At 41.6% G+C, this 138,290-nt stretch overlaps 14 protein-coding genes across 25 annotated transcripts in view; 9 read left to right on the top strand and 5 right to left on the bottom strand.

The window, feature by feature from the left end:
* rab27a (RAB27A, member RAS oncogene family) overlaps nucleotides 1–10,302 on the top strand; it is a 13,567-nt gene extending 3,265 nt beyond the window's left edge. The window contains exons 2-6 of one of the 3 annotated variants that reach the window (XM_071525201.1): nucleotides 2,880–3,047; nucleotides 5,041–5,126; nucleotides 5,271–5,374; nucleotides 7,118–7,241; nucleotides 7,704–10,302. In XM_071525201.1, coding sequence (XP_071381302.1) covers nucleotides 2,895–3,047; nucleotides 5,041–5,126; nucleotides 5,271–5,374; nucleotides 7,118–7,241; nucleotides 7,704–7,899 — 663 coding nt within the window. In that variant the 5' untranslated portion in view covers nucleotides 2,880–2,894 and the 3' untranslated portion in view covers nucleotides 7,900–10,302. Of the gene's footprint in view, nucleotides 1–2,844; nucleotides 3,048–5,040; nucleotides 5,127–5,270; nucleotides 5,375–7,117; nucleotides 7,242–7,703 lie in introns of all 3 variants that reach the window. The other 2 variants (XM_071525200.1, XM_071525199.1) reach the window with 2 other exon arrangements.
* Nucleotides 10,303–11,782: 1,480 nt separating this feature from the next.
* Nucleotides 11,783–19,173, top strand: vrk3 (VRK serine/threonine kinase 3). Its single transcript, XM_071525205.1, has 15 exons — nucleotides 11,783–11,880; nucleotides 14,367–14,587; nucleotides 14,672–14,830; nucleotides 14,983–15,099; nucleotides 15,243–15,377; nucleotides 15,556–15,696; nucleotides 16,219–16,262; nucleotides 16,383–16,449; nucleotides 17,370–17,454; nucleotides 17,550–17,652; nucleotides 17,800–17,892; nucleotides 18,056–18,188; nucleotides 18,507–18,624; nucleotides 18,867–18,925; nucleotides 19,028–19,173. Exons 2-15 carry the CDS (start codon nucleotides 14,368–14,370, stop codon nucleotides 19,162–19,164), a joined length of 1,611 nt encoding a protein of 536 aa, XP_071381306.1. The 5' UTR covers nucleotides 11,783–11,880; nucleotide 14,367; the 3' UTR covers nucleotides 19,165–19,173.
* A 2,977-nt stretch (nucleotides 19,174–22,150) lies between these two features.
* On the bottom strand, nucleotides 22,151–31,682 carry LOC139648936 (rho family-interacting cell polarization regulator 1-like). 2 transcript variants are annotated; one of them, XM_071525202.1, is made up of 17 exons: nucleotides 31,563–31,682; nucleotides 28,801–28,888; nucleotides 28,213–28,347; nucleotides 27,998–28,076; nucleotides 27,825–27,848; nucleotides 27,680–27,733; nucleotides 27,391–27,540; nucleotides 27,137–27,200; nucleotides 27,000–27,043; nucleotides 26,783–26,908; nucleotides 25,762–25,910; nucleotides 25,467–25,575; nucleotides 23,508–24,188; nucleotides 23,169–23,410; nucleotides 22,646–22,736; nucleotides 22,410–22,506; nucleotides 22,151–22,290 (listed from the first exon to the last, which is right to left on the bottom strand). In XM_071525202.1, exons 3-17 carry the CDS (start codon nucleotides 28,302–28,304, stop codon nucleotides 22,223–22,225), a joined length of 2,070 nt encoding a protein of 689 aa, XP_071381303.1. In that variant the 5' UTR covers nucleotides 28,305–28,347; nucleotides 28,801–28,888; nucleotides 31,563–31,682; the 3' UTR covers nucleotides 22,151–22,222. The 2 variants fall into 2 exon arrangements, with proteins under 2 accessions (XP_071381303.1, XP_071381304.1); XM_071525203.1 differs by lacking the exon at nucleotides 31,563–31,682 and adding an exon at nucleotides 28,980–29,065.
* A 3,025-nt stretch (nucleotides 31,683–34,707) lies between these two features.
* LOC139648924 (transcriptional repressor CTCF-like) lies at nucleotides 34,708–43,128 on the bottom strand. 2 transcript variants are annotated; one of them, XM_071525187.1, is made up of 14 exons: nucleotides 42,995–43,128; nucleotides 41,586–41,868; nucleotides 41,283–41,465; nucleotides 40,754–41,123; nucleotides 40,382–40,552; nucleotides 39,899–40,032; nucleotides 39,671–39,791; nucleotides 39,417–39,566; nucleotides 38,254–38,414; nucleotides 37,947–38,129; nucleotides 37,702–37,837; nucleotides 37,581–37,589; nucleotides 36,961–37,104; nucleotides 34,708–36,373 (listed from the first exon to the last, which is right to left on the bottom strand). In XM_071525187.1, the coding sequence occupies exons 2-14, from the start codon at nucleotides 41,841–41,843 to the stop codon at nucleotides 36,120–36,122; spliced, it is 2,274 nt and encodes a 757-aa protein (XP_071381288.1). In that variant the 5' UTR covers nucleotides 41,844–41,868; nucleotides 42,995–43,128; the 3' UTR covers nucleotides 34,708–36,119. The 2 variants fall into 2 exon arrangements, with proteins under 2 accessions (XP_071381288.1, XP_071381287.1); XM_071525186.1 differs by lacking the exon at nucleotides 37,581–37,589.
* A 14,216-nt stretch (nucleotides 43,129–57,344) lies between these two features.
* Nucleotides 57,345–60,585, top strand: nudt21 (nudix hydrolase 21). The gene is made up of 7 exons (XM_071525195.1): nucleotides 57,345–57,627; nucleotides 58,001–58,201; nucleotides 58,298–58,361; nucleotides 58,442–58,531; nucleotides 59,278–59,353; nucleotides 59,518–59,632; nucleotides 60,167–60,585. The coding sequence occupies exons 1-7, from the start codon at nucleotides 57,506–57,508 to the stop codon at nucleotides 60,186–60,188; spliced, it is 690 nt and encodes a 229-aa protein (XP_071381296.1). The 5' UTR covers nucleotides 57,345–57,505; the 3' UTR covers nucleotides 60,189–60,585.
* A 616-nt stretch (nucleotides 60,586–61,201) lies between these two features.
* Nucleotides 61,202–67,232, top strand: ogfod1 (2-oxoglutarate and iron-dependent oxygenase domain containing 1). Of its 2 annotated transcripts, none has more exons than XM_071525207.1 (13): nucleotides 61,202–61,650; nucleotides 62,555–62,700; nucleotides 62,796–62,842; nucleotides 64,438–64,538; nucleotides 64,640–64,756; nucleotides 64,851–64,942; nucleotides 65,026–65,154; nucleotides 65,686–65,799; nucleotides 65,904–65,983; nucleotides 66,327–66,590; nucleotides 66,672–66,793; nucleotides 66,889–66,947; nucleotides 67,041–67,232. In XM_071525207.1, the coding sequence occupies exons 1-13, from the start codon at nucleotides 61,491–61,493 to the stop codon at nucleotides 67,200–67,202; spliced, it is 1,593 nt and encodes a 530-aa protein (XP_071381308.1). In that variant the 5' UTR covers nucleotides 61,202–61,490; the 3' UTR covers nucleotides 67,203–67,232. The 2 variants fall into 2 exon arrangements, with proteins under 2 accessions (XP_071381308.1, XP_071381307.1); XM_071525206.1 differs by having other exon boundaries at nucleotides 61,205–61,650; nucleotides 66,327–66,580; nucleotides 66,665–66,793.
* A 2,421-nt stretch (nucleotides 67,233–69,653) lies between these two features.
* Nucleotides 69,654–77,154, top strand: tradd (tnfrsf1a-associated via death domain). Of its 3 annotated transcripts, XM_071525220.1 has the most exons (6): nucleotides 69,686–69,708; nucleotides 71,935–72,045; nucleotides 72,794–72,947; nucleotides 73,121–73,401; nucleotides 74,262–74,409; nucleotides 76,251–77,154. In XM_071525220.1, the coding sequence occupies exons 2-6, from the start codon at nucleotides 71,938–71,940 to the stop codon at nucleotides 76,547–76,549; spliced, it is 990 nt and encodes a 329-aa protein (XP_071381321.1). In that variant the 5' UTR covers nucleotides 69,686–69,708; nucleotides 71,935–71,937; the 3' UTR covers nucleotides 76,550–77,154. The 3 variants fall into 3 exon arrangements, with proteins under 3 accessions (XP_071381323.1, XP_071381321.1, XP_071381322.1); XM_071525222.1 differs by lacking the exon at nucleotides 71,935–72,045 and having other exon boundaries at nucleotides 69,654–69,708; nucleotides 76,251–77,152; XM_071525221.1 differs by lacking the exons at nucleotides 69,686–69,708; nucleotides 71,935–72,045 and adding an exon at nucleotides 72,079–72,271 and having other exon boundaries at nucleotides 76,251–77,153.
* A 1,355-nt stretch (nucleotides 77,155–78,509) lies between these two features.
* Nucleotides 78,510–83,836, top strand: gnao1b (guanine nucleotide binding protein (G protein), alpha activating activity polypeptide O, b). Of its 3 annotated transcripts, none has more exons than XM_071525210.1 (8): nucleotides 78,510–78,627; nucleotides 78,757–78,799; nucleotides 81,593–81,734; nucleotides 81,935–82,095; nucleotides 82,217–82,345; nucleotides 82,490–82,619; nucleotides 83,167–83,320; nucleotides 83,419–83,836. In XM_071525210.1, exons 1-8 carry the CDS (start codon nucleotides 78,510–78,512, stop codon nucleotides 83,604–83,606), a joined length of 1,065 nt encoding a protein of 354 aa, XP_071381311.1. In that variant the 3' UTR covers nucleotides 83,607–83,836. The 3 variants fall into 3 exon arrangements, with proteins under 3 accessions (XP_071381311.1, XP_071381313.1, XP_071381312.1); XM_071525212.1 differs by having other exon boundaries at nucleotides 81,593–81,773; nucleotides 81,986–82,095; XM_071525211.1 differs by having other exon boundaries at nucleotides 81,593–81,773; nucleotides 81,977–82,095.
* Nucleotides 83,837–83,965: 129 nt separating this feature from the next.
* Nucleotides 83,966–96,155, bottom strand: cog4 (component of oligomeric golgi complex 4). Of its 2 annotated transcripts, XM_071525208.1 has the most exons (19): nucleotides 96,005–96,155; nucleotides 94,676–94,758; nucleotides 94,045–94,159; nucleotides 93,258–93,432; nucleotides 92,642–92,835; nucleotides 91,935–92,040; nucleotides 91,686–91,843; nucleotides 91,543–91,601; nucleotides 91,328–91,452; nucleotides 91,107–91,225; nucleotides 90,355–90,521; nucleotides 90,090–90,255; nucleotides 88,370–88,432; nucleotides 88,166–88,279; nucleotides 87,338–87,430; nucleotides 87,178–87,261; nucleotides 86,940–87,041; nucleotides 86,318–86,446; nucleotides 83,966–86,212 (listed from the first exon to the last, which is right to left on the bottom strand). In XM_071525208.1, exons 1-19 carry the CDS (start codon nucleotides 96,146–96,148, stop codon nucleotides 86,078–86,080), a joined length of 2,331 nt encoding a protein of 776 aa, XP_071381309.1. In that variant the 5' UTR covers nucleotides 96,149–96,155; the 3' UTR covers nucleotides 83,966–86,077. The 2 variants fall into 2 exon arrangements, with proteins under 2 accessions (XP_071381309.1, XP_071381310.1); XM_071525209.1 differs by lacking the exon at nucleotides 88,370–88,432.
* A 685-nt stretch (nucleotides 96,156–96,840) lies between these two features.
* LOC139648952 (inner centromere protein A) lies at nucleotides 96,841–101,672 on the bottom strand. Its single transcript, XM_071525227.1, has 3 exons — nucleotides 101,222–101,672; nucleotides 98,700–99,113; nucleotides 96,841–97,954 (listed from the first exon to the last, which is right to left on the bottom strand). The coding sequence occupies exons 1-3, from the start codon at nucleotides 101,463–101,465 to the stop codon at nucleotides 97,632–97,634; spliced, it is 981 nt and encodes a 326-aa protein (XP_071381328.1). The 5' UTR covers nucleotides 101,466–101,672; the 3' UTR covers nucleotides 96,841–97,631.
* An 805-nt stretch (nucleotides 101,673–102,477) lies between these two features.
* Nucleotides 102,478–110,896, bottom strand: gfod2 (glucose-fructose oxidoreductase domain containing 2). 2 transcript variants are annotated; one of them, XM_071525190.1, is made up of 3 exons: nucleotides 110,826–110,896; nucleotides 108,245–108,618; nucleotides 102,478–106,460 (listed from the first exon to the last, which is right to left on the bottom strand). In XM_071525190.1, exons 2-3 carry the CDS (start codon nucleotides 108,495–108,497, stop codon nucleotides 105,553–105,555), a joined length of 1,161 nt encoding a protein of 386 aa, XP_071381291.1. In that variant the 5' UTR covers nucleotides 108,498–108,618; nucleotides 110,826–110,896; the 3' UTR covers nucleotides 102,478–105,552. The 2 variants fall into 2 exon arrangements, with proteins under 2 accessions (XP_071381291.1, XP_071381293.1); XM_071525192.1 differs by lacking the exon at nucleotides 110,826–110,896 and adding an exon at nucleotides 110,611–110,773.
* A 2,123-nt stretch (nucleotides 110,897–113,019) lies between these two features.
* On the top strand, nucleotides 113,020–117,274 carry thap11 (THAP domain containing 11). The gene has a single exon (XM_071525213.1). The coding sequence runs from the start codon at nucleotides 113,523–113,525 to the stop codon at nucleotides 114,354–114,356; it is 834 nt and encodes a 277-aa protein (XP_071381314.1). The 5' UTR covers nucleotides 113,020–113,522; the 3' UTR covers nucleotides 114,357–117,274.
* Nucleotides 117,275–119,659: 2,385 nt separating this feature from the next.
* Nucleotides 119,660–123,461, top strand: nrn1lb (neuritin 1-like b). Its single transcript, XM_071525188.1, is given in 5 exon segments — nucleotides 119,660–119,711; nucleotides 119,714–119,773; nucleotides 119,776–119,844; nucleotides 122,432–122,579; nucleotides 123,158–123,461. Coding segments are annotated over 5 exon segments (633 nt in total).
* Nucleotides 123,462–123,613: 152 nt separating this feature from the next.
* slc38a8b (solute carrier family 38 member 8b) lies at nucleotides 123,614–132,210 on the top strand. The gene is made up of 11 exons (XM_071525218.1): nucleotides 123,614–123,636; nucleotides 128,203–128,413; nucleotides 128,913–129,111; nucleotides 130,198–130,354; nucleotides 130,459–130,563; nucleotides 130,672–130,729; nucleotides 130,824–130,938; nucleotides 131,024–131,171; nucleotides 131,477–131,679; nucleotides 131,883–131,937; nucleotides 132,108–132,210. The coding sequence occupies exons 2-11, from the start codon at nucleotides 128,225–128,227 to the stop codon at nucleotides 132,208–132,210; spliced, it is 1,332 nt and encodes a 443-aa protein (XP_071381319.1). The 5' UTR covers nucleotides 123,614–123,636; nucleotides 128,203–128,224.
* Nucleotides 132,211–138,290: the final 6,080 nt, after the last annotated feature.

Here is a 138,290-nt window from a genome sequence, read left to right as displayed (position 1 = left end):
TTATTTATATTATTAATAAGGTAGGGATGCATTTTTTTTTTTTAACAAGGCAGAGGTAGGAGGTTTTCTGAAAAAAAAATGTCAGTGTACACTGATGGAAAGTGGCTGTGAAGGCCTGAAGGTCTTTCCATCATCAGGAAGCCAGGGAGGAGAAGAGTCTAGGCTGTGTGGGTTAATGGTCAGGTTGCCACATAGAGGGTAAAATTTTAATTTGCATTGCACATTTCAAAACACACTTACAAAGAGCTTAAATAAAAGCATCAGATAACATCAGTAGTAAAAAGCAATGTAAGCAAAGCAAGAAACAAAAGCAAAGCAAGAACCTGAAAACGTCATGTAAAAAGTGGTTGTCAAACACTAAAGATCATTACGTAAATGTAAGTTTTAAGAACTGGTTTATACGATGATGCTGAGCCGGCCTAAGCTCCTTGGCCAGGCCGTTCCAAAGGCCTGTGTCTTAAAAGTGCAAAGTAAAATCTTAAAACAAATAAAAATAATACAAATTCCTCGTGCCGATAGAGTCTGTGCCTGTAGCAGCAGAGATCTCGCCACAGGGGCGTCAGACTTCATAGATGCAGGGCTTCGTGTTCATAGTTCACCAACCTTTGAGGCACATCACCGGCTTGAGCAAACCACTTCCATCACAGCGCATTTATCATGGATCTTGATTTTGCACGAGACCTTAAGCTGCTTATTGCTCAAAATGAAGGCTTCAGTGCCGGTCACAGTGGAAGAATGTTGGACTTGTCTGAATCCTTTTCTATGCCATGGTCATATGATTCATGCTATGTTTTCTTAGTTTGTACTGTAGGAATTTGTAGACCTTGCTGATTGGGAATTTAACATCCAGTAGAAATCTGCTTCTTATTCTTATTGTGTAGCTGTAAGAAAAGTCTGGATTTCTATGCTATAATTCTAGGGCTGGGCGATAATTCAATATTATCGTTTATCGTCTTTCAGTGGAATCATATCGTGATGATATGAAGATATTTTGATATCGTGACACATTTCTGCTGTCTAAATTGATGATGACAAGCAAATTTTACTTAAAAACTCTCATAAAATGAGGTATGGTAGGAATATTATTTGAATATTTCTGTTTTGTTTGACACCACACCTAACATTACCATTCGGTTCAATGAGATGAACATTAATTTGATTATTTAACGTGATTTTGCATACATGAACCATATCGTGATATATATTGATATCGAGAAAAATCCTTATGATTATCATGATATTAATTTCACCCATATCGCCCAGCCCTGTATAATTCTCATTATGTTTCAGTCTTTTGCCCAAAACGTGAGGAAAAACAGTCTACTAATCGGGGAAAGTTCACTGTGGAAATTATAATTATATAATAACTAGTAAGTAGTTTCATGCCACAGTGTAGCGATGGTGTGTGTAGGCAAAAACTGAAATATCGTCTGGTTAGGTGTGTGTGAGTGGCTGCAGAGGGACAGAGGGATTTCAAGTGTTTCCTGTTACTGTGTCAGCAAGAAGAACAGGAAAGACTTCATGGTACACAGATTAGCACTTCTATCTACTGTGTCTACATAGAAGGGTTGCATAATATTGGAAAAAAAATGTATTTCTACTCCCAGAATTGACTATAAATTAATCCACATAGAACTTGAGTCTTGTGTAGGTAGGCCTTGGCCTGTCTTCTCTGTTTTCCCTCAAATAAAGTATTAGGAAATGGATATTGCTTTAGGCCATGTTGTGATATCTAATGGGTTACTTAATAGTTATGCATAGTTAATAGTCTTAAAGTGAAGCCTAGGCTTATGCTAGTTACAGTAGCCCACAGCTGTCTCACAGTCTTTTCACTATGTTTTGTAATGGGTACAATGTAACACGTTGCCAAATTCGGATTGGCTTCTGTAGTAAACTGAGTTCAGTGAGGTGTGGGACATTCCCTCACGCAACACTACATCAGGAAATTGGCACAGGCAGACCTGCTGTAGTGTTTGACAGGTTTTCATGCTGGCCTCCTGGTCGTCCTGCATCACCTGAGTGAGGATGGAGCGCATCTAAAGATGATGGCCAGTACTGTTAGTGAATGTAGATTGCATAGATAGTTTGACTAAAAAGACTACAGACTAGACTACTGACTAAAAGCCAGGCACAGAAACAGATTGACAGAACGGGACAGAGATTGAGGTGATCAGGCCTTCAGCTCAGCATCCTCTTCATGAGAAATCAATATCTGAGTTCTATAATTGTTCATTTGAAACTGTAGTTCATATTAAAAATTACATATGTTGGCAACAAAATGTTAGACAAATTACCTAAATGTCTTCAAGGAGACAGATAATGTATAAGCTCTGTAGTGGACAAATGGCTAATAATTAAGCCCCAGCTAGCCCTTATTTAGCCCTGGGGTAGACAACTGGCTAATGTACAGTATCAAAGACGTCCTGTTTGGTAACTGGCAATCTGTAGCTTACTAGAAGTACATACCACACTTTCCACTTGTCCCGGATAATCAGACAGCCGTAAATGTTGAACGCTCCATGCTTGTTTGAGTGGATTGGTGAGCTGCTTGGGGAACTGTAGGGTGCTTTGACTGTGTGGGTTCAGATCCAGTTTGTGTGTCACCTTGGTTCTCTCTCTATCATCTCTTTACTTTACATCTTCACTCTCTTTCCTTTACAAGGTCACTCCATAATCTGGGAAAAAAAAATATATTCTCATCACACAGTATGTTGTCATTTGATCTCAGTGTTGTCTCATTTGTGCATAGACCTAAATCTCAAAATACTCTGATTAGAGTGTGTCAAGTAGTTTGCCTTAGGTTTACAGAAGATGTTTAGGCAAGAGGATGTTGACTGTTCTCAGGTTTGTGTGTTTTGTGTTTTGTGTGTGTGTGTCAGATATAAGCACTCACTATGTCTGATGGGGAATACGATTACCTCATCAAATTCCTAGCCCTCGGGGACTCTGGAGTGGGAAAAACGAGCTTCCTCTACCAGTACACAGATGGCAAGTTTAACTCCAAGTTCATCACTACAGTGGGAATAGACTTTAGAGAAAAGAGAGTGGTAAGTTGACATCTTCTGCTACATTACATGCTTCTGGGTTGTATGTGGGACATTTTGGAATAATACTGTTTCCTCAAGCTATTCTTATTTTTTGGCATTTTGAATTGTTAGGATTTCTTGTTGACTATGGGTCTTCTTTCAAACCTTTCTCTATTACTTCAAGAACCACCTAATTGAGAAGCCACTATATCTAGTCACTAGTTGGTTAGTGACTAGATATAGTGGCTTCTCAATTAGTGGTCAGTCATCTTTTATTAAAGCTAAATGATGTTATTTTAAAAAAGCACACATGTTTTCCACCCCCTCCTTGTGATATAACATTTCTTTGTTTCAGTGCGTGCTACAAACATTTATGGCAGCCTAATTAGGAGCTTAATAAATGCATTCCCACTCCATTAAGCAAACCTCTTGTAACAAAAGACTACTGATGAGTGTTGCAAAAGGAATCTGCGTAACGCTCGGAGGATGACTAATGTGGCTGAACGGTAGCACCCTCCTTAAGAATACACACTTCATACCATATTGGCAAACACCAGAGCAATACGGTATTCAGTATTTACTCAGTATGCACTCATTGATGCTGTTGACCTTTGGCTCACGATATATAGCCTGAACAAGAGCTTCATACTGGCCACACTGCACATTGATGAATACTGATTCAGTCCTTCAGTGGTTCCATTACTGTCTTCCTGTAAGAAGTTAGCAATGTAGCAATCACACAGTGTGTTCGTTTGAGTGAAAATTTCAAAACAAAAGTTCAGACAATTGCCATTTCAACTGAAAAATTGCATTAGTTAAGAAACTTTCTGGTATAGAGCTGCCTTTCAGACATTGTATACTGTTAATCTCTCTGTCTTCTTCCAGGGACTTGTACTGGATATAGGCATGTCATAAGTAAAAATATATTTTAAATATGGAGATACCTAACATTTGTTAATAAGCAGTCTTAATTGCTTACAGTTAACATTAGCTGGTGGTTCTGGGTCCTGTTTACACATTTGTCCTTTCTTGTCATGGCTGAAGCGCAGTATGTTTCACAGTGTCCTCAAACCACCCAGTGCTGTGCCAGCTGGCTTTCACTGTGAAAATCCATAAAGAGTGACAACAATCCTGGATCCTGGATCCTGGACCAAAAAATCACTAAAGTCCTAACAAATGCAGTGGTATAATGAAGTGGATGCAATGTCACAGAAGCCTGTCCAGTGGCCACAGGCGTACCGCTGTCACTAATTATATGATATACTACTTTGTTTAATAAATTGGATGGATACTTTAAATGGTTTGCATCCTCTAAGAAGTAGGTAGGGCTGAGCAGCAGCTAAACAAGTCAACCTTTCTCAGCAGCTCAGTTCAGTAACCTAACCCAACCCATCCTTCATGGTTACTCAGGTTGAAAGTGGACTAATCCTAAAGCTTCAGAGCAAGGGGCTTGTTACCAGAGACACCAGAGTAGAGCTGGCTGCTCCCACATCAGAACATGGGTAGAAACGCTTTAAAAGTCACAATGAAACTGCATTTTGAGAGTGTCTTACTTTCATAATTTGACATTTCCAGTTGAAATGGAACTTTAGGGCGGGACATAACATAGGGAGGCATCATTCAAAAATGGAGGAAAAATGGGAAAACAAGGGGATATCCGTCAGGGAGAGAAGGGCAGTTTTATATAGTGGGAGGGGTTTGTTAAAAAATATGTGATGGTTTTATTGGTTGGAATTTTCATGTTTGCTTACTGGTACGCCATGTTTTCCTTACTGGTACGCCAAGTTTTCCTTACTGGTACGCCATGAAGTTTTCCAGGAAGTAAAACTAATGGGATTGTGATGTTAAAATACAAGACAATGGCATTTATTGTTAAATAGCTGTATATTATAGCCTGGAAAATTAGCTAACAAGGTGAAAAGGTCATTTTTAAAATTTTAAAATAATAACTTTAATATCCCATGTTAAATGGAGTGCAAAGATGATCTAGACCTCCCTTGTCTCTGTCCCCCAGGTATACAGGTCAAACGGTCCAGATGGAACTACGGGCCGAGGGCAGAAGATCCACATTCAGCTGTGGGACACCGCAGGACAGGAGAGGTACGCAAAGTGACATCTCCTACTGTCTACTTTCTCACACTCGCCAACTTGGAGTTGTCTTCAGCTGTTTTCAAAGACGTATTTTATCCATGATTAATGATGTTTCTTATGAAGTGTTTTTTTGTTTTGTTTGTATGTTGTCAGGTTTCGGAGTTTGACAACTGCTTTCTTCAGGGATGCAATGGGCTTCCTCCTGCTGTTCGACCTCACGAATGAACAAAGTTTCCTTAACGTCCGAAACTGGATGAGTATGTCCTCTTGTTTACATTTTTAGTCATTTATCAGATGCTCTTATCCAGAATCAGTGTTGGTATAGCTTTAATTCACTAAGTACAAGGACAGTTGACACATGGCTGTTGACAGACTGTTGTAATATCAAACTTGTAATCCTCCAGTTATGGAACAGTCTCTCTAACCACCAGGCTGCCCGACCAGACTGGACTGCAAAATTTTCTTTTGACATGAGCTATAGTTAAGCCTTGTTTTCAGTGGAGTTCAGCAACTGATTGAAACATTCATGTTAACCAATAACAGAAAAGTGTCATGCCTTTGATTAAGAGAATCATATCTGTTGAAGTTGCTGATTCCCTTGGTAGAACCTGCTTAATGTGAATACCCCTTGGGAACTGAAATGTTTAACACTAGACTACAGGTGAAAGCTTTTGAAAATCTGATGCAAGGTCTGATTTGCTGTAGGAAGCTCTCACAACTAATAGTTACCTCCGCCAAGGAGGTTATGTTTTTGGTGCTGTTTGTTTGTTTGTCTGTTTGTTTGTCTGTTAGCAGGATTATGGAAAAACTACTGGCCCGATTTTCATTAAACTTTGTGGAAGGGTGTAGCATGGGCCAAGGAAGAACCCATTAAATTTTGGAGCAGATCCGGATCCGACTCACGAACAAGCAATAATAACACGAACCTTGGCGGAGGTCTGCGCTCTCCGAGTGCCCTTCTAGTTTTATTTTGTATCACTGCATATCGTTCATTATACCTGTTCAGTTACCTTGTAAATGGTGTGTTCAGATGTCCGAGATTCAGATAAATGGCATTCTTTTGAGATTTCATAATAACTTTCTCAAAAACACGTTTATTACACTTCCGAAAAAACCTGTTTTACCACTTAGTATAAACTAGGTGAATGTATTTGTTCACTTGCGGTCAGTGGCATAGGCGATATAGACAACCAGGCGTGCCATCAAGTTAGGAACAGCATGGAACATTTTTTTCTTTCCCCTAAAATAAGCTCCCATGACGTGGGCTGAGGTGCCGACCCGCTAATCATCTAATGGCACTGAACCATTGCTTTGACACAGAGGTCATGAGTGACTTCCTTTACCTCTCATTTCATCCCGACTGTTGTACATTCAAATTACTAAGATCTCATAGTGTTGCTTTGAGTAGTTCTTATAGTTCTTATTGTTCATATATAGTTATAGTTGCCTAACCCTTGTTTCTAGTTGTTGCTGCTAGCAACAGGCTAATGACTGCTGACCTCCCCTTTCCCAAATAATTAACATTTTTCTAGCAAAAATCAATATATAAAAAGTAATTGAAAGATGAAAATTCATAAAGGTGATGTCAGTTGATGCATTTTATTTCATGGAACAAAACTAGTATAACTAGTAAGCCTCTGTAGCACAGACTTGATTTTTGGTGTTTCTTGCAAATCCCATTTCATTTTTCAGTGGGATTTTGGACTACACACCAAGTGGTTGAAACGTTAACTCTACAGCCTACAAAATTACATCAGGCTTCGCCTCTCTATTGCCTTGGGCACCAACAAGCCAGGACCACCACTGCATTGGGCTGCCCAAAGTTGGATTTTCAGGCCAATTTTGTTCCTCCGCCTTTTTCCAGCCCTGCAAATCGTCCCACAGATAAATTATCCTTTATTTGTTCTCTCAGGTCCAGGTCCTTTGAGTTACAGCGTTGTAATCTACTAGGCCATAAAATTGGGCTGAATACATGATGAATTGCTGCTTGTGTTTTTCAGGCCAGTTACAGATTCACGCATACTGCGAAAATCCAGACATTGTTCTTTGTGGCAACAAATGTGACCTGGGGGAGCAGAGGGCAGTCAGAGAAGAAGAGGCCCGTGAGCTGGCAGAGAAGTACGGGTATGTGTCAGTCTGGATCCATCTGTACATGAACCTCTCCCTCAAACGTTTGTCAAGAAGGCAGTGGCTGCATTGTTTGCCTAAGTCTGTGCAGGAGAATATCAGAATAGATTGGTCCTCCTTGAAAGGCAAATATTTGTGCATGTTTATAAAATATCCTGCTCTGGGCCTATTCGACACACCTGTAATGAATACAAAAAGTTCTCAATGGATTTGTGCCTCAAAAAATGTTTGTAAATGACTTTAAGATGACTTTAAGGTCAACCCCATACTTGTGACACATGAAATTTTGGGCAGTCAATTTTATTTGGCATTGAGTACAATACATTTTTGTGTTTTATGTTTTTGAGTTAAATTTTTTTTTTTTTTTTTAGTTTAAATGCCCTTTCCAAATTTTTGTCCTACATTGTAAATTGTATCAGTAGTTCCTGATCCTTGTTTTCGGTGTTCTCTTCCATGCAGAATCCCTTACTTTGAGACAAGTGCAGCGAACGCACAGAACGTCAGCCATGCTGTGGATGTGTTGCTGGACCTCGTCATGAAGAGGATGGAGCGGTGTGTCGACAAGTCCTGGATCCCCGACGGGACCGTCCGAGCTAACGGACCCACCAACCCAGACATCTCAGAAGGCTCGGACAAGAGCAAATGCTCATGTTAGGCTCCACAACAACGAGAAGCCATTTTAGTTACCCCTCTCTGTAATACTGGTGTAAAATAGGAATGGATTACATTTGATAAGACATCTACGTTCATGGTGATGTTGATTTTTAACAAAGATAGAGTATATATTGTATTTTATGTTAGGTAAAACTAACATTAACTGCTGACCACTGCCCCACAAACCAGTGCATTTTTGATAAACTGTTATTGACGCGTTTCTGCTAAGTCAGTACAGAGTCAAGTGCCTTTTGAACACGGGCATTTTCATTTGAATTCATGTGATGGGTCTTTTAAATAATTGATTCATATTCGGACATTTATTTCCTTTAATGCCTGGCTTAAATGTCCAACTTTGATCACCAGCTGAATATGCTGATCACATTTCCAGGCATGACTTCTGCGCTCCATGTTGCCTGCCTCATCCTCACCGCTCCACAGGGTGCCGCAAAGCAAGCTGCGATACCAAATATGTAATGTTATAAATATGTGAATACTCTCTTTACTTGCTGAAATATTAGCATGCATTCACACTGCGAGCAAGTCACTTAGTCCATTCATTTTCTACAGCCAGAGAAACGTTGACTGATGTTAACCACGGTCACTTCATTTCCTCTTTGTTGGCGCAGAAAAGTTGGCTGCGGCTGAACTGAAGGGAAACGCTACCCACCAGCAACCAATTATGTACTACTGATGTGATACTACTGTTTGTTCAGAGTAACGCTGCGACCTCGCTACAGCAAAGAAAACCGTGGCTCAAATTGTCCATCCAGCATTAGCTCAGCAATCTTGCTAGTGGAATGAAGCCAGAGTTACTTTCCACATTAGCACTTATGTATTTTGTTTCCTAAATCAACACTTGTGATTATGTTTGCCTGCAGAGCGTAAATTATGGAATACAATTTGACCGAGCCACCTACAGTTCAATATATACAATGACAATTTTGGCAATTACAAAATTGTCTCTTCAATGGTTTGATAGTTGGGGTAAATGGGTCACCGATATTGAAAGTAGAAACTGAGAAGTACCTCAGGAAAACGTATCTTTGGGTATACACTTATTTGACCTTTTTGTGCATTTCGTCATCCTGTTTTATAAAAGGATCTCAAAATGCATTCATTTCACCTTTTGTCTCTGCAAAAAAACTGTAAATTTATTTAAAAGAAAACAATCCAACACAAAAGTGTAGTCTGTGAAACTATTCTTCATATTTTATTTTGGATAACTTCAAATTGTTTTGTAGACATGAAAAGGCTAGAGAGAATAATGTTACTGTACAGTACTGTAGGCAGCGTCAGGTACAGTGAGGCTGACTTGGATCCAGACTCCTGAATTACTCATTTTTGGTTTTGGTTTTATTCACTTGTCAAAAATAACAACTGTTTTGAATTATACATGACTCAACAGTCTTTTGGGCTGCTTTCACTAGATCCCAAATGAGCCCCAAATACAAGTTTGAAGATAAGAGTTTTGTAGATAAGATATCACGTTACAGAATTATATAACTTTCTATATTGTGGGTGTGACTAAACAGTCCGGTGAAACTTCCAAAATAGTCATCATTCTCTCATTAGGCTAACTTCTGGGAAATTAAATAACAGTAAAATTAAACTATTCTATATTGATGGGGATTCCTTCTAAGGGCCACCTGGAGGTCCTCGCACCGCACAAGCATTTACGCTTCATTCCAATCTGCTCAGTGTCAGAGCATTAAAACGGCCTCCTGAGGAAACCCAAGCCAGAGCTTTGAATACTGAAGCTGTGGTTAATAAGCAAATACAAAACAAAATGGAAATGAGTTGTTCAGGTGCTGCATCCAGGAAGGATTGCATTAGCATAATTTAAGTTTCTAACTTCTAGGTTTCTGGGCACTAGAAGACTCCATTGCTAAATAACTACATTATTGGATGGAAGTCTCTGTGTTTCAGGTGTTAGTCTGACCTTCATATGTTAGCAGGGGCATGTAGATTGCAGGGTGTTTTAATTTTTCAAAGCTAATAAACCCACATTTTGATTTTACATTTTTGCAATTTTTTGGAGTAAGCCTAAGTAAGAAAATGAAATGGGGCTTTTATATCAGACGCTTTACCTTACTAGTGAGCATTTAGAATACAAATGCAACCCCCTGTACCATTTCTTTGTATATACTGTTGACATTTTACATTAAAAATGTGTAGCGTATAATTGCACTCAGTAGAAAAAGACTTATGTGAGAATATTTGTCCTAACTGGATTTAACAGTTTCACACACAAAGGGTTATTTATGATACACTGTCATCTATTCTTGAATATAAGTCCTGATCACATGATATATTTAGTTAAGACTGATCATTAATGTAAACCGATAATAAAATATATAAAATACCGATATATATATATTTCACTCTCACAATTTCGGTCCACAGATTCAAATATTAGCAAAATTATCACTATCAAATCAAAATAAAATTTGTTTGATTATATCATGAAGATTGGCCTGCAATATAGATCTGATATTGTCAAACATGCCAAACACTTTCATATGCCAAATATGTAAATTATATATAAAAATAAATGTTTAAATATTTATTTAATCATGTCTTGAAGCCATATCTCATTTACTTATCTTGGAAACATTTCACAGCCATGTCAGAGGTTCACATCATGTTTTATGATGTAATTCAAAGTTGGGAACTTTTTGAGGGGAGTTTGTGAGGAAAATGGATGAAAATAAGACTTGAGTCAGTGATTACAAAGGTGCCGTGGATATCAGGTCTCATAGCCGCTATTAATCTATTGCATGTTGTTTCTGAAACATATAGGACTGTAAATAATAATCACCTCACCATGATGCAAGTAAAATGTAAGTACTTTTCCAGTACTTTTTCCAATATTGTGGCATTTTAATAATGCCAATGATATATAAGTAACTATATTTTACATTACATTAATACATCCCATTATATAAACATAGCCAAAAAGAAGATTTTAATGAATGTGACTGGGAAAACTGTAAACTGAGCACTTATGAAGTGGGGATGAGCCTGAATGAGTGGGTGGAAAGGAAGAAAACTTTAAATTTTTATGAAATGATTCAAAAGCTAAAATGTTTTGAGTCAATAATGGATCCAAATTCCTTTCAATGTCCTTGATATGTCTCTACAACTTGATTGGAGTCCACTTATGGTTAATTCAGTTGATTGGACATAAGTTAGAAGAAACACCTATGTCAATATAAAGTCCCATAGATGATGGCGCATGTCAGAGCAAAAACTCTGTCACGAAAGGAGTCGTATTGGATTTCGAAAACATGTTTTCATTTTGTCGTTATTGTTTGCAGATTGTTGACAAAATCTCCGCTGAAGCCATTTTGAATTCAGGCTGCGTCATCACAAAATGTGGAAAAAGTGTTTCAGAAAGAAAAGTTTAAGTGTTTGTGGATTCTGATGAAAGCTCAAAGCCCTCCCCCCTTTTCCTCTTCACCATAAACAATGGCCTGACAGCAAGCAAGATTAAGTTACATCTGATATCAACAACAATGATAACAGTCCTCCAGTAACAACACTGATATTAAAAAACATTGCTGTGATTATGCTATTAGTGACTAACTGAAAATATCCATGCACAATATTAAAGACCAATGCTGATATTGGTTTAATCCGGATTAGGTATCTATTATTTCCATCCACATCTTATTACATTTTCATACAAAACTGTGAATATCTCACAACAAGCACCAACATAATGTTAATATTGCAGAGGAGTGTGGCCTTCCATAGTGGAGCCATAATGCATCGTGACGTGATTCCTGCAGAAGATGCTGAACAGGTGTTGTCCATCCTAACCTCCTACAGGGGGCAGCAAGTGGCCAGTGCAACTTTGGTGCAAGAAAATATTAGCAGAAGAAGAGGAAGATCGTTTACGCTGGAAACCCCGAAGTGTAGGCTGAACCTCCTTGGCTGACTCTGACCAGCGGGGAGGAGTGCCTTCCTCTGGATTAAGGTACCTGAACAGGAACCCAAGCAGCCTTGGGTTTAGGGATAAGCTTTTAGGAATTGAATATAACCTGTAATTTTACTCAGGCTCCAGTTTTAAAGACCAGGCTCCAAGCCAGCAGCGGGATACACCCGTCGATAACTAACTATCCTTTACTTTCCCCCAGGGTTTTTTTCAAATGCTACAATCTTCCTCTCTCGTCTCGGCGTTAGCTAACTGTTAACTTTTTGCTATATTTTCACATGTGAAAGTGGCACATGTTAAAGTAACGCCATGTTAGTATCACAAGACCTGCAGTTCTGCTGCTTTCTGAAGCTACTGAATGCCAAAATGGGTTGTTTTTCATGGTGTTACCTCACTGCTAACGTTAGCTACCTTAGCTGTTAGCTAAGACTGTTGGTCGTTAGGACTTGTTTTGCATACATTACAGTAGAATAAGATTAACTTCCTAGATCACCAAAAAATGCGAGCAACTAAAATTGCGTGTAAGGTCTGAACTTCTGTTCCCTTACAATATTCCCGTGACCATAGAGTGATCATGATTACTAGGAAAATAAACAAAAAGTAAGAGTTAGAAGGGACAACGACACACACCCATTGAAATACTGTATATTCAGCAATGAAAAAGAACATAATTATTCTTTTACTTAGTTTTTGACAGATAAACCATCTTACTTGGTTAGATAGGAAGGATGGTGCTTGTCATAACACGAATCTCTATGACAACCGGCGTTCTTTCTACCCAATAGAATGTTGGCTGTAAACCTAAACAAGGAAATATTTTTAACATTCCAAAGGGTAGAGTTTATTTAAACCCTTTATTGATTTAATTTCTTTCTTTGGGCAATGTTAATCCTTGTCATTTATCAGTGAACAGAATACAACAGAGAGATACAATGGCAAACTCTGCACTTCAGCTAATACATCTCCAGTTCAATAAATATTCACAAATAATCATTTTCTTGGTCAGGACTAGCATATCTGTTAACTAGGGGCAAACCTAGGAGTCAGTCAGGTTTACCTGAGTGAAATATGGGCCAGGTCAAAAATTATTTTGAAAAGAAAAAGTGGTTGTGGCAAAAATGCACCAAATTTAAGCATTCATGTTGACTGATCTGTAGAAAATCTATACCAACATATTTCCAACTATTACAGACACCAGAAGTGTTCACACACTCAATGCAGTGCATTATAAGTCAGTTAAAGCCTAATGCGGAAAAAGTTAACTCATAACCACTGTAGTGGCTGTAGGCAGTCCAAAAACGCGAGGGATGAAACAAGGGAGAAAACACTGTGACGTGCATAGTGAAAATAATTCAGTTCCACTTCAAAGATATGCGTTTGATGATTTATTCTTCCACTTCAAGAAACACGTAAAAATACATCTGGTACCAGTTACCAAATCATAAATTGGCATGCGTGAGTGCGGTCAACAGAAAATATCCACTCCCAGGCTCACCCCCTCTCCCTGTCAGTGCCAAAAAAGGTGAGCAGGTGAAGGCAATCAGATATCATCATCACTACCATTACCGCCCAAGCCCCGGTGAACACGCCCACCACCTAAAATGACAGTGCAGTGAACAATACAAGACCACAAAACATAGAAAATACAGGAGACTTACATATGTAGCTCCTACAACCACTCTATGTGCTACTTTTCCCAGCTTTGATATTAGACTGCATCTAGAACAGGACCTAGTTACAGTGTGTGTCTTGTCTTCCATGTTTCATCTCAATAGTCTCAACACTTTTCCATTGATGACTTGCTCTATTTTGCTGATATTTCATACACTGACTGTTCTCAGGTACATTGCCCAAACAGTTTCCTGGTGCATCACTGCAGTAAATGAATGGTACTGGCAAGCTTTTCAAGAACATTAGCAACTTAAAACTGGGAAATCACTGACTAAAGTAGCTTCTAACTGTGGCAGTGAAACGATTTTCTGCACTTTCAGCGAGGTTGCCAGATAATCAATGCGCAGATCATATAATTTCACAACTAAGTACACATGCGCTGGGTGCATGACAGATAGTTGCCGGATATTTGTCATGTGGAAATGAATAATCTGATTTAACAGCTGTACATGTGCTAATAAAAAATGTGCTATAGTAAAAACAACTTATATGCAGTGTACCTGCAATCAACATGGGCAACATGAACCTAAATTTGAGTTCTGGCTGGTATGGAAAATGCAATCCTGTCCACTTGAGCAGCTAAAATATCAGTCTCACTCTACTAGTCTCTAGCTGCTAACCAGCTTTTTAGCTGTTCGAGTGCAATATCAAAAGCATTATAATTTGCTTGGCATGGAGCGCCTCAATAAGAACTGGGCTCTGTTTGTTTGTCAGTGCAGGTGGAGTCTGTGGGTGCGAGGACGTACGCACAGGATCAGCCCCAGTATTACACTAGGTGGAGTTGAGATTGGACCTATCTATTGTCTGTCTGTCAGTCCATCTGTCTGTCTAATCTGTCATCTAATTGTTTTTTGCAGGATGCCTTTCCATTTCTGTCCCCAGTGTGGGACGAAGCTGCAGCCTGACTTCCGATTTTGTCCATCATGTGGGGAGAAGCTTCCTTCTCCTGTTGATAGTTCGGCACCTTTAGGTGCTACCACTTCTTCAGGTGTCTCTCCACGCAAAAGTGTTGAAACGGCATCATCAGTAAACAAAACAAGCCTGCCTGCTTCAAACACAACTTATGAAGCCACAGAAAGTAAGAGCTATGCTTTTGACAACATTTGTATGTCTGAACTGGTGTTAACCTGTGAAAGTTGATATCAGTTGTTCTCTTCTATAGGCCTTGCATGTATCTCGTCTATTCCAATATGTACTCGTCCTCCGCTGCGAAAGACCCGTAACTCCCTTCGTGTGGACAAGGGAGATAAATCCCCCTTCAAAGGTGCCACCCAACCTGTGGCTCCCTCCTGTACTCCTGTCGCAGGTAATAGGGCTAAAGGTATTTACATGGTCTTGAAGCAACAATATTTTCTGAGCAATAATGCGTTTTGATAAAAGACTGATTTCGAAAATTAGATCTATATGAATACAGTGGGTGTAGTTCAAAATATGTTGATAGCCGATGCCTTTATTCTTGGTCTCTGTCAACAGATAATTGTGTCGGATCTCAGGTATCGCCACTTAAACGACACACAGTTACTTTCAAACTGAACGAGGAGGTTGAGCCAGCGCTGGAATCTTCACCTGTCTCAAAGTCTCCTGGACGAGGTGAGCTGAAACAGAAAAATAAACGCATGACGATTTCTATCCATCCACATAGTGTCATGTGGAAAATATGATTCTTCTCTTTTCTTTGCTTTGTCACAATCTTTTCTTTCCTTTATATGCATTGGGACTGGATCCATGTGCAGTCAAGGGAAAGGGAAAGATCTCCAGGTCTGTGAATGACAAAACAAGCAGGACAGGGGAGGAAACAACAGTAGATTGCCATTCCTTGCCAGTCTCTTCACCTGTTTCCTCACCTGTCTGCAGGTCCCCATCGACAGGTGAGCTATCACAGCCATCAGAAAAACACAAGACATTACACACAGCAGGCCGAATGGCACTGCATTTATTTTATACTGTACTGACCTACATGTAAATTTCTTACTTTTTCTTTTGCTCCTGACTGTCATTTTACCTTTTCTCTCTAATATGATTTGTCATGTTTGTATTCATGTGCAGTCAAAGGAAAGGCGAAGAAGGCAAAGCGTGTTCCTGCTGTGGAGCCACTAGAGGAAGGGGAGGAGGTGACAGACACAACGGGCAGGAAGTGGAAGTTGGTGAAACTGCTTAGTCAGAGCTCAACAGAACTGATCTATGATGGTGAGAGATCGTATCGATGATATTTGTGTTCAGTTCTGAAGATATACACGATTTTTTTCAAGCTGTCTCTCCTCCTTGAAAGTTACGATGAAGCAGTCTGGGATATTTAGATCACATATTACCTATAATCAGTCAGCCATCATTTTTATTTTTTAAATCGCTTTTTGAAGTAGATATAAAGGTCACAAGACAAAGATAAAATGCATTAAAACAAAACTAGCACAAATAGGCAAACCCACAGTTGGAAACAATTTTGTAAATACATTTTAATAACATTTAAAAGATAAAAGTTTACCATCCGTAGATTCAAGGAGAAAGGATAGCTTTTTGACGGTATGTGTTGTGTTTTCATGTTGTTTAGATTTAGAGAGTCACAATAGTCTGCAGTAGTCTATAACTCACACTATATTGTCATAAGACTATAACAGTCTTATGAAAATGAGGAAACTGATAGTAGAACCAAGCCCCATCTTGCCACATCTTAATATTCTCCTTTTTTCCTTTTTGCAATCTTGCAAATAGTGTCACCGTCCAATTCCAAAGACTCTAATCACACTCTCAAACTGGTAAGTGTAACCTCATCACGGCTTTGAAGTTTTCTGAATACAGCATCCAAAAAGTGATGCATCATCATCTCGCTTGCTATGCTTTTATCAACCCCCCCCCCCCCCCCCAATATCTCTTAGGGAGCTAAAGATGGGAGGATCTTCAACGAACAGAACTTCTTGCAGAGAGCCGCTAAGCCTTCATCTGGTGAGGCTTATGATTTCTTTTCTCCCAAGCTTAGCATGGCCAAATCTTCCAGCAGTTCCAGCAATACAGTTGAATGTTTATTCCCAGGCGTTTCTAAGAGGGAAGAAAAGCGTGAAGCTTAGAACAAAATAGATATAATGTCATATGTTAAGTGGTTATTATACTGAATGGATCTCAATTTTGAAAAACTGAGAATAAGGAAGATGAGGAGCAGGAGTGCGTATTGTGGCACATTTTTCAGGTGATACCTAGAAGAGATGTAAATTTTGTCAACATTATTGTTAAAACTGCCGCGCTCTCTCAGGATTGTGCATCACAGTCAAGAGTTTACAGAAGTTATAGCAAGCCAACTGAAAGACAGAGTCTCTCAGGCGACACCCAGACACTACCACAGAAACCAGTCAAAAGAGATTGAGATCCACCAATACTGCAGCCTGAAATGGACCTGGCTGGTTGCTAGCGATTTCCCATGTGATCTAACTACACAATAAAAAGTAAAATAACACTACCATCTATCTCTCTGTTTATAATCCATTCAAGCAAAGCAGAAGTAGACAAGTGCTTAGTCAATGGGAGTAACATTTTTACAACCCTGAAACTTTACAACCCTCTCTAAATACGATTTATTTAAAAGACAAATCTGATTTATTATGAGAATAATCTTGAACATATCCTACAACTTTGATTTCATTAACTTGTGAAGCACTTTGTGTGCGCCCGCGCTAGAAATGTGCTGTATAAATAAATAAAAGTATATATGGTTCTGTATCTATTGCATCAAACTCCTTAGTTGGGTGCCTCCCCTTCCTATACCTGTTGTGGACCTACAGTGTGTTCAACCAGGCCCACCTGAATACACAGGGACTGGCTGAGAGACGAGGTCTGACTACATTATGTGAAATTTTCTTGTCTCTCCCTAGTGGACAAATGGATGAAGCACAACAAGATGAATTTTCTCGGCATTCCTTCCTGTGTGGGCTTTGGTCTACATGCCGATTCCTACAGGTGTGAGAGAGCGCTGTCTGCTTGTGAAGTTCTACACATTATATGACTGCATCTTGGATGATAGCAGAGTTTTGCTATGTTCTGTGTTTTTGTAGGTTTCTGATTTTCCCCAGCATGGGCCGATCTCTGCAGTCTGTCATGGAGGAGGAAGAGGAGCTGCTGTCTGAGAAAACCATTCTTCAGCTTGCCTGTAGAATAGTGAGTTATCTCTTGTAGGGCTCGTTTTTGGATGATACTCTTAATCCCCGAAAAAAAAAACATGATCAAGAGCCCATTAAAAACTATGTATCTGTTTCCCATGATGCTGCTTATGTAACAAACCATGACATTGTTTTCTCCTTGCAGTTAGATGTGCTGGAATATATCCATTCAAATGAGTACGTTCATGCCGATATTCACGCAGAAAACATCTACATCAAGCCAGGAGAGCAATCACAGGTCAGAAATATTCTGGAGTGTAAACTGCAGATTCCTGAAATATCAGTTAATGTACATTTTCATGATGTACATTATCAGTAAGTATTAAGTATCAGTGTATCAGTGTGCTTTAGCTTTTAATAGGTGATTCATTGCTTGTGTTTGTGTGTGTGTGTGTGTGTAGGTATACCTTGTAGGGTACTGCCATGCTTTCCGGTACTGTCCAGGTGGGCAGCATGTAGAGTACCGCGAAGCTAGCAGAACGCAACATGAGGGCGCCATAGAGTTCATCAGTCTGGACACCCATAAGGGAGCAGGTGAGTCAAAAACTAAAACATTCCTGCCCATGACAGGGAATTACACAGACCTGTTTATTTAGCATATTCTGCAGTCTACGATAAACCAAACCCTACCAGCCTTCATCCCTTCCCTTCCCTGCTGCCGGTCTATCTTTATTCTTTGGCCGCAGACTCACATACACACACACACACACACACACACACACATAATAAGATTGTGATTTGTGTTTCTCTTATTTTTAAGTTGAATTGTGTACATAGTGTTTCTGCCTTGTGAAGCTGTTTGTGACACTTTTTTTGTAAGCATAAGCATTTTTAAGTCTCTTCTTCTTCCAGCTCCATCTCGACGCAGTGACCTGCAGTCTCTGGGCTTCTGCATGCTGCGCTGGCACACAGGAACGCTGCCATGGGCTGAGCTCACCAACCCCGACCAGGTGGCCGCCTCGAAACGGAGGTGAGAGAGTTTATCATCAGTGGAATCACCTGCATGAGGTCCATATAAATTTGAAAAAGCATAGAATATTAAAATTTCTAACTTCTAAAATTTCTACATTGCTATGTTCCACTGAACTAGGTACTTCAGTTATTATGTCATTTTTTTTCCAAAATGAAATTATGCAAAAATAGTTTGTTTTGAAGCAGCAAAGGGAGACAGAAAATCTCAGTCACTTTAAAACATTTTAAATCTCATCTCAGGTACATGGAGGATGTGCCTGCACTGTTGAGTCACTGCTTTGGAAAGAAGCGAGTTTTCAGTGAGTTAAAATCCTTCTGAACATTGTTTATGTCATATAACATAAAATCGATGTGTGGTTACATGACCTTTGCTCATATATGTGTTATGTGTCTTGGTGCAGGTGCGCTGCAGGTCTACCTGACTGAAGTGACGGCTCTGCAGTACTCTGACCAGCCGGACTACTCAGCGCTGAAGGCCGGGCTTAGTGCCGCCTTGCTGCGGCTGGGCGGCTCGCTGGAGCAGCCGCTCGGCTTATAGGTGAGAACACACAACTGAACCTGAACATCTCTGGTACACAGCCTGCTTTTGCCACTGATTACAGATGAGCCACTTGCTTTAGCTCGTAGTCATGATTTTACAGTGTGAGATTCTGCCACTTCAAGCAGTATTTCAACTTGTATAGGACTTTCTCTAGTCAATGATATATTTTACTTTTTTGCTCTTATTCTAAGTCACTGTGGATAAGAGATTCAGCTCAACACTGAACACCATAGTTATTTGGGCTGTGGTACATTGTTTTATATTTGGCTCCAATTGTGGTTTCGATGTAAAATGACACGACGACTATGTGGTTTAAATGCAGTCAGCTTTAATTTCACAACTTTTTCAGCTGCACCTGATGAACACTTAAAAATGTATAGTTCCTCCTCTTGTACATCACATTCTGATTTTAGGGTACCAAAAGGTTTTGGACCGGTTAAGGTTACATTCAATAAGTATTCAGGATTCAAAATAATTTAGTAGACATTTTAGTATGAAGTTCAAAATTCTGATGTCCACAAACCCTCTTGGTTTGTAGCTCATCATGATGGTATTTCCCTCTCTTCTTAATTATTTGTACTACGTGTACATGTTGTAATGATGTGTTTTATCTGTGATGTTTTATTGCACTAAAATGGGAGTGATTGTTGTGTGTTTCTGTTAGCACAGCTGTGACTGTGCCAGGTTTCCTTGTGTAGTTCAGTGGGTCGACCATGACACTAACACTGTCAGGGGTCAATATATGAGTTCATGGTGCTGTAAGGTTTTCTGGATGAAAGCGTAAAGCAATTGCATATATTTTGTCTGTTGCTCACAGTGCACTGCAGTTTGTAGCATGACAGTACCAATGTGAGTAGCAGAGGAGCACAAGTTGCCATTTTTAATACACAAATTTGAGGTGATTTGTCATTGTTAGTTGCAAATCTGTCACAGTGTTCCTATACTTTTTTGTCTGCTGTTAGGAGTTTTAATTAATAATCTTTTCTGCCGGTCTAAAATGCTTTTCAGTGATATACCTTCCACTTTGTCTTTATCTCCTGTGAATGTCAGAGTTAAGGAGGATGTAGACAAATGTAAATGATGAATACATGCTTACTTTCCTTTTTTATATGACCAACTAATGTAAAAATACTGGAGACAAGCCAGCAGACATGGATCAACAAATGACCCACTCCCTGACGCTTCTTTACATGATGTGTAGGGCGTTTGCCTCAATAAATGGCTATTTTATTAGCAAGTCGGAGTGCCTTAGTATCCTTCTGAAATTGAATTCTGAACCCTGAAATCCAAAGAGCACTCCTTTAGCATTTTCCTATTTTGATCAGAATCCATCTACAGTTTCTGAATACTCCCAAGAATTTCACAGAGCCAGTTTGGAGCTCTTGGTGTGACGTGTGTTTCACCACAGCACTTCCTGGGCTGAGACTGTCACGGTCCAAATTACAGCAAACCACACACACACAGCATGCTGATTCATTCAACACAAAAATACACTCAAAGGTATTTTCAAAGAAACCTTTATAAAGTTTTAACATTTCTGAACATAAACATTTAAATTTTAAACATTTCAGAACATATACAATTCTTTATATGAAACAGTAAATAATTCTCTTATTGTGCACACTCTGTAAGTAATTCAGAAAATAAACACTGTATCTTTGCCCATGTTCATACTCCTCTCTCGTTCATGGCATTAATTTATGTAAAACCTTACATTTCTGTCACTTGAGGCACTTTCTGAATGAAGAGGCTCTGTAGATCAATTTAAAGCATAATGCAGAAAGAGTATAGCGCCCCCTCGAGGCAACACTTGTACACAACTACAGACTCGATAGCTTCCTTAGATTGAAGAGTAGTTTTAAACGCTTAAACTGATCATCTGAGCTTTTGATACACACACACTGGCAGTGTGACACAGCTAAACATGCAGGTTTAAATATATTTTGAAATTGCAAATTGTATGTTTGCATTGTTTGTAAACACTGGACCAAAATGCATTCCCTATCTGGTGGAAAGATGCAAAGAGATTCTCAGCAGAGATTATTAGGCAGTCCTATCCTTCAAGTCTAAGTGTATATCTCCAGTACTAATATACTCAATACAACCTCTGGTGTGGCTTCAGGTGAAATGCCACTGAATTTCAGCTATGAAATGTTACTCCTGCACCCCGTGTGTATTGGTGAATATTCTCTAGAATGGTCTCTGATGCCTGGAACGAGAGGACTTTCTTGATATCAGGGTACAATCCTGGTTTGGAACTGATTAAATTACCACTTAGCACTGTAGCTCACTTGGATATAAAACTTCAGACAAACATCACATGGTCATAAAGTCTAGTTTCCCAGCCGCTGTCAGCGGAGCAGCTCTAGGCTGTGCATTGACGTGACATTGCAAATCACAACCCGGATAGTCTGGTTTCCAGCTCTGAGGGTTGTTCTCGTCCACAAATAGCGACCGGACTTTCCTGGGCCTTAACCTCATACACACATAATGTTTCGTCGCTGTCGGGTGAAAACCTCATAACTCCAATTTTGGTGATTTTCATGTTTGAAGGAGTACACGGCCCTCTATGGGTTGAGAAAATTCTCTAACCTTTTGGTCCCATGAAACCCTTTCAAAACCCATCGGATTAACGTCAAAAATGCATTGTCATCAAGCTAAAAGCAAGACTGTTTTTCTTAGTTCCTGAATTGTTGACATTTTAGAAATACGGTTTCACCCGACAGCAACAATTTGTGAATTTAGAAATTGAGTGGTTTTCCCCTTTAACCCGGGCTACATTATGAAACTCTGTGTGTGTGGAGGCAAGAGAGTGGGAACTTTGGAGTGGAAGGATCTTCAGTCACGACTGGGGTGCAGAAACCCCAACTACGTTTTTCGTTCTTGGGCAGAACAAGGCAAATACATTTCTGTCTGCACAATCTCCACCATTTGGCAGAGCTTGCTTGTCTGAGCAGTTAAGTGGAACATCCTTGAGGCCTTTCATCTCTAAATGGGAGATTGTATGAGCAGATCTGAGTCAGGGAAATGCTTTAGCTATGGTTCCACTACATCATTACAGGACAGTAGTGGCCAAATTGCTGGGGGTAGAGGGACGGTCCTCCTGATCACGGGACGTCTCCTCTGAAGGATGAAAGCAAACAAAAAACGAGACAAATCAACAAAATGCTCAATGCATCAGACATGCATTTCTGTTCTCATACCAACAACTACGACACAGCATACTGGCCAACTCCTCTCACCATGTTGTTCGTCTCCCTTTTCTTCACTGTGGTGCTCCTCCTCCTCCTCGGGCATTTCCACCTGACCCAAGTCCTGCAGGTTCTCCACACTCGACCCCTTTTCAAAATATATTTTTGTTAAGCACTGTATTATTTAAACTTTCATTTAATAAACATAAAAATGGACACAAGGCACACTGGACAAGGAACAGAACTGCATTAGCAAACAGTTCAACAGATATTCACGCTCTGATTACCTGTGATTGGGAGTAACAGTCTTCATCTGAGTTCCTAAATCCTTCTGGGGCCTCCATAAGCATCTCCAGAGCCTCCCCCTCCTCTTCATCACTGTTGAGAGAGACAAAATACATGTATCAGGTCAAATATACACCAAATAATGAAGGAACTGTAAAGCCTTCCTTATCATGCTTTACTTACAGCAAGGTATTTAACAGAAACTGGTTTATGAAAATGAAGGACAGGAGCGTCATTCATTTAAAAAGAATGGTTTGTGTCTTCAGTTTAAATAGATTCTGTGCATTTGTATGACCAAAAATATCCCATATGAATAAACTGGGAATATCACCCATCTTCTGTATGGATGAAAAAAGGGAAATGGGAATGGAGACAGATAACAGATAAGAATTTAGGTTATCTGAAGTACTTATGAAATTAGGCTAAGGGAGTGGGCGTTGAGAAACTATTCAGTGTTCAACAGCATTTTTTTTTTCTGTACACTTCCTGACACTAAAAATCCTACCTGACAAACATGATACTGACCTTCCTCCAGTGTATATGTTCTCCTCGTCCTTTTCTTCCTCTGCTATATTCTCTTCCTCCATTTTGTGTTGGTCCTCTCCATGTTCTCCATCCTTCTCTTCCATTTCTACTTGGTCTTCTTCCTTTTGTTCCTCCTCCTGCTCCTCCTCCTCCTCCTCGAGGTCAGAGCAATTGAGAAAGTCGAAACTTTCGAGGGCCGTCTCGACTTCCTGACTGAAACTAGCAGAACAAGGCAAACAAACCTATGGAGAAAACAGAAATTTAGGCATCAAAATATCACCGTCAACATAGTGGATACCCACGCGAAAACACCCAACGCACACACATGCACACACTCACCGTCGGAGGATCTTCTGGTTGTTTTGACTGCTGGATGGACTGGTGTGGCTGAGCGTTTTCCTCTGAGGCTTCTTCTCTAAGTCCCTCTGCATTTGCTCCCATCTCAGTGGTGCTGTCCTCCGTCTCCACTTCAGACTGTTCAGCCTGAAGTGTTGCTGAGTCCTTGGGTGTGTCATCGTTCCCCTCCTGGGCTGACACACACACTTCTGGGTCTCCACATTCGGGTAAATCCGAGCCCTCTGGCCTCTCCAGCAACAGAGGATGGTTTGAGGAGACGTCAGAACAGCTCAGGTTTTCTGAGGTTTCAGAAAGCTCGACTGATTGGACAGACGCCTCATCAGTCACAGTACAATTTCGGCTAATGTCGCCGATATGGCCGTCAGAGCTCGTACTCTGCAGGTGGCCGTTAGGCACTGAACACTTCGAGGAGTCCGTCTGACAGAAAGCCTCCGCGGCGTCCGGCTCGTCCTCCTCCTGGTTGGACGAGAGCGACGGCGTGGAGGTGCCGGAGCGGTGAGGGGTGAAGGACAGCTGAGTGGTGGGAGTGGTCTGCAGCGTGTTGGAGGCCATCAGCCGCTGGGCGTGGTGCGCCATGGCCGGACTGGAGGAGTCATCGGAGGATTCGGAGGAGTTGGACCAGACGGTCCCGTTCTCCAGTTCCCCCTGCCTCTTTAACAGAGACTGGAGAGGAACCCAGCCGCAGAGTGGGGAGGCAGAGAGAGGAGGCAGAGAGAGGAGAGAGACACAGAAACATTAGATTAAAACATCATTATTCTATTATGTCTATACATAAGAAATGATTATGGTTTTCATGCACATGTTGGTTATCAAATTACATCCAGGAAACAAAATATTTTGTACAATACCCCTTTTTGTCCCCAAAGGGGCAATACTACACTCATAATGCTACACTCAATCTTACAAATCACCATACACACCATGTCTCTAATTACAGATAATATGTCAAAACTGCAGCTGCTGAGGGCCCTGCTGGCCTTTCTGCAGTCTAGATTCAAACTGAAGGTGAACAGGCTTTTGCTATCAGGGTCCCTAAACTGCAATGACATCAAATCACATCCAAAAACACATTTTTACAGGCATTTTTAGATATGATATTGTATTGATTTTGCTTGTTTGAACTTGTGCTATGTGTCTTCTTTTACTTGTATAGTACGTTGGTTTCATTGTGTCCTGTAAAGCAATTTACAGAAACTGCTTCCACAAAAGTGATATACAAGTAAAGTTCATTATTGATTCATTATATGTTCCCTCTGACTTTTTAGTTCTGTCACCACAACACACCATACTACTCTACAGCTACATGCCAACACACCAACTGTAAACAGGTGAATCGGGGTGTTGTGCCGGTGAAGTCACAACGTAAGGCTGCCGTCCGGTCCGTCAAGCTGTCATGGAACAGTTCCACCAGCGAGCGGCTCTGTCTGGCCCCGACCCGCGGCGCCGCGCTCTTCAGCGAGGTGAGGAAGAGGAGGGACAGATTGGAGCGCTACTCAACCACTATTAAACAGCTACAAGGACCACAGCTCTGTTCATACATACTGTTGGTCTCACACATCCCACTACCGCTATCATTCACTTGGGGAGTCGCTCCCCTCGCGTCATGCACGCCTGTCCCACGACCACACATCCTAGTACACACTCCTCTGCGAATATCCTCACACACATCACTGCTACCGCTACACACAAAGCAGTCGGGGAGCAGCTGAAACAGAACAAGCCAGCAAAATGAAAGTAATAATAGCCATCAGTAGGGATGAATGGCAAAAGAAAAGAAAATGTAGGAAAAATACTTTGCAATGAAAAACTGCTTTATAAATGTATTACAAACCCCTCACACAAACTACAAACTGGTGGTATAACAGAGCAGGTGTGAAGGAGGTTGCTGTTAGCGGACGGTCAAAATGCTGAGATTGGATATTCTCTGGTCATGTGACTCACATAGAACACCTGCTCCCGCATGGAGGGCGTGTCAGGAGGGCTCTGATTGGATAACAGCCGCTTGGAGACCGTACTGGTGGATGATGTCTGGTCGTCCTTATCGAACGGGCTAAAAAAAACAAAAACGGTACAGACAAGGAGTGAGATAAAGTGCAAAGCATACCCTAACACACATTTTAATAATTAACATTTTCCTTTTTTCTGTACTCCAGTGAAAAGTAATTTATTTTCAGCTTGGTCAAAGAAATCACAAGATGGTGAGGTAATGAGAAGGATTTGCTGAGGTTGAATTTACCTCCAGGTGACCTCCAGGTTGAGTTTGACTGTTCCCAGGTCGTTGATATCCACAGCGAGCGTCTGGGGCAGCGGGCAGAACAGGTCGAGCATCTCGCAGGAGACGCTGCCCACCACCACGTGATTGGCCAGGCTCTTCAGCTCCGTCACCTGGGCAACCAAAACAGACTCAACTATCAACGACGACGACAATCAGCTGAAGCTTCTGACCATTACCAATAAACGATGTGGAACAGGGTTATTATAGTTTGGGATTTATTATAATTTTTTTTTTGTTCAAGGTCTTTTTAGGGTTGGTATTTAAAGTCATACAAAATGCAGTAAATCACGGATACAGTTGGATAAACACTATTAGTTTTTATTTTTATGTAGTTTTCAATTTTTACTTAAATTTCAGTTCGATTTTAGTTTAGTAGTTTAGTTTTATGTTTAGTTTCAGTTCTAGCTTTAGCATTTTTGGTAGGGGGTGGTATTTTTTAAACATTTAATGATAGAAGTTCAGAACAGGTATTTTGAATATGTTTGCAACAGATATTCTGTAATAAAAACAATAAATCATAAATTCTTCATGCTGCACAAATGAATTGCATTAGCAATGAATTCAGACCATTTAGCTCAAAATAATCCCAAACGTTTTCTCCCAACTATTTTCACACGTGTTGTGCAGACGGCGATGCTGTTGGCACTTCCTCTGAGAGCCAGAGGGGATCATGGGGCCGAACATGTCGGTCTACAGGATAGCTGTCTGTCTAGCTGGTGTAGCTGTCTTGTGGTGTAGTATTCAGTAAAAATAGCCAAAAATTCTTCACCTCAAATTCATTCTCTTTTGTTACTCTGCACATAAACAAAAGACTAAAACTAAAAACATCTCAGTTTTAGTTCAGTTTTAGTCTATTTTTTTTAACATTTATTTTAATTTGGTTTTTAAATACCTAGTGTTCGTTTTAGTTTCCTATAATAACCTTGATATGGAATATTTTTTAGTGTGTGTAGATTTATTGGTTTAAAGCTAATTTTCTCACCTTGATTGACAGCAGTTCTGTGACAAGAGGCAGGAAGATGTAATCCTCGCTGTCCCATATCTGCTTGTTGCTAACTTCCACTCGGCCCCGCAGCCTCCAGCGCTGCCGCCCGTAGCGCATCAGGACCTGAAGGGGCAACAAGCAGCCAACGTGACTTGTGTGAACAGAGACTGGAGCAAAATCTGTGCATCTGTGTGTGTGTTTATGTGTTTCTGACCTCGTACTGGTCGCCAGCACACAGCCGCGCAAAGCCAGCAAGACCTGAAACATCAGAGATGGACAAGAAAGTAAGAATACGTCTGATAAAGAGTGGAGGGAGAGTAGAGAGTCAAGTGGGTGCAGAAACTGACTCACCCTTCATCTTAATGTGAAACTCTCCCATCTGGCTTTCCAGCTCACTCTCAAGTGAACACATGTGCTGCAGAGGAAGACAGAGGGAGAGGGATGAATAACTTATGATGTGGGATATCATTAACATGTGGCCAAATATTTATTTTTAGCAAAAGATTTTTCTTTTTTTTAGATTGGGTGTGGCCCCAGAGAACCACATCCAATCTACTGTACATGTTCACACACACAAACACAATTACTTGAGGTGAAACACTCACCTCTGTGCATTCCCTGTAGCCCTTGTTGGCCTCGCTCAGGCTCTCCCGCGCCTCCTTACTGCCAGTGGCAGAGTTGAAGGCTGCCACCATCTTACTCGCTCCGTCACGCAGCCGCCGCTGTATACAGTACGCATCATACAGCTCCTCCACCTGGAGAAGCAGTTTACAAAGGTTTATTTTGTTCCATTTATTTTACTGCACTTCACGTCATTTTGTGAAGAAAAGAGCTGTACCAATAGTGTTTATTAATATTATCATCAACTGACTATTCTCTACTGTATATACACACCTTGCTGAGGTGGAACTCCAAGCGGCGCATGAACCTCTCTATGGCTTTCACTTGCTGGGGAAAAAAAGGAACAAATACCAACTCAATAAACTAATACATCATCTTCTCTCTACCCTTTTCAAACAAGTTACTTAAGGAAACTCACCTTATCCTGCTCATACAAAGACCCCTGCAGAGAATGACAAGAACAAAACAGTTAACATCACAAAGCATCAAAATTAACATCCTGAATGAGGACAGATAGAGATGACAGCAGCTAGGCTGGTACTGGATGGATGGTAATACTGGTGCGACTGGTTTGACTACATGGGTTCTCACCAGACGACCGTTCCTCTTGTTTTCTCTGATCTGCTGACCCAGACTGTCCAGCTCCAGCTGGTGGACCTGCAGGTACGACCTGACAACAGAAACAATCACCATGACTTTCGTTTTAAAGGTTCACAAAGAGCCGTTTCCTGTTAGTTGAGCGATGTTCCACCTGGCAGCTATCCACTGTAATCAATGAGGACAGCGCCCCAAATGTGTTTACTCACTGAAGGCCTCTGCGCAAGGCAGCGTACACTTCATCCAGCCTCTCGGGCTGGGGTGTTTTAGTGGGAGGGAGTTTGGTGGAGCCTGTGAACATCCTGCTTCCCTTAGAAGGCACTTTTCTTCTGGACCAAACACTGCTGAAAGAGGAAGAGGGAGAGATAAATCATTTCTGACAAAGGTTTTAAGGCCTTCATGCTTACAGTGCAATACAAGTACATTCAAAATGGGCAACAAGGCCTTGGGAGGGGAGAGTATGAGAGAGAGAGAGAGAGAGAGGGAGAGAGACTTAATTTCAATTCATTTTTCTATTTCATTGTTTATGTTAAGGACTTTGTGCTTTGGCAACATGTTTTATCAAAACATCATGCCAATGAAGCTTAATTGAATTGAATTGTTGAATTGAGAGAGAGAGAGAGAGAGAGATTACTGTTCTTGTACTTTCATTATAATTTTAATTTGCATTTGTATATGTCGCTTTGGCAATAAGTACCTTTTGTATTTCATGCCAATAAAGCCCATTTGAATTCGAATTTGAGAGAGACGGGGGGGCGGGGGAGAGAGAGAGAGAAAGAAAGAGAGAGAGAGCTCACCTGTTGAGTGGAGAAAGACCGTCACTACTGCAGCATGCTTGGACAGTTGAGTGCAGCACAGCGGCTCTAACAGACTGAAGGACATGTCCTGCAATTACACAGAAAGGAAGACATTAGAGGCTGAACTCCCCCCCGCCCCCCTCTCTCTTCTTCCCTCCTCACTTCACGCCTTACTCTACCTCACAGCGAAACTTCTTCATTAATGATCACTGAGTATTCCTGATACCAGAGGTCAGTGAAGAGAAAATGGTGGAAGAAAGGGGACGGAAACCGCTCTCTCACTTCCTCCACATTGTTTTGTTGAGAGTCTGGGACGGCGAGCAACATGCAGTGACCGCAGCGGCCACCGCCGACAACAGCGGGGAGTAACAGTCTGCTTCTGCTTCCCTTCCCCTTCCTTCCCCGTTTCTCCACCCCCCACCCCCCCCTCCACATCCAACACACGGCTCAGGAAGTCTCATGGCTGACTCTCTACACAGGAAATTCTACACAGAGGTTTGGCCCGAGAATATAAAACCATCTCTGCGTGTGTGTAAAACTGCCTCTCTCTCTGCTCTGCTAAACCTTTCCACACGAGAGGAGAAAACTAAATCAGAGACACAAGTCATGTCACTTCAGAGTGGCGTGAAGCCACTGTCAGAGGAATGAGCAGTGATGATTCAATATTATCGTTTGTCGTGTTTCAGTGGAATCATATTGTGATGGTATGGTGATTTTAGGATATTGCGACACACAATTCTGCTCTCTAATCTGATGATAACAAGCAAATTTCATTTAATACCTCTGACAAAACGAGGTACAGCAGGAATATTATTTGAAAATTTCAGTTTTGTTTGACATCACACCTAACATTACCATTCTGTTCAATCATGGGATGAACATCAACTTGATTATTTAACATGATTTTACATACATGAGCCACATCCTCATATATATGGATCCTTATGATTATGGTGAATTGGATTTCAACCATATTGCCGAGCCCTAATGAGCAGCACAGCTTCTACAGGAGCAGAGGGTCGTGCCGGGGCTAAGCTAGTCACAAAAGGGATTACAGACTTAAACTGGGCTAAATCTGTCAAGCAAGAGACAAACCCATATTAACACATGGGATCTGTGAATGAGTTAACACAAAGCTTACACAAACCAGAGACAGAGCGTGAAAACTGGTGGCATCTGTTGCTCCACACTACTTTCTGTGCAGTGACTCTCTCAAAAAGACAGAGAGGGAAATGTGTGTGCAGCCTTTGTGCGTTAATAAGACAACAGATGGGAGAGTGAAGTGTTCGGCCTGTAGGAGTCGCTGGGACAGACAGACAGACAGACAGACAGACAGACAGACAGATTATCCTTTAACATGCTCAAACGCCTTTTCAGAGACAACATCACTGACAGGAGAATATGCTCTTCAAGTCCCAGATCAATGCTGCAGTGACAGCGAGTCCAGTGAGGGTGCGGACTCGGTGGGCCTGCAGTGCTTCAGGGGTCCAGCTGAACCTCTAATCCCAGCCGCATGCTGAGAGGATTAACTGGAGCCGGTCAGGGTGAGAGCATGGCGAGGTAAAGGTGCCATACCAGAGAGCCTTTTCAGATAAAACAACCCCCCCCCCCCAACTTTTGCCAAACAGAAGGCAGAAGACATGTGATGTAGTCAGCGCCTGCTGCACCATGAGGTGGGCCCAGCTATGGATGAAAGTGCAGTTGGTCATCATGACACACTGATACACATGTGAAAGGCCAGACAGACAGCACAAATCCTCCACTCCTCACGCTCTCTCACACACACACACACACACACACACTTCAAGCCTACACCTACACCTGTGATAGGCTCAGCAGGACTCTATCAGTATTGATTATCAGCGTCAATCGCCTAGTTTGTCCCTCTGTAACGTGTTTCTCTCTTTCATCAACATTATGGGGATCATTAGCTGTATTAATCCTCTCCGCGGGCAGACTGAACAAAGAGGAGACTGTTTCAGTCACCTCACAAGACTCAAGCTTTATAAAGAGCCGGTCACACACTCAGCAGGCCGGCGCGTGAACAACGAGTAGATGGAGACACGCGCACGCACGCACGCACGCGCACGTATAGTCCAGACTGTATTCCGTTTTTTTTTTCTTTTTTCAGTTCTGCATCTAGACTGGAGCTCTCAACTGATAACTACGTCGCACAAGCACACGCACATTTTAGACTATATAATCCATACTTTTGTGTGTGTGAGAGTGTGTGTTGGAGGAGGAGGAGGAGGAAGAGGAGGGGGGGGGGTCCTGGTGTGGAAAAAAAAAATAAAACCACCTCGATTTACAGATTACTGGATTAGCCTAACCCGGCGGTAACAGGCCACTTAAGTAAACCGACAACCGGATACATGTTCACATCACCGAGCTCTTCTTGAAGTAACGATGTGCGTCAGGAGTTAAATCGGCAAACTTGGGAACAGTTACGACCCCCATATCCTACCCCACCCCACCCCCGGAGCTCATCACAGGCCACAAAGTCAACTCCTGCCCGGATCAGGAATCCCCCCTGTCCCTCTAAAAGTGTCCTCACACCGAAACACGACACACAAAAAGAGCCAGGGAGCGAGAGGAGGCAATCACAGCCCGACCGACTTCATCATGTCGGAAAGGGACATCATCACACCAAAACATCATTAGCTAGAAAGCAACTTCACGTCGGACAGACTACACTCGCACCCGTGTAAAGAAAAATAACAGGATTCTTGTTGTGACCTTGGCGATAAAAGCAGCAGCCCTACCCGTGTTTTAAAATCCGACGACCCAGATAATCTGACGGGAAGCCCATTTCCGTCGCGATGCTCAATACAGTTAGGAGAGGTTTCCAATATTCTCCTCTGGGCGCTGTCCTTCTCCTTGATTTCGCAGTTTTTTGTGTCTGCGGTCAAGTCAGCAGCAGTTCCCTAACGACGTCCGGTCATTAGTTTTCAAAATAAAAGTTTAAATCTGAATCGCAATTTGCATCTTAACCGTTTGGGAACACAAAAATGTGACTGAAATACAGCGTAGGCTAGATGTCATTGTAACATCTAAAATCAGTTCTATGGCATTTTAGAAATATTAAAAATATGAATATATGAAATATGAATGAAGTTAATCATGATTTTTTTTCACAGAGCTATAGAGATGGACAAGTGGGATATTTGGTTTAGAGAGGACTGAAATTGAAAGTGATTGACACTGACTGGAAACAAAGTAACATACAATGACCATTTAAGAAACAAGTCTGAATGAATGAAGACAAACTGAATTACACTTAGGCTACAGAACTCAAGCCATTAAGTTGAGTGAAGAAATGAGGCAACAATTAAGGGGGGAAAGGGGAAGGGGAATGGCAGACACAGAGCTATAGACTGCAACAATGCAAATGTAAACACATATTATATGCATTAAAAATAAATTAACACATTTTGTCAAACGCTATGGCCTTGCAAAACAATTTCAAAACATAAATGTATCCTTCAGTTAAATAAACTACTAGTAGTAGTTAACAGCTAACTAACTAACTAACTGGAACTATGAGGATTATACACAGCCCATTTCAGTGTATATTATGTACTTTATTTTTTAAAATGTTACATGCAAATTATTCTAAAATCCAACTTAAAATGTGAATAGCTAACAATGCACACTTCCATGTCTGCTTCAAGCCTATAAATCTATTAGCTAAAGAAGATATTTTACTGTTACTATTTGTTGTATTGTTCTCATGGTTGATTGTGGTAATTACTCGTTGTATAATTCTCTCTATTTGTCTTATTGTTACCCATGTGTTATTCTGTGCTGCTACAACAATCAGTAACATCAGGCTACTTTTATTTTGAAATCAAATCCGCAAAGCGGAAGACATGTTGTCGCTAGTTGCTGGGGCAACAGGGATGTCTCTGGCTCTGTCACTATTTTCTCCGTTGCTTTTGCTGCTGCGCTGGCGACGCCACGGTGAAGCCAACGGAAAAAAACAGGCATGATGTGTTCCGAAGCGGAGGAAGGAGTAAAGTACCGACGTCTGTCACAACCACAGCAGTCAGTCACCCAAGGGTGTTCAGTTTAAAGTGTAGGTGAATTTCAGTCTGAATGTTTAATTTAAATCTATCACGTGCAGGCACAGAGGACAGTTTGTTCACATTTAGCTACCGAGAGCAGGGGGCGGCGGGGAAGGAAAGCATGTGGCGCATTTTCCTCACGTTTTTCTTAACAAAACAGGACGTTACAGGTGTCAGAACTGAGGATGCTGCTGTTCATCTTGTCGATTAAATAACTGCTAGGTTCTGGGTGATACTCCATCGTGTATTATTGCATAGTGGCTGGGTAATTTAGAGCAAAGTGAGGGCCACGACTGAACTCTCGAAGAGATGTAAGTCATATGACATGCAGGAAGACTGGTAAGAGAGTGGTTAGCAGGGAAATAAACTTATTTTTTGTCTACAACTAAGTCAGTGAAAGTGGGTAACGTTAGTAAATTCTCCAGCCAGTTTCACTATACCAGACAGCTAGCTTTTTAAGACCGTTATGCTGATCGACATATGGTAGCCACATCCTGTCAAAGTGGCTGGCAGAACAAGCTAACTCACACCCTGGTTAGCAGGAATGGACCAGTACCATCTACATTTGCACATTTATCTTGGGAAACAGTGGGTGTTGAATCCATGCATAATGACCATTTGTTTACGGCTACTACGTTATTCTGACCCCTAATATTAGATGGGAAGGTCCCCAGACCTCAGAAATCAGTGCACCTAGACTCAAAAATCCTGGAGCTACTTCACAGAGAATTAGATGAGAAAAATGGTACTGTATAGGTGACATGGGGAGATGGGAGAGCACCCTGGGGTTCACAGCTGATATCTCTACTATAAGATAAGGCTCAAATGGTTGTAAAAACTCAAATATTGTTTGGATTCTCCATTCTCCAGACTTTATATACCTGATCACGTCACAAGTTTAATCTTTGTTACCGACTTTTCTGGCTTTGGCAGACAATTGTTCATATTCACAAATTTGCGTAGGCTCTCCCAGACCTTAGTAATAACACATGAATGCTTAAACTGAGTGATGTTCCCCTATAAGTAACTGAAAAAGCCATCACCTCACTTAATGTGCAGTATTCATCAATTGTCCTAAACAGCGTGTCCCTTTTTGTTAGTGCAGTACAAAGTTTAGACAAGAAAGTTTTGATAACTGTGTCAGTGGAGGCTGATGGACCTACTTTGTTCAAAGTGTTTGAGGATAAGCTACAGTGGCAATAATTCTGGTTCACTGGATTGTGTATAAGATCCATCATAGCCCATGGCTCATCATGGAAGAAAAGGCATGTTGTGATTGCACATGCATTCTAGCATCAAGGTCAAAATCAGACATTTATTCAGCAACTTAGATGAATGATCCATTTTGCAAATTCTAAATATTGGTTATGAATGGTTTCAAAAACATAGGAGTGAAACATCGGCTGTAATGCAAACAGCCTAAAAACTAGAGTTTTCTTTTATAATAATTATGATCAAATCAACTGCTTTTGACACCTCCTGGTAAAATAGTTGTAACCAAGTCCCAGTTAAAGCTAAACAAGACCTCAAATCTGTCACAGTAGGAGTTCAGTGGTGTGTCAGTATATCAATTTAATATTTCATAGTTAAGGTAAAATTCTCTTAATGTACAAATGCATGAACATCTTAATATAAAATCACCCATCTAATAAAATGCATTTCCATGCAAATTGACTTTTTTTGCACTCATTTATTTCTCAGCAAATTGTAATCATTAACTGAATATTTTTGGCCGTAACTGTACCACATAAATGTGACAACGGTTAAAGCCCATCACACATTGATTTTCAATTTTCATGATAAATTATTCAATAAGGAAAGTACAACTGCAGAAACCTAAAACTTCAATGCGACTTTTTCTTTTTATTGGTTGTACAGTCATACATCTGTTCTCATCTGCCATCCATTAAGTCGTCATTCAAGCTGCTAGCATTTCACTGTCAGCGGTACAAAAAACAAACAAAAAAATAAAACATCAACCCCAAGTGGAATGGCGACATGAGGGAGCTAAACAACGTTCTTTCCTCGTACTTATCAGTGACAATGTTTAGCACATAATATGCAGAATCAAGGGTGACAGTGGCAAGAAAGGAGCATAATATAAGCGGCGCAGAAGCTCTTAAAAACTAGAATGGGCTGATGTCTAGGATACACCACCCATAGAAAAAGAAACCAAAAAATAAAAATCTCATTTCATTTTTTTTTAACCACCTTGAGGTGGCTGTATTGAATGGTGTTATCATTAGCCTCCTGAATGTTTCCTTTATCTTGTTTCTGCTGTGGCCAGTAATTTTGTGACATTGATAAGGATAATTCTGGTCATTTTCAACCTGGGCCTCATCTTTTTGCCATCATGCAGACTGCTTCTGGTGAAAGGCGCACAGCTCTCCAATACAATTCAACGGGGCAAAAAGGAAAACTAAAAGTCGAACCCCCTAAAAATATGCCCTTTCCTCAAATGTATAAGAGAGCAGTGTTCCCTGCTCACTGAGAGGTATCTAGAGCTCTTCAGTGAAATAACTGAAAAATAAAATAACAAAATTTTAATCAGAACTGATCAGCATAATGGCAAAAACTAGGAAAATAAGGCCCAGGTTGAAAATAACCAAAATATCTTTGAACTAGCTTCCCTGTGTGCTCTACATGTCAGCATACAAGCCTCTTCCCCTGGCAAATTTTTGAAAATTTATTTACTAGTGGAATTATGTACAATAAGTAAAAGTTGCCTAAAAACATAATAAAAAAGGTAGAGGGGGCAGCAGTGGCACCTGAATAAAAGATGTGCAAAGCTTCTAACTATGCACACCAAAATTACACACACACTGTAATTACTTTCAGACACAATTAAATTCATTTTCTACCTTCTTTGAATACATTTAGCACGCCATTTTTAATGCAGATAATGTGGCGTAGCTATTGGCTACCATGCCAGTGAGAAAACCGGGGGGGGGGGCCCCCTCCCCCCCCGGGAGAAGCAAAGGTAACAGTTAGGAGGCTAATGACACTGTCTGTCTAACACAGCTACCCCAAACTCTGAAACACATTGAGATGCATTTTTCTGGTTGGTAAATCCTTATTAAAAATATTTATGACTTATCCAAGTCTTCATCAACAACATGATTAAAAGTAAATCTTAAATTACAACAGGGATGTTCATTTCTGTGCAGGATGCATGTGTTTTGTGAGCCTAAATACAGAGAATTAAACGAAGGTGTGTTCAAGGGTCTGTGTGTGTTTACAGAGTCGACCCTCACATCACCGGTCCATCATGCTGAGGATCATCTCCGGGGTCAGGTCTCCGTTGGGCGGGGCCTCCTGTGCCGGCTCCTCTACCTGGGCCAACCCCTCCGCCTGAGCGGCCGATTTCCCCCCGGCAGCCTCCGCCTCCTCAGTGGTTTCCTCATCACCCTCGCCCTCCTCCTCTTCTGGCTCAGCTTCAATCTCCTTCTTCACAATGATGTCGTCCACCTCTCCGGTGGCCTCGTCCTCCACATGGATGATAGCAGCCGCTGTCAAGAGAGTTTCAGGTTAGAGAATGCCGTTATAAAACTTCCAGGGCTAAATATGGATATAAGATACGTTTAAAAAAGCCTCACTCCTTCCGACTCAGTGATTATTAACTATGCAGTCATGCAATTATTCGCAAACATTTACAGACTCTTGAAATTAACACATGGTCCATTCTTATCGTGTACGGCTTCACAATATTATCGTTTATCGTCTTTCAGTGGACTTACATTATATGACACTGATTCTGTTGTCTAAATGGCTAAGTACATTTTATTTAAAAACCGAGGTATGAAACACTTTAAAGGAATATTTTAAAATTTCTGCTTCATCACACTTCAGTTCAATGTGATGAACTTCAATGTCATTATTTAACGTGATTTGCACCTCTCTATATATAAAAAAAAAATCCTTCTGATTATCACAATATTGATTTCAACCATTATCGCCCAGCCCCATTTACAAACACAACTTCTTATATACAATTAATAATGACAATGGTTTAAAGAAATTGGAGAAACTCAAAACGTCAAACGCTGATAGACCGTCAGTATACAGTTAGAAGAGTGTCTGGAAGTATGACACTTACTCTCTGGTTTGTTCTTAGGGGGCCGTCCACGTTTCCTCTTGGCTGGCGGCTCCACAGGGGCCGGGATCGGGACGACTGGTGGATCCTGTTCCACCTCAATCTCAGGTAGGTCCTCATCCTCTTCCATTTCATCCAGTTCATCCTCTACATAAGAGAGAGGAAGGAAAGGTAGGGGATATTATCCTTCATTCATTCTTAGGTTGGGAAGACAAAGACTTCAAATCCAAACATAATGAACAAACTTACCAAGTCTTTCCAAAAGATACTACCACCAGAAAAGGACGCAACTTACAACCATACGAAAACATACACTCAGTGGCCACTTTATTCGGTAAAACTCTCCGTTTACGCAAACGGCTCACTCCACTAGACAGTGAATCACAAATGGGCTAGATCTGTGATTTAAGCAACTGAACATGGTATAATTGGTGCTAGTCGCACTGGTTCCAGTATTTACGAAATGGAGGACCTCCTGGGATTTTAATGTTTGTCTATAGTTTACCAAGAACGGTGCAATAAACAAAACAAATCCTGTCAGCTGCTGTCCTGAGGGCAAAAATGCCTCATTGATGAGAAAGGTCAGAAGAATGGCAAGACTGTTTTTGAGTAACAACTCGCACCAGTGTATTCTGATGTCAAAACGCAGAGCTGCTACACAAAACACATATAGGCTGGCAGCTCTGTAATAAAGTGGCGACTGATTTAATCAATTTATGAAAAGTATAGATAGTGCGCTTGTACCTGAGTCGTCATCATTATCATCCCTCCTGGAACGCATCTTCCTTTTCCTGCCACGGCGGGCCCTTTTGGGCGGGTTTCCGTTCTCATCACCGATATCCTCGCCCGTGCAATTCTCAGTATGACGCAGCATTGTGTTCTGAAGGGCAGAGAAACACGACCATCACAACCCTGTGACATAAACAACTATCCTTTTCTATGTGAAGGGTACTTGTGCATATGTGTGACATCTCAGCACTCAGTCCTACCCTGCGAGTGAACGTCTTGCTGCACTTGCTGCAGACGAAGGCAGTGGGGACGAAGTTGGGATCATGGTAGCGCTTGAAGTGCATGTCCAGCAGCTGCTTCTGCCGGAACGTTTTCTCACACTGGCTGCAGGCAAATGGCTTCTCCCCTGTGTGTGTGCGTTTGTGCATCGTCATGTGGCGCTCCTATGAGGGAAGAGGTCAGAGAAAGGACAGCCATTTAGCTTGAAAATAAGTTATTAAAAAGAGAGATCCAGATGTGAAATGGAAACCTCGGCAACAACTGCTCCATACTCCACATGACACATACCTGTCTGCAACAGTAATCACAGTGTTCGCACTTGAAACGTTTCTCATTCTTGTGAGTCTTCTGGTGTTGGATGAGAGCGTACCGCTCATGGAACACAGCATCACAATAACGACATTTCTTGCCTTTCTCAATGAACGAGTGCTGCTTCCGCAAGTGCACACCTGGGACAGAAACAGTCAGTCAGTATAGATGTAAGAACTGGGCCAACCCAAGTCCCTCTCAACAGGTGCTACATGGGCTGCTTTAACCAGTTGTATAGGGATCAGAAAAAAAGTGGAGCCAGTTAATTGAGGTTTACGGCAGTTTTTCTTTGAAAGATGCTATGAGGGCTAAACAGATGCCTTCCACTTAAGTACATACATATTCATCCAATTCCCCATTGAGTAGAACTACAGTGAGTACATTTACATACACACCAATACTCCAAGTTACTGGGACTAATCAGCTTATGGCAATATTTCAATTACAAGGTATACATGGTTCAAAGTAATGTGATTTCTCTAATAACCCGGTTATTAAGTCTAAAGGAACCGACATAAGAAAAAGTTTCCCAGCTCTTCCTCTCCTTTGTCTGTCTGGGGATGTTGATGACAAGCAAGATTATCAGATAAAAAGTCGTTTACATGACAGTTTCAGTAGTTGGAGTACTGCCTTAATCTGTCCAAGATCAAACTATTAATGTGTATATAAACATGCTCAGTGACAACAGAGAGGTGTACAGGGCTCTCACTTTTTCCATGGCTGATTTAAATGCAAGAGAGGTTTGCTGTAGGAAGGAGAACAAGAAGAGCTACTGGGAGGGGATATATGTGAAAAACTATCCAAACCGTGATTAAAAGGTATTCTTTGGTAATGGGGTTTAAAATGGAATCAAATAAAGAAATGAACAAATAAAGAAAGAACAAACAACATCAAATATGGCTATTATTTAACTTCCCTGGTGTCAGAAAATGAGATGGCTCACTGAGTAGAGTGCGTACCATGTAAGGCTCAGTCCTTCCCGCAGCGACCCGGGTTCGAATCCGGCCCGTGGTCATGTGCTGCATGTCCTCCCCTCTCTCTCCCATACCTTCCTGTCTGTCTCTGACACTGTCTCTATCTAATACAGCATAAAAATGCCTAAAAAATATATATATATAAAAAAATAGTAAAGCACAACGCACCAAGGTCACTCTTGCGGGCGATGACCGTATCACAGTGGGGGCAGTGGAACTTGGCCACGTTCTCGGTGTGTTTCTGCAGAATGTGCATCTTCATGGTGCCGCTCTGTGTGAAGCGAGCATGGCAGATGTAGCACTCGTAAGGCTTCTCACCTGCAACAAAGAGGAGACAGTATACCGAGTGAGGGATTTTTCTCAAACTGGAGGTGAACCAGGATAATCAATCTTCTGACCGCTTAATGCTGCGAGCGTCTTACCCGAGTGTGTCCTCATATGTCTCTTCAGCTTGTAGGTGTCTCTGCTGGCATAGCTGCACAGACTGCATTGGAAAGGCCGTTCCCCTGTATGAGAGCGGATGTGCCTTTTCAACTTACTCACCTATAAAACAGAGAGAAACCTTCAAAAAACAGCCCATCCTAGACGACAGGAAAGGGAAATTCACATTAGGTAGGTCTCTAAACAGAAATCAATGTGCGATTACTTGCCTCTACGCTGCAATAGTCACACATGGAGCACTTGAAGGGCTTCTCGTGGGTGTGCTTGTAGCGACGATGACGCACCAGCTCACCACTGGTCACAAACGCCATATCGCAGTCTGTGCATTTATGAGGGCGTGTGCCTAAGAAATTGAAGAGAATAAGAATGAATAAAAGAAAATGTTTTGTATTCCTGCATAGTCTAAGTAAGATGGAAAAGCAAGAGTACACCTGAAGCAGGGGTGAAAATTAACTGGTGGTAAATGCCTACTCTGTTTTGTCTTGAATGGAGAAATTGCTGGTCTAATAACATTTCAGCAGGAATAACAATAACTATCCCAGCTGGACAGTGTTGAAAGAGCAAAGAGTAATTTCTTAACTCACCAAATTATCCAAATCATTACAAACTATACCAAACTCTTTTCCCCACCATTATGTGGCTTCCTGAATACCACACTTCTTGAAATACCTGTGCTGTGTGTATTGAAGTACCTGTGTGCGTGTTGAGGTGGTTCCTCAGCAGGGTGACTGTTCTAAAGGCCCTTCCACACAAGTGACACTTATGTGGCCTCTCATCTGTGTGGCTCTTCATGTGCCGGTCCAGGTTGGACCGCCGTGGACACGTGTAGCTACACAGCTCACACTGAAACGTCTTCTTCACACCTGGGGACAAAAAGCAGAGATAATGGGTTCCTAGAAAGCACCAAAGACCTACTCCATTGATGACAACGCCTTGCAAAACCTTGGCAAATGCTTAACAGATCCAGGTTAGGTTGCACTTTTTTTGCATTTTTGAAACAATGGAAATATCCATTGTGACTTGGGGATATACATACATACAAAGAAACAGGTATGAATTCTAACCTTTCTTCTTAATCTTGGTGGGCTTTGGTGGCTTCATGTTGCCCACAACCTTCTCAGCATTCACCTCGGAGAGTAGCCCCTCCTGCTGCTCCTCCTCAAAGTCGTAGACAGAGACATCCATGTCACGATCACCCTCTGCATACCGCAGGCGGCTCTTCTTTCCTTTCTTTCCCCTGCGGACAATGGCAAGGGGCTGGTAGTCTGGGTCCTTGGACCAGTCGGGGTCGTCTTGCTGGGGCTCAGCAGGTTCGTCGTCCTCCTCCACCGCCACTTCCTCCTCTGCCTGAGTCCCCTGAAGCTCCTCTTGGGCAGCCTGGAGCTCCTCCTGCTCTATAGTCTCCACCTCTCCATTGGCACCCACTTTCACCACCTGAAGATTAACAGGGTGCATCTTTCATGAGAAGACTTTCCTTCAACACCATGAAGAAGGTAGCACAACAGTTAACCGAGTATGGTAGTTTGTTTTAGAAGGCATAACTAAAAAGGGAGTTAATTTGGTTTCACAGAGTGTTTCAATGTGGTTTCGCACCTGGAAGCCCTCAGGCAAGGGAAGAGTGTGACAGATAACTGGGTCTGTTTCCTTGTTAGCTGTCGAGGCATCAACAAAAGTGGCCTGGAGTCCCTCCACAGTTCCCGTCGTGACTGGTACCTGCACCAGCTGAAGCTGACCGAGACCTAGTGCAGCACCCGCCTGCTCCTCCATATTCACCACCTGCGTAGAACAACAAGTCATTTCAACTTCAACAAATGCAAAAATTCAACCCTCCAACAATGGGGATAATAAATAATTATCCAGCATAATTATCCAGTCTAACCTATATTCCATACCAACCTGCAGGGTGATGATCTGACCCTCGTCTCCACCGGTAACGGTCACTGTGCCGCCCCCCTCCAACACTTCAGTCTTCATTTGCAGTAGAGTCGGATCAAGAGCGTCCATCACCATCATCTCCATGTTACCGGCTACCTCGCCTTGTGTGGCTATGGCTGCCCCCTGCATCAAGGCCTCCCCACCCTCTGGCAGAACCTTTCCTTCTGGAACCAAGGCAGCAGCCTGAGCTGTCTCCATGGAAACAACCTCGCCCTCCATGGAAACGGGCCAACCAACAAACACTCTGCCAAACAGAAGAGATATAAAAATAGTCAAATAGAGATCACGACTTATGGGACTGATATTGTTTTCCTCTGTAGGTTTTTTTTTTTTTGAGGGGGGGGGGGCTCTCACTCATGATGCATGTTTTAATGCAATTCAGAGGTTGAGGGGACATGAGGACAGCTGCAGACTATACAATTAACAACAAACAAATCTTCTTGCACAGATACTACACCATTTCAATGTTCACCCTAAGGCTATATTAATGATGCAGTATTTCAACTAGTAACAGTGATATTCTATGCATTACGATCGCAGTTTAATTATTTTTACGTGAATGGGCATTATGGATTGAATAGAGTCTTTGTACTAGCCGAACAAACACTCAACTTAAAAAATAATTTGTTAATCCTATACTTTTTCCACAAAATCATTGTGCAACTCATCGTCTATGGAGCACCTTGTGACTACTTTGATACCATCAAAGTTTTAAGTCTACGTTCTGTGATTTATTTTTAGGAGACAGTTGTGCGTGTTCAAACATAGGCTATTAGTCATCGTAGTTACACGATTGACATAACATGATCCTACATTGAGTGGTATTCCCTTTTAATTTAACGTTATGTGCTTCACACAATCCAAGTCGCAATACGATTGCGATGTTACGGACGATGAGGTTTTTATTGATCGCTGCTTCAAAGCCACTCACTCGTAATTTATAGAAACATTTTACAATACAACCTATAGCCTAGACAACAATATATTAATCTGAAAATGATACAAAGTACTTAAATATCAACTCGGGTTTAGTTTGGTAACTCAGGAGGCACGAGCAGTCTGAAAACAGGAAACAAAGGGCACGAGAAGATGGACGTCAGGCCTAAACAAACTTAAAACCGTAACACCGCTATTATAGACATATTTGCCTAAATGCCACAATATATCAGACAGAAAACACGACTGTGTTCAACTGAAACACTCAGCTGTATTTTACAGACTTATTTACAACATTTTGGATAACGATAGAGGGAGACAAACACCCACCGCCTGCCGCCTGGACGGTAAGCCCTACCGTGACACCTAGAGGCCGCCGACAGCTCCTACAAAAACGTTTCCCGGTGCGGGGGTGAAGTAACTGTTTCACTTACTTCCGAGTACTTGTTCTTCACGGTATGTTCTCCTGGACGCTCGGTGTCTGTGTTTTCTCCCCTCGCTCCCGATGCGGACGTCTTTATCTCTTGCGCTGAGCTATTAATTCTCTCCCGCTTTAGAAGAGTTGGCCTAACACAAAATGGCGGCCCGTAGCGCTGAACGGACATGCGCAAACAGGGGGCCGACGGGAAAGAGGGGGAGAGCAAAGCAGTTCACAGGCAGCTCGCGCCAGTTTTGAATTTAAGCGTGGGCGTGGTGTCGGAGTGAACGTTCAATGATGATGATGATGAAGATGATTAGGCCTATTGATACTGCTGTTGTTGTTGTTGTTGTTGTTGTTGCTGTTAGTAGTAGTACTAGCAGTAGAAGTAGAAGTAATACAAGGTATCATGTACAATTTTTCCAATGGGAAATGCAAATATACTATCTATAAATATGCTATCAGTCGTTTTTGACTTGATACCGGTACATACTAGGACCTATGACTTTTACAATTTTATCATTTTTACGTTCTGTGACTGTAACCTACAGAAAGGCTTGTAAGTGCAATGAAGCAGTGTAAAAAGTCAACCACCAGAGGGCAATGTGGTTGTTGTAGGTGTAGGGCGGGCCTATCGCCTGCTTGTCTCCTTCATAGGGAGTTTGAATTGTATAATTGTCGTGTAGATTGAAGGAAACAAGACTGTAGCTCGATTTTTACATCAAAACAGTAATCTGTATTCATTTTGATGGGCTGCTAATGACACTGCAGCGTTTTTAAACTGAAAACTGATCCTGTCCAAAATCCTCATATGACTAGGCAAATGTGTCTAATATTGTAACATAGAACATCACTAAGCTAACTGTTGTTCAAATATCCCCATGAAATTTTGTTATAATTGTGTATTTTCTGTAGGCCTACAGATGATTTCATAGATGTAGGCATTACCAGCCTTCCACTAGACCTAAAAGTCAAGAGGAAAGAGGTCTGACCAGCTAACATTAGCTGCCACATCACTGGAATATATTACAGCAATTGCAACAACTCACATTAATTTTCCATGTCATCTTGCAATGAATAATAGGAGAGTTGTGGATGAGTCTTCAGCTTGACGAAGACACAAAAAATGAACAGGTTCATCTGGCTTCTCGCTCAAGAATGCTATGAACACCTCGAAAATCGGAATACAGAATCCATTTAGGTAATTTTTCTTAATAAATTATGAACTTTTCTGCTGTAAATGATAGTTTCATCATGTGTTGTGCAGCAGCTGCAGAAAATACTTGACCTTTGGGCAAGTGCACATGCCTTCTCGGTCAGGCACTGATTGATGTGTGCTCTGACATCATCTTTGCTGTGCTAGCGCAACCTGTGGCGAACCATTGTTTCTCATTTAATTATCTACTGATGACGTATCTCTTCATCTTTAAATGCTTTCTGGCTAAACTGCTGTAGCAAATCCTCTTCCCCCCACTTTTGTCCCAGCTGCCAAACTGTACTGTGGCATCTTTCTAAATGGCAGAGGGAGCTCAGGACGGCTTCATGTTCAAAAGAATGATAACTTATTCTCTTTTCTGCCATTCAGAATTCAGAGTTTTGTCGAAGGCAGGCTGTGTGTTGTACAGAATCACTCCACAGCCTCGGGTGGAGATAATAAGTGATAGTCTACTGCTGCGGGCCTTGATAATGACTAGTGCTACACAGACAAAGGACCGATTCCCCTGGTGATACCAGGATAGAGTGAGTCCTCCGGATCTCATTTAAAAGAGGAGGCTCCCTATTCCCAAAATCACATTTTAAGAGTTCTATTCCATAACATTGTATTTCAGGTTGCATTGAAAATTACTGTATTGCATCATTTGATATCTCTGGAATGCAGAGGATCCAGTCAACCAAGGATCAAAGTTAAGTTAGTTCTTTGAAAAGTACAAAACTTTGTCAAGACTACATGCCATTTATTTATTTCTCAATTTTGGGTACCTCAATATGGAATTAAACTCTTTATTTGATTTAGGTATTTGTGCAGGACTATTTCTTTAAAAGTCTTATGGTGTATCATACTGTTCCCCTCTCACTGTTCGCCGGCCCAAATGTCCTTTTCATCAGAGGAGCTGCTCATGAACTGAGCTCCGATTACAGTGTCATCCGCTCTTCAATCTGGTCTTTCATCTTCTGCCTAATTAAATTATGCAGACTTCATCTTATTTGTCTGTGCTATATCCACAAAAATAGAGAGGGCTTCACAAGCATGTTCACAACTGAAGGTACGGGTGAGATCTAACTAACCTGAAAGATGCATCCAAGCTTCACAGCCTGTCAAACAAGATCCAGAGAATAGAAATAAGGACGTACAGAGAGTCAGAAAGATCTATCTGACCCAAGTCGAGACACTCAGTCACCCTAAAATAACATTTTCTTTTGCATGTAGGTTGTAATAATGTAGGCCTATTACGTCTGCAGTGTAGCCCTAAAATAACTGATGTCATAATACTCCATATGGAAAAGTTAATATGGGCTCATAAGTGGAAAACAAGTTATTGCTGGGCTGCTGTGTTGCCTTGGGAAGGGAACTAACCACTCAGAGAGGAAACAGGTTTTGGATGAGCTGCTCGCCTGCTCTCTTTGTGACTGGCCAGTCGGCTTATGAGGTTTCAGTTGAGCCACAGGAAATAGAGGTTACTGGAGCTCTTTATAATAAGCCCCTTTTCTCATCTTCTCTTAGAAAAACAGTCTTCACAATATTTTTGATACATCAAAACATGTAGTTCAACTGGAGATCACCCAATTTTGTTAATGTGCTTCTGTAGATATGACTGTTCCCTGAAATGTTTATACCTCCATAATGTGAGGTGAACATTTCATGATCCCCATGGAGAAATTGTATAAATGAAAAATTAATCAAACTATTAAGGTAATACATCAATTTTGAATGCAATCTATTGAGTATTATTATAAACTTATTTTCAAATCTACCAATGAGTCCAGTGTAAATGCTACATTTATATCAAATATTAAAATTAGGCTTTTTCCATGAATGTTGCTACATATCCTTAATAGTCTAACTATGAAGTTTCATAGAGATTGCTGCTTGTGGATTTACAATATGGCTTATAAATGAAGGGTGGTGTGAGACATAACTATGAAGATTAAGAGGGTTCTCTACTGAACCTAAAGTAACAAATATCAATCTAATCTAACTAAAGGGTGAGTCTACTATCTCTTCATGTTCTTCAGTTCTTTTTTCTAATTGCCCGACATGTTCTTATGCCAATTTCTCGGCCATTGAGTAGCTGCTTGCAGCTGTATTGTTGAATTTATCCTTGCAACAACATAATTATTGAATTAGTTGAGAATGTATTGCCATATAATTGAGTCTACATGATGTTGGTTTTTAAAACAGCTGCTTTCCACTTTTTAGTATGATAGTATCTTAACTTATCTCAGACTTATGAAGACTTGAATTAGCTTTTAAATATTGAATCCAATAAAGTCATACTATAGTAACTGGAAATAAATTCATATTGTGAACAGGTTGTGAATACAATACTTTGATTCTATGTTTTCTGAACAAACCTTTCAGCTCTTAATCAAGGGCTCCAACTATTCTCGAAAGAACTGTTCCTCTGGTATTGGTAAGAACCATTACTAATGTGCACTGTCCTCTGAATTCATTATTCCTTTCCAACATAAACCACTTTTTGAGGGACATAGGAATCTACACAGACAACCCGTCACTTACAGCATTTCAGAGCATCTTCTCCGCATACAAAATAAATTATTAATTTGTTACATAATCATCAGAACATTTTGTTCATTTCAGTTATTCCATTACAATATCTTCACATATGGGCCTACAGTTCTTCAGTGCATTTGCAGGGCTGAAACAAATATCAGTACTGTCAGTTTAGCTCTTTCTCTCTCTCTGCCTGTCCTTATTTTATCACCATCTTTTCCTCATGGTTTTTCTCTCTGAGGGGAGGGGGGGGAGAAAAAGGCGAGGTTCTGTTGTCAAATCTGTCAGTCTAGCCAGCCTGGCCCCTCCCACTTCATTGGAGGCATTACATACTGCTGGTGCTCGTGCTCTTAGCAACGGTGCCTCAGCAACAGAGCCAAGGCAACAGAGCTCCACGGCAACAGCGTGCCGTGTCTCCCCAATGGAGCTGCCATTGGGCGGACCAGCGCTTAGGCACTACACCCAGAGCAGACCCAGACCTCACCGACAAAAACTGAACTACCGTCCCAGCAGACCGCAGGTACTGTGAAAGAGGAGAGGAAAGATAAAAAAAAAGGGTGTGAGGGAAAGGTGGTGTGAGCGTGTGTGTGTGTGTGTGTGTGTGTGTGTGTGGAGACAAAATGGAAGGGAGGGAGAGAGCAGAGATGTAATAGGGTACAGAGGGGAGAGGCAGGGGGAAGGGAGGGATGGAGGGAGAGCGCTGTGGAAGATGCCTGGTCCCCGCTTGAATGAGGCAGTCCCATTGTACCGGCCACCAGCTGTTTGAAGCACCCAGACTTTGCAATTTATGTGTGTGTGTGTGTGTGTGTGTAAGAGCGTGACTATGTATGAGCATGGGTGTTAGTTTGATCTGAATGTCTTTGAATAAAGCTAGTGGGTTTTTTTTTTAATTTTGCATAGGATTCTGTAGGAAAATCTACAATGGATATGTGTGTGTGTGTGTGTGTGATCATCTCCATTATTCATAGAGCTGAACATGTTGTCACGGAGCTACTAGGCTGTGGACATAGTCACTTCCCGGGAGCCTAGGTCCAACAAGGCAAAATTCAAGCAATTCCCTTGACAGGATATCATGTAACAGTGACTCCTGCTAAATTTGTGTTTTGCAGTCAACCCCCCCTGGCTTTTACTGCTACTTGTGGGCACAGATGTTACACGATCAGGATGATGTATCACTGTATAGCTGCAATTTTCTTCTCCACTTCACATTACCTCTATTGGCAAAATGAGTTATCAGGCTTTCCTCTCTTCATGTGAAATCCTGTGACCCCTGCTGTACGTTACTGAGCAACCGGGCTCCCAGGAGGCATGTTTGTAGTATGACAGGATGAAGGATGAAGGATTAAACAAGGAAACACCTACAGACACAGTAGAAAAAGCTAGTGCCAGAGTGTGTGATTTTTTGGAGGTGAGCGTTATGTAATGCTTCTTATGTGCCATATGACGTAAGTTGCTCTTCATCCCAGGTTTGATTGATCTTTGGTGTCCCCATGTTTGTGTCTTTGTGTATGTATGTGGCAATTAGGAACCAATAATTGAGAGTGAAAATGAGGTGCTTGAGCTCATGGGGCGAGTGGATGAAGGAGTTGAAGAGTTCTTTACCAAGAGAGTACTTCCCACTGATACCCTGTGAGTATCTCCAGCTGACAAATAAGCCTCTTTATATTTATATTTATTGAACTAATCTACTGTAGATACTAAACTAATTGAATGCACATAGTGGCTCTGAGAGATTGTGATCCTTCCTTTAGGAAAAAGCAAGATGAGGAGTCGTCCATTACAGTGCAGGAAGTGGCTCCTGCCAGCGCTGTATCTTGTCCGCCCCCGACTAAAACACTCAGGAGGAAGCTTGGTGATTTCTTCACCCTCAAAAAGAGACGAGGTCTGAAATCAGAGGCGAGCCAGGAGGGCCGGCCCAAAAAAGCCTCCATCGCTGATCTCATCCGACCTCTCAGGGAGGTGGCCAGGGCCGAGAAAGACAAAGACAAAGACAAAGTGAAGGAAAATGACAAGGAAAATGAAAAGGAGAAAGGAAAAGAAGATCAGAGTGTCGTCACTGGGGAATCGGCTGTGCAGGAGACGCCCACTTCTGGTGCTCCGCCGCTGAGGGGTGAAGCGGTGCCTCCCCGCCGCGCGCTCCGAGAGGGGAAGTCCCAGTCACTCATCCTGCTGTCTGGGTCAGCCGCAGCGGGGACGACTAACACCAGAAACACTGCAAAGGTGAGTGTTTGGACAGTTAAAGTCTCCTATACCTTTAGACCAGTAGAACAAACGGAGGCAATAGACAAGTTTTGAAAAGCCCTCATCACTCTACTGTTGCTGTGATTTCAGAAACCCTATGAGGGCCAACACAGCTTTGAACAGAAACTCCATCTCATGCTCCAACGTATTGGAGTCTCCAAAGCCCAGCCAGGAGAGACACAGGTGTGTGACGTTAGAAGTGCATTTTATCGGCATGTAGAAGTCTTCAAAATTATTTAAATATCTCATTAATTCTTGTAGAATCATGAGGGAGAGATGAAAAAGGCAGAATCTGAAGGTAAGTCCCATTATCTGTTTGAATTTAATGCCATTAAACCCTAAGCTGTTATTGTGGTAATATTTTGTTGTTGTATTAGAAAACAACACGGCACTGTGCCTTCACGCCTGACTCCATCTTCAGTTCCCACAGCACACCACGTCGGCTACAGCTTGGTGTCAATGAGCAGGAAGCAAAATGAGTCTTGCAAGTTGAGGGATTTGCATCTCAAGAAGAAACTGATTGAAATGGAAGAATTTACATTAAAAAGATTTAATATCTTAGCAGCTACATTGATACTGGAAGCAAAAGTAAAAATTGATTCTTCATGTATTATTCAGACTTATTTCCTCTTGAATCTAGTAAAATAAGATGTAAATTAACTTTTTGCCTCAGGTACTATTATTGACAGTAAACCCGAGCCACCTCCTACTTTCACAAAACCCCGAACGATGTCCACCTCATCAGGTAACACACATACACACACACACACACACACACACACTCACACTCTCACACAGTCTCACTCACTCTTTTATGCACTTGATCATCTAAATAATTTGTGCATTTACTCTGTCTTTAGATACAAGGCATCAAATTCGGCAAAGTGCATCAGCACATGAGTCAGCTGGGAAACCTGCTTTGCTTCCAAAGCCAATAATCAAGCCTGGTCCGCCCCCCACAGCATCAGGGCGCAACACACCTGAGAACGAGCTAGCCCAAATACAGGAAGGGGAGACAAGTACGGCTACTAAACTGAGCCCCACTGCAACTTTGTCCACCCCAACTTCTTCCACCCTCAGTGCTACTGACACCCTGACTGGGCCGACAATCTCAACCTCAGTCCGTGACTCAACTAATTTTACAATCTCCTCTTTAAGTACTGTAACTCCCTCTGACACAGATATATGCACTGACTCTGTTAACCCGACTGCAGCAGCTCCTACACCCCCGAATGTTACAGAGCTTGATGGCGAAGCCCCTGTCCCTGCAGCTAGTGCTACTTCCACCGACCCGCCCCACTCTACCTCCCCCACAACCCTTACCAGCACCACCACACCCACAGAAACCCCCGCTCCTGTCCCCATTACCTCCACTTCCTCTGAGTCCATTACTCCAAACCTCTCTGTCACTTCCAGCTCAACAACAATAACTACGCCTTCCATTACCACCTCTAAAAATGTTTCTGTACCCAGCAATGAAAGCTCAGTTTCCACAACATCAACAAATCTTTCAGCTAAATCATCTTTGCTAATGCTAAATGGCACAATCTCAGCTGATACTGCTCCTACTGCCATTAGTGACACAACTATTCCAGTCATTACCACTGCAGACACAACTTCTTCCGTCTCTACCAGCATATCAAATATGCCACCAGGCTGCTCTGACACTGCTAGTTCAACTAGCTTAGCTAACGATGATTCAGTCACTTCAGTCTCCCTCATCTCCACCAGCTCTGTAACTGCAGCTTCAGCAGTTACTAAAATTACATCTCCACCCCCTAACTCGACTGATATTGTTGATATCCCTTCCCTTACAACTACAGTTTCAACTGACACCACTGTTACCAGTTCTGTTATGTTAGACGCCACCCAGATCTCCCCCGTCTCTGCTGCCCCGCCTCCCGCTAACTCCACCTCTCCCACCACTTCTGACATTACCAGCCCAACATCCACTGATTGCATGACGTCCATCTCTACTTCCACTCTCGCTCACCCAGCGACCCCTAGCCCCGCTGACATCTCTATTCCCACCACTTCTACCGGTGCAACAAGCCATACATATACTACTTCTGCCACCAACTCAACAACCCCAGACGAAATTAACCTCCCTCCCACGACTAACCCAGACCCAACTAACTCTAACAACGTCAGCACTGTCCTCGCCCCTCCTATCTCTGCCCTCCCCAGTACTGATAACTCAAGTGCCACTTCTCATCATTTGACCAGTCCAGCGCCCTCTGTCTGTGACGGTCCAGGCCAAGATCCTGATTTACAAACGTCACCTGAAGAAAGATCCAGTGTAGAGCCTGAAATAAAGGGCACAGGTGAGTTTAGGGTTCTGTGCATGTGTTATGTGTTTGCATGCAGGCATTTCCATGCTTTTACATAGATTCATGTTGAATGTTTTGTGATTTTCCTCTCCAACAGCAGATGAAGAAGATGAGATGGTTCAGAAGAACAAGCAAGGTGAGATGGATGAGAGCAGGAAAGGTGATGATGATGATGATGATGGCGGCAAGGAGGCTGAGAATGAAAAAGAGAAATCACCTCTGGTCAACAGTGCGGTGGCAAGGAAAGAAGAGCAGGAAGACAACATGAAGGCCGATGACGACACAGCAAGAAAAGAAATGGGATTGGCTAAAGCTCAATCAAACAAAGAGGGTGAACTGTGTGGAAACAAGGGCGTGATAGAGGATGAACAGCAAGAAGGAACCAAGTCAGTGGATGAGAAATAAGTCACATATCAAGATCAAATTGCTAAAATATGGGACCAACTACTGTGACGGGGGCAGGAGAGGCCACAGTAATAAGTAAGGGGGAGATCCATGGGACTTCCTGTAGGGACCACCACATCACAGCAGCACACCACAGAGGGTGGGCCACTGGACCAAAGAACTGAGATCCCCTTTGTGTGACATAATAGACAAATCCAGCAGTGTCTTTGTCCTTTTTTTAACTTCTGTTTGAATTTTGCATTGCACGTATGATTATGTACTATAAGACAACTACTGTGGTAAATACAGTATGTTTACAATAGATGGATAAGAGACATACTTATGACTATTAAATGGAATATTGCATTGACTGAGTCATTCCCTCTGCTTCCTTAAGGGTAAATACGTTATTGCAAACAAATTTGTTTTATGCTCTATGAATTCAAAATGTTGAATATGTATATTGCTCTCGTTAAGCCGTCTCTCTGCAGCGGCCACATTACCGAACAACTCCGATCAGGCCTATAGCGGATATCAAATAGACTAGTTGTCTTCCACATACTTATAATGTTCCAAACTCAATTTTCAATATAATCAAAAATGACAAGGGCTAAAAATAAAACTGACTGATGTCAGTGTGATACTAATTAATTTGAATCAGAAAATCATTAGAAATGTTCTAAATCCAGTATATGATTTAGCATTACAATATTATCAGAGGGGCATGAGAGAATGTAATATGTTAGCCTCCAAATGCAATGCTCCATGCACTCTGTAAAAGAAAAAGCCTTTAGGGGTTAAATTATGTGTGCATACTAGAGCCTTGCTGGTCTGAACCCAGGAATGGAGGTTGTTTAAGAGAATTAACATTTTCAGAACAATGAAATATAGTAAATGCAACTTTTGGTTGCATGTTGCATGTTTAGTTCAGTTGATAGCCTACATGCAACTGTTTGCATTCATTGCTTAAAGAAATAAGCCACACTGTATATTTCTCAGTGGTCAAACCACTTGATAGGCCAGGCCTCCTGTTAATGCAGCAAAAAAGGAAACGTGAAATATATACAGTAAATTGTAAATACATATGAAGATAATTGGCCAAAGCCTGTACGGAAGGTTCTCCTCCATGTCTCTTTATTCTACAGCCCACTCATTACGGTGTAAACAGTTTGTAAGTATGTGGTACTAATAAAATAACAATGCTGTAGTTACAGGGTAACAAAACAAGAAGTCCGGTAACAATTTTGTAATTATGAGAGATTTATAAGGTATTTATGGTGTAACTATTTTCTTAATTACTACTTAAAAAATAATCACAGGGTACAATCATGTAATTAGGGGGCACAAAACAAATGTTTGCGGTTCTTAAAAGCTCATGCACTGGAAAAAGGCCATTGTAAAGTGCTACCCATGTTTCTATTAACTACATGGGTTGATTGTTCTGGACAAAAGAAATTCTACACCTGAAAAGCTGAATTGAAGATGAATAACTTTTCTTTTTATTTTCCTATAGTATCCCCTCAGATATGATAGCAGATAGTAGTAATAGGTAATAGTAATATATAGTAGTAATAGTAGTAGGTAGGAGTAAGATTAGAGTGAGCTAACTTGTGGCTTAAAACAATGAAAGTGCAATAGGAATTAGCAATTAAATAATTTCTGCATAAAAAATATGGTACCTTAATACAAATTCCAAATATTCAGTTATGTCTTTTTTAATCATGTGTAGTTTATAAACCATGTACAAAGTGAGACATCTCTGTTGTTCACCTGCACATTGAGAAAGAAAACTCACGTTGCATTCATTTGGAGAAACAACAACAATATCTACCTGTTAGAAAGGAAAACATGGAGAGTAATTTCCATCTTGGTAAGCCACATGTATTTAGAATTTTATTATTCAACAGGAAAGGTTTAGTACAGAGGATTTTGCTGACCAGACAAACAAGAGACACAGTCAGGATAGACTAGTTGTTTGTGTTGAAGGATTTGCATTTGTGTCCAGTTCTTCATTTTTGTTTGATTTACACTGCAAATTCACAGTTAGTTAGATTTGTTGTTGAAACAAAACTATGATAAGATGAAGCTATGATGAAGCATGTTGACCTTTAATAAACCTACATCAGGTGGCCTTATGGTTATTTGATTATTAAGATGTTGCCATTGCATTTCTTTCAGCATCCATGCAAATAGTTGCTCGACTCAATGCCCTTAATGACGATCGCCATGAAAACATCAACTGCATGTTTGTGAAAGTCCTGAATAAGGAGCAATACCTTTATGCTGAAGCCTCTAGTTTCTCTGGAGTGACTGCTGAGCTCGACTGTGACCTTTCACCTCAGTCTGCTGTTGGTCTCGGCTCCAAACCTGCTTGTGGATTTGAGAGCCTCAATATATGGGAACCAATAGCCAGTACAGCTTCATCAGCATGCAAACTTCTCTTGGATATGGACAAAGGAGACCTTCCTCCCACAGAGAAAGAGTCTCCTCTCATGACGGAGGACACAGCGTTAGGTAATGCTGGAGCATCCATCCACCCAGCTCAGCATGTTGAGGCTCAATCCAACCTGCTCTGCCTTGTTGAGGCTCCATCCCATGAGCCTTAAATGACTGATGACTTCAAAATCATTGAGAGATTGAGTCAGCACTCCCCCATTGGTTTTGACGATGACTACCACCTGGAGGCGGTTGGAAAGAGATACCTCTATGCTCCCCCATGTGACACATCCGGATTTGTGGCTGACTGCTGCTCACCCTGTGGATCCACTCTGGGCTGCCTGGATGAGTGGGAGCCACTGGTCAAATCCCACTTTGACTTGGAGAAGGATGGATTTGGTGAGGAGCTCCTCTACGCTTCATCACATCTCTTTAGATTTGTAGTTGATTGCTCCCCACAGCATGGGCCAACTCTGGACCATCTTGACAAATGGGAACCAGTAGTCAGCAGCACTGATTCTCACCTGATGCAGTTCCTCTCAGTCCTCCTGGAGGAGGAGGAACTTCGTGAAAAGCACATCTCTGCTTCCTCAACAGTGAGTTCTACATTTATGGCTGCCTGCGCTGCACACCATGCCCCTACTCAAGATCATCTTGATGAATGGGAGCCAATCGTCAAAGCTGATTCTAAACTGATGCTGTTCCTCCAGGACTTGGAGAAGGAGGACGAGCAATGTCCTTTTATCATCAGGAGGGAAACGGTCAACTCTTGTGCACAGATTGAGGCCACTGCTGAAAGCCCTGTGACCGTCCTGCATCAACCTGAATGTTGTGAGGCAACAAAAGTCACTGTCCTCTCTGCTGGACCTGACAGTATCTCCACCTCAGAGGAGTTTCTCCCCATCTCTCTTGCTGAATACACCCTGATTCACCTGCTTAAGGAAGGATCAACCGACCTGCTTCAGGAGTCCCAGGCTTCAGCCATCCCGGTTGAGGACAAAGCTCCACTAAGCCTTGTGGTTGAAACTGTAAAGGACACTAAGGATCTGTCCTGTCTGAACCTGGAAAAAACACTTTCATCTGTCCAGCTGGTCAAACCTCAGAGTTCCAGTGCCAAAGACAGGCTGTCAACAAAACCAAAGAAGAAGAAGCATGGCTTCTTTTCTTGGCTATCCCGCATATTCCGGAGGAAGAACAAGAAATCTGCTGACAACATGGCTGCAACAGCAGAGACGCCGCTCCAACAGACCTGCCAAACAGAAGCAGATGAACCAAAGCCCTGCTTGAACACCCTCTCACCTGCAGTCCACTTCTGAACTCCTGTCATCTTCCACAACTGAACAACTGAATCGTTTTATTTGAATACATTTATTTGCACATTACTGTTATAGTGTCTTTGCACATTTCTTCAAAACACACCTTTATTCCTGCAGTTATGGGTAACCTGTAGTCTAAAGCAGTGAAAGTGTAATGGAATTGGTAAATATATGTTGGCCGTTAACATTTTCTATACCTCTATTACTAACAATATAATCTATTTATTCCAAATGTGGCTGTTTTTCCACTGAGAGTCCATTTTGCTTTTACTATACCACTTGTTTTATGTAAAGAAAACAAAAAAACAAACAAAAACACATAAAATGTCCTCATTCATAAAGCTTTTCTTAATTTATTATTACTTTTGTTCTCAAGAAAAATGTCTAGAAAAACCAACGTGGGATTCATAAAATAATGTGCAACCCCTCGATTTTGTACACGCCCTCGGGCATTTCTGATCATGAATGCCAATTGTTCATACATTGGATTTGCATACCTGTTGATGTTGATCAGAGATACGCACCTTGCATGAAATTAAAAAGAAAGGTTTGACTTTAATTTAGACTCTAAAAAGCGCATAGTAACTCGAACTAGGCGCAGTTTATTAGCTCCAGGGCGCTGTCAAACAGACTGGGGGGATATAGCGGAGACTGCGCTGTCAGGTGTTCAGTCATCAGCGGAGTTGGACACTGTTTTAATTCCAGCAGCATCTCCATTAGTCCTTATAGGCTACAGTATAAAATGATGCTGATTTTTACAAGAGCTTTCTGCCTGTACTGTCCATCCTACAGCACACCTGTGGCGCGCTCTGCGGAGCGAGTGCCCGCATGACGGTAATAATATGATCGCTCCTGAGGGTCTGATGCTGTGTTGGACCGGGGTTTCATCAGCCATGTGTTCAGGGAAAAACCTCTATCACCTACAGACAAACTAGTCAGCCGTGACGCCCTGGTTAATTTAACTTCCATCCAGTCAGTGGAAAAGCTCACTAAAATGCGCCGTGCGTCTCCAGCGGCACGCCGGCAAGATGCACGAGCACCCTGCTGCTCTGCAGCACCAACGAGTCGTGACTCCTCTTGGCTAGCACATTAAGATAAATGGGGCCCATTACAAAATGGGCAGGGTACATAAAGATTGCAGACTTCTGCATGCTCCCAGACTCTTCATCACTGTTCCTGTCCTCATATTTCTCACTACTACTCCCTCCCAGGAAGGAAAGATGAAGTGGGAAGGAGGGGGAGGCAAGGAGCAGAAGAGGGATAAAGTTGAAGTTCTTGTGCTTCAGCGCTTTTTTAATTATGGCCACACGCCAATTAATGTCCCGCCAATTAAAGAACTTTTTACTCAGTAGCTATATATTGAAATATAAAATGTTCTTTGAGTAAATTTCAGGAAATGTTTTAGGCAGCTTACCTCATCTCCTTCACTGAGACAGCATGGGCAACACAGAAGCAGTTTCCTAGTAACAGAGGAAAGGCAGTGGAAGAAAGGAGTCAGTCCTGCAGACTTTTTGGTGTTCCCGTGGTGGACTGGGAAAGCCTTTATTATTACAGGTTAAACTCAAGCTCTCTTTTAGGTGTGCTCTGTGCACAAGAGTATAAAGAAAGAAAAACATTGCAATTATGTCAGTGTATAAGAGTGATTAACTACTGGATATTCTGTGTCTCAAGGTAAATAAATGTTCTGATTATTCTTTCCTCCTTAAACATTAAGTTTACACTAATCATGTTTTGCTGAAACCATGAATCAAAGGGCATTTTAGGCTCTTTGATTCATGGTTTGAAGTTTTAGTGAATAGTGACTAGGAATAAATGACAAAAACGAGTCCACCCTTCAATCTAAACCGCTTGCAGTTCACCTCCAGACCAGCAGGTGTCGCTAGTGAGGACACTGCGTGAGCGTTTACTAAACACAAATAACCCGGAAGAGGAGGGGTGAGGGAAACGACGGCAGACAATTTTGTGGATGTTCCACGGAATTCTTTATAACTTGCTTTGTTATTGTGATAATTGAAGCAACCCGCATACCGACTACCAACTGACGTACATTTGCAGGGAGATTTAACCACGTCGGGCAAACGTTAGAGATGTCGGTTGTGCCTCCCAGTCGCTCCTCCACCGGCTGGCCGCGCGGTGGGTCCGTGCAGTTTGGGAACAAATACATCAGCGGCCCCGCGAAACCTCTCACACTGGAGAGAACCATCAACCTGTGAGTACTAACGTTATTTCACCAAGCTCAGAGTTGGAGCTAGGTAGTGTGAAATGCGTGAGTCTGTTAGGTTAACTTCAAAATTGAGTCTGAGGCTTTGGAGTTGGATTCTTAACAGGAAAGCCCGCTGCGCCGAGCGTAACGCAAATCAACAAGGAAACTAAACCTCAGTGTATTACGCGTTTCTTGTAACTTCTTTAATAGGGATCGCTTTTTCAAATAGCCTATCTCCTTGGCTTCTGCAGTGATTGTAGTTCTTATTAAGTTGACATACCTGTAATGAGCTATTGTCATACTGAACAACAGAAGGATGAAGGCAACAGAAGGCATTAATGTGTGTGTGTGTGTGTGTGTGTGTGTGTGTGTGTTTCAGATACCCCCTTACCAACTACACATTTGGCACCAAGGAGCCTCTGTATGAGAAGGACAGCTCGGTGGCAGCCAGGTTCCAGCGGATGAGGGAGGAGTTTGACAAGATGGGAATGCGGAGGACGGTGGAGGGCGTGCTCATCGTCCACGAACACAGACTGCCTCACGTCTTACTGCTGCAGCTGGGCACCACGTTCTTCAAACTGTGAGTGTGAAGCCCCTCGGCTGTTCTTCTCGTCACTGTGGTTGGTTTCTGCAGGTTTGTGACACGTCACTGATGATGCTCGCCTCTCTCCTGCAGGCCCGGTGGAGAGTTGAGTCCGGGAGAAGACGAGGTGGAGGGTCTGAAGCGCCTGATGACTGAGGTAGCTACATCTTGCCCACTTTAAGCTTCTTGTTGCTGTGGTAATGGTGCGGTTTACATTGCTTTGTGTTTGTATGTTAGATCCTTGGGCGACAGGATGGGGTGAAGCAGGACTGGGTGATTGACGACTGCATTGGCAACTGGTGGCGCCCCAACTTCGAGCCTCCACAGGTGAGTACGCTCAAAGACAGCAGACAGTTCACAAAGTTGAGGGTTTGGTGCAAAAGGGCATAAGTGACTTTTTGGCATAAAGAATATTGTATGTCACTGGAAAGCTCTTGTTGAGCTCTATCAGATGGTCAGAAGAACACATTTGTAATCGTAAACAAAATTAAAATGTTAAAAAGTTAAAATACCAAAGGACTCAAGTGAAAACCCTGGATTACATTTGGTAAAAGTTATGTTTTGAATAAAAAGATACATTTAAAGTTTTGGTTTTGCTCTGAAACTGTCACTTATGCCCCTTTTGCTCTAAACCCTAGATATTTCCCACCAAGAACTTGTCCCCAAACATGGTTGAATAGTTTGAATGGAATAGTGAATAGTTTCCTACGACCTGGCAAATAAGTTATTGTGTATGAATCAGGTTCACACTAATTACCACAAATCAGTCTGATGTGGAACTGCAGTTCCTCGTTGCTATCCCTCTCACCAAATATGCCGGGAGTCGATGCAGAACTGACAGTGTCTTTGTTCTAAAAATCAACAGTTCTTTCAGTTGGCAATCTACAGATTCTGAATGCCTGTTGAGTGATCAGAATATTTGATGTCTCGCTTCTCTTTGGTTCATTTATATAAACACTGGTACTGCCCAGGTTGAATTTTCTTCAGTCATTCAGCCATGATATATACAGATATAGAGTTCATATAATTATGCATGCCGTTCTGAACTCATGTGAACCTGTTTGTCTTTTCAGTACCCTTACATTCCAGCCCACATCACCAAACCTAAGGAGCACAAGAAGCTATTCCTGGTTCAGTTGCAGGAAAAAGGTCAGTATTTCACAACGCAACTTTCTTAATTATTTGAGGACTGGAGTTAAATAGATGGAAAAGTGTAGATTGAGATCAAATTAAGAGGGAAAGAGACAGATGGATATCTTCCTACATAGCATAGTTTCCCTTTTTGAAATTTGTCTGTGATTTGTGTCCCACAGCCCTGTTTGCAGTCCCCAAAAACTATAAACTGGTGGCCGCACCGCTCTTTGAACTATATGACAACGCTCCTGGATATGGACCAATCATTTCCAGTCTACCGCAGCTACTGAGCAGGTATTGTTCATATTTTCTCGCCTATGTGTTTGGGGGAAAGTTGGTCTAATAGTGTAAATAGTCTGAGATTAAACTGAAACTAACATTTATTTTAGGGTTGGTCTCTTTTTCATTGTCACATTGGCTGCATTTGAGAATGAATGTCCCAGATTCATTATCATTACAGATGATTAGTAGGAAAACTACATGAATCACACTTTTTTTTCAAACATCTAAATGTGGTAAAAATTCACGTTTGTCTCAACGGTTGCCATTATGAAGGTTAATGTGAGTGTTACTGCACTGACAACAAAATGATTTGCCATGATGGGTTACACATGTATGTATTCAGATATATTTGGGGACTTTGACTTGGCACTTGCATGAACTTCGGGAATCGTATTGGAGGTGTGTAGGTAGTAGGGGTTAAAGTTAAGAGATAGATGAACATTACTTAATAAACCTATAATAATCATGTTATCCATGTGGCAATAGATCTGTTCACTTCACTCAAAGGGATTTTTTCCTAACAATCTTTGTTATTTCTTTGCACAGGTTCAACTTCATCTACAACTAAATTGTGTGAAAGCGAGTACAACGTATTGCTGTCTCTGTGAGTGCAGCCGTGCCTGGGTGAAGTTCAGAGACGAGAGAATGATGTGGACAAAATGCTGCTCATCTCTGACTCAACTTTCACATGAGAACAGCTCATCACATCAGGTTTATGGACAGTGCACTGGCTAGTTTACTGTTAATAGAAGAATATGTCTTGTGTTTTTTTTTTTTTTTTATCTGAAAAAACAAAGTTTTGTAGAATGCGAGTCCATATGCCAGTGTGTTGAAAACCTGATTTTATGCCCCTCAGAAGAGGGCAGCGTTTGATTAAAAAAACTACAGCATTGAGTTTCCTGTTGTTTTAACGTGTAATGATGTTGTGCTTTTCTTTTTTTAAATAAAGCAGTCCTTTGAATATGCTTTTCTAAGTCCAGTGAGCGAGCGACTGAGTGATACTAAAAGAATTTTCAGAGCAAATTTTAAGGCTTTTGGGAAGTGATTTTCAGGTTTGCTAAAATTTACTGTGAGCCTATCGCCTAACAAGTTGAAGATTTGTTGAAATGGAGATTCTGTAACATTTAAGTGTTCAATATATTCAGTCCCAACAGAAAGTCCTGATGCTACCAGCCATCCATACATTTGAGTCTTTACATTTTAATCAAAATGGCACAAACTGAACAAATGGCAACACTGTTTTATGTACAAGTAGCAGACTAAAAAATACTTCTGATGACAATAAATTCAAGAAAAATCACCAAGTGCTATTGTTTCAGATGTCTGTATGCCTTGTTGAAAGAAAGGCAGGTGATTTACAGCCAGAAACCTAAACGATGAATCACGTACATGCATGAAGTGGTTGTGAACAATCGAAATATTTCTGCATGAATAAATAATTTGATTAATCATATTTTCCCACATATTTCCAAGGAAGCTTTATTTCCAACAGACCCATGTAAATATTAAATTATCATATAAGTATTATATTACACAGTTATGACGTTACAGACTCTCTGTAGTGTCTTTACAACTAAAAAAAAAACAAGCGCGAACTCGCAATAGCTGCGACCACGTACGCGCATGCATAACACGCGTGGGGAAATTTTTGTGGACCAACCAACCGACCGACAGAGCGAGCTGTGGAGCTGCTGGTCGCAGCTAAAAAAAAAAAAGAAAGCCAACAAAATTTTAGCCCTGTCGCATTGGTGACGTACAACCAACGTAACTTACCTGCGACGCACACTTCACACGTTTACCAGTCTGAAAACAGTCAGCCCTCTTCGTAGTTAATGTCTACCCGGTTTTAGACCACGCACTTTTTTTTGCAATGAGCGCTAAACGACAACAAGAGGAATGTGGCAACACGGACAAGAGAAAGAGGAGAAAGAAACGCGAAGAAATAGCGGAGGTTTCTTCAGTTGTAGATGACGAGGAGGTGAAGAGGGCAGTGAGGGAGGCATGGACCCGGAGAGCTCACTACACCCACGGTGAGGAGGGGAAACAGGCGAAACTCCCAGCAGGGCTTCGGTACATAACAAACCACGTCAATAAGGAAATGGGAAGGGCTGACATTTATGTTAAGGTTACTGGCAAGCTATTTGTACCGTCTCTCTCTCTCTCTCTCTCTCTCTCTCTCTCTCTCTCTCTCTCTAACTCAAATCTGCTTGACAGAAAGGGTCTATGTTGCCAAAGCATTTGCAAAGGATAAAGTCTAATGGATAATAGACAATTCCACATATTCTACATATATCAACAGTAGCATGTAAAAGTATAGTAGCATATAAAAGCAATTCAGTGCATTCAAGTCAGTGTATAACAATATAGGACAAGGATTACAACAAGACAAAATGTACAAAATCATTCTCAATATTTACATTTTCTCCTGTATTTGGTGACATGTTAGATACAAACTTTGCAGCAACATTCTATAACATTTAAGTGTTCAATATATATATATATATCTATACAGTGTGCCAGATGGCTCAGTCTGAACAAATAACACTGTACCTTCATTAAGAATAGATAACAACTTAACAGAAACCAGCCATTTCTATTTTCTCAAGGTTTTCTCTGGTGGCAGGACACCATATACATTTAACTGTTGATTTTCACATTTCACCAATTACATTCTTTTGTTTCTAATATAATATGATAGTAATATGAATATTTTTCTTCTCATTATTATTTTTCCACAGTGGAAGGTCACCTCCCTTTTTCAGTAGGACCAGATAACATTCCACTTTTGCAGTTTAAGTTTTGTTTCCTAGCAGTTTTTATTTTTTTATTTTTGTGTGTTGTGTCTCTCTGTCTTGCACACTAGACACAGAAGTGAGTTTTATGGTATCAGCTTAGTCGTACCTATTCCCTTTTGCCCGGGTTCTTGTTCTGCAGAGAACCTGGAGTTGGACTGCCACCCTTTCCCCCACTGCATCATCCAGAACTTCATCAGCAGCGAAACCTTCGTGGAGAACCTGCAAAGAGAACTGCTGGACCTCAACTTCCATGAGAAGTCCAACGACCTGTACAAATTTAAACAGGTAGCTAGTGAACCAATCGTTTCACCGCTCTGTTCCAGTGGGTTTGTGTCATTGTCTTATTTCATTTCATGTTTACTTTGTTGTTTCCCTCACAGTCAGATGACCTGAGGAAGAGAACAGAGCCTCATATCTCAGGCTTGAGGTAAAGAGTAGCGTGTGTGTTCATATGTGACTGATTGAGTGTAGGTAGGCATGTGCATGTTTTTTTGGCAGTGGAGTTACTGAGGAACGGTATGATGGAGTACATGATGAGAGAGTTGAAGTATGGATAATGGCCTGCCCCATGTGATGTGTATTGATTTTGACAGACTGCCACAGAAGAGAGCCATTACTTTGTGTTGAATATTGTCCGCTACTTATTCACCGCAGGTCTTGGAGCTCTCAGGTTTCCATTAATCTCTACATGCAATGTATGACTTTACCACTAGTACATTTAACATCTAAATATTTGATGCTACTACGATACCACAGCAAACAAGAAAAAACACCAACCGCTATGTTTCCACCCTTGACTTGCACAGCTTTGTAGCAAACTTTGCACATATTGCACAGGAGTTTTGATGTTTCGGTGGGGTGTTGGTCTTAGTCGGCTCCATATGTGAACTGAAATAGTTCTACATTTCATTTCTGGCACCAGTTTAGGTGGATTGGGATTCACTTCAAGATTTGGCAGACTGTTTGACGCTGTTGCCATGTTTTCACCTGTTTCACTCTGTTGGGTTTTGTGCAGCCAACTGTCAGGAGTCAGACTGCAGCTCCGTCTGTCTGTCTACTGGACATTAGATGTAGTTGGGACAATCACCTGTGTGCAAGATATGCTGAGCATAATCCTATTTTTGGACCTTATGCTAAGTAAAAAGGCCATTTCTTCTACACTCTAGTAGTTGTGCTGAACTTGGCAGTGAGCAAAAGGCTTGTGTTTGTTATTACAGCAGTACTAATGGTGGGGAATTTAAACAAGAAGAACAGAATAGAAAGTAGAACAGATAAGAAACGCACACCTATATTGGTGAGGTGCTGACTTACAGGACAGACATCAGAAGAGGGAAGCCGCACACTTGTACCTCTGATGCAATAGTTTTATTTTATAATATGGATTGACATATCGGCACATATTGCCTTCTCCAGGAATTTCTTCAAACTCTTCTTTAAACTATTCTTCATCCTGAAGAACAGTATAAACAAGTAACCAGTAATACAACTGATATTGGAGATTAATTGAACTCGAAGAGCTGCTGGACCTGCCAAGAGTTTCAGTGCTGGAGCCAAGTCCACTTCAGTCAAGTCCAAGATAAATAAAGACCGGGCCAGTCGAGTCTGAATCAAGACCAATATCAACTGGGTGCCAAGTTTGACTCCAAGCCAGCACTGAGGCCAGAGCAGATTGAGTCTTTGAGACTCATAGATGGCCCAGATGACAAAATAATAGACAAATCTTAAAAAAAAATTACAATTGTAACGAAATATGATATAATAATGATATTTAGTGTTGTTTTTCACCAGAATAGGACACATGCCATTTGTCCAAATACTACTTTGTGATTATTTGTGGCTAGTCCAACTGAAGCATTACAGCCCAGGTGAATAAATTGCATAATTAAATGCACAGTAAAGGCTCTCTCATGTGACAGTCTATTATTTATGTCGATAGACTGTCACAATATAACAGTGTGTCTGTGTGTGATGAGGATGCCAACATTTCTCATTGTACACATTTTTCCATATCATTGATTTCAGGGCCGCACTGTTTGGGCGGTTTCGTTCCTGGCTGGGAGAAGTGCTGGATGTTGAACTGGAGCCCACAGTGGACATTTCTTGTGCCAAATACCAATACACCGGTGAGTTTTGTCCTAAAGCTCTGTGTTTTTAGGCTCTTTTGATAACAAATCTAATCTCATGTAAAATGTCCTTCATATTTTACATTCTTCCTTCCCTCTAGATGTTCTTCTATGTCATGATGATGAATTGGAGGGGAGGCGCGTTGCTTTTATACTGTACCTCGTCCCTCCGTGGCAGAGCAGCGACGGGGGAACCCTGGATCTGTTCACCACAGACAGTGAGCATCCCACGTTGTGTGTGTGTGTGTGTGTGTGTACGTCTCTGTGTGTTAGACAGACGCAGCCCTTCATCATTTCCCACCCTGTCAGCAGGTCATTTCCAACCACAGAGTATAGCGAAGTCGCTTGTGCCTTCTCTGAACACGCTTGTCCTCTTTGAGGTTTCTCCGGTCTCCTTCCACCAGGTAACCTCTTACTCTCTGGAGAATAACTTCCCTTTCTTTTCATCTCTGTCTGTTAGAAGTGGCTGTGATTTGTGTCTCTCCAGGTGTCGGAGGTTTTGTCAGAGGACAAGTGTCGTCTGTCTCTGAGTGGCTGGTTTCACGGTCCGTCATTAGAGCGCCCTCCTCGCCATATAGAGCCTCCTATTCCAAGGAGCCCACACCTGCCAAGAGATGTGAGTTGGGTCAAAAGCTGCATGAATACAAATGTGTACTAGGGTTGGGGTCAGTTCATGAATGAACTCATCAATTCCAGTTCAGCTGAGGAATTGGAATTGGAATTTGAAAAAACCTACAGGAAACAGATTTGGAATTGTATTGGAATTTTAGGAAGTTTAATTTAATTTATGTAATCATAATACATACATTATGATTGAATGTATTTTATTTGTTTAACTGTCTTTTATTACATTCATAATGTTTGATTTATAATGTTTAGTAAGTCAAGACAACCTCTCTTCGAAGTGGAATTTCATGGAATTCAATTCTGTTTCCGTCATTCCAATTCAAGTCCCATTCCGTTTCCTTAGCGCTGGGTGACATTCCAATTCCAATTCCAACTCCAGGAATTGAATTGGAATTTACCATGCATTCTCACTTCAGTTCGTGAATGTCCCCAAACCCTGATATGTTCATTTTTCACTTGATTATTTTTAAATGGTAAGGCACAGCCACAGCCTACCTTATGTGTCTGTGTGTTCACACAGGAGACGCTGCTGCTGGAGTGGGTGAATCCGGTTTACCTGGATATTTCCTATCAGGAGCAGATTCAGGAGGAATTTGAGGACAGCTCTGAAATCCAGCTCAAAGATTTCCTCAAGGTAACTTTTGTCTTTCTTTCTGTCTTTTCTGTCTTTCTTTTTCTTTTTTCCATCCATCGTCTTTGTCCGTTCGGTTCCCCTTGCTGACAGTGTTTCTGTATCAGGAGGAGAAGTTCTTGGAGGTGAGTGAGTCACTACGACTCGCTCAAGTCAAGTGGACGAGGAGAGGTCCTGCCAATAAGAGGTGGGGCATGTTTCACAGATATTATTTAACCCATTCTGATCCATTGTACAACCATTCTAACCCATTCTAATACATTCCACTACCACTCTAACCCATTGTACGACCACTCTAACCTACTCTACAACCATTCTAAGACATTCTATAACCATTCTAATCCATTCTAAACCCATTATAACCTGTTTTACAACTATCTAACCAATTCTACAACCATTCTAACCCATTCCACAGCCATTTTAATAACTTACTTGACTTAATGTGGTGATTTTGTGTGTTCTGTGTTGGAGAGCAGATTTGTTTGAGAGCGTACTACTGTATGTGAGTACATGTCTTTGTGTTCACTCAGGTGCTATGAAGTGGCTTCTCTGGATACCTTGCCTCCATGTTTGAGTGCATGCTGGGAGCTGCTGCGTTCAGAAGCTTTCTTCCTGCTTCTCTCCAACTTCACCGGCCTCAGGTTGCACTACCTCTGTCCTAATGATGAAGACGATGAAAAAGAAGATGGAGCGAAAGAGGAGGAGGAGCAAGAGAGCACAAGGGACGGAGAAGCCACAGGGTCTTTAACAGATTCATCATCGACAAATAAAAGCAGAGAGAAAGGTGTGTGTGAGTGTTAGAGAGTTTGTGTGGGCAGAACTCTTTGCATCTGTTTATGTCTGTGCTGACCTCTGTGAACTCCTTCAGAGCTGAGTACACCAGAGTGTTTTGGGGAGCTGCGCCGCTGGTCTCATGGGGATTACACTCTGCTGCATGATGGAGAAGCAGCAAGAGCAGAGTACGCTCTGGACCTGATTTTGCCCTTTGGCTGTTCTGGTGAGTTGGCACACACACGCAAACACACACACAGTATAGGAACAAATTGCCATTCAATAGTATGACTGGAAAGAGTATTATTTTTTCTCTTGTAGACTGGCAGTCAGAGTTCGGGGGCTTCACATCTTATGTTGCTAATGAAGAGGATGAGGAGGTGAGTGCTGATGAAAGTATAAATTGCAACTCTAAATGTATGGGCAGGATTTCTGTGATTGTCATGTTTGCTGTGGTTTTCTCTTTTTCGTAGCTCCTGACCGTGTATCCAGAGGATAACTCTCTTGCCCTCGTCTACAGAGACAAGGAAACACTCAAATTTGTCAAACACATCAATCACAAAGGCTCCTCTCAACCTCCTGGCAATTCTACCTGCAGAACGTTTTATGACTTCTCTTTTGTGTACTATGAATAAATGTGTGTGCCTGTGTTGAGGTTTTATTGACATCTTTGTTTGGTTTTCCTTATTGTTCCTTAAATTTTAAGCAATGGATGTAGAGGAAGTCGTAATTCACAGGACAATATTGATTGCCGTCTCCACAACAAAACAGCTATTTCTCTATGAAAAGTTAAACTGAAAAAGTCAATTTTAATACAAAAGAGACATGCAAAAGTTTAAAGATTCATTTAGGTTAACTAGCTGTTTTTCATCCCATGTTCATCTCATGCATTACAAATTTAGGTCAAATGGGTGCCATAATTATTGCAGAGTTTGCACTGTAACTTTCAGGAACTTGGTGAGAAGTGAGAGTAGGTGGATGAGTCGGCTCTGTCTTACACTTTTTTTTCTTGCTTATAGACAATGTGTGTGCCAGATCACACATAGGCCATTCATTTTAATCAAACAAAGAAGTAAAATATGCTTTGTGATACTTGTCTTAAACAGACTCCCTAAACATTAGAGATTGTCAGACATAAGAGTGAGGGCTAAAAAACGTGGAAGTGGAAGTAAGAAAATCATGATCAGAGTCCTTTTGAAAGACAGAGGTCAGTGTGAATTTTAAGAGACATGAGCTCTTACTTTTAGATTGCCACTGTTTAGAAGGACTTGGCTTTAATGTGTGCTGGAAAAACAACTGCTGGATCCTATCCAATCGTAAAATGTCATTTTGAGCTGGAAAATAACTGTATGAAGCAATACTGCTGACATTCCTACATTTTTATAAGTGTATAAGTTGGTGATGCTGATGGTAAATCAATATCACAAAAAAAAGGAGATAAATATAGTGTGCATGGTATAGGCTACACCCTGTTTATTTCATTTGAGCTCACTGATATCACTTATGTTATTCAGACTTCATATTATTTAAGGTTAACTTTTTAATAGCTACAGTTTCTTTAGAGTTAGGCCTATCATTAGTTTCCTGTCAATACAGACAATCTCAAAACTTCTTGGTGAATAAGCATGATGGAAGTGACAGTCACCAAATCATTTAATTTCCTGATAGTAATTCATTGTTGCACTTATCTGTTCTTATCAGTGCCATATTCTAAACCAGACTGCCCCTTCTTTGCGTTTCATATGGTGTTTTCAGCAATGTTCCTCATTTTATACAGCAACACTAAAATGAATAAAAGACTAAATGAATAAATGACTCACAAAGTAGTCATGTGAGATACTGACCTGAGTAATCAGGCCAGGTGAATGGCAAGAGGGTTAGGGTTAGGGTTGTGAATGAGGCTTTGGACACGAGGAAAGGAAAAAAATCTCCGAAGCAGATAGTTTGATTAGGAAAGCACTTTCAAACTGTAATCTATTTTACTGATTATTGATTCACTGCTTAAAATTCTAATCAGTGACAGTAGAATAGTCGAGTATAATTATCTGATTACTTTCAGTTACTTTACCCCCTAAACTCAAGACTATGCAAGAATGAACAATGTATCCGGATTTTCATACTGTAAATTGAATGGTGTTAACATGATATACATTAGGCCTATTTCACAATGTGAATAATTACTTTAGTGTCTAGAATCTCGGTAATCTCACATTTATTTTTCCCTTCCCTGTTATTGTGGTGTTTATTTATTTATGTATGTATTTATTTTTAACAGTTCCTGAAGCAGGTTGCAATTTGTTTTCCTACCTAGATGGCTGTAATCAAGTTGCATGTAATCTGTTCGTCCATATCTGGCAGTGAACACTGACATGCATCATTAGCGCCACCTGGTGGACGTAATAAATTAGTAAATAGGCCTGCTGCCCCTCTGCAGCCACAGCGACTTCTTCGCTGTCGTTTGGCTTCAACATCCACACTGATGACATTTAGTTTGGTCTGCTGAACACCGCAAATTGGGCCTACACACTACGTCAGTAACATAAATATACGTATTTATAGCTTTTTTTTCACGTGGCCAGTTACTGTGTGTACCAAATGGAAACTGTATCTGAATCATTCACAACATTGATGACTAGATTTAGCTTTTGATACAGGTCCTGTCACAGAAAATGAGCAAATCTATGTAACCTGCTGATTTTGGCAGTATGGTACCGTTTTCATAAATTACAACTTATTGTGCCAGAACGCTTGAAGCAGCTCCACAGGCCAACCGCCTGCCACCAACCACTTCCTTTCACTTTGTCTCGTTTCATCATTTGTTTTTTTTTATACTTAGTATTTTCATGATATTAATGTCTGTGTGGTGCTCCGAATTTACAATGACTGTTCATAAAACTTTGTTGTAGACATATTGCCTATTATTTGTACATTTGAATTTGCTGCATAAGAAAAAAAACTAAACATGAAAACAACCACTTCCTTCCCGTCACGAATGTTTCCCCAGGCGGCATGTTGATTTCCACCAATCACAATGTTTCTTGATGTCCAGTCAGCCAATTGGACGCCAGGAAGTTATTACTGTGTCCGTGGGTGTGATCCTACAGGAGGAAGTGTCAGCGAACAATATAACAAAGTTTTAAGGTAAGTTCATGGCTGTTAGAAATTCCACTAAAAACCAGCTTTAAAAGTCGCCAACAGAGTGATAAGTTAGAAACCATGTTGGCATGGTCCCATGTCTTCTCCTGTACAGTTAACACTTCAGCAGTGTAATTAATCGCGCCGTGACCAAAGTAAAGTTGATGATAGTTCGTCTATGTGCGGTCTATCAACACAGACTGCTCTCATACCAACACAGCAAAACGTCGTGTCATGTTATGGTGTTTTGATAGACCTCCTCCAAACCTACACTTTATAAAACGGATGGTTCCGGGTCTCCGGTTGTGATTGGCCGGGTTACGTTGTAAAGCGGCTGGGGGAAAAAAAGGAAAAACTCGATAAAGGCACACATGTGACAGTTACTTCAATAATATTAATGCGCTAACCGAAAATCACTTGTCATACCTGTACTTCTGTGTCGCTTAGCAACCACTTTGTTCAGCTACCGCTCAAGAGCTAGCTAGTTTCATTGCTTGGCAGAAGAATACCATCTATCACAGTTTATATCGTGTAATAATTGTTGGTTAAAAATAACATTTACTAGACAGTTTTGTTCTTTTTTGTACTATGATGTCTTACCACTGTTTTGTAAAAGCTAGCTAAATCACTCCGCTTTGTGCCTATCAACTCCTCAGAACTGCTCTAAAATGAGGTTAAAGCACGGCCTCTTGTGGCTCATTGCTTACATTACTAATTTATGAAAGCATGCCGCTGTTCTGCGGGATGAATCAATATTTTTCACACAAACGACTGACGAGCTGTCCAGGGAATACTAGAGGTTGCCTTTTGGCAGCTGAAGCGAAATTATATTTTAAGCTTCTGATGATCACATAATCCTCATACAGCTGGTGAACTAATCTCACCAGTATACTTCTAGACTGCCGGTAGATAGGATGGCATATGATTACATACCGGCTAAGTTGTGGAGATTCCTGTACTAGGCCCAGTAGCCAAACATACACTGTATTAGAGTGATATATGGGGAGATGCATGTAATCCAGCTCAGATGATGCTCTTTCCATGTAGAGCTGTGTACATCCTGTGCATGGTGACACAGACTGATCCCAAACAAGACCAAGTGTGAGCCGGCGGGCCTCAGTATAGTTCATCCAGACTGCAGGAGAGGAGGGTAGCTGGAGTGGGGGAGGGGAGGAAGTGAGATTAAACATGTTTTTATGTAATGAGGGTTTCAAAGGGAGGTTGGGGTATAAAAGGGTAAGGTAGAGTAAAGGCAACAACAACCAGGGGCCTGTAAGGTGATGAGTGGTTTTAACTCTGGTCGACAAACTGTTTGATTTGTGTCCCCTGGTTTCTCAACATTTTTTGAGCTGTCGCTCCAATTTAGATTTAGGTACATGACTAATTATCTCCACATCACTTTGTGGGGAATAATAGGAAATGGTATCTTCTGCCTGAGATGAAAGGAATGCCTAAATAATCTTAACAAATGAAAAGAAAACTGCTGAGTAGTAAATTTCAGTGAGGGTAAATGGAGAGGCTGTTTGTACAGCTCTGGAAAAAATGAATAGACCACATCAAAAGTTTCAGTTTCACAGTTTATGGGTGAAATGTAACTTTTGATATTCTTTTATGAACTATTGACCACGTTTGATTGTAATTTCAAACAGAAATATTCTTATTCAGCACCTTTATTTTCAGAAAATGGAAACAGGTCAAAATACCAAAAAAACACAACTAAACAAGTTTATACCCATAAATAAATCATAAAAATAACAATCTTTCCTATCTTTGCTAGGGATGGGTTCAAAAATCAATGTGGTGGAGTACCTGTGATTCTTAATCAGAAAATATGGGGTGCCTTTTGGGGTTATATATTGAAATTATAAGTAAGTAAGTAAAAGTTTATTTATATAGCACATTTCCTACACAGAGAAACTCAATGTGCTTCACATAAAAGCAAAACTCAAACATAGGATAACAGTAAAAATTATACAAATACATACATATTGAACAATACATACATACCCGTTGTACAATACATTCACACATTGAAAAAAACTAGGCCTAGGCTTTAAAACGCTAAAAAGTAGGTTACATAACAGTTTTGCCAGATGGGGTGTCAGATCTTTGATGCTCAGTATCTCAGAACTGCACCTCAAACAGACAGACCCTTATAATTCCAGTCTCACTAAATATGGCATATCTTGTATCTTTTAGTGCAATCTATATGTGCTTTTCTCTTGTATGGAGACGATGTGCGTACGTGGGAGAGGGAATCTTTCAGAAGCTCTAAACAGGAGGGCAAAGGGATCCCTGGTGGCTCAGAAAGCTGCCTGGAAGGACGGAGCTCCTCTGGAACCGGTGAGAGGAAGGGACTGGATGTTCTGGAGGTTTAGTGGAGGAATCTGACAGAGGAGCGGAGGAGGAATCTGGTGCCTTGGAGGAGGAGGAACCCTGAAGTCTCTGGGAGGAGAGTGGAGGGAAATCTGGGCATTTGTTAGTGAAGGGAGGAGAGCATCCCGGCCTCTGTTTGAGGGTAATGAAAGAAGAGTTTGAAGTGGTGAAGCCTTCTGCTTTCCTTGAGAAGGTGATCATGGTGATACATGAACTTCTTGACCTTCACAACTCCTAATGTTCTGTTGTTTTGGACACTTTACTTTTAAGCTCTGGGTCTGGGTCTTTACTTTTGAACTCCTCTTTGGAGAGGAGTTAAGCGCCCTCTTCCTTTGGATGCACATCATTCTTCGTGCAACAAATGCAAATATTCTTGGGAGAGATGCGGACACTTTAGACATAATAAGTCAGCACCTTTTGCACAAATCAGTGTTGTTGCCTATGATATTATGAAGAGGAATGTCTAGATACAGAAGCAAAGTAGAGATGGTGATTCTTCCTCCAGGATATTTTTCAGCTGCTGTAAGCGTGGCTGCCAGCACTGCAGGGGCCACAAGTCCTTTCTTAGGCTTTATGTCATTAATCCCCATATGTTTTAGCTTCTCTGTGGACCCCCTGTTTTCTGTATTTGCACATCAGGCAAAAGATCCTTTGCTTTTGAATGCTCACCACTGGAGTCATGTAAAAATATGTCTCACATTGTGTATTGCATCAGAGAATGGCAGACAGGACTGTGGATCACAGGCCATGGACAGGATGTGCGGTTCTGTTTCTGCAGTCACTGTGTCCCGAAGTGAACCTGCTGTCGCTCTACAAAGACAAACAGGGAAAGTTCACTGTCTTCAAAGTCATCAAGCTGACACTCATAGGTGAGCACTGACGTTCTAGACAGCATGTATAGCATGCTAATTATGTGTATTGTAGATATATGAGTGATAGAGCATGGTGCTATATGAGTAAGATAGAAAGAGGAAACATTTTTCATCATAAAAATGTGTTTGCTTGGACATCAAATTCACTAAACAATCTTTTCCATGGCCAGATTCTGCAGGAGGCCTGGCTGGTTATGAGATACTAAAACTCCACGACGCCGATCCCCTGCTGGGGGTGGAGGTGAAGTTTGTGGATGTAGCGGTGTGTCAGCAGTTCCTGGAGAGCTACGGCTCCGGAGCGGTATGCCAGTCCCTCTCCCAACACGCTTGCCGGCTTCTCGCGGTGACGCAAGAATTCACTGTGAAAACCCAGCTCAAGGCCAGCACACACACACTGGATCTCTGTCTGGACAACGTGGGGCTTTGCCTACAGCACATCCACTTTTCACAGGTATAGTGTATGTTTATGCTTGTAAATAATGCTGCTTTTTTGGGGAAGTGATCTGAGAAGGAGCCCCAGTATTTAAAAATTTCAAGTAGTCGGCACTCTCCTGTTGCAACTAAACATGGTGTTGAATTCCAAATTTATAGCATGCATGGATAACATTTTTTCACTGTCTTTGCTGATTTAAAAAAAAAAAAGTCCACTATGAGTACTGGTGGATACAATTTATGGCTACATTCCAGTTTATATTAGGCTGAAGATTTTGCCATCTCATACACAAGTCACAGAAAAATAACTGATCTCTTTTAAAATAGCCTACACTATATTACTATTGGAGGCTAAATAATAAGCTACCCTGCAGATTTATAAAGGTGAAATGCCCTCTGCATTAATGTGTATAAGATAACCTTTGAGGATACACCTGTGTGCTTGATTAGTTGCTGATGCGGGAAACAGTTTTCAGTGAGGATGCCTCTTGGCACTGCACACGCAGCAAGATATTTCTTTTATTTTGCTCAAGATTGAATAATTGCGGATTTGTGTTTGCAGTGATGGACTATATATGCCACTAGCTATAAAGCAGGTATACATGAGCTATTCACAGATTTATTGATTTCTCTGTTATTCAGCATGGGTAAGTGGGAGTCAGAGTGCAAAATGCATCAAGGCAGGAGGAGAGCCCAGGCTAATGAGCAGCAGGGGAGAGAAGAGTAGTGAAACCACACTGATACTGAGTCCTGTGGTTGGACGGACACACACAAACACACACACGCACTCACTAAAAAGTGAGAGTGTCTCGAGGGGCTGAGCTCTCCCCTAAATATTCTCATTCATTGATACCATCTGATTTTGTCATTCCCTGTCAGCCGGAGCGCCTGCGTGACGAGGAGATTGACGACCTGGAGCAGCAGCTGCAGAACCAGGCCCTGGGTCATGCCCCGCAGCCTGCCGCCCTCACACCGGAAGAGGCTCCTGTGCCCAGCAACTGCTTCCGGTTCCAGAGGAGGGTTTTTGGTGAGTTCCTTAAAGGTCAAGATGAGCATTTCTGACATCCGAGTCCCGTGCAATTCCTTGCAGGACTTGGTACTGGGCTGCGTTTGTTTCCACGTAAAACACTTTCTTCTGGATGTTGCCTTTCCTTCAAGGTGGAGGGAATACCCAAAATGCCAGGATGACAAATGGCTGACAAACAAGTGGAATTCGGTTCCCCCTTAAACAACGGAGCATTTATTCTCTCTCGTTCCTTCATTTCTCCTCCCTTCCACAAAGGGTAGAAATTGCAAGCTACCAGCATGAAGTGTATCCCACAATCCTCCGCTCCGGTTGCTGAATCCATGCTGAATGTAACAGAACGATGGCTGATAGAAATTGTGCATATCCTATAAATATAAGCTGATTTGGCAACTTCCAGTTTTTTCTGCATTTCAATTTTTCCTAATGCTGTACCATTCAAAGGTGGGTAGGTTGTCAAAAGATGCAACGTTTTAAGTATTTCAAGAACTCAATATCCTCAAACAGGGTTTATTTGATTTCTAGAGACTAAACAATTTTAGCTGCAGTTTAATTTGGTTTCAAACATGAGAGTAAAACTCAGTGGAAAAGCCTTTTTATTGTGTTTCTGAGAGTAAATGTGTAAGACTTCCTTCCATTATAAAGTTGCAATGCCTCTTAAGTTCTGACTTGGCCTTTCTTCCCTTGCTGAGAACCAGAACAGCTTACTTTACATCAGACATTTTGTCACTAGGGGGCTCACTGAAGGGAAGACAACATGGTAATGTGGATCTGACTGCAGCCCTGTTGAGGGCCAGGCTTGCTCGCCATTTTGCCCAGCAAAAATAAGTCGCACTTCAGTAAAGCATTTATATCAAAAATTGAATTTTTTTTTTCTTGAGGTTGGAGCCTTTTTCAGATACATCAGACCCATGTTGGTGACTTTAAATTCAGTGTGCATTATTGGCAAATTGCCTTAAAAGTGCAATAAATTCCTTAGAAACATCTTTGCCTTCAGGTTCACAAAGAAATAGTGGTTTCATGCACCCAATTTTTACTGCATCTGGCGCCTGTCTTGATAACTGTGAGTGTATCATTTCCATTCACAGCAGCGGCCAATCTATGGAAAGAGATTAGTGCCAACAGAGATTATATTTGAATTGCATACATTTGAATTTGTCATGCTCACATTGAACAGTTGAATTAAAAATAATAATAATAATTTGCAGAATAAATTAATTCAAAAATTGTATTTGTTCAATTTGAAATTGAATGTGATTTTTTTTTTATTCATTTATTTCCCTTTAAACCATAATTTCAGATTTGGTCAAATTCAGTTTTCTTAATTCAGATTCAGCACAAGGGACAGCTGTTCCCTGAGTGTTGACCAGAAGGCAACCACCTCCTCCAGCGGCCCCACCGGCTCTGGGTTCAAACTGAGTCTGACTCTGAATCTAAAATATATCAAGAATTTCACCCCAATTCTATGCTGGTTATGAAACGGCAAAGAGCAGGCAGCGGTTTTGGTCATACAATGTTTATTTAAAATCACAAACTCCAATTTTCAATATTCATGCATGCCAATTTATAGCCCAAATGCCCCATAGCCACGCAGAAAGCTGGAAAATTGCATTTTTCCAATAGAATATGCTTTTTAACAAAAATATCAGTAATGGAAACAGATGTTGAACAAAAGCATGTAACAACTCCCGTCGACATAAGAATGATATAGGCCCCACATGTCAATAATCCTGTTACTGTCCTATAGACGTTAAGGTCTATAGGAAGTCTGAAAGCTGTTTACTGTTGATACACACATCTGTTTGTAGACTAACACTTATTTCCTTTATCCTTTGGCCTATCAGAGGACCGAATGCTGACAGCGGCAGATGTTCAGAGCTTCTCTAATGGAGTGGGCCGCCAGTGGAAGCACGTCGGAAGGGTCCTGGGCAAGAGCTGCCGCGCTCTGAAGGGCCCGGCCGTAGACAACCTGGCCTACGAGTACGAGAGAGAAGGGCTGTACGAGCAAGCCTATCAGCTGCTCAGCCGCTTCATCCAGGCAGAGGGGCGGGCGGCCAAGCTGAGCCGGCTGGTCAGAGCGCTGGAGGACTGCAAGCTCACCAGCCTGGCTGAAAATATTCTGGACATACAGCCGCGAGAGTGACACTCTGTCACACAGTTGTGGTCCGCGAGTCTGTGTGTGTGTGTGTGTGTGTTTGTGTGCAAAGGTGCAAAACTGCGGGGAACATGTTGACTTTGACCTTCCTACTCTTATATATATATGTTCTTGTTTGATATCTGTCTTCCTCACATTCAAAATCATTCTTGTGTGTGTATGTGTATGTGTGTGTGCCTGTGTGTGTGTATGTGTGTCAGACAGGATGTGTGGACAAGTGCTAACCTGTGTGTGAGAACTAATGTGTGGATTAATATTATGTGGGCACTATTGTGTCTTTTTTATTATTGGTATGATTGACTATTGTTCTCATTTAGGTAAAAGGATCTTATTATCTTATTACGTAGTCACCAATACACACTGCCTTGGTCTGTGCACTGTTTCAAGTGTTGTGAAGGAGCACACTGTTTTCACCATGTGCCTTCTCTCTTTCTCCTTTTTAAGTTAATTTACAGATGGAAAGATAGAACCTGTTGGTTCTTGTCAATAATAAGTGCAGAAGTGATGGTTATTGATTGTTTTTTTTTTTTTTTTTACAAAATAGGTGCATACAGTTATCAAATTAAATGTGTATCAAATTAAATTTCATGTTTGTGTTTGATGTTTGATGCATTAGTGTAATTGAAAGTGAAAACATAATTTTGGAAAAATTCCCTCAGGTATAATTTAGTGTTGCATTAATCCCCCCCTCTCTCTCTGTCCTCCCCCTCCCATCACTCACTCTCTCATTCTGTCTCTCACACACGCACCCAGAGAGTGGGACATGTGCACATGCTCATATGATTAAACTAATGTACTGCTATATGTATATGTATGTATGCATGTGCTTGCATATGTCAAATTGCATTAGGGTTAGGGGGGAAGAGCCATTGGAGCAGAGAGGTGAGGTTTTATCTCATCATGGCTGTTGGTTCCACTAGCAAACACAACTTTACTGATTAAGGCAGCAGGTTTAGCTCTGGTGGTTTCAGTGGACGGTCCATTGTAAAAGCCCAACCCCCTTACTCCACTTGGCGGTCCATCCAGATGTGATGTGTGGATTAGAAGCTTTTAACGCACACATACACACTTACCGGTATATGTTGTGCCCCCCCCCCCCCCCCCCCCACACACACACACATACACAAACAAAGTTGTATATGTCATGACCTGCTGTGACACCCATCACACTCATCTCTCTCTGCCTCTGCTGTAACTGTAGCCTTCGCCCCCCCCCCCCCCATACACACACACACACACACAAACCAAATACATAAGATTACACATTTACGCATGTGCCAAGTGTATTTTCAGAATATTCTCTCAGCCTGTATGTTCACCAACATGCTTGTGTATTTTATTCCTATTTCTGTTGTTGACATGCTTGAGGATAAGGCAGTCCTCTCTGTGTTGACAGACAGCCTGGCTCCATCTCACCGAGAAAACAAGAATATCTGTCGTATGGTGCTATTTTTTAATTTCTTAACAACAGTAAATTGTTCACTAATGCCACGAGAGCAACATTTGCCTTTTAAACGGCCCTTTCATTTGAATAATCTTTCATAGGACGTGATTAAAGCTCTTGCCTCGGCTGCTCTGACGTAAGCGAGATTGTCTGCGTTAGGTGAGTCTCGCGCAGCCCTGTCCCCTCCTCTCGCGCCCCTGCCATTGTGAAAAGATTGAACGATGAAATCGCTCGCGCTTGCTGTCATCAGCGCCGCCCTGTAGAGACCCCCCCAGCCCCGCAGGCTCGAGCACAACGACCCCACCCCCTCTCCGAGAGGGACGGAGCGAGACACCACAGAGTCACGGAGAAAAGACCTTTTCGGATCCCGGCTCTCTTTGCCCTCAATCCGGGCCTAATGCTGTAGCGGACAGTGCCGAAGAGAGAGTGAGAGATACGCACTGATTGAGTCGGCGAGGGACAGGGCGGACTAGAGAAGAAGGGATTGTTCATTCGCCTGGAAACATGGGATGTACACTCAGCGCCGAGGAGCGCGCGGCTCTGGACCGGAGCAAGGCCATCGAGAAAAACCTGAAAGAGGATGGGATCACCGCTGCCAAGGACGTCAAACTACTGCTGCTCGGTAAGAGCCTCTAGTCGCAGGGCTGCGCCTTCGCACGGCTCGCCTCCTGTAGCAGTGGGGCGGAGGTGCTCTCCGTGGTACTGATTTACCGAAACACTGCCGACTCTCACTCTGCTCCCTTCTTTACAGGAGGGGGAGAATCCGGCAAGAGCACAATCGTCAAACAGATGAAGTAAGTGTCTTTTTGCCTTTTCTTATTCAAGCGTCTTCGTCACTGTCGAGGTGAGGCCTGAGATTGCGCCTCCCCTGTCTGTACTATAAGGCTGAGCCGCCATGTTTCGAGAGGCCGTAGCCCCGGAGGTCTGCCGGTGTCTCGAGCACCTCCTGCAGACCGAGAGAGAGGCTGTGAAGGCCGCTGGTGCGCCTCAGGGTGCTGTTCACTGCGAGGGTGCTGAAATCGAGTTACAGGGTTTTTACGTACATATAGACAGTGCGAGAGGGAATACGTGGGTGTTGTTCGTGAATGTGTGTGTGTGTGTGTGCGTGTGTGTGTGTGTGTGTGTGTGTGTGTGTGTGTGTGTGAATTATAGTGAGGTCACTACATCTCCATTAGCGAATACCTCTGCTTTAATCTTAATGGCTTTAAGTGCCTGATATCGCTGAGAGTACTTTGCCTATAAAGCGGATTTACGCAGAAATATGGCATCTAAAACCGCATCTAAACCTTCCCCTTTCTAATCTAAATCACTCTTTCATATTCTAAATCACTGTTATGTTTTTTTTTTTTTTCTAAACCTCTTAGTTAAGTTTCTAGATGTTTCAATCCGGAAAAAAAGGCATAGTCCATTGTATATTTTATTAATACGAGGCATCCTCTGAAACATCTCATATTCTTTGTGGTGTCAGTGTTTCCTCTGCTCGCTGCCTCCATACAGCTCAACACATCCTGCATTGCATTGCTCCCTCCCTCCTTCCCGCCCTGCTTCCTTTCCTCCCTCCACTTCATTACTCTTCCTAGATTCTCTGGTTGCCCATAAGCAGCACTCAGTGCTTTGCCGTCAACTCGACGCACGGGCCAAATAGTATTTACAAACACTTTTCGTGGTTTGTTTCAGCGTATGCAAGTGCCAGATGGATGGGTTTTACTACACGGGGAAATACATTGAGTGCCATAAAGTTTAGGCAATCACCGCGAAGTATTGGGGGTGTAAATTTAGTTTGCTCTGCTGTGATTTGCCACTCATCTCAGGATGTGCTGTGCAGGTTAATACAACGGTTCAGATTTTTTTTTAAATATATTTTTGTGATTATTGTTTGACCCAGGATTGGTGAAATCCTTATGGCGGCTGTTGTTATATGATGTAAGAATCAGGATGAGAAAGAAACGAAACCTGGACATTCATATTGTTACTGCTCACCATAAAGTGTGTGTGTATGAGAGAGAGAGAGAGAGAGAGAGAGAGAGAGAGAGAGAGAGAGAGATGAATGAATGAATGAATGCCTGAAATAGAACTTTTCACAAGCAACTGAAAATGCATCATTGCATTTTCAAAATGGTGAGAGAGTTAAGCCTCATAATGGAGAGGATGTGGCCTACAAAGTCAGGTGAATGGAGTCTACTCACCTCTGTCTTTAGCCATATTATAGGAATTAAATAACTTCAGTTGCTGGGTGATGTAGTACTAATCAACTCGGAGAGCGCAGACCTCCGCCAAGGTTCGTGCTATTATGGCTTGTTCGTGAGTCGCTCCAAAATGTAATTGGTTCTTCCTTGGCCCATGCTACACCCTTCCACGAAGTTTCATGAAAATCGGGCCTGTAGTTTTTCCGTAATCCTGCTAACAGACAGACAGACAGACAGACAAACGGCACCGAAAACATAACCTCCTTGGCGGAGGTAACTAGTAAGTAAGGGTTGCAGAAATGTCAGTTATGTCTTTTTTTTTTTTTTTTTTTTTTTTTACCTTTTTGGTTTTAGACTAGTTGATTAGTTAGTTACCTTTTCTATTTAAATTCCTGTCCTTGGCTTATAGAGTCTATCCACCTATCATCCTAATCACCAGCATTTTTACACACACTGAATGTACAACATATTCTGGTACAATTACTCTTATCATGAAGTGCATGAGGTGAGTCCAGGTAAAAGCCATCATCCCTTATTGATTTCCCTTATTAAATCTATACCAATCACAAAGGAGGAGATGTAGATAAAGAAATGGGTTAGAGAAGGATTTTCAAGCTTTAAGACAATTTAAGCTTTTGGCAATTGAGATGTGGATTGTGCAAAATGAGCTGTACCTCAATATAAGGAGGATATCCCTAATATTTTGTACATTCAGTCTATAATGGGGGTGGGGGGGTGGGGTCACATATCATTACTTCAACCTTCTTCATTATCACTACACCACAGAGCCTATGTGTGTGTGTGTGTGTGTGTGTTTTCATGTGCTTATGGATTCTCTACTGACAACATACAACATTAGAAGGAGTTCTACTGTATTGCAGTAAATGTATTAGGGAACAGTAGAGTCTTATGCAGTGTAATGGATTATTAATCTGAGAGTGATTCCAATGCACTGCACATCACATTCATTAAGAATGGCTTAATTGCCGCCCTACAGTCTAATTACAAATCATAAATCGAGAATGTCATTTTTTTTTGTCCATTTATTATTAAGAGGTAATAGACAGAAATATGTATTTGGGTCAGAATCAAATGAAAGAGTTTCCTAGTGAGGCTGCGAGGAAGTGAGAGGGGACACCAAACCGTGTGTGTTGTGGAGGGTCCTAAACAGCAGGAGTCACCTGGAAAACACTAAAAACACTAGAGTACACACACAAAAACACACACACTCACAAAAAAACCTTAAAGAATCTGCCAGAACAGAGGAATCTTTTTCCTCTGAGGCATAAACATAATTGTGTGTGTGTGTGTGTGCGTTTGCATGAGCATATGGGAATGTGTGACTTTTTTGTGTTTAGCCCATGCCTGTGTGTCTCTGCTAATATCTGTCTGCGCATGCAGGATTATCCATGAAGATGGCTTTTCTGGGGATGACGTGAAGCAGTATAAGCCTGTGGTCTACAGCAACACCATCCAGAGCTTGGCAGCCATCCTCCGAGCCATGGACTCTCTGGGGATTGAGTTCGGAGACAAGGATAGAAAAGTTAGTTTAGTTTTTCTACTGAGGACTGTTTCCCCAAGCGTTCCCCTATAGAACAAATACATTCAAACTGCTTAGAAAATGAGACTTCATTTTTACATCCTTGAAGCTCAAGGTGTGAAATGTGATAGTGCCAAAGAATTCAAACGTTCATTTAGTTTCCTCGTTTCCTGACGTTGTGAAATTTGTGTGTGTGTGTCCAGGCGGATGCTAAGCTGGTCTGTGATGTGGTGAGCCGTATGGAGGACACAGAGCCGTACTCCGCAGAGCTCCTGACCGCTATGAAGCGTGTGTGGGCTGACGCTGGGACCCAGGAGTGCTTCAACCGCGCCCGGGAATACCAGCTCAACGACTCCGCCCAGTAGTGAGTAGCATACCAGGGCAGTATGAGAAGTCTGACATGTGTAACATACAGCACATGCGTACAAAACCACAAAAAGTCTCCTGATCCTCATTCTTCTCCATCTTCTTCCCCGCGTCATCAGCTATCTTGACAGTCTAGACCGGATCGGGGCGGCAGACTACCAGCCCACAGAACAGGACATCCTGAGAACCCGAGTGAAGACCACCGGTATTGTCGAAACCCACTTCACCTTCAAGAACCTACATTTCAGGTACCATGCGTGCATTTGTTGCAGCTTTGTAGCTCACGTCAAATTGGTCTTTATTCATCATGCGTTTTGTCTGAGATTGAAGGGTTAGGGTTACGTTCAGGGGTTATAGGTCTCCACCTAGATTGATTTCTTGCTCTTTTTCAGGCTGTTTGATGTGGGAGGTCAGAGGTCAGAGAGGAAGAAGTGGATCCACTGCTTTGAAGATGTGACAGCCATTATCTTCTGTGTTGCTCTGAGTGGCTATGACCAGGTGCTCCATGAAGATGAAACAACCGTAAGTGGAACTCAAACACAATCTGAATCCCTCTTGTGCGGACTTCATGCTGGGTTTCGACTGGTGTGGCTTCTTGAAGGCTGGTACTGATATTTTTAGACTGAAGTTGCTGCTAATTAATATTTTGTGCCGATATTCAGTATTTCATGCCCAAAAATTCCAAGGAATTGCAAGTAGTTTCTCTCCACTGAAACCCAGGATAGTAATATACTACTACTTCTATTACTAATACTACTAATGAAACATACTGTATTAAAGCATAATTGTGTAGAAAACAAACAAACGTCTCATTAGACTCAATTCAGGTCAAGGGGTTCCCATTGACGACCACTGTAGTGTTGATTAATTATACAATATGTAACACAAAACAAACTGCACCACATCCTTCATATCGGAGGTGGATAACACTGATATCCAGTTTTTAATAAAAGGCCAATATCGACCCCATATATTGACCAGGTGATATCGGTCTAACCCTACACACACTGGCCTTTCTAGCTCAGGCTAACACCAATCTCATTGTTATATTTATTCTTTTTTTCTGCAGAACCGCATGCATGAGTCGCTCATGCTCTTCGACTCTATCTGCAACAACAAGTTTTTCATCGACACCTCCATCATCCTTTTCCTTAACAAGAAGGATCTGTTCGCTGAGAAGATCAAGAAGTCTCCGCTGAGTATCTGTTTTCCCGAATACACAGGTGAGTTCACGCCTCTCTTCTTAAAGCAGAGCACCCTTACGTACAAAGAGACAGATGTCAGTTTCTCACGCTTCCCTCTTCCCCCCCTCTGTCTCCAGGTGCTAATACTTACGACGATGCTACTGCGTATATCCAGGTTCAGTTTGAGAGTAAGAACCGCTCTCCCAATAAGGAGATCTACTGTCACCTGACCTGTGCCACAGACACAGGAAACATCCAGGTAGTGTTCGACGCTGTCACTGACATCATTATTGCAAACAACCTTAGAGGGTGTGGCTTATACTGAGGCCTGGCCAAGCACAGAGGTTGCCATGGAGAGTATGAGGTGTTAATAATGATAATTTTGATGATACTAAAACGCATTAAATATGTAAATCTACACGTCCAAACGGACCCAAAGAGCTGCCGTCAGACACCACACTGGATTATTGCCATGATTTGTTCCCTTCCTCCTATTTTGATTTCAGTATACAACCCCAGTTTTGTCTTATAAAATGTGTTTTGAACTGAATGTTTCATGTTTTGTTGTTGATCGTGTCAACAACTGGGAAGGTCAGAAAAACGGCAGCACCAGGGGTATTATTCAGCCGGCGCCTTGTTTTGCAAAGCTCAACCTAGAAATGCAATGCAAGGAGTGTGCAATGTCCTATTTTTACCACAATATAGTGAATATTGTCCCATTCTTTACATGACATTTCTATCTGCAAGACTTTAGACATGTATCTTTACTGAATATAACCACTGGTGCTCTGTTTGCAGAGCTGCTCTATTTATGTTGGTGATGATGATGATGATGATGATGTTGGGGAGGTGCTGTACTAGTGGCTGAGGGTCATGGTTGGGATGAAGGAGGCTATTTAACTTCCAGAGGGACAAAGCTCCCCTCTCCTTTGGACCCACACATGACTGCTCCATATGAGTAGCCTGCAGGTCTGTTCCACTCCTCTTTCTCTTTCACTGTAACACATAATGGAAGAGAGGACGGCGCTCTTAGAGCGGCTGTCCGTCGCCATTGGCCTCCTGTAGTGTGATGACATGCGCATCAGCCAATGATATCTGGAAAATGTCATATCAGTGCCAACCATCTGAGAATGACAGATAGGGGATTAGGATCAGAAATCATAGCTCATGTTCATACTATCAACTAATATCATTTAAGTAACAGATACAACATTTTATTATCATCGAATGATTTATTTATTTAAGCCTCATGCCCTACATGCTTCCTCCTACCTCCTAAAATCCCGTGCCACATATTTATTTCCTATCATGTCAAACTGGGGTATATACCAATACCTGTCTACATTTCAGAGGGTAGAAAGCAGCTCTCTAATGACATCTTGTTCTCTGTGTGGTGCTTTACCCTTCTATGTGAGTCTGTTTAGAAATAGAAGACTGCACGAGGAGAAAGATATCATTTGAGGCAACCTCTGTTTGGGGAGCTCGGGTTAACCCCCCTTTTCCCCTGATAAGTAAACAGGGAACCATTATCCCCATCTGTCACGTTTCTCTTTTCACAGAGAAAAAAGTACAGCTCTCCATTTATTCACCTGTGCACCTGAAAATTCATCTTCCCATTCCTGTATACTCTTTACCTATCACATATCATTCCTCATATCCTATCTCCATTTTCACCTTAAAAAACACCGTACTGTATATATATATTATGATTATACCAGATTTTTTTTTACTGTGAATGTTTTTGTGCTGCACCCCATCCTATTCTGTAGTTTATTGGTTGCTCTCATGTGGAATGTTTGTGCTGAGCCAATCGAATGTTGTGTTTACATTAAAGCCACACTTTTCCTAACTATTCCTGCATCGATGCTGTGTTTCTATTTGAGTCTGAATAAATACTGTACGATTACATCGCTGTTCTCTCAGCAAACTCTTGACACACTGACCAGCCTCAGTCCATTCAGGTGCAGGCACAGAATTAAGGTTAGACCAGGAAATTAGGCTGAACGTTATGAGAATGGCCCTCTTTTAATGCTCCATTGCCCGGTGAATACAGCTTTGTATTTAGTGTCACAAATATGTGCAGTATATAAAAGATTGGGAACAGGTCTTGCATGGCAATAGGGCAGCACTTCGTGAAATGTGGCGGATGGCAGGGATCAAAAGCATTGTACAGCGGCTCTCAATTTATTAGGTTAAAAGTGTTCCATCATCACAGACAAGGAGCTATTCATATATTGAATGACTAGGCTGGATCAGCTGTCTGACCTGCTTCTGTCAGTTTAATGGATATGATGTTCATTACTGCTCTGTTTCACTGACAGCCACAGAGCTCCCCGGTCCCAGTGTGCCCTCATTTCAGAGCCAGTTACAGGTTAAAAGGTTGGAATTCCCAGTATGACATAATTACAGAATTACACATTTCAGAGAATATCCTCATATTTTACAGATAATTCACCTCAAAGTGTTCACCATCACTGCTGCATAACCACTACCCAATCTCAGAGTATTAGTCTGCCCCTAAAAGCTCAGCTATAACTCTAATACAGGCTGACATCAGCAGAGTACAGAAGCATGGAGTGTGGAGCAGAAGGCAGAAACCCAACTGAAATCTCCTGGGTGAGCAATGAGACAGTTTCCGACGAAAAGAAATCCCTAGCCATTTGCCCACGCCCTACCCACATCCATTTACAGAAACATGGATTAAACCTGGATTTTGCAGAGCTCCTCTTTAGTGAAATGCATCACAAGGTGGGTGCTACAGTCCAATCACTGACGATCAGCACACTAGTTCATGAGTTAGAGCCGCAGCCTCTTGATATCTTCACTTCGGAAGTCGATGCGCAGAGCCAGAACCTGACGCACCTCTGCTGGGGTCAGCCGCCATGTCAGCGGGCCGGAGTTTGGGCCCCAGTAATCCAGGATCTCTGTTACCTACATACACACAAATGGGTACTAGTGAGCATATGTCAAAAATAAAACCTGCAATTATATATGTGCTCTGTGTATGTGCGCTGAAGAATCTACAATGTAGATTACCCGCTCCAAGTTGAGGATGGTGGCCATCTGTGTGAGGCGAGCAAACTTATCCCTGATGGTCCAGGTGGTCACAGTGGTGAGGTAAGCCACCAGGGAGCGCAGCTCTTTGTCGAACTGCAGCCCTCCCAGCTAGGAGAAAATCAGCAGCATGGTGAAGCAAACATCACAGACTGAAAAACAGACTGAATACATTTTGTTCAGCAATATTTTCTTGGAGTAGAAAGTGTATATGTTGCTAAATGGATATGTATGTTTTAGGGGTATTCATAGTATTCTGTTACATCACTACAAGGCCATCTTGGTAGGAAAATAACGATTTTGTAATAAATTAACACGTGATTACAGTCAAATTACAAACAAAGCCAATGAGCTATGTGTATTGTAAAGCGACATTGGTAAGAAATGCATTTGACATCATGGGAATACTATGAATACTGGTTCATCATTTCACCAGACGCACTGCTTGAAATGGGTAGATGCCATCCTGTCAAAAGGAAACACCCTTTTCTGGACTCATTAATAAATCATTGCTTAGGGCGGCCTTTTCATCACATGTATGTCAGTGATGTAAGTGATGCACAACGTGCTTGGTGCCACCTTGTGGCCAAGCCTGGCGCCTCACCCTGCTGAATGAGCACTTCAGGACCGTCTTCTCCATTTCGATGGACACCAAGCTGGTCATCAGACTGGTCAGTGTGTCGTAGATAACTGGAGAGAGGGCCATCTGACGGGGGAACAAGACGGGGAGCGAGAGAGACGACAGAAAAGAGTAAATATATTCAGCTGATACAAACTTGAGTGACATCAGTCATATTTTGAACAATGCTGCAACCATTATTATTAATTAGATAGATAGATACCTTGAACTCTGCCATGAGTTGCTCCAAGTTAACAATGAGCTGCTGCACCCAGGGATCATTGGCTTCATACTCATTAAACTCCTCCTGTAAACAACACCGCCAGTTATACTCATACGCTTTGTAACCTCAGATTGTATTTGTGTGATTTAGAGATCATTACCTCCTCTATGTTGTGGGAGATGGACAGGAAGCTGCTGATCCAGGGTTTCACCTGAGGCTTTATGGCTGTGGTATTCAGCTCAGTCAGACCCTCCTGTGAAACAAAATCACATCACTGAACGTAACAGTTCATGCAGCATTTGCCCTGCAGCGGACACTTACAGTACCTTACAGTACCAATGCCAAATACCAAACCACAGTCTTCTACTTTTTTCTTGCCCTGATAAAGACCTTATATGATCGAAACACGTTGGCTCTAAGCCAAGACAATAAAGACTTTTTAAATTTCAAGATTTTAGTCTCTTTCTTCCTTACTGGATTTAGATTGCCTTGGACTTTGTGTACACAGTTCAGGAGTTTACTTTTTTCTCACTGGAGGTTTTCAATCTTAGAGCTAGTATCTCAGTTTTCTACAGTCTTCTACTGTCAGCCACTGAGTACAGTAGTTATGGTTAAGTGCCTTGCAATAGCTTGCTATAGAAAACTAAGGCTGTGGAAAGAGGTTTATATCCTCCCCCTATGAAAACGAAGACAGACACTAATGATGTGAATAACTGCCACCTTAAATTGAAATTTTCAAATCTAGCAAAAATATTAAGCATCTTATTAAAGCTTGATTGTGCTTGTTACCAGCCAATAACTTGCCTGGTTAAATAAATAAAGGTTTTCCTCTGTTGCAGGCTTTGGTCTGTAACGCTAACCCTAATGACATGTTTTAGAAATGTGTTTGAAAACACAATCACACAGACTTTTTCCCACCGAGCGGCACCTGAATGAAGCAAGAGAGGGGAGCGTGTGCACAACTGGTCTATGTGTGTGAACTTCCAACCTGTAAGAGATCCTTGAACTTGCTGGATGTGTTGACAAGGTCTGACAAACAGCTGTCAATCTTGGCCTGTTCGCCAGAGCCGGCCCCCTGCGTGAACAACTTGGAGCAATCGTTCTGTGAAAAAAGGACCAAGTTGCCAAGCTGTGAGACAAACTATAAACGACATGAGGAATAGAAGAAGAGAAGCGCTGATGTATAACTTACCTCCAGGTTCCTCTTTAGAGTTGTAATGTTCTCACTACACACCTCAACATTATTCAGAGTCACCTGAGATGGAGAGAAGAACAGTGTGAATGTTTTGTCTTCTATTCAAATATATGTTGCATTCAACAGCTGACTGAAAAAACTCATCACCGCTGCGGGTCTGGGTTTTTATTGAATACTTTGACTTGCTTTAGTTAAGGAAGGATGCAGACCAGCGGGTTGGTCTGCATCCAAATTACAGGGATACTTATGTTCCTTGCTGGGAACTTTGAGGTTTTAATGAAGGACTGACAATCAGTAAGTGTCCACTCCCCTCCCTCATCCCCAGCCCTAATGACACATTTCTCAACCTTGTTCTTGGAAACACACCTACACCCACTACAACACTGCTCTGCCCCTGACCCAATGCCTTTAAATATTGATTTATTCAATTTGACATCTCTCTCTCTAATAAGTCTTTTATCTGCCTTGATTTTATCACTGCTAATCGTTTGGACTTTTTGGCAGAATATTGGCTGGGGCATGGGGACTTGACTGAGGCGACTCCTCCTGATTTCTCTCATTTTCACCTCTCCCGCCTCTCTGGTAGAGGTGGGGGATTTGTCATACACAAACCTTGTTTTAAATTTCTTATCTCCATTGGTAATTGGTAAAGTGTGTTTTGTTTATAGGCCTCCCAAGCTGAAAGGTAATTTGATTCAAGAATTCTCCTGTCAGTTATTTTGCTTAAGTATGACAGAGTGTTAATACTTGGAGATTTTAATATTTATCTGTGCTGCCCCACAAACATACTTTCTTCTGAGTTTATGAATCTTTTCATCTTAATCAGTCTGTGTTGTGGCCCACTCTTGACTGGGTGTTCTCACATCAATTTAAGATGCACAATGTTGAACGTATGGACTTGGGTGACAATAAAGCCACGACTTTCAATATTGAACTGCCTCCTCCTACCTCTAACCGGTTTATCCCAGCTCTCTCCCACATTATAAACTCAGATTTTAATCTTTTCAACAAAACCTGCTCTAATATTTTTGATACTATACCTTTGCACCTTACAAAATTTGACTGCCTCAAACACTGGGTGGGCATATTGGATACAGCACTAGAAAAATGTTCTCCTATTAATTATAGCTGCTGGAAATATCTCAATGTGACATCACATTGTCTAACATACATCCCCCTTAAAAAAAACAGCTTCTGCAAAACCCTTCAACTCTTCCAACCCTCTTCACCCTCTCTGGTGAATTCCCAAAAAGAATATGTTGGTCATCTCAATGGCATCATTCACTCAAAATCAGGCCAATAGTTTATGAGATATTGCATGTGATGTAATGCAGGGATTACTGACCTCCAACTACTTGAATTTCTTTTCAATTCTTCTTGTATATAGTTCTCTAAAGTAAGGCATTATGCCAAATGTGCCTTAGCTGTTTTGAAAAGTAATTCTGCAGCAATGTCTGTCTTGAGTAATAAAACAAAGTTAACTCCATTAAAGCTCTATGTAGTCTTTTACCCCTGAAAATGTATACAGTAGGAATTGATAAGGGAATCGATAAATAATTGGACCAATAAGAAGAATCGAAAATGGCACCGGAATCGGTAAAATCCTAACAATATCCAGCCCTGGACACAGACAGATCCATAGTACCCCATTGCCTCAAAGGTATGTGCGTGTGTGTATGTTGGCAGGATAACGCATGTGTCCATTCATGATTCTTACCAGAAATGCAGCCTTGGCGTGTTCGGCACTCTCAATGCCAAGTGTGTTGAACTTTCCCTGCTGCAAGCTGCTCTGCATCAGACTGACTGCGCTGCTCACGCCGCGCTGGATGTCCTGCAGTGTGGTGGCAGGGAAACCCTGCCGCAGCTTATTGTACAACACTTCTCTGGGAGATGAAGAGAGACGGGGCGAGGGGTGAGGGGATAGTGAACGAAGGAAGTAAAGAGTATTTCAAATGTGAATTGGAAAATGTGTGTGTGAGTACCTGAAGTCAGACTCCAGTGCTGAGTTTGCGTGGTTGATCATGGCACACAGGCAGTCGATGCTGGAGCTGGACAAAGCTCTGCTGATGCACTTCTTCACAATGTAGAAACAGTCGTCCACCATGCTGGAGGTCAGCTGACCCTTTTCATATGTATCCATTGCAACAGCCTGAGGAGAAAAGCTCATTTTATTCTATATGAGCCGGGCTCTGTGTGTTCATTGTTCATTCATGTGTTAACGCTTTTTGCAATGCGCTCTGCTTAGGGGAATTACGGTATGTACTGTCCAGAGCCTTGTATAAGGGAAATACAGTGTGCGGTCGTACACCAGGCAGTACGGTTCAAGTCAGCATCAATCAAATGGAGGCTGGTGGCTGTACATCTACATACGAGGAACTTGGTGATTTTCTAACTGTAGTGGCCAAGTCAACGCATTAATTAAATATTTTGTTCAGCAATTCTTTTAGTTACTACACTGTGCTACCAGCACTTTGGTGTTAACTGGTGGCGTCTTTAAAGTCAATGCAGTTTCACTCACTCCAGTCATGCATTCTCCTCACCCCATCCCTCCACCCGAGCCCCTAGAAAGCGCTACACACTTTATCTTTATGAATTAAAAGTTGAATTGCTTTTTTGGTCAATATGTATTGCATCTAATGGGAAAATAAACAATTTTGTTTTGGGTTTTCTAAATGTTTAACGCTTGTTTCACTGGCATTATTTCTGCATGCAAATATAATATTGAGTGATTTACCTTGTTGACAGTCTCCCTCATGTAGTACTCCTCCATTGGAATGTAGTAGCCAATCAGCTCCTGCATGGTCCGGCTCAGCAAGCAATGTTTCAGGAGCTTCTCCACGTTCTGCTGATGCTCTGTGCGGTCAAAAAGAAACTCTTAAACACAGAAACTGTTTTTACCCTACATCTCAAAGGGAGTCTTAGTTTATATGCATTATCATGCATTAATGCAGCTACCTTGTGTGATGCTCTGTGCGTCCCCAACTTCAAAATCGGCCATCATACGACGACGCAAAAAGCGCAGGTAGAGCTCGGATCTTGCGTTCATCAGGGTGACTTCCATCAGCACAGGGTCCAACTCCCTATTCACACAAAGTACACACATAAAGAAAGACAGCAAGCAGCCAAACCGACTGGGGAACGCAAGATGTTGCTGAGACAAACATAAATACCTGGGCTCTATCCTCTCAGCTGGCACACTCTTCATCATGCTGTTCTGGACGATCTGAAACTACAGGAGGGATTCAAGGTTACAGCGACTACAGATGTGAACTAAAAGGAATCGTGTCATGCGCTTCAGACGCCACACACACACCTTGTTGTGGTAGTCTCTCTGCTGGATGAACTTATCGACTATTTTCTGGGCCTGCCGGTCACACTCCTGCTGCAGGTGGGTGATGAGTGTGTACAGATGGCCTGGACCGTAATATGTTTCTACTATAGGTTGATGAGTCTCAACAACACGGGCAATGCCTGGAAACACACACACACACAAGTTATTTAGTTTCCTCTCCAAACCAACAAATGGAGACACATATACGTTGTATCAGGACGATTATCTCACCTTCTAGTAACAGTGTGAGAGTGTCAGCAAATATGAGTGGCGCTCTCTTCTCTCCCAGGTCTCCACCTGTCGCTAACAGCAGGTTCTCCTCAGCTTTAGAGGCTAGCTGTGTGAAAGCAAGAAAGACAGAAAGGTGACTAATAAGATCAGAATAAGTGATCAAACATAATATACCAATTACTATTTCTGCCTATTATTTAACATTAGGTAAAGTGAAAATGCCGTCTCTTTTGCGCCTTAGAGAATTGTAAGGAGAAGAGGGCCCGCATATGATGAACATGGACTTATGGGGGGCAGCATTTTACTGTTTTTGACATTTAGCTGACGCTCTTATCAAGAGTGACATACAATGAGTGCAACAGCAGAATAAGCTTAAGTCCCTAGATCACAGAAATTACAAGCAACCAACAATAAAGAGTGCAACATCAGGGCCTTTGTGCCTTTACAACAGTCCTGTGACCACAGAATGATCACGGAAGAGCAAAGTGCCAAGGAAAGATATTAAATACAGCAGAGGAGAGAGAAACTTTTTTACAACTCTTCAGTCACCTATTTAACTCCAGAAGAAAATGTACTACCAGTCCAGGAATTCAAACTGGCAAACCTCTGATCAGAAGCTATCCTCCTCCTCCTCCTCCTCCTCAGCCTGAACCAGCCTCACTGCCCTTTACAACACTCCAGAGCGTCCCATGCACTGTAATACTGACCTGGCTGCAGAGGTATTGACCAAAGCGGGCGAGGCCCTGCTGGTGGAGGCCCAGCAGAGGGAAGATTTTGAAAAACCTTTCCACCTGCGCGAGGTCAACCGCTGCTACAGCTTCATCCAGTTTCTCAGCAACAATGACCTTTAGTTTCTGTTCTGCCTCTTGCAGCATCATCAGACTGGCGTCCACCGCACTGCCTGAGCAGACAGAGAGGCATTATCAGTATCATGGTCTCTAGTGAGGGGGCTGCAGATACAAAGTGAAGGTGTTATCTCTCTTCTGTAGTGGCTGTATGTTGCTTACTTACAGTGTCATGAAAACTATTTTTCTGAAACTGATTTTCTGCCTTTTTGCAAATTTTTCATGTTCAACTTGGTAAGATGTTTTGTGGGTTGTAGTAGTTAACAGATGGAGTCTGAGAAAAAAAGACACAAAAGTTTGGTGATTTTCCAATTTGTTCACCAAACTTTGGAGTCATTTTTCTCTCTCAGGCTTCCTCTATAAAATGCCACCTCCCAAAAATGATCTGACCAAATGTGAAAAATGTTCAAATTAAACAGGAGGCCAATACTTTTCACACTGCACTGCAGTAGTGCACATTGAGCTATAGCCCTCTTACTTTCTTCTCCCTGCCTGCTCAGCTCAATAACCGACTGGTCCAGAGAGAGGTATCGATGGATGTGGGCAGCAGCCTGTTCATAATCTTCATTTCTCAGAGCCGTCTGCACACCGTCGGTGCAGAACTTCAGATCAAGGATATCATCAGCACGCTGGATGACGTTATATAGCCGTGTCTGCAAAACAAACGAATATATATATATATATATATATAAACCCACAGAGTCAGAGAGCATGTGTGACTGTATTATCTACAGTGATGTGGTGGTAAATAAAAAAAAAAAAAGGTAGATAAATTGTGACCACCAAGTCAGTGATCATCATAAGGCAAACAACCATCAACATACACAAAAATCAATTACATTTTCTTTTTTTAAATATGTTTTTTTAGGCAGTATTAGACAGAGACAGTGTGAGAGAGACAGGAAGGTATGGGAGAGAGAGAGGGGAGGACATGCAGCAAATGACCACGGGCCGGATACGAACCTAGGTTGCAGCAGGAAGGACATGGTACACGCTCTACTCGGTGAGCCACCGGGGCGCTCCCAATTACATTTTCAAAAAAGTGTTAATCTATGTTCTTTGTTAAAAGACACTTTCTTTATACATCTAACATCAGTTTGATTCTACACAATATGCTGTATATAGAGTCATCAGCATTTATGCCCAAAAAGGTGGGTAAACACTATTTTGTAAATAAAAAGGTTTAGGTGGGTTTCCCCCTCCACTGCATCCCTGACTCTGTAGAATTAATGTATGTGACACCCGGATGTAAAGAGTGTGTGTACCTTTGCCAGGTCCAGCTGTCGGACTTTGCGGCTGACATTCTCCGCCAGGCTGCAGGTGAAGGTGATCATGCCCGACAGCTGACTGGCGTCTCCTCCAATCAGCTGCAGGTTGGGCCTGAGGGGCAAAGTGACAGGTTTTGCATATTATAACAGATTCCTTGCTCAAACATCATAGATGGTGGAGCTGAAATCTTAAGCACTTGATGATTATGCAATGTGGGAAAGTAGTGTGTGTGTGTGTGTGTGTGTGTGGTGTGCTTTCAAATAAATGATCTTAATCTAAATCTTTTAGTATTAATAACATGCATGTGGGTTTCATCTGCTGGTTCTGACGTGTTCTGTGAGCTACTGCATGTCTCTAGTGACGGATGTAAGGATGTATTCAAATCTGAGACAGTTTTGTCATGGAATTACCTGATATCACATCAAAACTCCCCGACTTACTACATTTCCCAGTCAGTTAGGACGGCGCGACAATTTAACACATCAGAAAGTAGCATAAACCATGTATAAGCTGTATTAATGTTGTAAAATACAATAAACACATAGCAAGTCATATTGGTTCACATGGTTGTTCCACAATGCACCAACATCAAACCGTTGTAGAAACTGTACTCTGCTCAAACCGTACCCCATCCTCTGCAGTGCCAGCATCTTTGTGTGGATGCTCCCCTGCTGCCCCACCAGTTTGTCCAGCTCAGCTTCCACTTCTTTCTGCATAAGAACAGACAACAAAACATGTCATGCACAACAAGAATAAAGCTATAAATTGAAAATGTCATAGCTTTCTGAGCAATCACTTACTCCCTGTTTTAATTGATGCTTATGGGACTACGCACAGCTAACCCACCATATGGAGCCCATCACTCTTCACGGTTTGCACTACAGTATGTGGCCCATAGTCAGAAGTCTTTCCTTTAACGCCCAATCTGGAATTTGACTTTGGCATCTCCTTTTGAGCCGCTGTCACCACATTTCTGCCTTTGCTTAAATTTTGATATATGAGACATTTTCTTCCACTCTGAAATTGCTCTTGGCTGAGCTGACTGAGCTCTTGATACAAAGAGAGATGGTCAACAGTAAACATGAATTCAGACAGTATTTTTTTTTTTTTTGCAGTAAATGGTTTGTTTACAAATGTATTGTTTGAAAAGATGCATGGAATTATGTTTTGAGCTGCAGTTGGATGAACACATATTTTTCAATCAGCAAGTCCTATCCTTCAAAAATCTCAATGTGTCTCTCTCAGTCAGTATAGATGAAAGCCACATGTGAACATCTCAGGCTGGCGGTGTTGGGGTGATGGTGTCTTGGTGGCTCATGTTGGGCCCCTTGATAAAGGGCAGAATATCTGAACATAATAAAGTGCAAACCTCATGGCAGCAGCGTATCATTTGCGAATATATCTTTTTTAGCAGGACAACACCTTGTGCTGCAAGCTATGAGCGAATATGACAGTGAATGACAGTGAACCAGATCTCAGTCAAACTGAACTGGGATGGGACCAGCTGATGGGGGTAGAGATCAGCCAGCTGACCCAGCTGTAGGAGGCTTTATTAACTTGACTAGCATTCACCGCTTCTGAACCTTTGTAGAGTCCATAACCCGACGACCTAGGACTACTCTGACAAAGGGGTGTAACTCTATACTGCCAGTATTAGAAAGGTTTTGTTATTGTTTTGTACCCTGGGAGCTCAGGTTCTGCCCCGAACTTCCGCCTCACCAAGGAAATTTAACGCTAATCTGCCTCTACGAGCTTTAAAAAACAAAATGGTGCTTTATTTTGACCGTGTTGCAGACGAAGTGAAGGCCTTTGACTGAGCTCTGGACAGCAACATGAAACATTTCGGCGTTATGCCCCCCTCACGCCACCAACGTCAGAAGTTTACGTGTGCGGACAGAGAGCGTAAAACCGACACAACCGCACTTTCACCGAAACTAACGAGCTAACGTTACTCACCTCTCCTGCGCAGAGCTGCTGGTAAACTCTCTCCAGGTCTTCCAGCTCCGTCAGAGCCGAGATAGTCTCCATGCTCACACTGGACAGGGTTACGCCGGTAGAGTCGCATCTCTTCGCCGCTAAAGAGGGACAGCTGTCAGCCATCTTCGGCTCCAGGATACAGGCGCAGACGTGACAGTTTGGGTTTACGACACTAGTGTGGAGGTTTGCGACGTTTGCCGATCCCTTGCGCATGCGTAGTGCGATGTTGTATTCTGAATCTGACAGCCTCAGCCTTTTGACAGTCAATACCAAAGCTATTAAGAGACTTGTATAATAGCCTAAAGATTAATGAATTTGAACTGCATATGCCTATTTTATGTTCTCTGTCCTTCATTGACTTATACAGGTTTTGTTTTTGTCTCCCCAGTGCTGTTTTCTTTTGGCCGTTCTCAATGTTGTCTTTTGTTTGTTTTAATATTATTGTTTGTATACTATAATTTTTTCTTATTTTTCATCTTTATTACTTAAGAGAATGTATATATTATGACTGATTCAATTGTTTTTTTTATCTTTTGTTTGTATGATGTTCTGTACTGTGACAATTGAATTGTGAATAATAAAGAGATTCAAAAGAAAAGAAAGACACAAAAAGCCTCAGCCTTTGCTTTGTCTGACTTCATGCTGTAAGGAGATTGCCGTTTATGCTGTATGAACAGATTTTGCACCCTGAGAAAACCAGTCTCCAGTCTTAGTTCTGTAGTTTCTGGTTTTTGGACACTCCAAAAGAAAAGCAAAAAAGAAAAGCGTGGCTGGTTGTTGCTACCTTGCTTATTGGCAAATACACATTCCTCCTACATACATGACCTTTTCTGAACCGCAGGGTCCATTGGTAAATTCGGCATACATGTGATCTACCAAGCAGCACATATTTCAATAATATTTAAACTTTTATAACCGACACCACTGTGTATTTTGGTGGAAGAGCACAAAGGAAGAACAGCTGAATGAGTTAAAAAGTTGCTTTGGGGGATCATCCCAAGCTCTTACAATGCCTGTTGTCCAAAATCTGAAGTATTCCCATGTCTAAAACATTGTATCACAATTACCGATCTATGCAGTACAGCAGCTTGTATTGGCAGCATTCAAATGTGGTAAAAAAAGATGAATCATAAAATTTAAAGAGTATAAAAAGACAGTCTGCTCCTGTACTGAGGACTTCAAACACACAAATAAATAGTTTTCGGTATTCTTTGGTGGGGTGTCATGACACCTATATACCTGTATAGTACAACCAGATAAAACAGAGGTACTGTGACAACTCTACAGAGACAGGAATAATTTATTACCTAGAACAATTACAAAAAAAAAAAAAAAAAAAACATTTTGGGGGATTAGTTAGTTTGCAAATGTGCCCAAAGTTCAACAGTTACCCTGCACTGTGTGTTGCTGCTTGGAGCTGCTTGCTCTCAAACGATATTTCACTAAGAGAGGGATTAATGTTTTCACACCGTCATGTCTTTGAATTAGTTTCCATGCATCTGAACAAAGCTTGATGTCAGTGATGACTGTCCATCAAGAAGTGCCGAGTCCAGTCGGGCCCCAAAATCTCCCTCTAACAGAGTCGTTGGCTCATGTTGTCACAGAGTCAGTTGGCTTGCTGGCCTCCGGACAACAAGTTAAACTCTTCCCATTTTGTCAGCAGCTCTGCCCGTTCTTTCTGCAGTTCCTCCCTCTGTCGGCTCAAGTCTCTGGCCTCCTCCTCCTGCGCTCGCCTCAAACTCTCGATCCTCTCCCGCTCTGCGGCCGCCTCCCTGGCGTTTGCTGCGCGCAGCATCTCCAGCAGCTCCCTCTGGTGCTCCAGCGCCCGCGCCTCCTGCTTCTGGGCGCTCCTCAGAGCCTCGATCAGCTCCCGCTCCCTCTCCAGCACACGCGTTTCTCCTTCAGGCACTCGGCTGACTTTGTGGTTGTCTGTGAGAGAGGGGAGAGGGAAGGGAAGAACCAGATGTATTATCACTTTAAATTCAAGGATGGAACTAGAAAGTGAATATTTGTTACTAACTTCATTCGATATTTAGCTGCATTCTAAGTGTAGCAGATTAATTCACTTGGTTTACATTTGGTGATTATGGCTGCTGAGATACCACATGGCTTTCTTTAAATTAATGAGTACATACAGTGAACTGTTTGATGTTTTGGCTCTTTGTTGATTTCTTTTCTAGTTAGACCGTAATGGAAATTTAGTGAGGTGAAAAATCCAGGATGTTGTTTGTGCCTATCTTGAACCTCTAGAGAAGTCATGATGATACACAGCTAGTTTGACAACTAATACAACTGCTCATTTGATGTGACTTCACTTAAAGTACCATCAAATGAAAGCTGACAATCTGAAGGTCAATTCTTCCCTGGCGTCCAACAGGAAAAGTAATAAGCAAGGAAGCCAAAACGTCAAAAGGTGTGTCACTGTCCAAACACCTGTAGCGCTCACTGAGTTGGCTTTACATCTGCACAGTGCCAATGCCTTGAGTGTAAAACCAAGATTTCAGGCTTGTGATGCTTAATTTCAACTTCCCCACTGTGAAGTATACTGGCCCATGACAAGCAGGTGAGATGCATTTAATTTCCCTGATTATGATTTATTCATGAAGATGCTTTTGAAAAACAGTCAGAATTTTTCACATTCACGATTAAACCACAGCAAACTGAGAAAGCCTACCTGAACATTTCTCTTTCACCACAATTATCTCTGACAGTTTAGCCGTGTCTTTAACTTTAACAGGCGACTGCTGTAATGTGTTGGATGGCTTTGGTTTCTTTATTTCCCCCAGCTCAGTGGCCTCGGGGTGTATCTTGGCCAGGTGCCGGTGCAGGTTGCTGGTGTTGCTGTTGTGCTGTATCTTTTTCATGCAGAGAAGACACAGAGCGCAGTTCTGATTCTCCAGCCGCTCGTAGTGCTTCCAGATCAAGCTGCGTTTGCGCGTTGAGCGGCCGTCACCGCTGGCTTCTTGGTTCCTTTGTTTTACTGCGACTTCTTCCGCGGCTTCGAGGATGCCGCTAATAGCACAAGTGATCTCAGCTCCGTTCACTGTGGTGATGCAGTCGGAGTCTCTGTCCTCCAGCGCCACCTCCACTATTTAAAGAGGAAAACAAGATTATGAGAAGATACTTTATCTCTGTATTCTTCTTACTTTACATGTGACAGGAAATAATGACTGTGAGGTTAAAGTACTGACCGTAAACTTTAATTTAAGGGGAAATACCACTCACAAAAAAATCATTATGTTTATTACCTACCTATTTTCTGTTTTCTGAGGAACAGGTCAAGTCATTTTAAACCTTTGAATCTGTTAAGTGGTTATCTTTCAGAAACTTAGCTGGTGTGAGATAGAGCTGCAACGATTAATCGATTAATCGATTAGTTGTCAACTATTAAATTAATCGCCAACTATTTTGATAATCAATTAATCGATTTGAGTAATTTCTTAAGAAAAATAAGTCAAAATTCTCTGATTCCAGCTTCTTAAATGTGAATATTTTCTGGTTTCTTTACTCCTCTATGACAGTAAACTGAATATCTTTGGGTTGTGGACAAAACAAGACATTTGAGGACGTCATCTTGGGCTTTGGGAAACACTGATCCACATTTTTCACCATTTTCTGACATTTTATAGACCAAACAACTAATCGATTAATCGAGAAAATAATCGACAGATTAATCGACAATGAAAATAATTGTTAGTTGCAGCCTTAGTGTGAGATAACAGGAAAGCAACAGTTAACTAGTCACCTGCCAACCGACCATTAGGAAAAACAAGCTATGTGACATCATTCAGGACTCAGGAGGATAACGATACCCTTGTCCAGTACAACCATATCTGGGTAAGAAACACCATGTTATGTTTCTTGTGGGTGGTATATCCCATTACAGGATACAGGTATTTTCGGCATTATTTTAATTTTTGTATGTACTTTGTCTCCCTGTTTCAGATTGCCAAAAGTAGTCGGGCAGATTAAGATTATATTTCTGTACTTATGTTTTGTATGGAGTCAAAAATGCTTGATGTGCCTTGACTAGTAACATGTTTCGAACCACGTTGGTTTTACTAATAAATATTTGTGTTGCTGTAATCTATTCTTTTCCGATCCTATCTATGGGGCATTATCCTACAGAAGAAAAATCTAGTCACATAAGGAGATACAGTTGCTATGAAGGCATATACCTGATCGATCGCCAATGCTCAAGTCAGACACCCCTATCCTGTCTGTTGCTCTGCACAACTCAGGTCAGTCTCTCTCATCAAAGAGGCCACTGATCACTGACTGGCTGAATATCCTTTGGGCAGTGGACTGTTCTTGAGACACATGGGAAAGGGAAACAGTTGAGAGTTGAGGAAGCAACTCAGCAGTGTGGCTTCCCCTTGAAGTGGATTTAACAATTGTAGGGCTACAACTAACGACTATTTTCATTGTCGATTAATCTGTTGATTATTTTCTCGACTAATCGATTAGTTGTTTGGTCTATAAAATGTCAGAAAATGGTGAAAAATGTCGATCAGTGTTTTCCCAAAGCCCAAGATGACGTCCTCAAATGTCTTGTTTTGTCCACAACCCAAAGATAGTCAGTTTACTGTCATAGAGGAGTAAAGAAACCAGAAAATATTCACATTTAAGAAGCTGGAATCAGAGAATTTTGACTTATTTTGCTTAAAAAATTACTCAAATAGTTGGCAATTAATTTAATAGTTGACAACTAATCGTTGCAGCTCTAAACAACTGAAATCAGTAGGGACCATTGTCTTCACCTGGAGCCATCTGTCCAGCTTATGGACAGAGCAGGTGTTCATAATGTGCTTTGCATTCAGAATCTTATATCACTACTACAGAATAAAGTTTATAAAAACATTGGGTGGGTCCTCAAAATCAGTCTGACATTCAATGTCCAGGAAGCAGCTGCAGAATTAGAATAGAATAGAATCTAGATGACAGTGCAAGTTCAAATGATGCTCGCTGATTTTCTGGATTTGGGAGAGAAAGAACTGCTCATGTTTGTATTGATCTGACAGCCCTGTGAATCACCATGGGGATAACATGTAGGTAGTGTGTCTGTAAGCACTGTCTACTATGTCTACACTTATGTTCACCTGTGCTATCTTTTGCACGTAGCTACCACGACCCAAGTCCCCCAGTAAACTAACTAACTAACTACATATGATTAAAGAGGTGAAAACGAAACAATACCAGAGCAGTACTGGTCCCCGTCCGTGCCGATGTGTCGGTCAACGCTGTCAGTCATTTCACACTCCTGCCTCTCGCTTAGATCCGCGCCGGCGAACTCGACCGGGTGTTTGATGCGCAGATGTCTGAGCATGCCGGTGGTGCGGCCTTTGTGGATCAGACAACCTTCACAGAGCAGACACTGGACCCCATCTTCGTCTATGGCTTTAAAGAAATGCCAGACTACACTTCTCTTCCGAGGCGCCATCTTTAGCTCCGGTGTTGTTGTGTTCGAAACAATCACGTGCCACTCACGCTTACTGACAGTGACGTAAAATGAGTATGTAAAAGATGCACAGTATTTTGACTCGAAAGGTGTCTGGATGTAAAGTACATTGGTAAAAATTTACGAGTTAATGTTCACGGAGGTTTTATATTGTGTTGACCAGCGTCTGACGGACGTGGTTCCTGGGCACACTAATATGTCCCATAATGCACTGCTGCTGCGTAACATCTGTGGTGGGTGTCAGATAAGCAGCATGATGGGGAAAATATGGAAAAGAAAACAATGAGGAAAACACATGATGCATGTAATTAAGATTATTCAGAGTGTTACAGTGGGGATTTAAACGACCAGTGTCAAAAGTCAAGCTGGAAAAAGAGTAGGCTACCACTGATATACACTGAATGTACAAAATATTAGGGACACTTTACACTGATGAGGTGAATCCAGGTAAAAGCGATTACCCCTTATTAGTTTCCCTTATTACAACTATACCACCAGGAGGAGATGGAGGTTAATAGAAGCAGATGAGTTAGAGAAGGATTTTTAAACAACTGAGATGTGGATTGTGCAAAAGGGGCTTCAAAGATATCTCTAATATTTTGTATATTCAGTATTTAGTGATGATGACTCAGCCAAATATGATGTAGCCCTAACAATAATGACTAGGTTGTTAGCTTGCAGTTTAGTCTAGACCATAGGCCTAGGCACAACTGGAAAGCACAGAATTTGTTTAGGTATTTTTGATTGGTTTTAATTGTGTTTATGCCAAAATAGTCAAACGCACCCTCACCTGAAAGGGGGGCGGTGTTACAGGATTATTGCAGAGTTCAGCAGACGTAGATGTAGATCTGCTTACTGAAAGCTAATGAGCAGCAGGTCTGTTTCTTTGTTTTCTGTAGTTCCAATGCATATAGAAACGATCTAACCTTTACTCGACAGGCACAGAATTAATAAACTGTAATTCTTAACCAAAGAGACAAAATGAATAGAGCTGTATTTATTTGTTAAAGAAGCATCTGTCAGGGAAATGAACAGTACAGTTTCCAGAGCTAACGGTTTCCCAACTTAAATGCAACACAAGTTGTGCTCACAAAGCGATATCATCAGTTAAAACAATGCCAATTCTAAACAAGATAAATATTACAGCTTTATCAGAAATTCACAGGCTGAAAATACAAACACTGAACAGAACAAAACAGTGGGAAACTTTACCCACACCATTACATAAAAAATAATAAATACAATTAAGTCTTCCCAAGACAGACAAATGTGATATTCATTTTGCAGTGAGCTGGCTGGTACAAGCATTACACTGCATATTAAATATGTGGCATATTATCAGGTATCAGTGCAAAAAGAAAAAGCTGATAGGAGGAATTTAACTGTCTGATAACTTGGCTGGGATGTGGTTTAGTAGTGGTAAGTTTTATCATTAAACATTCTGCAGACATGTGTGATGTGCATTGTAAAGACACTTAATGTAAACTTGATGCACCACTTTCGTAAAGCACTGTTGGGATAGCGTGAGGTAAGCGTGTAACATTATATGCATTTATCCTTATCTGAACCTGTAAAAGTGCAACAAACCATGAGTCCTAAATAACCCTCTACTAGGGTTTGGCATTTGCATGGGTCTAGGTGGAGGACAGACAGATCTAGTCCTACCAGTACAATCTGCTACTGGTCTTTCATGGACATTTTGCTTCAATATATATCTACCATCCTCTGAGAATGAACTACGGCCTGTGTCTGAGCGTTAGGGGGTGCGAGGGCCAATAATGTTCAGGATATTCAGCAGAACTGTGAGACGCAGTGAGTGACTACAGGTAAACTGTTAAACGCTTCCTATCTTTCAGTATTACTGAGGCCCTCGAGGACGCACACATTTAAACTCTCACATACGTCAAATCCAGTGGTTCTACTCAATCAAAAGGTTAGAAAGTAAGGTTCAAGCACAGCAGGCTGCACCTTGTGTAAGGAGGGGGGAGGGCATGCTGGGAGAAGTCTTCACAGATGGCGGGGGTTTGTTTCAAAAAACCCCAGTCTAGGGATTTTTACATCAGTACATCAGTAATAGCTATTTATGCATAGATTGCATGAAACAAAACCTTGTAAAAAATATATAAACTAAAATGTTTGTTATCACATGTAAACAAACCTTTTACAGTTTTAACACACATTTAAAACTCATTTTGCTGTCAAATACTGTCAGTCCTTGTATCAAAAACTCTTGTCAATCAGTTCAGGAAATAAAATGTTACTAGTTATCTGAGATGTCTTTCTAGGGCAAGTTTTTGTTTTTGTTAATGTAAGAGTTAAGAATTGGGCCTTTAAACGACGATGCCAGAATTTTTTTTTTTTTTTTTTGCTACTCCATTTTTTTCATAGCCTATTTTACACGACCCCTGGTATTTAAGCATTGGCTGATGTCACATATTGTTTTTCTGTCTCCTAGAGTATCAAAGCAGATGCTAATGTCTTCTAATTTGGTTGAGAGAAGATTTTGTTAGAAGCAACTAGATTCACACGATTATTTAACCAGAACGACAAAATAACAATCTACTGGCACCCCTTGCAATTTTATTAAACTGCTTAAACTTACATTCAAAACTAAAATCAAACAAAACTTTAGATATCCACAGCTCCATTATTCTTCTTCTGAATGTTACTGGGGAGAGGAGGAGGTTCTCATTTGAATTCGGCCAGAGTCACCAACTACCAGCAGTGGAAGTACTTTGCTAATCAAATCACTGGCATGCCTTGATATTAATATTCATGTCTGAAGTGAACACTCCCTTTCAAACTAAGGTGCTGCTAGTGTCCGAAATGTAAACTTTAACATAAAAATATTTTGATAAAAAATCTACATGTTCTATACAAGAATAATCATCAAATAATCATCAAAATAACATTTCAGTTGGACTTTAAACTGAAGCTTTTAAACTAAGGAAAATGTCTGAATAAATGGCATGGACAACATTTCTGATAACCAGTAGTTACAATAACAAAACCCAGTGGTTCTCAAATGGTTGGTTTATGACCCCAAAGTGGATCATAGGGCTGTTATAATAAGGTCATGGGCATCTGCCCGTAAAAACTCTAACACTTGTGGTTTAGTAGTGCAAATGTCTAAACCAACTATGATTTTCGGGACCTATATGATTATGAGAATAGTTTACTGGGATCAGTACCATTGACGGTCAGGTGAACTTAACATTCAAAAAGCTGCTAAAAGGGGACAATTCAAGCAGTAAGCTGGAGATTGGCCCTTCTCACGGCTAATCGCATCCTCTTGGCCGATCCCAAGGATGAGGGAATTGGTTGCTTGGTTTGCCCATCTGTGACAATCGATATGGAAACAACTACTTTGTGCATTTAGCTAAAAATACAATAAAATTCAAAAATACATTACAGACAAGCTGCTTCAAGTGGGGAGGAACACTATGGTCAGACATCCATCCTACAGTGTTTTTTTGACTCTGCCATTTCCTCTTGGACAATATTTGACATAGGTGTGGCGCCTCACTGGCAGGTGAGAACTCTGTTTTAGCAGGTACACCCGTTTCACTTCTCCAGTCTTTCAAAAATGTAGTGAGAGGAGCTGGGACCATTTCTACTTTTTCATGCACTCATTTTTAAGAAATTAGAATTAGGGAAAAAATGCTTGTATGCTATGGATGATACACACATCAAGGGGGCAGATAATGGCAGAGGTTGACAAACCAAGTAAACATTTAAAAAAATTAAAGTGTTCTACCCAATGATATGTTGCTAAATGCTATGAATATGAATATATTTTCTGCTGAGAATCAGAATAATGGAGCTGTGATTAACAAAAATTAAAAACCGTTCAACAAAACTGTAAGGGGAACAGCCAACCAGAACATAGCTGGAGTAGCTGAGAAAATTGAGCTACGTTTTCTCAACCAAAATATTCTCTTCAAAATGTGACAAAATGTGAAGATGTGAACATACAGAAATAAGCAACTGAATTAATGGGCAAAACATTCAAACCCAGTTTTGTCAGTTTTAACTGTCAGAGACATGTAGTAGTTGCACTGGTGTTTATTTAGTTCTTGTTTCTTTGCAGAGCCTCACACAGGTTGTGGTTTGGATCTGGTTCCTGAGTCATGATCTCAACACACTCCCATTCTCCGCTACAGCTCGACCGTTTCACTGCCTCTACCACTGTCTGCACATACAGCCCGTCCTCAAACGTTGGCGCCATGGCAACCGGCCCATGTGCCCACAACCTGCGCTCCTCATGTGCCTGAAAAGACTGTCTCAGTGCCGTTACCATGGAGCTAAGCCCCCGGAGGTGAGGCAAGGGCATGTCTCGCACCTCCGGTCCGACCCACCCGCTGTCCCCTAGCAACAGCTCCTCGCCATTACACCCGTTGCGTTGTCCATACAGTTCTGTCCCCCTGGCAACCAGTCTCCCTGTGGATCCAACTATCATCACCTCATGCACAAAAGACCCCGGCATGTTGAAGTTTAGGGTCACGGTGCAGCAGACGCCCCCTGAGCCCGTCCCAGAGCCAGACCCTCCCATCAACATCTGGAAGAAACAGAAATCATCGCTTGTGACGCGGCGGATGCCACGGATCGACCCGTTCTGTTGCACAAAGGTCCGCAGTAAACCGTGCACACGATGGGCTCGTGCTCCAGTTAGATGACTTAAAAGGTCGATGATGGCCGAGCCGACCGTGTGCAGCCCGCCGCCTCCCATCAGCTCCTCGCAGGTCCAGCCGTAAGACTGGTCAAGGAGGCTGGGGCCATAGACTCGGACATCGCACACCTGCACTTCACCCACGTATCCCTCCACCAGCAGCTGGCGCATTGCAACAAAAGCTGGCAGGAAGCGCAGGGTATTACCCACAATGCTGAGCAGCTGGGGGTAGTACCGGGCTGCAGTCACCATCTTGAAAGAATCCACAGCAGTTGCAGCTTTCTCACACACAACATTCTTACCTATTCCTGCAGAGAGAGGGGAAAGGTACTGGGTTATTCCTCTCATTAAAATAAGATGTACTATACTGATGAATATGCTACAGTTTAGAATTTTTCATATTAAATCATACAATCTTGCAAATTTTGAAATTCACACCCACTATTGCTCGCTTGTTTCATTTGGGCTGACTTGTATTACAACAAAAAAACCAACAATTCAACATTTCATTTCATACAGTATGTTACTCTGAATCATCTTTATGTTCTATCTAGGTAAAGGTGGTGAGCATCATTTTCCATTCAAAATGATTCTGCCTTTCTTGTTACCACGTTTTACATACATTTGAATGTGATTTTAAGGTGTAGGGTGGACTTTGTAGATAGTTCACTTATAGATGGTATTTGAGTCCAGTTTCTGGGATTTGTATGGATACGTTTTATATATATATATATATATATATATATATATATATACACACACACACACACACACACACACATATATATATATGGATATATATGGAGCGCCGCTGACTTCAGAGCCCGGTGGAAGCTGGTGCAGTTGGAAAGGACAAGTCTTTTGGTGGGGACACACTCAGGAAGTTGGAACTAAAACAGGAAGCTGAGGTCAACACTCAGGAATTCCACTAGATAAGTTAACCTCATAGACGTAGCCGCCTCTGACATTGCAGCGTGTTGATCATGTTTGTTTCAAAGTATCGCTAACAACTGGGAGATTGTGAGGGGGGGGGGGCTATCACACTATCAAAGTAATTAGGTGTTAGGGAGGGGGTGTGGGAAGAAGTCAGACAGAGCAGGGAATACACCCAGAGTGTCTTGACCAGTGGCTGCACTTTTCAGAATTACTCCTTGGACTGTGATCAACAATACTCAAGGTCAAGAGTAAAACCTGAGAGATTAAAGGGGGTTTAAAGGGGAATGCCATCCATTTACAGTAGTAAAATATTCCTTGCTCTTTCTGTGATCATAGGAAAAACATCTGAATTGGTTCCACAGCTCGAGTTGCGAGGCCTAGCTGGGTCGGGTCACATGAGTATCTTACATACTGTACATCAGATGCTAATTTGTCACGCTCTAAAAGCAAACTGAGAGCTTATTTGAGTGTCTCTGTCCGAATTAGATGGAAAAGGTAAATTAACAGCCAGCCAATTAAATTTTTTGTTGGCTTTTGTGTGTGCCGTGACGCATTAAGCTGGCGGTTCTCTCCGAATGTGCATGAACTACAGTGACGAAAATTCCTTCAAGTCGAGACAGACTGAAACATAACCTTGAAAATCAGATGGAGGTTTAACAGTCGGCTAATGTTGTAATGCCAGTAGTTTATACTAGATTGAGAAACTTTAGTCTGAAAATTATGAGTTACTGGGCTCGCTAAACGAAACCTCAATAACCAGTCGTCAATAACCCCCCCACCCCAATGCTGCCCAACTAAACTGACAACCTGTGGAAAACACTGTAGCGGTGAATAAAACTCATGAAAACACATGAAACTACAGCTCACTGTCCTCTGAATCTCCCCCATCTCCTCCCTCTCGAAAGTGCCACTCTAGATCCGTTGGTTGTAGTAAAAGAAGACCATGGTAGACAGTGACTGTGTTTACATGCATGGAGTAACCAGCTATAGGCTATACTCCAGTTAAGGTCTTATTCAGGTTAAACTGTTTACATGAACCTTTGATACTAATAATACTAAATAAGCCTACTGTTTAACTGATACGGCTCAGTGTTTGGACAGCATTTGACATAGTGCTTTTTAGTGAGAGTGTATGTGTGTGTTTGTGATCTTTTACCCAGTGCTTTGACAGCAATCTGCCGCGTCATCGAGGGTGGGATGTAGATGCAGACTAGGTCGACGTCTTGGTGCAGCAGGACATCGTCCGATCGGCTGGTGTGAAACGGAATGCCGAGCTCCTTCGCCAGACAACAAGCTTCCTCCTCGCTTCGCCCCCAGAGTGCGTGAACCTCAAAACCTTCTGCTTGCAACAACGGCACCAGCACTCGGGATGTGCTCCCTGTGCCGAACACACCGACTCCTGGCAGCATGGCAGTGCCGCTCGCTCTGACCTCACGTCTGAACCATAGCCAGCCTCACCAACATCCCAACAGCCGACGTTTCACCTGTCCCTCGAGGCCTCTTGTTGTCCGGAAATCAAGCAGAGTTTACCTGTAAAAACAAATGAAGTGACCATACTGACACAGGAGAAACATGTCGGGCGGCCCATACTAGTTTCTCTTATCAGCAGTCTGACAGGCTACTTCGATCATGTCGCACCACATACTTAACATGCCATTCCTGAGATGTTCCACGCCCAACACAACTCAACTCAACCATATCTGCCTCCACTGCAAGTGTAATTTCTGTGTATGTATGATCTTGTTCAAGTTAAACCGCCATTCATTTGGTGGCATATACTGTACAAATACTTATTCACAGGACAGAAGAATGCGTCAACGTTTATCTACTGACATAAACAACATTCTTCCTTGACTCCGAGCTGCTAGCCAAGTCAGATAAATATGAAACAGTGTATGAGGAATTCACTCAACTTCCCTCTCCTACTTTTGGTTGAGTGATTTTTTTTTTTTTGACTGCCATGGACCTGCAATTGTTGCTTAGAAATGTCAGTCATTTTCCTAACATGCTTTGCAGTTTAAAAGGGTCTGAGGATTTCTGCTTCCCTGGCTGCTGCCATAAATGTTGCACAGGTGAAAAATACAATGCGTTCATTGCAAGATATTCGGGAGTTGTTTCCACAATTGAGAGGGGAATGCGGTTACAGCATCCACACTTGAATGTGCTGACAATGAATAACATTTGTTGGCATAGCCTATATTGTGGTTCAAGTACTCATTGTAAGCTCCTGCAACTGGAAGTTAAGAAGTCGTAATTACAGTGCACTCAAGTGCTCTTGGAAATAATACAGACTGTATTAAAAGTAGCTTTTGGTTGTTGGTTTGGTTGGGTTTTTTTTTCCAAATGTGACTTTGTATTTGATGTTTTTACTTTATTAACTATAACTGATGCTGTACAACACAATAACTCTCCTCTAATTTTGGCATAGCATGTGGACAAGATGCTATCTCAGTTTAGGGACACACCCCTTAAACATCACAAACAAGCTCAATTATCCTACATTAGGTCGTTGCAGCCACAAATAGTAATAGGACACAGCAAAGAAAAACAGAATCTAAATACGATTATAGACATATGCAAACAACAATTTCAACACTATAACATGTTTAGACATTTATAATTTGAAGGTATCAAACGTATGATACAGTATGGAACACAGCAAAAGAAGGGTGTGCTAGAACACAAATGAACACTTTACTAAACTATCCATGTGTGCTGAGCTTGTAATTACGTATTTCCGACAAAACCATAGGTTCTATTGTCGCTGGGATAATGGTACGTAATGTACTTACGTGGATGCGATGGTAATATCTATATCAGTTGGCAGGAGCTGGCAGATATAACCTACTTAATTTGCTTCTGTGTTGCTCTAACTGTAGAGGCGTTATAAAACGACAGACACCGAAGGACGTGAGTGTGTGTGTGTGTGTGTGTGTGTGTGTGTGTGTGTGTGTGTGTGTGTGTGTGTGTGTGTGTGTGTGTGTATACACCTGCAACAGAGCCTGTGTCTCAGTTTGAGGTTTTAAAGATGAGGTCTCCCTGCAGATTACAGCCCTGGCCTTAGTACAAACCTCAGACATCGTGGCAAAACATACATTTACCAATTACATTTGCATTTACCCCACAGCAGCTAAACCCTCACTCTCAGACGAATGAGAACAAAACTAACGTTACCCGTCTTGTATTGTTGTCGGCCGGTCAGATAACAAAAGCTAAGCCATGCCACCACCTTACGCTGCTGTCGATGTCAGTAAAGGTTAGCTATCATGTTTGTGAGACCACTAAGCTGACGTACAGCATTTACAACTTAGTTAACTAATGTTAACACAGACGTAACTGCACGAATTAGCGTCCATATACATACTTAGCTAGCAAAATTTAGCTGCTACCGGTAGCATGCGGTATTATAGTTTTTGATAGCACGATCATCAGCTAACGCTAGCTGGCCAGACAGTCGCAGCAGCAAACCAAGTCATCGTTCACAAAAACGAACCTATAGACTTAATATCTAACGTTACTTACGCTAAATCGTGTTCTCTTTAACCATGGGCAGGGACACGAGAAGAATCCGTAACGAATATATTTCACGTTAAGGCTTACGGGGGCGACACTAAATCTAGAGAGAGCAGCGTGAAGGAAATTTAGCTTTCCACTAAGTATAAGAGGGACAACAATTAAAACATTCTCAAATCATAGTCTGAGTTTAAACTAACCTAGCCAGAATAGCGTTAGATTACCTATTTCCCCAGCCAACATCAACGACGACGATAGGTGCTCCGCCGGGCGCTGCCCAGTTGCTAGTGGTAACTTCAGTATGATGTGTGAATCAGAGATAGTTGGAGTATGTGGAGAGAGGCCACCACTGGAAAATTACTTGAGGGGGACAGCCTGACGCCATATGGTTGTACGTTAACACAGAAAGGTGTCGGCTAAACACATAAACGCACGTTAAAGGAGCGAGTTCCGTCTGAAACTATATTGCATGCAATAATCATAATAACGCCCGACATGGATTTGAACTTCTGTTTTAGAGGGTTTATCCTCCAGCAAGTGCCTATTTTAACACCCATAGCCCACGATTCTCCCATGAGTCATTGCGCGAATACATGCTATTTAATACGATGCACTCACAATATTACACTAAAGCTAATGCGAGCTAGTCGGGGCTCTTTCCTTTAAGGCTCTTTATTTTAGTGTCAAGCTGCTAGACGAAATAGGAAATAGTAACAACACTTCCTTTCTGATTTTTTCATAATAGTTGTCCTCATCATGATAAACAGTCATTGCATATAACACCAAGTACCAATGTGAAAAAGAAAGCTCATATTTATGGATAAGTGTATTAAATAAAAATGGGTTGTCTATAAGTTAACCCTTTAAAGATTGTATTTATAGCAATAACAATATATGCTAAAAGGACATACACCTAACACTGCCCAAGGCTCAACAAAGAAGACTTATGCATAAAACTGCACTGCAGACAGAAGATTTGAAATGTCAGCAGCATTGAGATCTGCATTTCACCACCTATTATATTTTCTATAGAGGGAAATAAAAGATTCCCCATGTACTGTGGCATAGTCTGCTTTTTATATCTGGAGAATAGCTACTTGATCAGCTTGACTATAGTGTGTCATATTTTGTCCATACATCCGCACATTTGTGTGAAACTGGCTAGCATTTTTAAATACTTTACCATGAAATATGTTGATGGCCCTTAAAAACAAATTGGATCTGACGTGTCAGGATGGTCTGACAAGCCACTTGAGGTGCATTGTGTTTGAAACCCCAGGCATCTGGCGCCTCCAGTGTGTTTCTGCATGAATTATCTATCTATCTATCTATCTATCTATCTAATGAAAGTAAAAAAAACCTTTTGCAAGTAGTTTGCTATCTATTTGTGTTTAAGTCATCAATTTCTTTTCTGTATTTAGCATAAAACATTGACATTTCTGTCTATTCCACAGTTCTAACTTCCAACTTTTTCAATCAGGAACTTCCCTGAAATATTTTGATATACCTTATGTTGTTCTAAATTGGACCCAAATACTAATGTCAATTTCCAAGCTCTTATTTTGAAGGCAAAATCACTAAACCACAAGTCTTATTTCTGCTAGTTTCTGCTAGCTTAGAATGCATGCTGGAGCCTATCCGCATGCATTCCATCCAAGATTTAGCAGAAATATTATTCCATCTTATATATAATATTATTCCTTATCTTTAATAACTCATTGAATTTCTTGATGAATGATCCCCCCCCCCCCCTCATAGTATCCAACTTCCTCAAACAAGATTTGTTTTCCTGGTTAACTGTACATAAACAGAATGTCCTCCTCATAGTGCTTTATAAGGAAACAACAAAAACATCAAAGATAAAAACAAATCATTTTTATTCCAACAGTGGTTGTATAGTATGGCAGAACTGTGTTTGTCTCACATGTATTTAAGTAACAGATTATTAACTGATTATTATCTAAAGACGTTGTGTAGAGATTCAGTTTTCCCTCATGGAAAAGTATAGGCTACTGGAAGTCTAAATTTAGTAATACAGACAAAAAGTGCCAAATTGCAAATGAAACCATCATTCGTGTGCTTTGATTGTATTTGCACTAAACTTTTTAGATGGACCTTGAAAATTTCTGTTTTAGATCTACTGGTGTAAATCTATCAACTTGATAGAAAAGATATTTTACTTTTACTTGACCAACATCTAAATAAGAACATTGTAAATTTGATGAATCTTTTTATTATGTGTGGCAAATATTACAGAAATAAATGTAAATGGTTGAATGAAAAGCCATTTTTGTCCTTAAAATACAAAATTCCTTTAAAATACTGCAATGAGTGGTAAAGCAAGAAAAAAACCCTTGATGTTTATGAAGCCATATGCATTTCTATTTAATTATAGGCTACATACAATGTGTACAGAGTTATTGTTTTTTGTGTTTATATTTCATAACTGCATTAAAAAGTGGGGGAAAAGGTAACTTCCGTCCATATTATCTTTAACTGAGCTCAGATTTCCGTTACCGACCAGCAGGGGCGGTAGTTCACTAACAAAAATAGGCAGGAAGGGCAAAGAATTATGGGACTTGTAGTTCCGATTGGAGGCCGTTGAGCTTGATAACATCGCGGAGAAGAACAAAACAAAACATCCACCCGCGAAAATAAAACAAAAAATTATCTCGAATTAAACAAAATGCACGCCTCGCACGATCTGTGTCAACATAAACACGAGTGGATTCAGTCCTCGTACCACGAAGAGCAGGTCGCCGTTTGTAGAAAATAAACAGGAAGTTGTAAGCATTGTGGGACGTGTAGTTCCGCTTGCAGGCCGCTGAGCTTGATAACAACGCGGAGAAGAACGAAACAAAAATAAAATAACTAAAACTTAATTAAAATAACAGATTTGCAAGCTCTGTGCTGAAATAAACATGCCTGGGTTCACCTGCTGTGTTCCTGGTTGCTATAACAACTCGCACCGGGACCGCGAGCTGCGGTTCTACACATTTCCTAAGGATACCACGCAAAGGGAGATTTGGCTAAAGAACATCTCCCGGGCCGGGGTCAGCGGCTGTTTCAGTACCTTCCAGCCCACGACGGGACACCGAGTCTGCAGCGTTCATTTCGCCGGCGGGAGGAAAACGTACAACATCCGAGTGCCGACCCTGTTCCCTCTGCGGGGAGTGAATGAACGCAAGAGCCGACGGGGCAGGGGCAGAGGCAGGAAAGTATCCGCGGCAATTCCTGCCACCGTTTCAAATCCCTCCGGTATTGTCATCACTAACGTTGTGTCCGCCGCTGCAGAAGCCGCCGAGGGCAACGCGGGCAGCGAGACGGGCGACGACAGCATCACCGTCGTGCAGATAGGCCAAAACGGCGAGTACATAGGCACGGCGCGCCTGCCCGCCCAGTCGGAGGGGACATGCTACACCGCGGCGGTCGGGAGCTCCGCCGACCCGACCGTCGACGAGTCAGTTGACACCGTGGCCATCGTCCACCAGCAGACCGTGCAGTACCTCAGCGTGACCAGCAGTCCGCTGGACCACTCGTACTCGCTGACCACCGGCACCACGTCTGCCGAGCTGCTGCGGAAACTCAACGAGCAGCGGGACATCATCGCGCTGATGGAGGTGAAGATGAAGGAGATGAAGGCGACCATCCGCCAGCTCCGTGTGACCGAGGCCAAGCTGCAGGAGGAGGTGCGCGAGCGGGACCGCCTGCTGTACGGAGCCGCCACTGCTTTTAACGTCCGGAAGAAAGTCTGATCGGTGAAACCAGCGACGACCAGTTAGAAAGACTCAAAACTTCGGGAGATGACACCCAGAAAACTGAAGACAAAAGATCAAGCCCTATTTTCTATAAACCGACGAGCGATGACAATTTATTTTCAACAGTAGAGATAGCTCATTTTTAGTAGGCCTGATGTAAAGAGTTGGCTGGCTAGTTATGTAGCTGATAGTAATAATGCCATTGCTAATCACTAGAAACATGCTCAGTCCACTTGTGGTCCCAAGTGCGCTACTGGCCTGCAACTCTACCTAGGTCAATAACTATTTTATCCATTCAAATGAGAGTCATAGTTTGCACAAAATTACAAATTATCCAGGCTTACGTTTTTATAACTGGACTGATGAGAGGACATGAAATGCCAGACATGATGTCTGCCTCCTGGATTGCTCTGTTAAGCGGCATCTGCCTGTTTCTGTGTGATTCATGTGCCTGTGTACGGTCAGATATTTCACCACACAGAAGCTCAATGACTGCATCTCAACTCTGTCCCTGAGTGTTTTATGCACAGAATGTTACATTCATTTATGAGTTTTTGAACTTGGCCTGACAGCTATGCCCTACTCTCAATTTGAAGTAAATTTCATTTTGAAATATAGCTGGTTCACGCTGAATTATTTCTCAATGCATCAAATGTGTCCTTGATGTGATGATTTCAATAGTACTACAGTAACAATAGGCTGTGTGTGAGAGGATGCTGTGGTATTGTGGCTCATCTCTCAGCGCATCTTCAATGTTAGGGGTTTACTCAGCCCATCATGGTTAAAAACTGACTGGCTAGACCGCAGTTATCTGTGACGGGCTGTTGTTTGGACTGCTGTTTTTAAGCGAGAAGAGGCAAAAATAGGGCTTTCCACTGACTTGCGCTTCAGTTGTTTACTGCAGTGAGTTGTGTAAAAAGTGACGAATTCTGCATTGTATCAAACTGAATCAAACTAATGCATCAAGAGTTGTGATGGCATCGAAACAGGAACCCACTGATCAAAACTGAATCACAATGTTTCTGTCATACAGATATTATGCACCTGTTGAGTCAAGTTACACACAAATTGGTGCTTAGGTAGTCAGTTAATAATAAGAGCACAGTGTATTTAGTCCAAGAGGGCACCTTAAACCTTAAATACCTGGGATATGATGAAAGTTATAATGAAGTGTACAACCTGCCACCTGTTAGCTGTTATCTTAGCTGTCATGTAGGGAGAGATTAGTCATGAATGAAACTGAAGGGATTGATTTGGAGACACTTAAAATTTCAACTTGAGTCTGTGAAACTGACACCAATATTGAGGTTTCAGGAAAAAGTGAGAATAGTCAAGGGGTGTACTATTGTTTATACTGATCTGCCTCACTGTTACATAGAACTACAAACTGTAATGGCTAAAATCTGTGCTGACAGCCTGATTTTCAGTTGGCAGGAGGCTCAGAACATGCCTGGGTCAGATGTTGCAACATGTTTTACACCCTCTAGATGGCAGTGGGATAAAAGCTTGAGGAGTGGAGCTTCACAGGATTTAGCTTTCATTCTATATATGGCCTAATTTACTTTATCTGTTCTGTGTTTGTGTGTCGGTAGCTTGGATGGTCATTTGCTTAATTGTACTAACATATTTTAAACATTGAAGTGTTTGATTTTATGTGATGTGAATGTCAAGGAATAATGTAGTTCTTCACGCCGAGCTTTAACAGCATAGTTTTGAACAAATATATGGTGTATGGGAATAATGTGTTTCATGAAACACAGAAAGAGGGAGAGATGGATGAATGGATAGAGCATTGGAGAGAGGGAGGATCCAGATCCTAATCTCATCTGGATTTATTTTTTTTTTTACTCCCAGCAGAGTTGCATAATGCCTTAATCCAGTGCTGTCAATCAAACTTACACAACTCGATCTTCCTTTCCCATTCTGGCGACCATTTCCCCAACAGTCTTTACATTCAGGCCCTACAGTAGCCTCACACTGTTGTCAGTTTGTCTCTCACCCTTTGAGAGTAATTATGTAACGGTTATGATGTAAAACAAAAACTAAAAGTTGTATGCAACACAGTTGTACATGGTCCCAAAATACCATCCAATAATATCAGTGTTTGGCATCAGATTAAGTATACACAGAATGACGTGTTTGATACCAAAATGAGACAGCCACCAACTGAAAAATGTGACACCTGCTCTTGTAAAAAGGTTTCTGGCCTGATATTAAAACTCACTATGGATTATTATTGAAGGTATTATTTTGCTCACAAAAGACCCTTGCCTACAAAAAGCCATAATAGGAGCCACGGAGAGCCGAGAGTCTGCGGGTTTTCACTCGAACCAAACACTACAGCAGCTGATTTCATTGATTAGCACAACTTCAACCAGAGAGGATCAACTAATCACTGAGATCTGCTGCTGTGGTATTTGGTTCGAGTGAAAACCTGCAGACTCTGCCCGCAAGTATCTTGATAGCTGTTGTACAACATTTCCTCTTTTCCCTACACAACAAATTTCACTGTGGCTGGATGAAACTCCCAACTCTCCAAAGAATCTGTTTTTTTATGAATTACGAAAAGTGTATTATTCTGTATTTTTATATTTACAAATATAACTGCCTGATGTGGTTTTGATGCTTTATTGGGCTGTAGTATCGATCCTGATTAATATAAGCTAGGCTAAAATCAATGTTAAAGCCTGAATTCAAAACTAAGGTAGGATTTTTTTTCATTTACAAAAATGTTTACAAATTAATTAAAATTAAAAAGCTAATATTTTGAGGCAATAAATATTCAACCCATTTGCAGTTATACTGCAAATAGACCTTTTTCCACAGCAGCCGTTTTGACGTGTCATAGCAGGGTAAACACAATTGTAACTAATAATGTTAATTAATGATGGTTCCATTCCATTTAGGTGTTCCAGTGCCAGGCCCTGGTGTTGTGCATGCTGGAACACCTAACTGGAATGGAACCATCATTAACGTTATTAGTTACACCTGTGTTTACCCTGCTATGACACATCAAAATGGCTGCTGTGAAAAAGGTCTGTTGAGTTAAGGTGCATCCAAATTCCCTTGAATGTCCTTGAAATATCTCTGCAACATGTTTGGAGTCCACCTGTCGCCAATTCAGTTGACTGGACTGATTTAGAGGCGAACACATTATGTCTATGTCCCACAGACGACAGTGCAGGTCAGAGGAGAAAATCAAAGTCCAAGGAACTGTCGATTCGTAGAAAGAAGTTTGAGGAGGCAGAGATCTGGGAAGGATATAAAACAATTTATTAAGTGTTGGGAGTTCACAAGAGGACAGTAGGTTCCATCATTAGGAAATGGATCAGACATGGAATTGACAAGATTTTTTCTAGAGTTGGTCAAACAACCAAACCAGGCAAGAAGGACCTTGGTTATGGAGGACCACTCTGACTGAACTGCAGAGTTTGCCAGAAGAACAACAGTCAGTGCAACACTTCAGAAATGTATATGGCAGAGTGAACAGAAGAAAGCCACAGCTGGGGAAAAAATGCACAACAACATGGAGTTTGAAAAGGCACGTGAAAGACTCTGTGGTCTGATGAAACCAAAATTAAACTCTTCAGCTGTGATGCAAAGCTCATCACACATCTCACAGCATCCCTACTGTGAGGCCTGGTGGCGGCAGCATCAGGTTGTGGGGGGCTTTTCAGCAGCAGGGACTGGGAGACTTATGTGGATAGAGGGAGCAGGGGTGACGATTTATGTTCCAACAGGACAAGGCCCCTAAGTATACAATTAAATCAATGCTGAAATGGCTTCAGAACAAGAATGTGAACATCCTTGAGTGGTCCGGCCAAAGCACAGACTTGAATCCCATTGAAAATCTATGCGATGACTTGAAGATAGCTGTTCACAGACACTCTGGGTCCAATTTGACCTTGCTTGAGCAAATCTGCAAGAAGAATGGGAGAAAATCCCCAAATCCAGATGTGCTGAGCTGGTACAGACATATCCAAGAAGACTCAAAGCTGGAATCGCTGCCAAAGATGCTTCTTCAAAGTACTGACTCGCGCAGTTTAATAGTTATCTCTTCTCATTTAAATAAATAATTTGCAAAAAAAACCCTAAAAACATGTTTTTGCTTTGTCATTGGATATTTTGTGCCAATTGTTGCCTCCAAAAATATCAATTTAATATATTTTGAATTCAGGCTGTAACACCACTACATAGATAGATACATAGATAGATCTATCTTGATGAATGCATTACTGTGTCACCCTCTCCTTCACATGCACAGACACACCAGGTAGCAGCTTCAGAAGCAGACAGATTACTCTGCAGTTAATGGTAGTTTTAAGCTGCAGATTAACAATGGGTTACCATTCCTCCTGTGTCAGTATACAGATGTGAAACAGGACTTATACTAATGCATGGAGTGTGAGCCATCTGGGGGGCGTAGCAGGGGATTTGGATGGAGAGGGGGGCGGGGGGGGGGGGGGTTGTAAGACAGCATTTCAGTGGCTCAAGCAAAGGAGGGTGTGACGTGAGATAGGGGGGAATAAGGTAAATATTTTGCGATTGGCCAGCCAAAAACAGTGGGTGTATGTTTTGTGCTCTATCTCACTCTCCCTCTGTCCATCCTCTAGTTCTTAGACTGTTAAGTATATCGATATGCACTCTAATCACCACTCTCCCACTGATTTTATGGCATAAGAGCTGAGGTTGTGACTCGCATAGATAACTCTCAGAGGACTGCTGCTCTCAGAGGGCGCTCGACTCCCAGGTGGGCTGGATTCTCTTATCCCCACTGGGACGTGATCCATCTGGCAAGAAAAATCCTCAAACATCTGATTATTTATCCTTGTACTGTGAATTGTGACAAACTCGTAGTGCAATAGTAAAACCCGGTAGCTGCAGCAGGTAGACGTGTGTGGAAATGGTAGAAACAGTGACTGGGTGTGTTTCTGCACAATCTCAATTGTACTATATGGTATGTTTTTTTTTTTATCACAAATAAATGTTCTTAATACTAAAGACCGGAAATGAGAATGCTCTAATCCAGTGTGCCATGATGTGATGCTGTCATTGGTCTGTTGCCCCCAAGCTCTCTACGGCTCGCCTTGTGCCCCTCCCTAGTGCACATGCATGTGCCTGCGTGTACACACACACACACACACACACACACACATACACACACACACACACACACACACACACAAACACAGCATCCTGTTGTGCTCTGCGTTGCATCGGTCCCTTTCACTGTTAATCCAGCCGGGGTTCTGTGCCTGTGTGCATTGCTGTACTTTTGCGGTCTGTTGAATTCTCACCGGATGACGGGACACATCACATTTTAAAAGCAACAACATACTCTATGGAATTATAGCATCACATCGTCATAACATCAGAGCCTGATTCAGAGGTGGGACTCAGTTCCACTGGACTCTGTTGAGCCGACTGAGTATGAAGTCCCATCCAGGCACCGTGACTATGCTGCTGCCTCTTGCTCTTTGCCTCAGTAAGGACGTCTTTACTCTAGAATTGATTTCTGAGTGTGTGTGTGTGTGTGTATTTGTAAGTCTTTATGAAAAAGTTTGTATATGTTGAATTTGACTGGCAAAAATGCTCTTGTGACACAGGGGAACTGTACTATTGGTTTTCTTCTTTGTGCATTTTTTTTCCTGATGTGTCTATTTCTGTACATTTGTAATTTTTGTTGAACTGGAGCCCGGTGGAAACTAAAGTAGTGGAATTTCAGCAGGTTGGTCAGAAATAACCCAAAGTAGTTAAGATGGATGATAAAGGATATTCCTTTGAGCTTGTTCTGAAATTGAGGAGGGAGAGGTTTTACAAATGCACTTAACTTAATGAAATACTCACTGTCCCTTCATGTTCTGATTGTTTGTGTGTGTGTTTGTGTGTCTGTGTGTGTGTGTGTGTGTGTGTGTGTGTGTGTGCACAACTTCATGTATGTGAGTGTGAACTCTCACTACCATCTATCAGGGAATTCCAGGATGGTTTTCCCACTGAGATTCATGGTGACAAAAGACTTTATGGCCATATACTGTACAGTATGCTAAAATTTAGAGATAGCAATCATAACGTATATAGGAAAAAACAACACTTTTTGAATGGAACCTCTGGTTTTGAGGTTTATAATAATGAGGATTATAATAAAGTTTACTTTATGTTTACCAGAATATTTCAAAACAGAATTCCAAAATATAAGATAGTAACATAAACAATAAAAATAACAGACATAAATTAAAACAGCCTTACTGAAGAATAAAAGTAGGCAAACACAAAACCAATGAAACAGGTTAAGAATAATTACATAAAGCCTGTCTTTAAAGATAGTAAACTCCTCAGCTGAATCACCTTGGTGCTCAGCCTGGACTTTGGGATGCAGCAGGATGGGATGCACTCTGGCTGACAAGGGGTTCAAAGATTTGAGGTGTAGATAGGAGCCAGGCCGAGATGAGCCTTAAAAAGAATTGGAAAAACTTCTAAAAGCTACAGGTAACCAGTGTAGAGGAGTTAAAATAGGGCTAATATTACCCAGTCATGTGTGCTTAGTCTTTGTCAGTAATCTGGTATCAGATTTCTGGACTTTGTGCAGCCATGACTTGACTGAGACAGAACAGCATTACTGCAATGTTTCTAAAACATTACTGAACCAGCTTCTTACCCTGTTGCTCAAAGTTATACATAAACAGAAAGATAATTCCTTGTTTCTTAAATTCAGGCTATAAAAGTGAGTTTTAAGAAAAGATTTAAAAGATGATTTAGATTTAGGCAGCGGAAGCTCCTCATGCAGGCTGTTCCTCAGTCTAGGAGCTGTGATGGAAAAGGCCGACTAGCTTCTAGTTTTCAGTCTTTACTTTGGAACAGTCATTCAGGACCTCAGGCTATGAACAACTGCATTTGTCCAGAGATGTGCTCAAGGCCAATATCAAGGATACCAGTTTTGCCCCAATTCAGCGGAGAGAAATGTAGGGACATCCAGTCCTTGACACCCACTAGCCTATATAGCCATGCAACACTGTCAACTCACTGGCAGGATCACCCGCAACTTTCTAATAACATCAGATCCATCCAGGGGCGTAGCTAGGAATTATGGGTCCTATGCACAGGAAGTGACTCAAAAAAACCACACCTCCACACGTGTGTTTACTGATCAGTTATCAGACACATCCCTAATTGAAATTATTGGTTTTGGGCACTAATCTGACAGTGCTAATTGGCCGTCATAACCACACTTTCATCGTCGCCCCCTGTTCAAAATCTGTTTAGGGAGGACAATTTTACTCTGCGTGGGAAAAACCTAGCCAAATCTTAATCCTGCTTGGTCCACTTTGTCTCATATAACACAACGGTTGCTGTATTATATTTTTTATTGCAGTTTTTTAGATTTTAACCAAATCCTGTTTGAAAACCAGAGCAGTGTGAAATAAAAGTATAAACTACTTATAAATATATACTTGAGGACCACAAAAGGCATTTTAGTCCAAATGCTTTAGGGGCCCTCAGCGCCCCAGGACCCCTCCAATGGAAACACAAACCGACCACCATGGGGCATGCTATGCGTGAGCTGATCAATGCATTTGGGCAGCTCACATGTGGTTTTTTAGTCTTTAAATTTGGCTACAAGGATATATAATCCCTCCAGATGAATGGAATACAACATATTTCTGTATTTGTTTGATCCATCCAAGCAGCGGGGCTAATGAGTGGTCCAGCTTTGCGGATCAGTCCTCTGACAAAAGAGATAAATAAGATACATGGCAGGAGAAAGATCAGAAAACTGTCAGCTGTAAATTGAGGATATTTTTGATAAACATGCCCATTTCATTCCACAAGATAAAATGCCCAGACCAGGGCAATTAACTGACTTGGAGCAGTAAGACTTTATTTAACTTACCCAAAATTTATGTGTACAGTAAAATTCTATTCAATAATGCATCCTTAAAGATCATATGAATGTGAAGTTGTTCATCCCAGTATACTTGTATATACATGTGTAATGTATGTATAATGTACACATACACAAACACCACATTATGTTTATTTGAGCCAGTTTTGATGAATGCATCTCTCTCGAACAGGCTTGGTCCCTGTGTGTCTGGGAGCTGCCATTCCTATGTCATGCAGTTCCATCTACAAGAGCTTTGCTCAGTGTCTGCTCACACTTGGGGACAGTTTGGTGGAAACACAAAAAGACCAGAGCACACAGGATATTGATGCAATCTGCAGGTGTGTGTCCCCCTCCTCAGCATGGTATCCATTCAGTCACATCCAGTCTCCTTTGTTACCATTTCTCTTGAATTGATAAAATCTGCTCAGCTTGTTTGGATACCATCACATACCCGTTATTGTAGCTTACTCGCTTTACTGGTTTTTCTCCCAAATTCTTTCCTGGTGCATGTGTATTAGAATAGTGGTTCTCAAACTGGGGGTTGGGACCCCCCAGGGGGTCACGAGATAATTTGGGGGAGCCGTGAGATGATTTATGGCATAGGAAAAAAACATGTAATTTTGTATATTTTTTTCAGATTTTCCTCTAATTTTTGCTATTTTCCTCATCTGATAGTCAAATGAAACAACCTGAAAAGGGAAAATCAATTCTTTGGTTAAACTGTTCACCACTCTGCTAATGCAACCTGTGACAGGGGTTGCAAGTTTTTAGGGGTTTTTAGTGGTCACAAGCCAAAAATTTTGAGAACCTCTGTGTTAGAAGAATTCCTTCAGTACTTCAGATCCATCCACACAGTTTTCCATTCATTACATTGCTCCACTTACACCGATGTATGTTCCTGTCTTGGTCCTTGAAGGTCTTGGAATGCGTTCCATGTGTGTGCCAACTCGGCGCTGGCTGGATGTCCCGGAGACGCAGCAGCGGTATGGGAGTCTCTGAGACAAGAGTCCAGGAAGACGCAGTTTTCTGGAAACCTGTATGACATGTGTGCCAGCCGCACCACCGTTGCACCCAGCACTGTGCCTGCACCGCAAAGCCCTCCCACCTCCGACCAGACCAACCAGGAGACACTGAAAGGGCGCACACACAAGCACGGCCCCGCCTTCCATGTATTACTTTTCCCAGTATGCAGCACGCTACTTGCTCTGCTCAGGATCTAGCTAGTGGATCTTAAGTACTGGAGTCAGAAAGATGACTGTTGGCTGTCAGAGTCCCGCTCCCTCAAGCCTCCAAACACACGAGGGCAAACACTCTTCAGTGTAAGGGTCATTATGATCATGTATCAAATCTAAAATAAGGACTTCAGAAACTGAAAAAAAGTGAAACATGGACAAGGTGGCGTATGTTTCAGCAGTAACTTGATCATTATCAATATATCATTTTACATGCTTTGCCCTCAAACAGGGCGACAGCTCTTTCATGTTGACAACTTGGGGATAACTTGCTTTTGTTCTGACTTGAGCACCAAAATATTTAAATCAAGCAAATTTGGTAATTGCTCAACTGTGTCACTTCCTCAGACCAACTGCCACTGTTTGAACGAATTCACGCTATTTACTAATCATTTAGTCGTACTATTTCAGGTAGTAGTGGGATGTGATTAGTGCACGGAGAGAAAAAGAACTTCCTTGTCAGAGAGATCCTTTGAGGTCCTAGCTAACATTTTCCTGAGTGCACTTGTAAAATGTTTTTTATTATTATTATTACTCCATCAGCATTATCAGATGATGTTAGGACAGCAGACAGATATGAGACACGTGTTAATGCCCGGTGTTCAGATCTGCTTGTGATCCAATCAGGTATGATGTGGAGGCAGGGTTTATTACAGGGTAGAAAAATGTGCAGGTTTCCAAAGGGAGTTTAATTCCTCACCCTGTATAACTGGTTTAGTGTGGGAAAATTAGATTTGCTGCATAATTTCATGTTAGATCACTCAGTCCAATGATGCTTCACCCTTTTTAAGCAGATATTCTCTGCTTTTTTTTTATTTTGAAGGGTTGGTTGAGGTGTCATCATCATAACATTGTACTTTTTCTGTAACATTATTTTGTCTGGTTTATCTTTGATACTGAGCACTCTGTCTCATCATCACACACTATATTTTATTCACTGGTTTTCATGTTACAACCGTGCTCATTATTTTCTGGTTTGTTTTTGGTTACTTGCGTTATTGTCATTATTGCACAGCGTTATAGAATAGCACATGCCGACTTTCTTTCAGTCTGATTTTTAACCCAACAAAAGGTTCAGTGATCAACAAAGGCTAATTAGCATTAAAAGGTATGTTGACATTCACAGAGCAGTTATTTTCCTTACATATGAACAATTTATTTTTCTTGAAGTTGGGACTGTGTGTGTGTGAGTGTGTGAGTGTGTGTGGGTGTGTGTAATCTTAATACTCTTAAGCTGTTTCATAACAGCAGGATCATGAGTAGATTAATCTCTTCTGTCTTTATTCGCCCACAGTGCACCAGGTTGCACCCCGAAAACCTTGAAAACAATCTTAGCACCCTATCCATCATTAGGAGAACATAGGGAGGAGAAATAACTGGGTGGGGGTTGATGACTGGTGGTGTGGCATGTTGCCATGTCAACATTGTCATGGACTATATGAATATTACCAGCCAACTTGCCATTAACTAAATATAAAACAAGAGGTGATTGCTTAATTTATTACAGCATGCTGGGTTTGAGAGAGAGGGCATAACTATAAAAGGAGAAAATACTGCACACTCAACAGCTACCTAACAGCTACATAAAGAAAGATTTCATGTTCATACCAAAATTTTGGTCATGTTGGTTACAATCCCATGCCCAAAACAACAAATATATTATGATTATACCTTGTGCTAGCTAACCTCTGGCATCACAAAATTATCATCTGATAACCATTTGACTCAGTCCCATTTAAATCTGCGCAACATTAAAACATGCATTAATACTCATACATGTACTTTAATACAAGATACACACAAACCGTGATATTTGTAAAAACCCACATATATACTTAAATACACACGAGACTATGATACTGTAAAAGCATCAATCAAAAGGACATCATCAATACAGAACATTCAAAGATAATGCCATAAAAATCCTATTCCTATTTTTCTTTTAATGTGTGGTATTTTTTCCTTTTCTTTCAGCTGTCACTAAAACCACAGATTATGACACAGTGCTGTTTGATCTGCTGTTTAGTACTTTTATTTAAAAATTCAAGGCCCTCTCACTTACAGTCAATCCATTTTTGGCTTGTAATGTAACCAACAGGTGTGAAATTTCACTAGTTTTATGACTGATTTGGAGTGCTGTTTCAGACACCTCACAGCTTTAGGTTTATTCAATTTACTCCAGTTGCATTGTGCCCACTGTGTATGGTTGTGGTACCTGATTCCAGTCTTGATCTGAAGTCCGACAGACTGCACTTCTAAAGTCTTGGTCTATTTTTGTGTTAGATGGTGTATTTCTACCCAACACCAATGTAAATAATCATAAAGAATTATGTGTAAATTACAAGAGACACTCTTTTTATTGTTCTTTCTGCATAATGCATTTGTTCTGTACACAAAATAAACTGCAGATTGTAATTTTCATTAAAATATTTCTGAAAGACTACATTAGTGTTGCCCTCCAATAAGATTCTACTTTGTCCAGTATTGCTCTGGATGTGGACTCAATTCCCCTTTTGTCTTGTAACTGAACTCTGTATGTTTTAGGATGTCACACTGACTTACTGCATATAGAAGTGATTAGCATTTTTCGTGCATTTCTCTTTAAAAGGGAAATCCAGGGACATTTCCGGAGACGGTGCATGCCTAGGATAAGCCACCAAATCTTTGAACTATCCTCAGAACACCTTGGGGTGTCTGCTCACTCTAATCCCTCTGTGTCCTGCATTTCACTTGAGAAAATCTGCAACCACATCGTCATGAAATCTTTTTAGGTGTCCGAAAGCCCTCGCATTCTGCATCCAGCTGTTGAAATGTTTAAGATATAGGTAACAAGAAGCCATTTTTAAGGAAAATGTTCCAAATTGTGCCATATGAATACGCAGTCATACGACGTTTTCAACGGCCTTTACAAAATAAGAGAAGGCTACATCTTCTGATTGCTTATGTAACAGCGGATGCCAGCAGCTGATTTCCAGTTAGATCTGTGGCTTTCTTTTGGTTATTGAAAAATGAAACTCCTAGGAAAATCATACTACCTGCTAGTCAGCCAGTGGCCAGTGGCACATTCAACTCCCTAACAGACTAATCATCACTATGACAACAGTAAATAACCCTATAAACTCTTATGATTAATGAATAATTAGATACATAAATAAGAAAATAATAAAAAATAACTGCCACCCTCAGATTTAGCTTAGATTTATTATTTATCTAACATATATGAGCAGTGGCATGATGCCCATTTACTGGCCCCGACTGATTTCTTTATTATTTTATTATTTATTATCAACGATCATTTAGTAGAGCTGTCACGTTACATTGCTGAGCAAATGTTGAAAGTATAGGATGAAAAGTTTATCCATAGTTTGACGTTCCTGATGTGAATGAAAGAAGAAGACAGCTTTCAGCCGGCAGTTAACTAGCTGGCTTATGGCTGTAGCTTAATTGTCACCAGAAACAGGCCAGTTAGGTATTATCACATTAGCTAGCACATGAGCCTTTAGCAGAGACAGACAAACTCTTCTTGTAAAGCAGACAGCAGGCTAGCTACAGTAGCAAGAAGCTGAACTGACCAGCAAATCCTATAATATTACTATATTTGCCAAAATAAACAATAAAGCCTTGACATTATTTGGCCAGAAAACAGAATTTACTTTACCTGCTTGCTGCTTCTGCAATTCACTTCATGCTGTTTTTTTTTCTTTTTTCATGTCCAGAGGAACATTATTGACCTTATTCACACAGCGGCCATTTTGATAACTCGTGGTGGAAACTCTAGGAGAGCGAGTCCTACAGCCCCTGTTGTGTACCAAGATGCACTGCATTCATACATTTATCATTTCAATGATTTCCTACCGAAAAACATTAGAAACAAATGGATCTCAAGAATTCGGAGGATATTGGCTCACATTTTTATATTTTGGCCCATTATCGCTAACTAACAGAGCCTAGGCAGCTAGCTAGCTACTAAGCTAGCAAACTAACGTCCCTGCTTAATTTAAACACTTGTTGAGGTGGTTGTTCCAAATTTCGAGATAATTTGAATTCTGACTTTATTCGCAGAACTATGAGATTAATCCTTATTTCACATAGCCCCAAACCTTCTGCATTTCTTTCTCAATGGATGTAAGACAAATTTCTGTGTAGACCAACAGTAAAGTATAATCTTATCTTATATTACTTATCAAATGTAAAAAGTGAAGATCAACTCTGCAGTGTGACCAAACTGCAGATCAAGCATGGAAACATAGCAGGTGCCCTTTCTCCTCTTCCCTGGTTTATCAGCAGCTGACCTCTGGTTTATCCCAAAGCGTGACTCAAGAGCTGCCAGTAATAATGTTGAAAGTTGCACAGCAGAATAGACACACACACACACACACACACACACACACCATCACATGATGCAAACATACTCACGTTAGTGACAAATGTTTCACCTCTGAGTGAAATGTTAAATGGCCTGAATGTCTAATTAGACCGCTACGAGACGTGTGCTCGCGCGTGCGTTTGTGCGTGTGTGTGTGTGTGTGAGTGTTAGAGGACTAGGCTATATATTTGCAACGTACTACCGACAACGTTTGCTTCTAGAGACACACAGAAGATAAACCAACGATTTTGGAAAGGTAGGTCGGCTCAGGAAGTTGTTCGCTTCACAAACCGTGAAACGTTTCAAGTCTGTCTCTGAGCTGGTTCCATATGTCAGGGCTCCTGGACGGGTGAGACGAGTGAGTTGTTGCTGAAGACCCTCAGGCATGGAGGAACTCGCCCGGGAGAGCATCAGCCTGCTGGCCAGGTCTGCGTCCCATGCCGACCCGCCCCGGCTCGGCTCGTTCGGCGCGGTGTTCATCATGCTGAAGTCCGCTCTGGGAGCCGGACTGCTCAACTTCCCCTGGGCCTTTGAGAAAGCCGGTGGAGTGAACACTGCCATCAGTGTGGAGATGGTAGGTGGAGGATACGCTGATTGGGCTTCATGAAGTATAAATAGCATTTTTAATTTAGTTTTAAAAGAATGGAAGATCAGACTGTAATAGACCAACACTGTCCTGCATGAACAGCCTACATTCTGCATATTTTTTTCATGGAATAATTGGAAACTAGAAGCTTTAATTTGGTAGTGACCTGGCTAAAAATGCCATTACAAATGTGTTTCTACTTGGGAGGTGTTTGGGGAGGGGGTCATTAGTTAGAAATGAGTGAGTGTGTGTGCATAGTACAGACCCAAACAGGGACCCACTACTTTTCTCTCTCCTTGGTGTGAAAGAGGGACATCTTTTCACAGGAGGGCTCTAATGAAGGGCCCAGTTTAGGTGAGGATCTGGACTGTCAGCATTGCAAAAAGTTTGTGTGTGTGTGTGTGTGCGTGCCTGTATCTGCTTCTTTTCCTGTCTTCCCTGCCTGGTCTGTGAATGAAGATTAAGGTTCATTCCTCTGTGCCCCCAGGTATCGCTGGTGTTCCTGATCAGCGGTTTGGTCATCCTCGGCTATGCCTCGTCCGTCAGCAGGCAGAACACCTATCAGGACGTGGTGCGGGAGGTGTGTGGGCAGGCCGTGGGCCAGCTCTGCGAGGTCTGCTTCTGCTTCAACCTCTTCATGATATGTGTTGCCTTCCTGGTGGTGGTACAGGACCAGCTGGAGAAATGTGAGTCCTGAGTGAAAACACAACTATTAATTCACGCCCTTTTCATGACGCTGCGTTCATCATTATTTACTAAGGACCATCTGGATATACCTGAAGTTGACAGGCTCCTGCTTAGACATTATTAGTTTTATATGAGTCTGTCTCTGTGCATTCGGTATGTTGAAAATTTGGTATTCCAAGTGCCAGAATGAACTGGGACAGTAATCTGGGCTGTTGTTTAATTCAGTCCACAGTCAGAATCTCCATTCACAGTGTTTGTAGTGTGTATTTAAATTTGCATTGTGATGAAACTCCTCCTGTAAGTGTGTTGGGCACATTGGCTGCTACATATCTCTGCTATTGTCAAATATTACTTGATGGAGAATCACACAGCCATAATAACTCCAGAGCCCAGCCAAGGGTCAGTAACAGAGTTAGGATGGATGTGTATATGTATTGATAATTGGCTTCTGTAAGAGGTACATTAGCGTTAGTAAGTTTGTGAGCAAGTTCGTGAGCAGCTGTTTCACATAGCAAAAATTAGTCTCTCAGACCACAAATCATCTGCCCTTTAATTTTCATCCTAGCCAGTATTAGTGTAAATATGTGACTCATTTTTCCTTTGTCATTTTGTCCATCTGAAATCCTCTAAATCCCTTTAATGTTTTTGTTCTGTTCCAATTTTAAACCCTGCATTTAATTGGATTTCCAAACACACTAAAAAAAACCAAAACAAAAAAACAGAAAGGCAGCATGGAGCAGACGGGCTTGGAGGACTGAGTGATATCTATTAGGATGACATTACTTTACAGACATACACAGAAATGTTCTGTTTGTTTGTTGTTCCTTATGTTCATCTGCCAACATCACACCATTCATTATAGAGCCATGATAATCAAGGACCAGGCTGTTTAGCAGGACTGTAGAATGAAAATGAATCCTGTATAAATCTAGAAAGGCTTTGGTGAGCGTACAGGATGCTTCTGATTGCTTTGGTTTGTGTGTTGTTGGGTCTGAATCCTGATGTCTGAATGATACAACAGGACACATAATGTTGGTTATTGTTGTCTATGACTTAGACTCCTATCATCTCTTGTGCCTCTCCAGTGTGTATATCGTTATATGAGACGGTGACTGGGTCCTGTGAGGGAGAAATGCCGTATCACTGGTACACTGATCAACGGTTTGCCCTTTTCATCATGTGCCTCGTGTTCATCCTACCTCTGTCCATCCCCAAAGAAATCGGTATCCAGAAATACACAAGGTACACGACACGTCCACAACACATGTGGTCAGACTGGCATTATGCTGTGTTTAATCATGCATTTAAATTTACAGTGTGATTAACCTCTTTTCTCCTCATGTCAGTGTGTTGGGCACGCTGGCGGCTACATATCTCTGTGTGGCAGTGATCGTCAAATATTACTTGATGGAGAACCACACAGTGATAATAACTCCAGAGCATAGCCAAGGGTCAGTAACAGAGTCAGGAATAGATGTGTGTATTGATCATTTGCTACTTACATTATGCAACTGTTGTAGTATGTGCATTAGTAATTCTCTGTGTTCTGTGATTTCCAGTGTAAGTTCATGGGCATCGATGTTCAGCGTTGTACCAACCATCTGTTTTGGCTTCCAGGTAGGACTGTCTTTTAGCTGTTTTTCAGTCAAAAAGCAGTCAGTACATCAGTTGTTGCTTGTGTGTTAATATGTGTGTATGTGTGGGTTTGCAGTGCCATGAAGCCTGTATAGCAATCTACAGCAGCATGGAGAATAAGAAGCTCTCCCACTGGGTGATCATCTCGGTCATCTCCATGTTTTTCTGTTTGCTCATCTATACTCTTACTGGTGAGCTGACCCCCTAAATATCAACTTCATTACATTGTACACTTAACTGAAAGCTGCTGCTCACACCCCCCCTCTCCTCTGTCAGGTGTTTATGGCTTCTTGACGTTTGGGCGTGCTGTTGCCTCAGATATTCTGATGTCATATCCAGGAGATGATGTGGTCATGATCATTGCCAGACTGCTTTTTGGAATATCAATCGTTACCATCTATCCTATCATTCTGCTTCTGGGCAGGTAAGCCCCGCTCTGGACAGGTTAAGTTTAAGGTATCTGCCTACCTTCAATAAAGCAAAGCAGATGTTAGCGTGGTTCTCACTGAGTTGAGTTGTTTTGTATCAATAAGTGAGTTCATGTGTGTTTATCTGTAACAACTTTATTTTTAAAGATTTATTTTAGGCATTTTATGCTTTATTGATAGAGACAGTGTTGACAGTCCCGGGTCGCTACGGGAAGGACTGAGCTTTATGGTACGCGCTCTACTCCCATCTGTAACATCTTATGTATGTATGTTTGATTCTGTCTCTGTGTACCTGAAACAGATCTGTGATCCTGGACCTGGTGCTGCGCATCCGCAGACGTCGACGGGGCGTCGTCACACACTCGTTTGAGAGCCGCTGCAGAGCGGTTCTGACTGTGATCTGGATCACCATCACTCTGCTCATTGCCATGTTCGTCCCCGACATGAGTGAGGTCATCAGTGTCATAGGAGGAATCAGTGCCTTCTTCATCTTTATCTTTCCTGGTATGAAAAGGAATGTTGACTTAAATATTTGTGTGTTTGTGTGTGTGTGTGTGTACATGGCGACACACTTGACTCAAAGCTGACTTATGGGATTAAACACTGACAATTTGGTGGGTGTGTGCATGTGTGTGTGTGTGTGTGTGTGTGCGTGTGTGTGTGCGTGTGTGTGCGTGTGTGTGTGCGTGTGCGTGTGCGTCTTGCAGGTCTTTGCTTGGTGTTCACAATGCAACAAGCAGAATCTGTGTCTCCAAGAGTCAGGTGAGTGCATAGTGTCCCAGTGCAGATATAGTTCAGAATAATAAATCTAATGTAGAATATTTATATTGTAGGCTAAGAAGTTGAGGGTGAAAGTTCTCTATATTGATCTATGTTTTGATGTCCAACTCTGCACCCCCACCCCCCACCCCGATTCCCCTCTGTTTTTGCAGGCTGGTGTTAACAGTGTGGGGTGTCATAACTATCGTGGTTGGAGCCTTCATCTTTGGACAAAGTACAACCATTGCTGTCATGGAGCTTTTCCGCAAGTTCTGAGTGTCATCATCAGTGTCACGATCACCACTATCTGCAGCAGCAGCCTCACTGTGACTTCAGAAGGGTTTTGTGATGCTCATCTCTTTTGCACAAATGAGCTGTTTGTAAAATAGGTTTTTAGTTATGTGTTTATGTGTTTATATCCTTAGCCACAAGGGTCTTCCATGGTCTGGATCTAAAATTGATTTAGTATGTGGGATTGTAATATTTTCATGTATGTGATGCAGAAATATTTGATTGAAATAGTTTCTTGGTTGAGAATCATATAAAGGAAAAGAAAAGAATGGCCACAGTTTTGAATTATTCAGTGTGTATAGAGAAAAACTGATTAGCAAATTTTTGTTTGAATAGATCTATTTATGTTTTATTAATTTATTTGCCTTTTCAGGACATGTTTTAAATGAGAAATTACCAAAAGTATTTTTTCTGAGTCTTCATTTGTGTTTCCAGAGCAGTGCCAGGGGGCAGTGTTGCACCATAAAGGCACATGGCCACATTATTTATTTATTTACTAATTCATGCATTTATTTATTTATATGGAAGCGTATATTGGTCTGCAACGCAGATAAGGGAAGAACCAGTTTTTTATCATTGTCCCTTTGGCCATTTTGACATGTAGAGTGTCATGTCTAGGTCAACTAAGCGGAACAATATTCTTTTGCAATGTACTTAGATGGATTTAGTGTCCTTAAAATGCATATCACCTCCTCACAGGGGTTAAAATTGAGTGAATAAATATTTAAAAAATTGCTTTTTTCCCTGACATGATACACAGTTTTTATCCTTCCTCTCCTTTTTACCTTCCCCTTTTCCACTGACCTCCCCATGGCCCAGATCATATGAGTGATAGGCCTATAAATCTGTAGGTTTGACCGCACACTCACAGAGTGACGGCTGAGATATGCTGGATATCACTGTTTATCGTTTATTGGCATCAAGCTTAAAGGAGTTATGGCAGGTGTGTGTGTGTGTGTGTGTGCTCATACATGTGTGTTAATTTGAGAGTGAGTTATGATACACAGTAAATCTAGAAAATGAGGGATATATATATGCATAGAAAGGCCAACTTAAGAACAACATATCAACCATGCATGCTGACTTCATAGAAATGGAGGCCTATATACTTGCACTTTCTTTATCTTTCTGAAACACACGCACGCACCCATGCACACACACACACACACACACACACACACACACACACACACTACAGTGAACACATTAGCAAACCTCATTCAAAAAGAAAACAAACACATACTGGTTCCTTATTACTGCTTCAGTTATGTAATAGATCTTTTCATCTTGTGCAAAAGCAGCACAACTATCCTTAGGGAAAACCTCAGACAGAGCTACTCAGTCAACCTACTTGCATTTAGATCGCGGGGCTTAATTTCAATCTGTTAACCAAGAGAAATACTGCATGAATGTTAAGAGTGTTCCTGGGAAATCAGTCAAACACAAACCACAAACTCCATCCTGAATCCTTCCTCCTGCCTGCAGTCCTGTGCTCTGTAGCCACTAAGAGCTTGGCACTTGCTCCTCTGGCAGCTCACCACTGCTTAACCCAGTCTAGACTTTTCTGCCTCCAACTTCCCTGCAGAATCCCTCCTCATCAGCTCTAGTTCCAACAGAATAAAAAACAAAAACACTACAAAACACCCCTCCCCCCGTCTCTGTGCTCTGCACTAGATTATGCTTTCAGTTTCCCTGACTTCTAAAAACCCTGGACCTTTTCCAGTCCCCATTATTATGCTGTCCCTTGTAGCAACTATATATTTTTTTAATTAAAAGACTACTTGTAATGTAGGCTTCTTGCAGTGGTAATGATTTGTGGCGACTTATTCTTCTTAAGCACTAAATTGCTCTTGATAAGAGTGTCAGCAAAATGCCTGAATGAAACTGGAGTGGCTGCATATTATTTCCATTACCTTATAGTGTGTGATGTAGTGTATGTGTGTGTGCGTGTGCATGCCTGTGTGTGTGTATGTGTGTGCATGTGTGTCTATGTGTGTACATGTGTGATATGTGTGTATGCAAGTGTGTATGTGTGTGATTTTTCTGACTGCCAATGTCGTATTGATTAAAATCTGCATGTTAAGTTCTTTTGTGTTCAGAAAGAAAAAAATCCCCCTTTTGCTCCAGTTTAATTTGCTGATAATTGGAATAGTCGTATGATGATAGTGTCAGTGTAATTATGTGATTATATTTTTTTCCCAGTGCAAATAAGTAGAGGGATATTACCGTATCCCTGCTGTGATTAAGAGTGTGTGAGGCTATGTAAGACATGCTTTTGTGCATGTATGTGTATGACCTTGTTTTCCTGGCATCATCCTTCCTTGCATCATATAATCATCAGGCTGAGATCATCATTATGGAGATAAAGAGCGTCCATCACTGCTCAGCTCAACCTTTATGGAAGTGCTGACAGGAGATCTTGACCCCCTGCCTGAACTTGGGGCCATAATCGCTGCAATGGCAATGAGCTCAGGTGAAGGAGAGGCCTCTGTCACCTTGTCTGTGTGTGTGTGTGTGTGTGTGTGTGTTGGTGTGTGAATTAGCAGATCAATAGGATGATACTAAATCCCATTTCCTATTACGCCACTAAAAGAATATTCATCTTTTTCCTGGCCACTAACAATGTCTCCACTGCACCAGTTTATATGTATTTATTTATGAATGTATTTATTTACTTTAATTACTTTAAATAATATATTCATTTAAAAATCTGTGGTGATCTCCATTACTAAAGCGTGATACGAAATTTGCTTTAGCAAGCAAAGTTAATTTAATTTGATTAAGTAGAAGTGCCATGTTTTTGTAAAGTGTAAGTGTAAATAACTTTAAATCTTGTTAATAAATGCAGAATCCATCTGATGACCATAAAACAGAGCAGGCCGCTCAAACCCTGGAGGCAAAAACATACAAACCAATCGTGAGACAAATTGTGAGACTGTGCTGTTGGCAATTCAAACCTAACATAAACAAGGCATTTGTCACATCTACCAAATAAAAAGCCCTGACAAGGGACACAGGAATGTGAACAACAAAGAAGAGAACAGAACAACAACGGAAAGGCTACATATTAAATTTGTCCTTCCTGTCTTGTGCAATTTGGCTCCATGTACCAGCGCTCCTTTACTCCCCGTCCAATTCCAGCTCCATGGTCACAACTGCAGTATTCTCATCTTTTGGCTGAAAATTGCACCCTGATAAAAATGTTATAGTCATAATTCCTCCCAAACTTTAGAAAATATGGACCACAGGGAAAGTCCAGAAAAGCGAGGCTGATTATTTGACTCTTGGCTTTTATCCTTTTTTTTTTTAAATCACAAACTTTAGATCAGCTATACTGTGTGCTAAAATGTTTGCATTTAATACTCTAACTTGTAAAAATATTACTGATCTGTAACAAAAACAGAGGCTACAAATCCTGTGAAAAAGGTTGAGAATCACTGGGCTAGAGCGCATACCATGTACCTGTGACATCCTGGGTTTGAATCTAGCCTGAGACCTTCTCTCTATCATTTATCAAATAACGGCAGAAATACCAATATCAATATTTGCAGTTTGCAGTTTGTCCACTGTGTGAGAAACAGGAGAAATGTGCACAGGTGGGAAGTGCTTCTGCCCTTTTTGCTCAACTTACTAAAAGGCTCTTCAGATCAAGCCCACATTCACACCTGAAGCGAGAGCTGAGACTCTGAATCTGGAGGCCATGTCTATAATGTGTAATCTTTTTGTTTGCTGATCACAGCTGAGGATGGCTATTGTCTTACGGGACATCTTACAAGGACAACGTCACCTACTTGGTGCAGATGCTGGAGGGAGGAGAGGTCGCCCTTTAGAAGTAATGCACCAGACAGAACATGCGGCATTTTTCATAGTCAAAGCTGACCTGTAAAACCCCAATCTTTCTAAAATAAATAGTGATAGATGCATTTTATTTCAATATCGTTAACTCAATAAAAATTTAAATCCATTTTTTACATGGTACTACAAACCTTCAAAACAGAATTCCCTTAAAAATCCAGCTTTTAACCATCAAAATCAAGAGTTCATTCATTTTTAATAGACCCGAAGCGATTTGTCATTTAATTTGAAACTGAAATAATGATTGCAGTCTGGTGTGTGGTGCAGGGTTTGCTAACCTCGCAGGTTCCATTAACTGCAACACAGTTAAAATGAGCATATAAATGTGTCCAGAGAAAGTTGTGTGGTTAAGCCCCTTGCCTCTTGATCTACATGTTTGATGCATTTTTGCAAAAAAATGGACTATCAGAGCTTCCCAGCATAGACCACTCATATTATACTGTAACATTCATTTGGAGGAGGTTGGATTACCAGCGGTAAAGCCTGACTTGGCATCAGGTTCTTCTTTCTTAGGCAGAATTATCAAAATTAACCTCATCAGTATTTTTGCAGAACTCACTTTCCTGGAATAATGTCAAAACGCATGTCTGACACAAGTGCAGCAACATTTCTGTCACTGTGATAGATGAGAAATTGGCTTTGGAAAGCTATATAAGTGCACTTTGGAGGCATTAGGACCTGTTAGGTATGACAGAGTCTTGTGACAGAGTCTTACCTTTATTGTGGTTCCTTCACAGCACAACACTTTGGGATTGACCTTCCTTTTCTTTGTGTTTTTAGACCATCAACCTTCCTAAACTCTCACCGACATTTTCAAAGTCAGCCATTCCTCCTTCCTCCTCCTCCATATATCTGCTTGAGTTCTTTGGCTACACCTGCCTCTCTCCATCCTCCTTCCACAGTCTTTATAAAAACTTTGAGATTGCCTGAAAGGGATACAGCAATTAGCGAGGAGTAAGAGAACATCAACAAGTAAATACAAATAACGGTACAGTACACACATTAATATTACAAGAGGTGTCACATGCTTTCCAAGTAAATTGTTCAACATAATGTTCACACCCACCTTTTTGGAAACGTTAATTGCACCTGTACATCCCAAGGGTCCATTACTTATGAATGAGGCTCTCTCGCTCTGTGATGACAAGTCACTTTTTACATAATCAAGTCCACAAGTCCTATTTTTTCTGCCAAAGCCTAAATTACCTATGCATGAGCAGAATGTACGCAGGAATCTGACTGTCCGTGCAGTCACTATTCTTTGTGTGTTGTTAGTGAAAGGCATATACGGTAATCATTTGCTCTTTAATTTGGGGGTGTAGGGTGGTCTCATAAGAATAATACATGCAATATATTTGGGCCAGTGTGTGTGTGTGTGTGTGTGTGTGTGTGTGTGATCATCAGAATTAACTTGATGCAAGTTAGAAAGATTGGAAAGGAGAAGGGAAACAGTGCTGCATAGTAAGCCAATGTGAGGATCCCTGTATAGTGCCCATTCAAACTTGGCATTAAAACAAAATCTTTCAAAAGTCAGTGTATCCAGGTTTGTTGATCGTACATTCAACAAATGGCCTCAAAATCTACACAGTTCTGTCATAACAAGACAGTTAAAAATAAATAGTCAACAAGAAGCTACATAGTATAGTTATCATTGGCTAAATTATTGTCAATTATTCTACAGAGCCATATCACAATTTGATCACTTTCACATTTCTGCAAAATTTCTGAACCACCATGTATCTACAGTGAGTCAAAACAGAGGGACATACTGTATTTATAAAGAAGGTTATGTAGGCTAGCAGTGGTCCAGTGTGTCTCTTTGGGGGTCGTTGAAGGGAAAAAGTTTAGAAAAACCCCAAGAAAACCCTGCTCCATGTTCTACACCAGTGTCTAAAACTGAGTAGCATTCTCCTTTAAAAAGAGACCCCGCCCCCTCGGACACACGCACGCGCAGTTTGGATGCGAGTCATGTGACAGTACGGTTCCATGCCATTCATGTACAACACCTACCCAGCTCGGTAAGTTTCTGCTGTTGCTGGGGCTTCAGCTTTGCCTTAACTTCTAACATCGACAGCTTAGTTAATGTCGGCGGACTATGAAACTGTAACAGAAAGCGACCTCGAAAATCATTTGACGTGCACAGAAAACTTGCTAAGTCTGGTTTTAATCGACACAACCAGGCCTTGAACACGACGTCCTATAGCTTCCTA

This window comes from Centroberyx affinis, unplaced genomic scaffold (assembly GCF_046629955.1).
Source record: "Centroberyx affinis isolate AG114_WGS23_722 - 3 ecotype Tasmania unplaced genomic scaffold, CSIRO-AGI_Caff_v1 ptg001273l_1, whole genome shotgun sequence".
NCBI classification, from domain to species: Eukaryota; Metazoa; Chordata; class Actinopteri; order Beryciformes; family Berycidae; genus Centroberyx; species Centroberyx affinis.
The sequence above is the reverse complement of the archived record's forward strand: the minus strand, read 5'-3'. Positions and strand labels throughout refer to the sequence as shown.

Excerpts from the sequence above, each read along its gene's own strand:
- vrk3 (XM_071525205.1), top strand. The coding sequence starts at position 14,368 with ATGCCTTTCCATTTCTGTCCCCAGTGTGGGACGAAGCTGCAGCCTGAC. Across the intron at positions 14,831-14,982 it reads CGCAGGTAATAGGGCTAAAG|ATAATTGTGTCGGATCTCAG; the intron begins GTATTTACATGG and ends CTCTGTCAACAG. Across the intron at positions 16,263-16,382 it reads CTAATCACACTCTCAAACTG|GGAGCTAAAGATGGGAGGAT; the intron begins GTAAGTGTAACC and ends AATATCTCTTAG.
- LOC139648936 (XM_071525202.1), bottom strand. The coding sequence starts at position 28,304 with ATGTTCACAGGCTCCACCAAACTCCCTCCCACTAAAACACCCCAGCCC. Across the intron at positions 27,849-27,997 it reads ACAAGAGGAACGGTCGTCTG|GGGTCTTTGTATGAGCAGGA; the intron begins GTGAGAACCCAT and ends CATTCTCTGCAG. Across the intron at positions 26,909-26,999 it reads GTGCTGGCGACCAGTACGAG|GTCCTGATGCGCTACGGGCG; the intron begins GTCAGAAACACA and ends TTGCCCCTTCAG.
- LOC139648924 (XM_071525187.1), bottom strand. The coding sequence starts at position 41,843 with ATGGAGGGCGAGGTTGTTTCCATGGAGACAGCTCAGGCTGCTGCCTTG. Across the intron at positions 40,033-40,381 it reads CCACCTCAACACGCACACAG|GCACACGCCCTCATAAATGC; the intron begins GTACTTCAATAC and ends TCAATTTCTTAG. Across the intron at positions 38,415-39,416 it reads CGCCCGCAAGAGTGACCTTG|GTGTGCACTTGCGGAAGCAG; the intron begins GTGCGTTGTGCT and ends TTTCTGTCCCAG.
- nudt21 (XM_071525195.1), top strand. The coding sequence starts at position 57,506 with ATGTCGGTTGTGCCTCCCAGTCGCTCCTCCACCGGCTGGCCGCGCGGT. Across the intron at positions 58,202-58,297 it reads GGCACCACGTTCTTCAAACT|GCCCGGTGGAGAGTTGAGTC; the intron begins GTGAGTGTGAAG and ends TCTCTCCTGCAG. Across the intron at positions 58,362-58,441 it reads TGAAGCGCCTGATGACTGAG|ATCCTTGGGCGACAGGATGG; the intron begins GTAGCTACATCT and ends TTTGTATGTTAG.
- ogfod1 (XM_071525207.1), top strand. The coding sequence starts at position 61,491 with ATGAGCGCTAAACGACAACAAGAGGAATGTGGCAACACGGACAAGAGA. Across the intron at positions 61,651-62,554 it reads GAGAGCTCACTACACCCACG|AGAACCTGGAGTTGGACTGC; the intron begins GTGAGGAGGGGA and ends CTTGTTCTGCAG. Across the intron at positions 64,943-65,025 it reads CTCCGGTCTCCTTCCACCAG|GTGTCGGAGGTTTTGTCAGA; the intron begins GTAACCTCTTAC and ends GTGTCTCTCCAG.
- tradd (XM_071525220.1), top strand. The coding sequence starts at position 71,938 with ATGTGCGTACGTGGGAGAGGGAATCTTTCAGAAGCTCTAAACAGGAGG. Across the intron at positions 72,046-72,793 it reads ACGGAGCTCCTCTGGAACCG|AGAATGGCAGACAGGACTGT; the intron begins GTGAGAGGAAGG and ends GTATTGCATCAG. Across the intron at positions 73,402-74,261 it reads AGCACATCCACTTTTCACAG|CCGGAGCGCCTGCGTGACGA; the intron begins GTATAGTGTATG and ends ATTCCCTGTCAG.
- gnao1b (XM_071525210.1), top strand. The coding sequence starts at position 78,510 with ATGGGATGTACACTCAGCGCCGAGGAGCGCGCGGCTCTGGACCGGAGC. Across the intron at positions 78,628-78,756 it reads CGTCAAACTACTGCTGCTCG|GAGGGGGAGAATCCGGCAAG; the intron begins GTAAGAGCCTCT and ends CCTTCTTTACAG. Across the intron at positions 81,735-81,934 it reads TCGGAGACAAGGATAGAAAA|GCGGATGCTAAGCTGGTCTG; the intron begins GTTAGTTTAGTT and ends GTGTGTGTCCAG.
- cog4 (XM_071525208.1), bottom strand. The coding sequence starts at position 96,148 with ATGGCTGACAGCTGTCCCTCTTTAGCGGCGAAGAGATGCGACTCTACC. Across the intron at positions 92,836-93,257 it reads GAGCAGGCAGGGAGAAGAAA|GCAGTGCGGTGGACGCCAGT; the intron begins GTAAGAGGGCTA and ends CTGTCTGCTCAG. Across the intron at positions 91,226-91,327 it reads CGCACAGAGCATCACACAAG|AGCATCAGCAGAACGTGGAG; the intron begins GTAGCTGCATTA and ends TTGACCGCACAG.
- LOC139648952 (XM_071525227.1), bottom strand. The coding sequence starts at position 101,465 with ATGGCGCCTCGGAAGAGAAGTGTAGTCTGGCATTTCTTTAAAGCCATA. Across the intron at positions 99,114-101,221 it reads CGGGGACCAGTACTGCTCTG|TGGAGGTGGCGCTGGAGGAC; the intron begins GTATTGTTTCGT and ends CTCTTTAAATAG. Across the intron at positions 97,955-98,699 it reads GGTGAAAGAGAAATGTTCAG|ACAACCACAAAGTCAGCCGA; the intron begins GTAGGCTTTCTC and ends CCTCTCTCACAG.
- gfod2 (XM_071525190.1), bottom strand. The coding sequence starts at position 108,497 with ATGCTGCCAGGAGTCGGTGTGTTCGGCACAGGGAGCACATCCCGAGTG. Across the intron at positions 106,461-108,244 it reads GATTGCTGTCAAAGCACTGG|GAATAGGTAAGAATGTTGTG; the intron begins GTAAAAGATCAC and ends CTCTCTCTGCAG.
- thap11 (XM_071525213.1), top strand. The coding sequence starts at position 113,523 with ATGCCTGGGTTCACCTGCTGTGTTCCTGGTTGCTATAACAACTCGCAC.
- slc38a8b (XM_071525218.1), top strand. The coding sequence starts at position 128,225 with ATGGAGGAACTCGCCCGGGAGAGCATCAGCCTGCTGGCCAGGTCTGCG. Across the intron at positions 129,112-130,197 it reads ACAGGACCAGCTGGAGAAAT|TGTGTATATCGTTATATGAG; the intron begins GTGAGTCCTGAG and ends GTGCCTCTCCAG. Across the intron at positions 130,355-130,458 it reads GGTATCCAGAAATACACAAG|TGTGTTGGGCACGCTGGCGG; the intron begins GTACACGACACG and ends TCCTCATGTCAG.